This window comes from Desmodus rotundus, chromosome 3, assembly GCF_022682495.2.
Source record: "Desmodus rotundus isolate HL8 chromosome 3, HLdesRot8A.1, whole genome shotgun sequence".
Lineage (NCBI taxonomy): Eukaryota > Metazoa > Chordata > Mammalia > Chiroptera > Phyllostomidae > Desmodus > Desmodus rotundus.
In genome coordinates, this window is record NC_071389.1 from 176,852,934 (window position 1) to 176,957,600 (window position 104,667).

Genomic DNA, 104,667 nt, shown 5'->3' on the forward strand with positions numbered 1-104,667 from the left:
TTTACAGACTGAAGTTATAAAATAAGCTCCCAGATGTTAAGATGCCTTGTAAAAGGAATGAACTCAAAAACAGAACTAATACATAAACACATACAAAAATAAAGTCCCGTTCTGTTACCACCTGTTATGGAGGCGTGCCGTGACCATGTGGACCAGAGGACCCTCTACCCACTTCGTTCTCCTCTGGTCACACAGCCTCCATCGGGACTCAGACAAGGGGAGTGGTTGCCCGAGCTATTCTACCTAAGGCACTTGACTAAGATGGAAGGCCCAGGAACTGACCAACCGCTTATTCAGCCTCGTGCATTTAGTGTTCCCTTACTTTAACCCTTTTTTTAAAAAACATTTTTTAAATTGTTGTTCAAGTACAGTTTCTGCCTTTTCCCCCGTCCCTCCCCACCACCCCAGTCCTTCCCACCTCCTTCCCCTGTTTACAGTTCCCTCCTTGTTATTGTCCATGTTTCCTTTATAATTGTTCCTGCAAACCCTTCACCCTTTTCTCCCATCATCCCCTCCCATCTCCCCTCTGGTCACTGTCAGCCTGTTCTCAATTTCAGTGTCTCTGGTTATATTTTGCTTGCTTGTTCACTTTGTTGATTAGGTTCCAGTTAAAGGTGAGATCATATGGTATTTGTCCCTCACCACCTGGCTTATTTCACTTAGCATAATGCTCTCCAGTTCCACCCATGCTGTCACTAGGAGTTCCTTCTTTCTCTCTGCTGCATAGAATTCCATTGTGTAAATATACCTAGTTTTTTGATCCATTCATTTACTGATGGGCACTTAGGTTGCTTCCAGCACTTGGCTATTGTAAATTGTGCTGCTATGAACATTGGGGTGCATAGGTTCTTTTGGATTGGTGTTTCAGGGTTCTTAGGATATAATCCTAGCAGTGGAATTTCTGGGTGAAAAGGCAGTTCCATTTTTAGTTTTCTGAGGAAATTCCATACTGTTTTTCATAGTGGTTGCACCAGTTTGCAATCCCACCAACAGTGAACTAGGGTTCCCTTTTCTCCATAACCTCTCCCTTTTTAAATTAACTATTTAGTTTCCATGGCTAGATTTGCCTTGAGACAAGGGAGTCATCAGGATAAACAATGTGAAATATACACACACACATAGTAGTCTCCCCTTATCCATGGGGAATACATTCCAAGACCCCCAATGGGTGCTGGAAACCTTGGATAGTACAGTGTTTTTCCTATGCATACATAACTTTTCACTCAAAGGAAGCACTTTATGGCTTCCCTTTGGCACATCTGAACAGCCAGCACCACTGATCTTGCCCGTTGTGGCCGTTAGGAAGTAAAATAAGGGTTACTTGAACACAAGCACTGTGATATCTAGACAGTCAATCTGATGACAGAGATGGTTGCTACGAGACTAAGAGGGATGGGGTGCATAGCAGATACACTGCACAGAGGGATGAAGCACCCAGGGCGGACAAAGAGGAAACGCACCGGTTTTCATCATGTCACTCAAAGCGATGTACAAATTAAGACTGATGAATTGTTGATTTCCAGAATTTTCCATTTAATATTTTCAGACTGCTATTAACTACAGTGAATTGAAACCGCAGAAACAGACCCGATGAATGAGAAGAACTACTTCACCCCTATATTCACACTGTAATTTCAAACAACAGATGTCTGGCTTAGCCATCTGGTTCATTTATTCGTGTATTCAGTCAACATTTATCACCCTACCTGGTACCAGGCTCTAGAGTTAAGGATGTAGGTAAAGTAGGTCCTCTCCTTAAGGCCCTCACCACTTAATAGGAGAAACAGACAGATAAGCACATAATTATAATATAGTAAGTTAAGTGCAGAGAAGTAAATAAATGAAATTTAAAAGAAAGAGGACAAGTTCTCCTGGAGAGAGAAAAAAAGCAGGAAAGATTTCACAGTAGGAGTGACTGATAAACTGAAAATAAGTTTAGACCAGACATAACAAAGAAGACACTTAGGGTGGCACTCTCGCTCTCTCTCTCTCTCTGTGTCTCCCTCTCCCTCTCTCTCTAGCACATCCCAGCCTTTCCCCCTCTTCTCCCCACCAGGCATGTACATCCTTGCTTGCTTTCTCCCAAGTTCTAAGGGCCCTTCTTTTACCTCCGTAACTTGTTTCCTGAGTCCACGCAGCCCAGCTGGCCCAGTTCTTCCACAGCTCACTCCTATCTCTGACTTTCTAAATAAACTTATGCTTACATTTTGGGGGAAAAAAGACACTTAATGTATGCTGTCCTCTAGAGGGTTGCCTTTCATTCCTGAACATATTTACTCAACAAACACTAACCCAACACGTACGAGTGCTAAGCACTAACTTCACAGTCTTCAACTCTGTGATGGCAACAATGCATAGTCAAAACATCTAGGGGTGTGCCCCTCTCTCCTGAGTGAGAAAGATCACTTGTATGGCAAACACCCCGGCTCCGGGCAGGGCACTTTATGAGCAGGGCACTTCCCGAGCTCAGGCATGTTATAAAACAAGTTAAAGTCTATTCCCATCTCTGAACAGTGAAAGGTAACTTTTGACATGAGCTATGTCAGGAAGGTCCATGTAACCCCCAAATCTCCTGTCATCCACCTGAGGGTGGCCCATTACATTATTAAGCATCTTAGTCTGAAATGCTAATACGCCATGGAATGCTAGTATTTTAATCTGGTTATTGGGGTACTGTGATCCATATCTTCTGTATACATTACAATCCAGTTCTCATCTCCTAATAGTTGCTAAATCGCTTCCCCCTGGGAGCCCACCTTGTCTGCACCTGGGAAGAGCCAGCACTACCTGGGCACAGATGCATCCTTGTTCCCTGACTACTGAGTGGCTGACCACCGGAAGGCAGGAAGATGAAAGCTCCAACTTCCTTGTCTTGGGTAGTAGGTCAGGTCTCCTTATTCCCACGCCCCACCTCCAGGCAGACCCCACAGACGTGGCCCTCTGCGGAACTTCACCTGAGATCCCACCTTACCTGGCTATTTCCTTTGCCCTCTCCGGCCAATCTACTCCTAGGAGCCTGACCCACAGGTAGGAACAGAGGAGATGCTGCAGTAGGAAGCCAGAGAGGGAAAATGGAGAGACCTGGAAACTACATTCCCACTGTTTGACAGCGTTGCCCTGGGAAGGCGCTTTGAGGAGGGACACAGAGGCCGGAGACACAGTATTTGGAGAGTGATGGGCAAAGTGCCCTGCAGGTCCCAGGTTGTTATTATTGCCACTCTTTCGTGTTTCTGTCTCCAGCCTTTTTTTAATATAAACAATTATTTATTCTCAGTGTCAAAAATTATGTATGATTTTTCAAAGTATACAGCTAGTATAAGTGCTTATTTATTTATTTTCCCCTACAATGCAAGCCTCATGAGAACTTATTCAAGGCATGGAAAGAGCCGGTGTGATTTTTATGTTCTAGTCACTCAGATGGCACTGTTTTGTAATGGAATTCGATTTCCAAGTTATCTGTCTGCAGCCTTTAAACAGCCAGTAACCACGGCCGCCATCCACTGCAGGCTGTGAGAAGGCCACCCACACGTTTTCTCAAGTGATCCTCGCAGCAACCCAATGAAGTGGGCATTGTTTGTATCCCCACTTTGCAGGGAGGAAACTGAGGCTTCATAAGGTTATGTAACTGCCTCAAGGCCACACACCTGGCCAGGGGGAGAGCCAACGCCAACCCCAATGCTCTGGCCAGAGACTGGGCTTTTCATCACCACCGTAGGTTGATTGGTGGTCACTCTCTCAACGGTTTCTGTGGATTGAAACTAAATCTCTATGCGCAGAGGAAAGACGGAAGGGAGGCCCAGCCCAGCAGGTCTGAAGGCTCCCTGCCCTGCCCAGTGGAGCAGATTGCTAACCTCAGCTCCAACCTCCTCCCAAGGGGCCTTCAAAGAAGCCCAGAAGTAAGATTTCTCTTCACACAAGGTGTCTAATGGTATCACGTTGAGGGGAGTAGGGCTCCTATGAGATTTCACTCGGAGATGGGTCAGACCAACCGAGGCTTGCAGGGAGGCAGTGCTGACCAGAACTAAAGTAAGCTTAATCGTTGGCTTTTTATTCATTGAACACTTAGTTAACAATCATTTATTGAACATCAACTACACATCAGGTTCTGTGCTAGTCCCGGGGGTGACCAAGATGAAAATAAAAACAAAAGCATGGACCCTGCCCTTCGGGAAGATAACAGTATAAGTAGAGGAGACAGGTGGGTAAACAGGTGCAACAATGTAGGAAGTGCTGAAAGCGAGAAGCAGTGATGAGTAAGACAGCCTGGGCTTCAGTTCTGGCTGGGTTTGGCACATAAGTGCTGTGCAGTTATTTAAAAGCTGTAACCTTCAGTTTGCTCAGCAGTAAAATATGGATAATAGGACCTACCTCTTAGGCTTGTGGGAAAGATTCAACCACAAATGTATGTGAAATGTTTAACCAGGGACCGTCCCCGGTTAGCTCCTGGATGAATGCCAACCTTCGCTACCTTGGGCGGGGGACTTAACCCTTTCCTCCTCAGCTTCCCAACCTGTACATTAGGGCTAATGCGTCGTCCACACTTCTGGATCTGGTAATCAACAGAGGTTGCCTGGAAACTCTGCCAAGTGTTACGGCGACAAAGGAGGACGCAGCACCCAGAAGACTTCCAGAATAGCTGGAAGACGCTAAGAGTATATCCAGTTGAGAGAACACTATATACCGCAGGCGAGTGTATAGTTACATGGTGCCTACTCTTCCTCTGTGGTTCTCTAGAGGTTGGGGGGTGAGAGTGGCGGCACCCACAGGGCTGGAATAATGAAGAATGGCTCCCACAAAGGTGGGGCCTGCGCTGTGCCTTGAAGGACACGTAGGACTCTATCGACATTGAACTCTACGATCCCATATGAAGTCAGGAACAAGCATGGGATGCTGGTGGACAAGAGAAGAGATTAGAGTGGATCCTGTCAGGGCTCACTTAGAATAATCTCAGACCTTCAGGGTCTCCTAATTCCGTGGACGAGAACACCGCCAGGTTCATTCTTTGCCCACAGTCCTAGCAGCAAACTTGTTGCCTCAAATGCCTCTTCAGCCTGGAGTCACCTGTTCCTAGCTATTCCCAGACCTTCTAAGAATTGTGGGCTCCACGACCAACCTGTGCCCACAGGGAATGTTTGAGAAACACAGCTTAAAAGGCAAAAGATGTTCCAACAGAGTAGCCAGTCAGATCGTGTGCATGTTTTAAATGCCAAAAAAACAGAAAAAGCAAATAAACACCCCCAGTGTGACCGAAGAAGAATAGATGAGGAGGTAGTTATGACAGATGGGGTGTGACCCTTCCACTAGAGCCGGGGGGTGGGGGGGTGGGGAGAAAGAAAACCTTGCCTTCAAAGAAAATCACTGACTGTGCTCAGCTTCCCTTGGGCGCAGTGATTTATGGGAGCATACCGGTTATTAGCAATTGAAAGCATAAGCAATGGAAAGGGAGACCGTACCTCCCAGCTGAACCATCTCTGCCCAGTTACTTAGAGCTACTTATCTTTCTCCGTCAAATAGCACATATTAAACTCGTGCCTAAATAAACAAGTAGAAAAGGTTAATTTCCTGGCAGGAAATTTCTGTGTAATTAGTCAACAGCTCCAGTCCCTGCTCTGTCACTAACCAGCACTGTGACCTTTGGCAGCTCCACCTCTCTCCATCCCCATAACCTTAGGCCAGGCCACTGCGTCCCTCTCCTAGACCACCACAGCTTCTAACTGATCTCTGTGTCTAGTTTTTCTCCTCCCCCAAGGTTTCCCACTCTGGAGAGCTTTAATACAGAAAGCCTCCTAAATCTGGTGAACTCTCTCCTCCTTAAAATCTACAACATCTCTTCTTTTACTCTAGGATCAAGTTCAAACACCTTTGTAAAACTTAAAAAGTCATGCCTTGGCCCCTGCTGACTGTTCCAGACTCACACCTCACCCTTCCCAGTCCAGGGTCCTATGTTCCAGCCACATTTCACGACCCGTATTTCCCTGTACGATACTAACAATAACCAACACATCGTTTTCTACACACCAGATACTGTTCTAAAGAACTCTTGATGCATTAACTAATTTAATTTTACAATGCTAGATAATAACTGATTATTTAGTAATCATTTCCTCTGTTTCACATGTGAGGAAACCAAGATGCAGAAAGGTTAAATACTTATCCAAAGTTATCTGGCAAGTAAATGTAGAACCTGAATACACTATGCTCATCACCCCCTCAACCCCTCTTCTTCTCTTTTTTTAATGCCCACCCGAGGATATGTTTATTGATTTTTAGAGTGAGAGGAAGGGAGAGACAGGGAGAGAAAGAGAAAAACATCAGTGTGAGAGAGAAACATTGATTGGTCACCTCCTGGATGCACCCTGACTGGGGATTGAACCCGCAACCTTTTGGTGTACAGGACAACACTTGAACAGACTGAGCAATCGGCCAAGCCCAACCCCTATTCTTCTTATCTCCCAGTCTTTGTATGGGGGGTTCCCTCTGCTTGAAAGACAATTTCCTCTCCCATCCTTTCTTTTCTGCACTCTTTCTTCACTTGGCTAACTCCTTCTCTTCCTCCGAGAGTCCCCATGTATACAGTGCCTCCTTCTGAGCTTTCCTCTCCAGACGGCCCTCTCCCCTCAATGTCAGTTAGTCTCCAAAGATGGCACCCAATGAATGGTGCCTCCCGCCACTCCTGCCCTGACGCAGTTCCCTTACCTACTGAATCTCCGCCGGCCTGTGACTCACAACAGACGAGGGTAGATGTAATACTGAGTAACTCCCACGCCTAGCTCATAAAAGCCTGGCAGCTTCCACCCAAATCTCTTGGAATGCTCACTCTGGGGCAATGCAGACACTATGTAAGAAGTACCTCATACTCTGAAGAAGCCAAAGCAGCCACATGGAAACCCCCATGGAGATAGAGAGATGCCGGGTCAGGCCTCAGCAGTTCCAGCCGCCAAGCCTGTGCACCAGCTCTGTGAGAAAGAAACCTTCTTGGATGTTCAGTAACAGCAGCCTCAGCCACCACCTGCCTGCAGCTGTGGGAGAGACCCCAAGAGGGGAACCGTATAGCTAAGTCCAGTCACTTGATTTTTCAGTGACTTAAGGAAAATTTCTCAAACACTGTGAGCATCATCTTCATTCATCTATAAACTAGGGGTAACAGTGCTTAATTTAGAAGATAGTTGTAAGGATTAAATTAACTACTATTTGTAACATTTATCACGTAGCCTACTGTATGGTAACATTTTATATATAACATATATATCACATGTGGCTAAATATATTTATAGTTAACGACAGAAAAGGAATATGGCCCAACAATTACTCAGGGCTGTCAAAGCTCATATCAAATGAACGCAGCAGAAAATTGTTGTAGACGTATGAATTATCTCCATGCTGCACTAAATTATTGACTAAGTTTTATGACTAAATTATTAATTACATTTCACTTACTTGAAAGCCCCTGGCTTTAGGAGAGAATGAAGAGGGAGATTATTCCTCATACTTAGGGATGCACTGAACAGGAGACTGGACTGGCCACTCTCTGAGGGCAGGAAATGAGCCTTGTTCGTCCTCCTGTTCCCATGCTGATAATGCACTGGGGCTGGGCAGCTGCTTACTAAGAATGAGCTGAGTGAATGAGTGAATGAATGAATGAAAAGGAGGACTCAAAATAAATGAGCACATTCAAAGTGCTAGAACTAGGTTGAGCATTTTACCTAGACCATCTCATTTCTTCCCATACTCACCTACGATACAGGTGATACGATTACTTCTGGTTGAAACCACTCCTTAGCATTCAACACCTTGTTTAGTATTTATTACTTATACCATGAATTTGGAGCTGATCTTTTTCAGAAAGAAAAAGCGTGGCTTGACTTAACTGGCTAGAGGGAAGACTCTCACTCCACTCGTTGTTTTCCAATCATCATGTAAATATGTGAATAGCCTCCGAAAGGGAAGACAAGCCTGTGAAGGCAATATGGCTGAGATAACTGTCCAGTAGCTGGAGTGGAATGAGGGCCAGGCACGTAGATGCCTTCAAGATCATAACTGCATATTTTCAATTCGTGGATGACAGGAATTCCAATCCAGAGATCAAACGATGTCTGGAGCCAAAGAACCTCTCTAGTAAAAAAGAAGGCTCTGTATTTTCGCTTCCTGTCAAAGAAGGAATGTACCTATATCAGAGTGGTTCCAATCAGAAGGTCCACACAGGCTCTGGCCGGGTAGCTCAGTTGGTTAGAGAATCATCCCAATGTGCCAAGGCTGTCAGTTCGATCTCTGGTCAGGGCACATACAAGAATCAACCAATGAATGCATAAATCAATGTTTCTCTCTCTCAAAAAAAATCAATCAATAATTTTTTTTAAAAGAGAAGGTCCACACAGTAATTTAAACAGGGGAGGTTTCATGTAAAGAATTGCAAAGCTATGATAGAGCATAAATATAAGATGCAAAGAGAACTCGATACTCTCCAGCTGCGGGAGAACACCCAAGGAAAGACAAACTTGGAGGGAAGCCCCCACCCCCAAGAGGTTGCAACCTACTGGATGGCGGAGAAGCTGACTGGGTTGCCGAGGCCAGAGGTGTTCACAAGCGCTAGGCAAGCAGGGAACAGCTCTTCAGAGTCCAGGCGAGCTAAGGCTGGTGCACCGGTGTGCACACAAGTGCAGGCTGCAGAAGCCACTGGAGGCATGGAGCATGCAGAGCCATGCAGGGAGGGCCATAGGAAGTGGTCACCGGGTCTTGGGTCTCCAAGAGTGCATTCTGGGCCCACAGCTGGGGCAGAGCGCCACTGTGCTCACAGAACTACACCACTGACCATCAGTGCAGCAAGAGCAAGAAAGAAAATCACAGTGCACCAGAACTAGGAAGAGAAGCTATTGGGGAAGGTCAACAAGAAGATGTGATGGCCAGTTTGACCCACAAGCTGAACCTGGGCAATTGGAGGCACCCCATCCCCTCCCCTGTGCTTGGAATGTGCATTCCGCTTGCCTTGCCTGCTCCCAGAAGCTGCCCCAAGAATACATCATTGAGATAGAAATAGGGTGTCAAGACCATCTGCACTGTGTAGTTTCTGACCCCAGTAATGCCCCCTGCGTCCATGACTGAACCCAGTTAGGGCCTCCATATAAACTGAGGATTTGGCAGGCAGGCGGGGGAAACTACATCCTGCTCCAGCCCAAGACTGGTGGAAACTCAGTTCCCTTGCTTATCAAACCTGCCACCCACCAATCTATAGTGGTCCGCCTCTTTCTTCTGTCTCTTCCTGCCCTCCACGAATAGGGGCCAGTTTCAGATTACACTTGCGAAGCTCTCAAGAAGGTTGTGACGTAACAGTTGACAAGTCAGCCAGGAGACAGAAGAAATGGGTCTGGGGAAAGAGGCACACCCGGGGGAAATCCCGAGGTGGCCACTGTGTCTGTGTGGGGAGAGGTGGCCAGCGTGTTAGACGTGCATGGACTGTTGCCTGAGTATGGGGGCTCCCTGATGACGCCAGCGGATTCAACGTGCCAGTCTGAGGGACTGCACATAACACACTGCGGCAAAGAGGGGAAGTGAATGGCTGCGCAGTGGGCCGGCCTCTGCTGTGGACAGATCAGCAGGTCACAAAGGCCCAGCTAGAGGCTAAAACTCGAGTTAGAGGGTTGGAAGAAAAGCTGAGGGTAGAGAAGGGTGTGCGGGGCTGGCAGACGAGGGGGAAGACAGGATAATAAAGCTGAGTCCACACAAACTGCCCTGGACTGAGGTATACGGCCTGTGACAGCGCCCGTTGGGATGCCTGTTGTGGAATCCATGGGAAAGTAGGAGAGTGAAGGGGAGGGTGTTGTGGTGATTGACAGTGAAACAGACTCAGTGCCCCAGGCAGTCAGATCCCAAAACAAAGGAAAATTGTAAACAGCAATTACGCCAAAACCCAGAGGAATGAATTCTTTCTCCCTTCTCTTAAAGTTTGAAATCTTATCATCTTTGAAATGTAAACACCCAGGAGCTAATCAAAACATTGGCCACAGAGACTAAAGGAAAAAAAGGGAGGGAGAGAGAGAGACCTTTTAAATATGCACAATGCTGTAGACTGTTCACTTGCCAAACTTGATTTGGGAAAGAGCTAAGGTTTTTTACAAAACTACTAGAAAATAATAAGGATACAAATAAAAATAAAAAGGAGTATAAGCTTGGGGCAAAAGGAAATTTACAGTTTGAGTATGAAAAACACAGTTTATTCTTGTATTATTTATTAGTTACTGTATTGTTTTCCATACCAACAACAGTAAGCCTACTTTTGCCCCCCTCTGTGCATGGAAAGTAGGATGTGTTTTCAGTAAAAGTACATATGACAAAAAAAAAAAAAAACCCAGTTGCAATGTTTTTGTAAAACATTTTGTCCTAAAGTAATACTATCATTTCAAAATAGGAAAGGAAAAGATAGCAAAAAAGCTGAAACATATATGAAAGTTGTAGAAGGTTGGAGAAAGTTGCAGAAGTTTCATGAAAAAGGGAACTTGAATAAAGAATTTTGTGTGGTCAAGCTGCCTAAGATTGGAACGGACAACTAAGTCAAGTGCTACAGTTTTGTGTGTGTACGGGAACTCTTTCTCACCAGATCTTTAACTATGACCATTCTTAAACCTGCTAGCATTTACAGATACTTATTGTTTTACTCTGGTTTTTGTTTGTTTGTTTGTATGTTTTTTGCAGAAGGGTTCCTACCACAGTGCTGCACCTCCCAGGAGACTCACAGAAAGACTGACCAGTACAGATTTCTAATAAGATCCTTTTGCCTTCATGTGGGAAGCGCAGTCACAAACCTTTCGGGGGGCTTCTCACAGGCAGCCCCACAGCACATGACGGGATGGTGCTCCGCCCCCACATCACTGAAACAGGCCATGGACCTGACAGCACCATAGTGCACGTGAAGACTCGCCTCTGCAGCAGGACACTCTGCAGGCCTTGCCGGGACATCTGTGCGGGAGAAAATGGAAAATGAACCCACAGAAAGTTCCGGGCCCAGGCACGGCAGTAAAGGTTTTGGGAGTCATCTGGTCAGATAAGACACATGTTGTCCCAGAAGCTGTGACTGGTAAGATGCAAGCCTATCCAACCCTTAAGAATGTAAAGGGAGTGCAAGTGCTTGTAGGGATTTGCGGGGTTTGGAGGATTTTCATTCCCCACATGGTGCAGTGGCTCTGTCCTTCCTGCCTCCTGGTAAAGAAAGGCACAGTGGGACTGGGGAGCAGAGCGGCAAGCTGCCTCTGAGAAGACGCAAGTACCGGTGGAGCAGATTAAAGCTCTGGGCATCTCCTAAGCAGGGCTGCCATTTGAGTTAGCTGCGTCTGTGATGCCGGAAGGTATGGGTCAGGCACTGTGGCAGAGACAATGGACGGAGACAGTGCTCCTAGGATTTTGGTCCCAGCTCTGGAAGGGGACAGAAACTCCAATATACCCGCACAGAGCAACAGCTCCTAGAAGCGTACACAGGACACTCCAGGCAAAGCATCACACAAATAAATGAACCGCAGTAGCCAGTAGGTGGAATGAAGTCAGAGCTTGGCTGGTGATCACTCATGAGCCCTGGCTGTGACCCTTTGCACTAACAGTTGGGCTGTTCTGAAGGGATGAACCCCATGGCTTGCACGATGGGAAGGTGAGGGGTGGCTGATCATGAGTAGGCCCTTTGGGGGCCAGGATGTGTGGAAAGACATTTGAGTTCACCTGCAAGAGCCTAAGGCAGTCCTCAACCATCTTCCATGTCCTGACTCAAAATGCACTGACAGCCCCCCTCCATCAGGAAGCTTATGCCCTACCAACAGACCCTTTGGTACATACAGCAGACTGAGTGCATAGAAAGAGCGGCCACCGCAGTACCAGGGTGGGATGCATGTTAGCAAAGGCTAAGAGAACAGAAGAGGAGAGCAGGTAGAGAAAACAGTATGTACAAAGGCTCTGTGACAGGCAGGAGCTCCAGACTGAAAAAAGGCCAGCAAGGGAGGGGGGACAAGCGGCAGAGCTGCTGGCGAGGCTAACAGGGCCACGCAGAGGCTTATAGGCCATGCTGTGTGACCTTTCTTTCCTGTCTCCTAAAAGCGGTAGGAAGACACTGAAGGGTGGGTAGTGAGTGGGTTGGTTGTTCGTTTGTCTTTTTTGAGAGTTGACAAGGGTTACTTCACCTAATGGGGAACTCTGGAAAAAGACCAGAATTAGTGACAGACATCGACTTGAACTGACATTGTCTGTCCCCTCTGACAATAAGGAAAGGGAAAAGAGCAGGGAGCTTGAACACTCAGTGTGACTTACCCACACACAGCAGTCATGTCATTGAAGTCATATAGAAAACCTGTGGCTTCTACCACTACCCTTGGGACATCCCTTGGCCTTCCCCGCTCCATTCCTCCGTTCCTTTATTAGTCTCTCCTGCGTGGGGCCTCAGCACAGGGAGCAGTGCGCTGCCCAGGTCAAGCACGGCTGTGTTCTGGCCCACCAGCAGAGGTTTGAGGCAAACCACCTGACTGCTCCACTTGCTGTTTCCTAATTTGAAAAGCAAGAGGTGAAAAGAAGGGACTCTCATCAGAAGCCTACACTTTCCACATTTCCATGGTGTAAAACCCAGGCCTCTCCTGGGTTTTCTTGGCCTCCGTACTCCCGCTGCACCCCTCCCTGCAGCTAGTGACTCGGTTTAAGGTTGTGCTTTTGTACAGTCTGTGTGCATTTTGGCATCTGATAAAATTTACATTAGAAAACCTCAGTGTGGCATTACTGCATTTATTTTGGCTTCTAACTTGCAAAAGAGATCTCATTTTATGTCTTACTATTTTTTCCCAAATCAGAGGATAAAAAGGAAAGCAAGCCAAACCACTCCAAGTGACAGAGAGATGGAAGAGGGATAAATGAGGATTGTTAGCATCGGCTTAGAAAACCCTTCCAAAGGAAAGTGGGAAGGTCACCATGCACCATTAAACACTAAACATGGTGGTAATCCCGGGTTCAGGTTCGACACCAACCAAACCTGTCTGATGTACAAGGTGTGGCAAAAGAAGATGCTGCCAACAGGATGACCAGAATTGAAAATAACAGTATGAATTCATCATTTTTTTCTTTTAAAAAATATAAGAAAGGGCAAAATAATAGGGATAGAAAGCAAATAGGCATAAGGAAACTTCTTGGAGAGACGGAAGAGTTGTAAAACTGGATTATGGTGACGGTTGCATAAATCTGTTAACACTCATCAAACTCTACTTTTAGGGTGAATTTTTTTTTTTTGCTACATAAATGATACCTTAATAAGCTGTTAAATACTTTTTTTAATTTAAAAAAATCTGAATTATTCCCAGACCAGAGGGGTAAAGGTGAAGTAGGATGGGAGGTAGAGAAAAGGAGGGGGGTGGAACAGTGCCAAACTCAGCCTAGAACCCTGAATCTGTTAATTAACAAAAATTAAATGTCCCAAACCAGTAGGAAATGGGTCATATAAACAAACAATAAACCATTTTGGAGACACTGACATCTATAGCTTTTCATCTCTCTTTGACATAGCATTTATCACTGCATCAGTCACACAGAATATTTATCAATATTCAAAGAGTAAATTGAATATTTATCTTTCATTCCCTCTCCATTGTGATCCCCCTAAGAGCACATACTGTGATTAATCATGTGTTTACTTACATACTCCACAGTGCCTAGCTAACTAAGGACAGTCATTCAATAGTTATATTTTTATTTGGTTTTTGATTGGATTTATTAGGGTAACATTGGCTAATAAAATTATACAGCTGTCAGGGGTACAATTCTCTAACGCATATCTGTATACTGCATTGTGTGTTCACCACCCCAAGTCAAGTCTCCTTCCATCACCATACTTTTATTTGTTTTTGATAGGTAAATGTACTCACATTGTTCAAAGTCAAAGTTACTGAAGGGTACACATAAAAAGAATTTCCCTTCCTCAACACCCCCCAAATCATTGTTTTCCCTCCCTGGAGGTCCCAGTGTTACCTCTTACCTATTTCCTGTGTATTCATTGAGATACATTTGTTAAAAATATGTACTAATACACATATTATATAATTAGAATACATATATTTTATATATATTAAAACAATGATACATACCATACTCTGTTCCATACCTTGCTTAGACTTCAGGGAGTGACTCAAGTAAACAAGGCAATGAGGAGTGATGGGATTAATCCTGTGGTCTCTCAGGAGAAATTGTTAATTAGTTCTGATTCAGTCTCTTTGCCAGGATAGGTCTCTGGGAGGTTCAAGAAGGTGAGGCAGACAGAACTGTGGCCTGGGTTGGCAGTGATAATCTCACCGAAAGTGTGAGACCGTGTGACTTCCCCTAAATCTTGGTGTTACGGCTCGAGGAAAGGTAGCACAGAGAAGGCGAAGCCTGCTTTGCAACAAACCCAACATAGTGGGCGCTCTGAATTAATTAATTAATTATTGCACAAATAACTGTTCTCGATCCATCTCAATGGGAGCTCACCTAATGATATAATTTTTCCCTTTTATAAGATATGTGTATATACATATATATATATGTGTGTGTGTATATATATATGTATATATATTTAGTCAAAAGTGTGTAACCCAAATCTAATCATGAGAACACATCAGAATTTAACTGAGGAATATTCTACAAAATATTGGCCTTTGGTTTTGAATGGGGCCTGAGGGTTAGACTGTAGTGCCCTGTTCGTGTTAATTTCCTGATTTTGATGGCTGCATTTAGGTTAGGTAGGAAAATGTACTTGTTTTTAAAAATACATAAATGAAAATTTTAAGGGAGGATGAAGCATTGTATTGACTACTTTCTCTCAAGTCTTTTAAAAGAAAAAAATTCCTCGCTATACTTGCCATTTTCCATGAGTTTGAAATTATTTCAAAATAAAAATTATTTTTAAAAATATGAATTGGGCATAGGGTGGCTCCGTTGGTTGAGCATCATCCTACAAAGCGAAAGGTCGCCGGTTCAATTCCTGGTCAGGGCACATGCCTGTGATGCTTCTCTTTCACATCAGTGTTTCTCACCTTCTCTGTCTCCCTTCCTTCCCCTTTCTCTAAAAATAAATAAAATCTTTTTTAGAAAAGAGACTGTCAGAATGGACAAAAACCCAAAACTTTACAACTTCAGTAAGGACCTAGCAAAAGCACAACCAAAGCAAGTCTACAATGAGTTTCCACCTTAAACCCAAGACAGCTACTATTAAAAAATATTTTTTTTAATTAAAAAAAAAACAGGTCCTGACCAGTGTGGCTCTGCTGGTGAGCGCTGTCCCACTAGTCAAAAGGTCACTAGTTTGATTCCCAGTCAGAGCACGTGCCTAGGCTGCGGGTTTGGTCCCGCAGGTTGGGAAGTGTATGAGAGGCAGCTGATGGATGTTTCTCTCTCACATGTTCTCCTTCTCTCTTTCCCCCTCCCTTCCCCTCTCTCTAAAAATAAATAAATAAAATCTTTTCAAAACCCCCAGAAAACAGGGTTGGAAAGGATGTAGAGTAATCGGAACCCTTGTACACTGTTATTTGATCACTAAGGTCCTCTCAAGCCGTAAAATCCTGATTTTGTGCGAGGTGTCACATGAATATTATGGCAGAGTCCAAATGTCAAACTTACGCATTTTCCAGAGATTGGTGAAAATGTGAAACTATGGTAAAGAAGTCTTTCCTATTTCCCCTCACCCCACTCCTTTGAATTCCACCAAAATCAATGAAATGAAAACAGAAGCCATAGATTAACTATGATGTGACCAAATCTCTACTTCGTTTGGTTGGCAGGAATTCACCCTGAAGAGTTCCTGAATGCCCTTGGATGAATTTAGGAAATCATAGAAGATGCACAAGGAAGGAATGATGAGGTTGGGGTTTTAAAATATCACAAACAAGCTTTTCAATGTTCCCTCAAGAAATGACTCATTACCTCCAGGAAAAAAAGTGCTATATAACAAGTACTTGGCAAATGCCTACCACACAGCAAGCTCTGCACAGCCTTATTGTAAAGAATCACAAACAAACCATCACACATGTACAAAGAGAAATGTACAACACAAGGAACCGTCTCACGGTCCCTACTCTCTTGACCCACCCAGAAACACAACAAGGATGTTGGTTGGAAGTTGGCACTGGATTTAATAGCTTGGGTTAGAGAGTTTCCAAGAGGTCAGGAATTGAGCAGGAGTAGACTCCTCTTCTGTGAGTAATGTTGGGAGAAAAGGGCCAGCGCAGAAGTCGGAGTGGAGTTAGCCTGGCACTCCTGACCAACACGAGTGACTGCTGCAGCTACTCTTTGGGAACCGGAAGGACAATTCCCCAGCACGTGGAGCTGGAAGACGTTTGTGTGTCTAGGATGGAGTGACCAAACCCATGGCCTGCCAGCTGCCCACCACCAAGCTTATTTGATGGAGGGCTGTGGACAAAGCTTACTCGACAACGAAAGGGAATAGACAGCTCAGAGAATTTACATTCATAAACACAGACAACATGTGCTGTGGGTAGGTGGGGTGCGGGGACCAACAGTGCTCCCAGTTACAGACTGCAGTGGGGGCAGGGGAAGGGCATAAACAGAGGGCAGCGACTTAATCAAAATCCCAGCAGACAAGGGCAGACTTTGAGAAGAACGAGGCTGCTGTGAGCAGGAAGGGAGGAAACTGCAGGCTGGGGCTGTAAGGAAGGGATGATAGCGGAATGCATCTTGCTCTTCTGACCAAACCTGAGCCTCAGTTTACTTCGGTTTCCCAGTCCCCTTTTCTGGGTCAATCTAGCAGATCTTGAAGGCTGACACCCTTCAAATACCTCTAGGTAGTTCTCAGACCCACCCTGACTCCCACCCCTTCGTCACTGTGGAGCAAATATCACAGAGAGTCCTTTAATGAGTCAGTGTTGCAGTCACTTCTCACTGTTAATCACTCTGCTTGGAATGAAAAGTCCTTCCCGTTCCAGAGTATCTTTTCTTCCTTCTGCCATCTACTGGTGGAAGTGGAAATACAGTCTCTCACCTGGCTATTCCCGATTTGCAAACAGGCTGGAGTCTGAAAGCACATTTGTGCACTACTTACTTATCAGGTGGAAGACATTTTTCGAAAGGAAAAAATACATATATCATAAGGGACAGTTCAGTCGCTCACTCAGCAGGTATTTATGGAATGGATAACATTACATGAGATTACGTGTGCCTAAACACAGCGATATGCAGGGTAGAGGCTTCATATTCGTCCTTATCCCCTATCACCTGTACAGCCTGGGCAAGCTACCTTAGCCGCTCTTCCTCTGTGATCCTCGTAACAACAGTGACAACGATGATGGCCAACACGCATCAGTCATGATGACGAGCCACAGTAACCCGCACAACCCTGTGAGGCAGGCATGTTCGATCTGTGGCTCTTTGAGTACGGAGCCTGAGGCATGAAAAGGTTGCATGACTGGCCCCAGGTCTCCCTGCCAGTAAGGAGCAGATCTGACAGTCTGGCTCCATAGTTCCCTAAAGGGAATGATGATACCCACCTTCTAGCATCGTTCAAGGAATGAGACACAACACAGGTAAAGCCGCTGACACAGTATGTTTTAAAAATGACAGACACTGAACACTCACTGTGTGCTGGGCCTGCAAGACCACAACGGCACATCCATGAATGCGCCGTGGTCCCTGCCTGCTAGGGTGCTAATCGCAATCACAACGCAGCACGGAGACTGAGTTCCGCTAAGACAGTTCTGCAAAGGCAGCAGCATCTGACTTTCTCCTGGATGGTCTTCCTACTGCTGGCACCGTGGCTAGGACATAGCACACACTGGAAGGGAGGGAAAGAACAGGATTTAACAACAAAATAAAACTAGGTTCAAGATGCTAAATCAGACAGGATACATGCTCTCAATTTCTGTATTAGCAAATGAGAAAAATTGAGGTTCAGCAACTCACAAGATTACATAGCAAGCGTGGACAGGTCTCGACTAACACTTGCCCCATACTTCGTGGCATTCCCCCATCCCTCTGGTTTCCTCCAGCCCCTAGATGGCATCCGGAGGTTAATGAAGGGCAGTACGTTTCTGACGGGATCAGGTGGATGGATGGCTATCAGCAGAAACACACTTCACTCTGAGCAGACATCGGGGCCCACATCATAGAGATTACATGGTCTCTAATGAGCCCACTTTCTTCTGTCTCTCTTCCACTTGGCACCAATCAGCTCTCTAGGTGAGATAGTTCAATGCTATTTCCCAGAATTCAAGTTTCTGCTTATTTTTAGCTGGAGTTTTACTGCATACCTGGGACAGGTGAGGCATGAAAAGGAATGTGGGTGTGGGTAACCCTTGAATCTCCAGTGCCAGGGTCTGAGTCTCTTGTCGTTCCAGCCAAAGAGGGCTGACTCACACCCTGCCTATCTGCCCTAAGGCTCTAGCCTTCTTCACCTTAAGAACTATGTGGATTAAAACTTCTTATACATTCCATAACTCTGTATCCAAGCCTTTGGAACATACTTTCTTGATGTTATTTTGTTACCTGCTTTTACTTGGATGCCTTCATTTTCTGTAACCAATACCACATCCTGTGGTTCTTTCTAGTCCCATTTCCCAGGCCTTTGAGGGACCTGGGAAAGAGAGAGTATCTGGATTTAGATTATCTGATTTGGACTTTTTTTTTTTTTTTTAACACATATCTTCAGGTGAGAAGCTACCTGGAAAACACTCTGGCTGTAAGCTGGATGTGTAGAGAGTCCGCCAAGTTCTTAGACATCCCTTGCATTGTTTAGGGACTGAGACAGAATCATGATTTGATGAGATTAGGCCCTTAATGGAAACTACTAGAATCCCCTCCGAGTGCCCTTAAATTCCAGAGGGCTTGGCATTCGGGGCTGGCTGTAAACTTGGAACAGCCTGTCTAACCGAAACCCTACGGCTGGGACCCTAGCACCCCATCAGAAGGCTGAGGTGTTTTCCTCGTCTCACTTGAGCTCTGTACAGAAGAGGTACAACCAGGCCGCCCGGTATCACAGAGCCACGCCGCAATGACTACTACATAAAGTGGCTTTATGATTCAGAGGAGGAACGGATTCTCCTCGGGACCAGCGTTACGTGACTATTCAGATACACCCCTTATTAAGTCTTAAAGGTCAGGTGCTTTTCGTTTTTTGGTTTTTGCAGTTGGGAGAAGGGGAGAGGTCAGTTGTTTGAAGCTGTTTCTTAAGTCAGGAAAAGAGAACTAAGGAACTATACCAAGAAAGGAACAGAACAAAAGCCAGAGAACTTCTCCATTCCTAAACTAGAGCAATTGGTAGGGCCCTTGACTGCAAATACAATTTTCTTTTCATTTAAAACAAAGTCACTTTAGCCCTGGCTGGTGTGGTTCAGTGGCTGAGTACCAGCCTGCGAATCAAAGAGTTGCTCGTTCGATTCCCAGTCTAGGGAACATGCCTGGGTTGTGGGCCAGGTCCCCAGTAGGGGGCACGAAAGAAGCAACCACACATTGTTATTTCTCTCCCTCTCTCTCTCCCTCCCTTCCCTTCTAAAAATAAACAAACATAGAAAATAAATAAAACAAAGTCATTTTAAACTCCTATACTTCTACCCATCCCACCACTTCTGGAGACCTGTTTCCTGTCTCCATTCTCTTTCTAATCAACTCTACCACTTCTATACCACAATGCAACCTTAAACCCTAAAGAACATAGAAGTTCAGAAAGACAGTTTGTAATGGGTTGAATAGTGTACCCGCAAAATTCGTATTTACCCAGAACCCCAGACTCTGTGAGTTTATTTGGAAATAGGGCCTTTGCAAGATGTACAGTTGATCCTTCAACACAGAAGTTAGTGGTGCGACACCCCCTCCTTCACCCCATGCAGTTGAAAATCTGCCTATAACTTTTGACCTCCCCCAAAGTTAATGCAGTTGTCCCTCGGTATTTATGCAGGATTGATTCCAGAACCCACCAAGGCTACCAAAATCTACAGACATTCAAATCCCTTACAAAAAAATGGTGTAGAACAAGGCATATAGTTGGCCTTCCACACCAACAGATTCCCAACCATGAAATCCAGGGATACGATGGTCCAAATGTTAATTTATCAGAAAAAAATCTGAGTATAAGTGGACCCACGTAGTTCAAACCCATGCTGTCCAAGGGTCAACTGTCATTGGCTAAGATGTCATACTGGGTTAGTGTGTGCCCCGAACCAATGACTGGTCTCCTTACGAGGCCAGATGCACACACACACACACACAGAGGGTCTGTGAAGATGGAGGAAGGGACTGGCCTTGTGTTGCCACAAGCCAGGGACCACCAACCAGTACCAGCAACCACCAGAAGTAGGAAGAGGAAAGGATTCTTCTCTTGAGGTTTCGGAAGCATGGCCCTGCCATACCTTCATCTCAGATGTTTAGCCTCCGTAACGGTGAGACAATATATTTTTGCTGTTTTAAGGTGTCCAGTTTGTGGTGCTTTGTTACAGCAGCCCCAGGAAACTAATACACACCTCAGTAAGGGTTTCAGCAGCAAGACTTAGCAACCTGCTTACAAGAGACCATAGCCCTGAACAATGGCACAAACCCACAGCCATGTCCTTGTTTACTAACGCATCACACTTATTCGTGACTCCTGCTCTTCACAACATTTTTACTTGTTCTGTTTGGGACTCTAACTTATGGTCTGGACCACCAGTATGCCTGAAGGCGCACCATCCACACTTCTTCCCTTAGTGTCCCATCTTCCCATCCTAGCAAAGCACAATTAAGTATATATTGGGTTGGCCAAAAAGTCGGTATGGTTTTTTCTGTAAAACAAAAGACACATGATTCATTTTCACTAACAACTTTATTGATTTGGATATTTTATGTCAGTTGACTCCCATGTGGTATAACATTGATTGTTCTTAATTAATGTCTCGATTTGACTGCCATCAACTTCAACAGGTGCACCCAACCGTAAAGAATTGTCCAGCAAGAAATCTCCAGCATGAAACTTCCCAAACCTCTTTTGACACAATCAGTCACAGCACAACTCTTTCTCCATTCACTGCACAACTCTTTTCTGCATTTCAGTTGCATCTTTACCTTTCTTGAAATAATAAAGCATAACGTGCCAAAAACGTTGCATACTTTCTTCCATCTTCAATATTGAAATGGCTGCTCAAAAATTCACCAACTTTGATAAGTTTTATTTATCTATTAATTTTTGGCCAAGAGAAAAAGTTTAATGCATAAAAAGCAAAAAAAGAAAAAAAGAAAACTAGTGGAAAGAATAGCATGTAACTACCACTGAGTCTCTACATAATCTGGCCCAGTGTCAAAACTGGACGAAAAATATTTATATTATTTAAACCTCTGTATTACTTTAATCAAGAAAAGAGAAAAAGAAAGATGAAAAAGTGTGAAAGGAAGTTGAAGGAAGGAAACTGATAAGGTGTTTTTTCAAATGCACAAGGATATGAGAGCTGTCACAAAGCAATCTACAAAATTGTTTCAAATGAAGTTAAAGACAGCTAAGTGCTACTAGAGCCATCTCTTGGAAAAAAACAAAAAAACTTTTTGGCCAACCCAATACTTTAGAAACAACAGCTAAGCTTTAGCGGTAGTTTTTAACCTTCTCAGTATGCCCAGAAATACGCATATACCTCAGTGGTCCACAGACCCTAGGTTGAAACCCCTGCCTGTTGAGAAAGTTCAGACTCCTTCAGAATCCCAATCTCTCCTCCTTAGCCACCACCCATACCCCGATTCAATTTCGGCTTGCTTCTGCAGTCACCCACTGAGCTGAACAGCAACCATCGATTTGCCTTTATCCACTGGCTGAGAGAGAGAGAGAGAGAGTCACCATTATCCTAAGACATCCTGGAGATTCCCAACAGGAAAATACATTTAACAGAGAATTAGCCTCCAGTGGTAGACACAACTCATAACACATAGTCACAAATACAGTCCCACTCACCTGTTTGCCTCTTCCTTTCCTTCTACCCTTTTTCTCTTTTCCTTTTTCACTGCCTCCTGACTCCTCTAACTTAGCCTTCACATAAACGCACCACGAACAGCAATGAAATTTGAGGCAAACTTAACAAAATAAGCCGTGAATCAGATTCCAATTAACTCTACATGTTTTATCCACAGGCACCCATCTTAGGACATATTTGTGGTAGAAAGCACCCTACCACCTGTATTTACAAAAGACCTTCCTGTAATCAACAGTTCACACCTGACTACCATAGAGAATTTTACTGACATCTACTTCTCACTTCTCACCAGACACTTTGACTCTAAGAAACACAATTTTGATACATTCACTTTCATTTAGATGAATATGGAAAGTTTCTCTTCTGCCAAAAATCATTCTTGATCTGAAGCTAAGGGAATCACTTCATCCTGGTTCTGCCACTCAATACTCTCTTCTAATAAAATTGCCACATTCAGCAAAACTGATTAGACAGACACCTGTGTGAAAGCCCTCAGAGCACATGACAGTTCACGGCTCGAAGCTCAAAGTCATTTCTGATTTCCATCGCCTCTCCCCTGCCCCACTCACACCCTACAGTGCCAATGTCTAGTTCATCCCCAGCAGCTGATGCCCCAGCTGTACATGTCCTGAATTAAACTAACCAACAGATGAGGCCAAAACAAAGGAAATCGTGTCCAATGGCCACCAATAACAAGTGGATGAAATTGGGTCTTGGAATTCCCTGAATATTCATCATGCTTCCTGATTTTAATTGAGTCATCTGGGGATAAGACTCTATATAAGAAACCAGTCTTCCCAACCACCTGCTTAATCCAAGAGGCCAAGGAAGTGAATCTATTTAGGGATCTAAGGAATGCTAGAGTCTTACTTATGGATTTTGCTCCACCCCCAAGAAAAACATAACTAACCTCCTTTTAAGTGGAACTTCTTTCAAAGCTATCCATCATCTCGTTCCTTTGTTGATTAACTTTTGAAGTCATAATGTTTAACTTAAATTAAGGACAACCAATGAATTTGGCATATAACTGCCACCGTTAGTTTCTTACCTATGAGCAAGATCTTACTTAAATACAGAAAGTCCTTTAACCTATAAAGGTCTCCAATAAGTTTGAATATTTTAAAAATAATATTTAAATTTATTACTTCACATTAGGTCTAACAAAGCACAAGCTGAAATTGCTTAAGTATCACCATTTTATAAACGTAGGAGCTTCTTTACAATTACAGGCCCAGTGCTTCATCGCCCTGGTCCTTGACTTGAAGCTGGAAAAAGCAAAAGGTCTGTGTGAAGTGACAGAACAACGTGTCCTCCTCACGTCACGAGCAAGAACCAAAGCTGAAACACAGTAACACCCGCCACCAGCACTGTGAACGATGTTCTGCGGTACTGGCACTCCAACACGTGGAAAGGGGAGTAACTGCTGACTTAGCTGAGCAGAGTCCGGCCATAATTCTGACAGATTCCAGTCTGAGGACTATGTTGGAGGCTTCTTTCTTTTCTTCAATCCCCTTTTTACAAAACAGAGCAGAAATCAAGTCTTTATGAAAGAGATTAACGGCCTTTCCGTTTCTTCATTTTCCCTCCAGCCACCTTGTTCCTGACACCAATAGCACCCTCCGTGTCATCGTTGTCCCCAGCATCCTCCCGTGTACGTTTCTTCTTCTCTCCATGCTCCCTTAGCTCCTGCAAGAGAGCAGAAGGATAGGACTGAAAATGAACTACTCTCACTGATGGTTAACACTTCCTGGTCTCCCTTCCTTAAAATCAAACACTGAGTAACTTCCTAAAACCTCCTCCCATTAGCACGGGGATAAGACCAAAATCCCAATACAAAAATTGTTAACCTTATTAGTATCGAATACAAAAAAGTTAAAACAGTAAGCTATTATTTTCACATGGCAGACTAGCAGAGATTTAAGAGAATGGTAATACCTAGTATTGGTCAAAATGTGAGGACATTCACATATACTTTCGCTGGTAAACTACTATAGCTTTTCTACAGGGCGACGCGGCTTCCCAGGTCAACTCAAACATTAATTGTGTATTCTCCTTAGCCCAACAGTTCTAAGAATTATTCGAAGGAAACAAGACAAGTGTGCAAAGCTGTACATGCTATGATGTTCAACCCAGGGCTAGTTAAAATACAAAAAAAAAAAAGAGAGAAAGTACGAATACACATCAAAGTAAATCATGTTACATATTAGTAACAGAATTCCTCCTTGTAGCCATGAAGAAATGATCGCATGGATCTATATCATCTGTTGAAATCGAAAAATGTTAATCATATGTGATTAGATAAAGTCTACTTATGGCTAAAGAAAGAAAAACAGCCAAAGGTTACCAATGGTTCTCTGCAGGGGGTAGTTTATGTTTCATTTACTACCTGAATCCTTTCTCGATTTTCTGAATGTCCCCCTCAATGCATATGTAAACAAAAATAGCAAACAAAAATTCCATGCTGGAAGAAAAAAAAAGACAAGTCCACACCGAAGCTACTCAGAAGGCACCCCATGGCTGAGGTTTCTCTAGCCCTCAGACAGAACTCCCAGGAGCAGGTAACAGCAGCAAGCCTTCTCTAGAATCTTCACAACTCCAGTACTACTGCTATTGTTAGTAACTGTGCAGTTTACATTAGCTTATCTCGTATTCATAAAACCATGTAAGATATTCAATGTAAGTAGTATGCCCTAAATTGGGATAGGAACTGCTTGGTGAGGTATGCTTCTGAGAAATCAGATACATTGTCCAAGCTCACATCTGGGCCTTCCGATCCCAAGTCCGAAGGTTTTTCTGCCACACACGAAACATGAACAGTGGCTGAGAACGTGGTCACTGTGGTCAGCTCAGACTGACTCTAAACCCTGACTCAACCACTTACGTGTGTGGTCTAATGATGGACCAACTAGCGCTAAGCTTTACCGGGCTCACCTTAAATTTGGAATAAAGTATTAGCCAGCTCCTGCAGTTTCTTATGAGGACTAATACAATACAGTGTCGAGCACACAGTAATATCAGTTGCAAAGAAGTTGGTAAAAGTTGCATACCATTCGGGCAAATCTTTGGGCTTCAGTCACACGTTCTGTCAGCATCATAACCTCGTCGTCCTGCGTTGGAAAGACAGGCAGTTTCTTCCCAATTAGGTGTTCTATGCGCTGGAAGAGCTCCACATCATATCTGAGGAAGGGAAACTGGCTTACTTTGGGGGACTGACGATGCAAATGTCGGCCCATTCCAAAACCGTACGATACATGATATGATGCAACAGTGTTAAAACAATACTGAATCTCCTGGTCCTTTTTGGAATACTGACTAAATGCATCTTCTATGCACAGCACACGGAAAACCACCCAACAGTCTTTACTCCCAGAAAAGCACTGGGTACGTAAAATTTGTTCCCCTAAAAACAGCATCAGAAATAGTTATTCTAATTCTTTGAACTGAGGGAAAGGTTACTGCTCTTTGGCTCTAGCAGTTAAATAAATAAAAGGGCTTTGTTTTTTTCCTTCTACATGTCAAACACTATACTAGACCTTGTACATCTACATCTCCAATCTTCACTAACATTTGCGGCAGTGAATTCTTCACTGCGGGGCTGTCCTTTGTACTGTCGGGTGCTTAGCAGCATTCCTGGCCTCCAACCACAGGGGACATTGTGACAAATAGTTATGTTTTCAGACTTTTCCAAAGGTAGGTATTATTATTTCCATTTTACACATGAAGAAAATAGGATTAAGGGAGGTTAAGTAACTATTACAATAACTGGTGGAGTGCGGTTCCCAGTCAGTCCGCTCCAAAGTTCTGCTCTTTGCTCTACACCGCTCTGCCCCTAAAGTCCATTCACTTACTGGGTGACAAAGGTAATAGCCTTTCCAGAGCGCCCAGCTCGAGCTGTTCGACCTACTCGATGGATGTAATCCTGAAACAAAAAGGGTAAATTTGAGTTACATAAACTATAAGTAATACCAATCAGTCACCCCCATAACCTTTCAGTGTACAGGACGACGCTCCAACAAACCGAGCCACACCGGCCAGGGCTTTTCCTTTCTTTGATAGAATGCTAAATCCACAAAGCGCATCTACATGGTCACAAGCGTATTAACATGGCATAGAGAAAAACTGCATTAGATCTAGAGGAAGACCTAGGTCACTTGCTCTGGTTTTACCACCTACCAGCTATACAACTATCTGCAAGTCATGTAATCTCTCTGAACCTAGGTTTCTTATCTATAGAACAGGTCTAGAAAGACGTGCCCAAATTCACAGCTATTGTGAAAACTGAATGTGGCAGACAGCACCTTGTGCTGTACACCAACCAGCACCTTGTATACAGCAGTTATACAGCCAAGAGACACCAGCTGTTCTCAGCCAGGGGCGACTGTGTCCTCCCCAGGAGACATTTGGAAAAGTCTGAAAACGTATCTCTTTGCCACAATGTCACCTGGGGTTGGAAGCCAGGAATGCTGCTAAGCACCCTACAATACAAAGGACAGCCCCCACAACGAAGAACTCACTAGCTCCAAATGTGAATACTGCCAAGGCGGAGAAGCCTAAGAAACACTGAGAACCACAAGCTGTCATTTCTAAAGAAGTGAGACTGACGAAGATCAGCATACGTTGCATCTGTGCTCTGACTGTGAGCATCTAACACCTCTCTTCAGCTACCTTCATTCACATTTACTAATATTCTATCTGCAGGCATGTGCAAATGATAAGTGAATAAATCAGGAGCTTTCCCAGTTATTGATACTTAACTAATCATGGGCAAAAAAAAAAAAAAAAAAGAATTAAATCATGTTATTAGTGATAACATGAATGGATCCTGAGGGCATTATGCTAAGTGCAATAAGTCAGAGAAAAACAAATACCATATGACCCTAACCTACCTGCCAAATCTAAAACAGAAACAAAAAACTGAGCTCAGGCTGCTTGAGGTCGGGGTGGGGGGTAGGGCAGTGAGATGGGTGAAGGCGGTATAAAAGGTACAAATTTCCAGTTATAAAATAAAAAAGTTATCAGAATATAACATACAGCATGGTGACTATCGTTATTAATACTGCACTGCGTATTTGAAAGTTGCTGAGAGAGTAGATCTTAAAAGTTCTTATCACACACCCAAAAAATATGTGGAGTGACAGATGTTAACTTGACTTATTGTAGTGATCATTTTGCAATACATACAAATATCAAATCTTTATGTTACATAGCTGAACTAATATAATGTTCTATGTGAATTATGCCTCAATTAAAAAAGATGATACACTCTGGGACTAGAAAGCCAGATCAGCAGCAGGCCGCACCTTGGAATGGGTAGGAATGTCAAAGTTGACCACCACATCCACATGAGGTATGTCCAAACCTCGGCTGGCAACATCAGTGGCCAGGAGAATGGAACGAGCCTTTGCCTTAAACTTATTGAGGGATCCGAGACGCTTGCTCTAAAAGAAAAAAGAAAAGAAAATAATTTAAGGACTCTTGGAATCTAAGTCATACCAACTAGACATGCTAATACAAGAGACAGAAATTTTTTAAACTCTATTTCCCTTTAAGTCCAGATTAGATTCACAAGTCAAAAGGAAACAGAAGCAACAAAAAAATATTTAAGACTAAAGCTAGAAAATACTAATATGCAATAAGAATGTTTAACATGATAGGTAATTGGGAAATAATTTATTAAAAATCCTCAGAGAGCCAGAGAATCACTATTGCAATAAAACAACTCAACAGCTTCCATTCCAGATGACTACCTAGGAATACGCTAATCTGAGCTTCTCACTATCCTGAAGGGAGGAAGTAAACACCCAGAGCAATGCTTCAAAGCCCATGAAATCAAACAGTTATGGGAAAATGCACTAATGCCACATGTTGTTATTGTACAAATCTATCACTAATGGTTTATCTTTCTTATGCCACCAGTTCACTGATGACACCAAGGAATCTTTACCTGATTCATCTGTCCGTGGAGGGGGATGGCAGTAAATCCAAGATTTCTGAGTAGCAAGGCTGTTCTCTGAGTATTGTTACAGGTGCTGCAGAATATCATAAAGGAGTTTCCAGCCAATTCATTGAGAATATAAACCAGGTAGGTATCCTAAGTTACAAACCCAAAACAATATATATGTAATTGAACCTGGAAGAAAAAGTTGGGAGTCCTGGGCATACATTAAGGTAAATTACATAAAAGACTAAGTTTATGGCTACTTCTCAATTGTACAGACTCCTGGCTGCCAGCTTTGCACTCCTTAACCAGCATTATCATCTCTGTGAGCCATGCACCTCACATACAGCCTGAAGCCAAGCCCAAAGAGACCTGTTCTCAGCAACCAGGAAGTACTCACACCAAGGCCCAGCACAAGGGTCCCTTGAGTACAAAAAAGCCACATAATAAGCACATAAACCAAAAACTACCTCAAGGATGGGGCTAGGAAGGAATTATATCGTGATTTCATTACTGTGGTTTATTCAGTATGTTGTGAATTCCTGGAATGTGTGACTCTAGCAGAGATAAACGTAATCACAGCATACTCTCTAAAACAAACAGAAAGAACTCCAATCTGCAGCATGGCTCTTAGCCAATCAAGAGTTGACACATTTTCAGATGCTTTAGTGAGGAAAGAGAGGGAGAGGCAGAAATGACCAAAGTAAACACTTTACCTTGAATTTAGAGGGAATAAAAATATAATATTGCTGTAATTTCTCAACTGTCTGGTATTTAGAGGAAACAGCACATTTCACAGGATTCTTCAGTGCTGCTCGCTGAAGTTTTTGCACCTAAAGAAAAAAAAACCCTGGAATAGTACAGATTCCCACAGGCTCGCTCTATTTTTACTATTGTTATTATTGTTTTCATTTATCAATTCTTCAAGAAAGAGGTAAGAAGTCCTAGAAAATTTCACCTTCTTGGTCATGGTAGCAGAGAAGAGGAACGTTTTCCGATCTCGGGGAATCACTTTGAGAATCTTGTCGACCTAAAGCACAGAGGAAAGGATATCAATGTGACATTTCGAGTGGACACCTGCAATTATTCCTTGTGAGGGAGACAGAGAGTAGAACAACAAACTAAATATAGCACTGTGGAGGCTGGGGACTCAAAAATTCAATTCAGTCCAGCGACAATTCATGAAATATTTACTATTTGATACCATGCCAGAAGCTATCAAAAATTGTGATTCAGAGAAAATGAACAATTTAAATTAGTAGGTTAGAACTAATCTAAGAGAAAAGTCAAGAATAGGTATTAATCAACTAAATAAACTATGATCAGATCATCAAAAGACAAAAACAAAAACAGATATTTCGAGGTACATGGAAGAGGTCTAAATCCAATGAAATGGAGAATAAAATCTGGTTTTGATATGTTCCTCATCTCTGAAATCAGAGTCGCACTACATTCTACAGAAGAGGCTGAGACGCTGACGATGGGGAGAACACCAAGAATGAAAAAGGCAGCAGAGATGTTTAAATTAGCTGACAGTGATGCGGCACTCTACATAAAGCTGTGTGAAATGAACCGAGTTTTGAAACAGGGAACTTGAAATGCTCTAAGAGGAAACAAACTGAGAGCTCACCTCCGTCTCAAAATCCATATTCAATATTCTGTCTGCTTCATCCATGACCAAGTACTTGAGAGCTCTTAAGTTGAAACCTTTTGTATTTTCCAAGTGGTCAATCAGTCGACCAGGAGTTGCTGCCAAGAAAGGTTGAGGAGAAAGAGCAATGTTCAAGAACAAGGACAAAAAGACAGGAAGACAGTTACCAAGCCCCTTCTCCCCCCCCCCCCCCAATTTCAGAAATTAAAAAGCTAAAGAGGGTTACAAAATCTGTTCTTCAGCCCTAACCGGTGTGGCTCGGTGGGCTGCGCGTCATCCTGCAAAGCAAAAGGTCACCAGCTCGGTTCATGGTCAGGGCACGTGCCCAGGTCAGGGGTTCAGTCCCCAGTTGGAGCATGTGCAAAAGGTAACCGATGGATGTTTTTCTTCCTTTCTTTCTCCCTCCCTTCCCCTCTCTCTAAAAATAAATAAATACAATCTTTTTTAAAATCTGTTCTTCAAAGACTTTCTGATGGAGTAGGCAGTTGGGCAGGAAGAGAGCAGCAATGTACAGAATGTCACCAGGGGAGATAGTCCCGGGTACCTAGCGAGGGGCAAAACTAGAGACACAACTATTACAGGCCAGCACCTTGCCCCCCAGGGTGACCTTTCCTCCCCTAGCATGCCATCGGTCATGCAGTTTAGACCCCTAGAGGAGGAACAAGGGGCCAGAGAATAGCCTCACATGCCTCCCGTACAAAGACAGGCAACAACAACCAGACAGGCCCCAATAGGTCAGCTTACAGAAAGACGTGGTTAGCCCCTCCTGGTTGAAAGGAGCCCTTTCCAACAGCCTGGGACAGCTTGATTCTTCCTTTCGAGTGTCCTTCTGCTCGACTTGCTAAATAAACTTATCCTGTGCTAGAATTCTTGGCTCTGAATTCTTTCTTAGCCAAACTCAAGAACCCAGGTCCACATTCGCCACTAACATTTCCACACAAATAAGTTACACCCAACATTGGTAGATTTTCTCTAATTCATCATTGCCAGTGTCTTTTACCTTTGGCAGTTACTCACCTATTACTATATGTGGTTTTTTTGCCAGGGCCAGAGATTGGGACATTGAATCAATTCCACCTACAATCACAGCTACAGAAGAGAAAAAAAAAACATAGAAAAGAGATCCTTCATTTTTTTCCATAGTTCACTGATCATCTATCTCTTAAAGCCAATGCTACATTTCAACTTAAATTTGTTCTTCCCTTAAATTTACAACTTTCCCCAAAGCTAAAATACCAAATCAGCTTTTTGATTAATAAACTTATGTTAAGTATACGTCCTTCCATTCTCCTTTTACACTCACTCTCAACTAGTGAAGAAACCCTAAGACTCCTTTCCTCTTAGACACTTACCACTCTGCACTCCAATAGAAGACCCCAGGGCTTCAAACTGCTCAGAAATCTGAAAGGCCAGCTCTCGTGTGGGAGTGAGAACCAAAGCAAATAAACGCTGAGGCGTCTCCAGCAACGCATTTAGAATGGGCAAAGCAAAGGCCCCCGTTTTTCCAGAGCCAGTTTCTGCCAGCCCAATGATATCACGGCCTAGGAAAGAAAAAAAGAAAGTATCTAACAGCAAAGAAATCGACTGCATTTTTCCACATTTTATGCAATGACACAATGCTGAGCACAAAGCAGATGCTGAATAAGTATTTGAGGAACTGGGGTCAGAGGAAGGCTGAACAGTCAGAAAACGTGGTCTCTTCCAGATAAGCTCAAAATCCAGGGATGAGACACACAAGTACATAATAACGTGATGAGGGCTTTAACACAAGCCCCTGCAAAACACAGTGAGAACACTACAGAAGGCATAACTTATTGACCCAAGGATTCGGGAAAGGCTGAAAGAGCTGATGGATAAATTAAATCTGGATGTAATCACGGAAGGAAAGGAAGGACATTCCCGCATGATGTATGACAAGAGGATGAAAGCTTTAGAACAGCAGTCCCCAACCATTTTGGCATGAGGGACTGGCTTCACAGAAGACAATTTTTCCCCCAAACAGGGCAGGGGGTGGAGGGGAAGAGACAAGAGGCAAAGCTCAGGTGGTGAGCAAAGCTTCACTGGCTCACCTGCTGCTCACCTCCTGCTGTGTGGCCCTGCTCCTAACAGGCCACAGGCCAGTACCAGTCCTCAGCCTGGGGGTTGGGGACCCGCACTTTTTAAGACATAGTACACATAGGGAGAGTGAAATGTGCAGTGTGGCTGGAACACAGAAGTCTTAGGGGAAAGAGCAGAAGAATGAGGCTAGAAAGGAAACCCATAAGCCACGCTAAAGAGTTTTGATGTCTTCCTGTAAGTAAGAAGACCTGAAGGATTCCAAGCACGGAATCACGACCAATGTTATTCGTTAGGAAGATCAAGTAGGCCTGCTGGCACAGAGAGGCATCAAGGAGCCTAACAGTCCAGGTCCCCTCTCCTGAGGGAAACATGCCGTAAGCAATTCCATACGATGGGGACCTCCCGTCATCTCTAAATGTCTAAATCCTATTCAGTCTTTGAGGTTCGACTCAAATGTCTTTCTAAACTCCCCAGCCAAAAAAATTAAACAAATGTTCTCTAATCCATTTCAATTACAAGTACTCTGTTTTCCTCAGTGCACTTTGAAATAACTTTCTTATGTCCCTGTTCACCTTGTAGTAAATGTGTAAGCGTCTCCTGAAGAAGGCAGAATCTTAACTCCTGGTGCTTTATATTTGCATCACATACTTAGTAACTAGTTATGGAATGAGCAAATGGAATTTCACAGAATAAGTCTAATTCTTTTTCTACACAACAGCTCTTCAAAGAATTAAAGCCAATTATCATATCCCACCCCCTAAGTTTAGTCTCCTCCAGACCACATGCATCAGGTCCTTTAACTACTTGTGGCTATGCTTGATACTGCACCACGTTCATCGCCACCCAGCTGGTCCCTGAACACTGATCCCCAGAACTGAGCACAGCACTCTAGGTGTGTTCTGAATAGCACAAAGCACTCTGCTCTCTCTAGAGCTAGTTCAGTTCTTAACCTGGGACTTGTGAGAGAGGAATTCAGGACAATGTGTAACTTTTATGTGTAGATGTATCCATTTTTTCTGGGGACAAACTCTTTAATTTTTATTTGATTCTTAAAGGGATAAGAAACCCCCCAAATGTCACCCTTCTCTTATGGCAATGCACCTAAGGTTACATTCACCTTCTCTGAGGCTCTCAATGAATTTAAGCTAACACTTCCTGGTCTCTTTTACCACCCACCCTAATCCTGTCAAGTTCAGCTTTGGGAATCTAAGGATTTCCCCTCTACTCCTATGGAAGTTCATTCTGTTGGTTTCAGTCATCAGCCACTCTCCTGAAAATCTGATAAGCATGTTTAATAGCAGGAGCTCTCAACACCTCTCTATATTACACAGATTCCTGGCACCCTTACATACATCTGCCCTTATTTTTCATAATTCTAACAAGTTTCTTGTTAATACATTTAAATCCAGTGCTTCCTTAAAGTCAGCATCTGCTGCAAACAATAAACCCCCTTACAGAAAGTAAGCTTGGTGAAACCGGAGAACTTTTTGAAAAGCCAATAAGCCAACTTTTATCTTTAGTGATCATATTTTTATTTCCCTTGAAGTACGCAAGCAATAGTTCTCAAAAGTGGTAAATATTTGAGGAGAACTTCATACTAAATCTGTTCCAGGCCATATGTTTAATTTCAACCTACCTTGTAAGGCCAAAGGAATAGCTTCAATCTGGATCTTGGTGGGCTTCGTCCATCCCAACTGGTCACAAGCTTCACACAACACATCTGTCACACCCTTTGAATTCAGAAGAACACACTTTAGCAAAGCACACAGCCGCCCTCCTCCTAATTAAATGACTGTCAGCGCCACCCTGCTGGCGACACGTGCAAGCATCCCCTACACTTTGACTCAAAAGGTACCTACTGTCCGCCCGCTCAGCCGGCATCTTCATGAGTGCTAGGACACAGCAGCTCAATACTTAACACTTTCTATTCACGAGGGACAAAGCCAAGTTCCTTACACGTATTTCATTTAATCCTCATAATTCTGCGAGGTATTTCCCCAATTCACAGATGTGCAAAGTGAGGTGCAGAGAGGTGACAACTTGCCTCTAGTGAGAGACTGGGTTAGAATTCAAACCTAGTTCATCCTATCCCAAAGCCCAAGATATTAAGGAATGAGTAAATAGAATAAGCCGATTCGCCGCGTGTACAACCTCACAGTCTGATACAAACGTTGCCACACTAACATGGAGAGCCAGGCCCCAGATCTCATACCACGAGCAGAGACCTAAGGTCTCTGCCCGCGCCTGGCGCCAGGAGTAGAAAAGAAAGCAGTGTCATCCACCCTCACCAGGTCTTTAAATGTTTTAGCTTCTTCCTCCTCCAACGCCGGCTGGGGCGCTTCGGTTGCGGAACCTGGCTCCTCGGGCGCCGCCATGTTGCCCTGCGGTTCCGGAAGTGGGTGGGCGGTGCGCAGGCCGCCGTTCGATGTAGTTGTAGTTCTCCGTAGACAGCGTGTTCTGGGCGCCCCCCTGCGGGCTTGCCGGGCTTTGCAACAGCCGACCAGGAGGTGGGGCTTTGCGGAAACAGCGAAAAAGTTAGGGATGGATGTAAGCGTGTGGGCTTGTGGAATTGAGCCGAGGGCAGGAGGAGCTGATGACCAGAGCCTCCAGTGTGCCCTTCGGGTCCCTTTTAAAAAGCTTTCTCCGTCCATTATGTTCCTCACTTTTTTAACCACAGAGTTTTAAACAGGTTGATATCACAGAACTATTTATTATCATTTCATTCCTTTATTCAAATATTCGTTGAGTGCCTACCATATGCTGGAGCTATGTTATAGGCTTAGTGACAAGGACAGCGTCCCCTACTCTCGTGAGAAGACAGTAAGTAAATAAGTGATCGTGGATCCTTTCAAATTATGAAGAGTACTATGATTTAACAAATGGAAATAAAAATGATACAGTAACCTAGGGAAGGTGGTTTGGGGGCATTACTGCAAGATTGGGGAAGGCCTCTCTGAGATTTGAGCTTAGATCTCACTGATCAGCAGAAGGAAGTCCCTTCAAGAGCCCAGGGGGCCATTATTTCAGACTGAAGGAACAGTAAATACGAAGACTCTAAGGGAGTGTAGCTGGTGAGGCTGTTCTGGAATCTACCACCACTGAGGCAAATTAAGTATATTGCATGCTCTGTGCCCAGCATGCGGGTTCTCACACTGTGCCAGGGTATTCACTGCAGCGGTGTTCTGGAGGTGGGCAGTGGGAGCAATCTGGTGTCCGTCACTGGGAGAGCGGATAGCTAAAATGCGTACATGGTGTGAACAAACATGCCCATAACAATATGGCTGTATCTCAAAAACCTAATGTTGAGTGAGAAGAATATAAAATACATTATGTACATTTAAAATACATGTTCACCAAAAAAGAAAAATACATGCTCACAAGATACCACCTTCTTCTGGAACACATACAAATAGAAAAATACACTTCAGACATTCTAGAATGATTGCCTGTGGAGGGAGAGGAATTGGGATGAAACTGGGAACTGGGGATAAAGGACACTACATACACAAAGCAAGAGAGGGGACTCGTGATGATAACGATAATGTGCTTTGACCCAAGAACCGTCCACTCAACCGGACCCAACTCAGTGTGCCTGAGGACCTTCCCATCACCAGAGCGAAAAAAGCCTCTGATTTAGGAATCAAGTGGTGACTACAACAACAAGGCCAGGTAGGGTGAGGTCAGAGAGGCGGGCTCAGGTCAGACCCTGCGGTTTTCCCTCGCACAGTCACACTCAGAATTCCTCTGCGTGTGTGTGAAAACAGAAAAGCAGCTGAAGTATTTATTTTGCTTCCCTGAGACTCACTCTCTGATTTCATCCAGGAGAGAAGAATGGGAAATGAAAGTGCTGAGAGAAGGTGAAAGACGTACCGGGGAGTGAGGGAAGCGGAGCTAAGAGGCCGGAGAAGGGGACCCAGGTGGAGTCAACTGGGAGGGCTATAAAATTGTATGGAATATAAGGTCTAAAGTTACCTGCGTTTTGTTAAAATGTGCTACAGGAAAGAAAGAAAAAAAAAAACCACATGTAAGATTTCTGCAAATCTGGTGCTGCTCCAAAAGGACACTGATTTAAATCACCCAACTGCTATCACACTATAAAACTCTGTCCGTGTTAGCCAAGCAGAAATCTTTTCTGCTTGTTCTTGGATAGTTCAGCTACCGGCTATCTTTAGCACTTCCTCTGGTGCTAGTGTCCCTGCTATGACGAAGGCAGAGGCGTCACTCTATTCCTTGGTCCAGGGCACCGGCCAGGGTTGGGCCTCAACCAACAACAGGCACATGGGTGACAGGGTGCACGTCAGACAACAGGGTGACTGCAGGTGGGTTCCAAGGAGGAAAGCCTGCATCAGCCGAGAGGAGGGTCTGCCTGACTACTCCTACCAGGTTTGGAGTAATTTGCACATTTACATTCCGGTCCTAAAAATAATAGAGGTTCCATTCTAGTAAGGGAGACGTGTCATATCCTGTGCTTCCAGAACAATGAGGAAGGTTAAACAGGAAATCCTAATGAACCTCAAAATGATGGTGGGGATGGGGTGGGAAGCCTGAAACAACGTGCAGGCTTCAGTGTGAAAGGTTAAAGTGACCGACCCCACCAAACTGTGAAAGTGTTCCTGCTTTCACGGGCCCCTTCCAAAACACACACACACACACACACACACACAAATTACACTTTATGGCTGTATTAGTATAAAGACAAATGTGTTAATATTATAAATTAGCTCTGGCTGGTGTGCCTCAGTGGATTGGGCACCAGCCTGAGAACCGAAAGGTTGCTGGTTCAATTCCAGGTCAGGGCACATGCCTGGGTTGCAGGACAGGTCCCCAGGTGGGGGTATGTGATAGGCAACTGATTCATGTTTCTCTAACACATCAATGTTTCTTTACCTCCCTTTCTCAGCCCTTTCTCTTTCTCCCTCCCTTTCCCTCTCTCTAAAAATAAATAAATATAATCTTTTATATATATATTAATATTATAAATTAAATACTTTTTGACTTAAAAGTTTATTTTTTCTATTGGTTTTAAAAGAAATTAAAACCGCTTTGGTGGGCCTGTAAAAGTATGGTGGGCGCTAAACACTGTCACTGCCGCGCCTGGTTGGATTAGGGAAGAGCGTGAGGACCGTGGTGAAGCCTCCCACAGGCCAGCAACACTGGGCTCTGTGGGATGCGAGCATCTTAGGGTAGCGGTGGCTCCTGGACCAAAACTCGGGGACAAGAGTGCTGTGGAGAGGTCAAACAAAAATCAGTTATGAATCAGCTTCTGCTCAAAATCCTCCTAGAAATTGAATACCCTCTAGTCTGTTTGGGAGAAAGTTCACTTATAACAAAATGCTGTATATTCATCAAGAAGGAACCAGTGCAAATTTTATCACTTAGAAAATTATCTTCAACCGTAATTTATCGTTAGCTATGAATTGTAATGTGTTTTGAATATGTATGTTCTAGTGAAGAAAAGACATTTAAGAGCCTGTGGAGGTGAGAGGTCAGGTTCAATGTAGATCGACCTTTCCTCTCTGCTTCAGTTTCTCCCCAGTAAAGGTCCCACGAAGAGTTTGCTTTCGTGGCGTGGTGTACAGTGGTCTGATTTTTCCCTCCGGGTCACTCAGAACCACTAGGCCTGCAATTTCACGGGGGACACCCACCTGGTGGGGGCCTGATCGTGCCTTTTCCAGCTGCTCTCCCTCTGCTTTGCACCTTCCTCCCCCTACCTCCACCCTTGGTCCTTTTCTTCCTGACTCTGCTTTTTTTGTGTGTAAAGTCCCTAAACTCCATCATTGTTGTTGTTTTTTTCATTAAAACTACAGAAGTTCATCTTCACTCCTTCAGTGAGCCCTTCACGTCCATCCCTAGGCTTTCACCAGACCTGGGCTGGAGGTTGGTATGGATGAAATCAGTGCTGAAAGGATTCTCTTAGGTAAATTCGGATTTGTTGGGTATTAGATGAGATGAAAACAAAGGTGAAGGTCATTGACTGAGTAGAGGTTGCAGGGAACAAGTACAAAGAGGAAAGTCCTAGCTGTGTCCCTCCTACCCCGTTCCCCTTGTAGGAGTGCTCCACTTTGATTACGGCCGGATGTAGGCCTGCTCTCATCTGGCTGTCTAACAGAAATCTGCTGGAGTCTCCTATACAAACTTACCACCCGGTGCCTTTTATTACAGGTGTCTGTGCCTCCCCCAGGGCTCTTAAGGACGGAGACAATATCTCAGTTGTCATTAAGCCTCCCCACGGTGTCTCTCCAGCTTCTGCCGCAGGACACACTCTATAAGCATTGACTGAATGAACAAATGAACAAGCACGTTTTATTCTCGTGGGTGTACTGGCATTGCTTCCCAGCACAACTGAAGCTAAGCTGTACGCACCTCCTCGTCTGTAAAACTGGCCCAGTTTCACATCTCCTGAAATCTCATTGTCATCCCAAGTCATTCCCTTCCTTACCGCTCGGACAGAGCTTTGCCAAGGCTTATCCTTCCCGTTGAATGTCTCTCCCAAGTACTTTGATCCACTCCACCGCTGCCACAACCCTGTAGGCTTTTGTTCCCTAACATCTGCAACAACCGTCAAGCTGGTTTTCCTGACTCCAGGTTCTTGCTGCTCAAAGTCATGCTATACTCCAACCCTTGATTCATTTACACAAACACGGATCTTCTCCTATTCCAATCACAGGGAATGTAACCTCACCTAAAACTGGACTCTGAATTTGAGTACACACCCAGAAGGGGGCTGAGTTCCTATGGTGTTGGTGGTATTTTAACAGTGGATTGTGATGGGTGACATTACGAAGGGCTAAGATGAACTAAGATGAACTTCTGTGGTTTTAATGAAAAAAACAACAATGATGGAGTTCAGGGACTTTACAAAAAAAAAGCAGAGTCAGGAAGAAAAGGACCAAGGGTGGAGGTAGGGGGAGGAAGGTGCAAAGCAGAGGGAGAACAGCTGGAAAAGGCACGATCAGGCCCCCACCAGGTGGGTGTCCTCCGTGAAATTGCAGGCCTAGTGGTTCTGAGTGACCCGGAGGGAAAAATCAGACCACTGCACACCACGCCACGAAAGCAAACTCTTCGTGGGACCTTTACTGGGGAGAAACTGAAGCAGAGAGGAAAGGTCGATCTACACTGAACCTGACCTGGGTCCCCTTCTCGGGCCCCTCCTCCCTAATTCCATCTACACAAAAAACTTCTCCCGGTTACAACTATTCGGGTAAGTTTGGCAACTGTATCCACACAAATGCTGGAACGAGCCTTGCTATGACTTCTCCTGTGTGTTTGGGAGGCAGAGGCCTTGGCTGTGACTCCTTGTTCAAGTTCTGGGCAAATCAGTTGGCAGGCCTGCCTGCACTCCCACCCCTGGGGTTACACTGGAAATATAAGATGGGATTAAACACCATTTTCTGCAGATGTGGCTTCCTGTAGACAAGCTTTACCTGTCCTTTCAAGACCACATCGGAGGGTCCCTGAAGTTCCTTCCAGGTCCCTAGAGGGGTCTTGCTTCATCAGCACGATTTCCCCTCCCGTAACAACTCTAAGGTTGCTAAGGGGTTATTTCCAGATCTTATCTTTGTTTTATTCCAGACCACAGCAGGATTTACCAGCGTTTGCCAGGAGCAAAAAGTTAACATCCACACCTCCTGTCAATTCAACAAGGAGAGATTTATTGCAATTAACTAAAAGGGCACTTGTTATGACAGGAATGCGTATGCCACAGCAAAAACAGGATTCCCGCTTGTGGCTGGCCTTTGCAAACAGTCAGGGTCTTGCCAACACAGCTTTTTTTTTTTTTTTTTTTTTTTTTTGGTTGCACACTCACTAACAGTGCAACACCAGGCCCAGGGATATGTCCAAGGTGGGGAGACTCAGAGGCTGCCACTCTGGGAGATCACCTCCAGGGCAGTAGCTCTTGACTGACCGTAGCAACCTCTACAGGCTCTTTGTTTGGATCACTGGAGCCCCTACCCTGCGTCTACCTTCCTTTTCCTCCTTACAAACAGACTTCCAGGTATATTGGGATCAGCCAATTCTCAGTTAAAAATTACTGTATTTCCCAGCCTATCTCACACAGTCACGATCAGTGACTTACTTACAAGGTGACGTTCCCTGGGGATTTGTGGGATAATTTTGCTTCCTAATATAGATGCTGCCCCTTGCCCTCCCTTTCTGCCTCTCTCCAGGTTTTGCGAAGACTAATTTAGCTAATTCTGAATTCCCTTTTGATTACTTCCCAGGTGGTAATTACATTAAACAATTTTGAAACTGCTGGAAATCTGATTTCTAGATAATAAGAGTATTCCCGTATATGAGTTGGTTGCTTTTAAAAAATTAAACTTACAGTTTGATACTGAATATTCTAAGTGAATTAATAAATACCTGCTCTTTTCCAACATTATCAATTTATACACAGGCAAACTTGAGATTAGGTGATTAATTACAGAGATCAAAAAGTTTGCCCTGACCCCTGTGGCTCAGTTGGCTGGGTGTTGTCCCACAAAGCCAAAGGTCGTCAGGGCACATGCCTGAGTTGTGGGTTTGGGCCCTGGTCAGGGCGTGCAAGAGAGGCAACCGGTAGATGTTTCTCACATTGATGCTTCTCTCCCTCTCTCTCTCTCTCTCTCTCTCTTCCCCTCTCTCTAAAAATGGATAAATAAAATCTTTTACTAAAATGTTTGAGGCATAGGCAATTCATTTTAATAAAGAGAAAACTAATTTTGCTGCAGTGAAAAAAACCCATGCAATTCAAAGATTGCTGCATTTAACTGTATCCCTATTTGTCTCTGCATAGTGTCTTAATCTCAATTTCTCAACTCCCTCTTTCTTCTCACACCAAGGTACTGAATGAGAACTATATCAAGTTGACTGTTTGACATATCTGGTTGAGAGTGGCTTCTACACCACGGTTCTCTTTTTTCTCCCAGTACACACTTGTGATTTTGACATTTACCATATTGGAAACGACAGGTGCCTGAGAGTAAATGCATCCAAGCAGTTAGAATCAGAATGTTTGCTAAGGATTTTTTTTACTAGAGCAGGATGTATTTTTATTGAATCTCCTTTATTGTGAAAGAAAATTATTGTAAAACCTAAAAACTACCAGAAGCACTTAAACCTTTAGTATAAACAAATTTATTTTTCAAAATTGGGACCGTTTTCAGAAGTACACTTGTGACCTAAGTACCCCTCTCCATTCTTCCCTTTACAACATACCATTTCAATCTGTTTGTTTATAGAACGTAGGCCTTAAGGAAAAGCCTTATTCACATTTCCACAAAAGAAATAAATAAATATTTGTCTCTAGGATTCATTGAACTGAACTTGACTATATCCTGATAGGAGCTCCAATCCTTATAACACACGTGTAGAGAATGGGTGGTCTTTCATTATCAACAAGTTTCTGGTAACACAGCTAAGCAGTTTATTAGATTATTCAAATGCATTTATTGAGCTCCTATTACGTGCACACTGTTGTTCCAAAGCAGACACTCTTCCTTAGACGTAAAGTGGGCAACTGAAAACTTCAGGAGGGTTAGGACTTTGACAGATTCACAATAGCCTAATGACAGGAAGTGTTCCCTGCTGTTGCAGGAAGTGCCCAGTTTATTTCAAGGGAACAGCTCAGGCATTGGAAGAAGATAATTCAAACTTAAGCATTAATAGAAGATGGAGTTAGGGAGTGGTTGTACCTTTGAGACAGAACACAAATGACAATGTGAAGTACATTCTGGTGAACTAAAATGCAAGCAAGTCTAGGAGATGACACATGTTTAAAAAGAAACCAGGACCAACCTGAAAATAAACCTGGATACAGATCGATTGAAATTTATAGGAAAAATTAAAATATAGAATCACTAACCACCTCCCCCCCGGCACTGAAATTATACTTCCTCAGACATACTGCCATCATTGGGAAGCATGGGAGAAAACGGAATAAATTAAAAGCATATTAAATAATTAAAAATACGGCTAAGTATTGTGTGTGGGGGCCCAAAGACTTTTCAACATGGTTTTCAACATTAAAGGGGTAGAACTGGAAATTAAAGAAGGCATATTGTCTTAGAAGGAGCTCACAGATTCTCACGGCTCCCTACATGTAAATGTGACACATCACCACCACAGCGCAGTCTACTTTGTCTGTCACCCGTAAGACACAACTTTGCAGGACATCAGGCTTCCCAGGTCTAAGTGCTCCCTTCACTTGGTGTTTTTCCCTGAAAAATAGTTCAGAACCCTGAGCTCAGAAGGTTCTGCTTTCAGGTCAAGTGTTATCTGCTGGCAAAGTACCTTCAGGTTAAATATGCCCGCATCACTTCCATATCCTGCAAGTCAAGCCTCCATTCCTAAGCTTAAACTCAGCTCCCATCTCTCTATTCACACCTTCTCACATTTCCCTCATGTGGGAAGGAGGGAGACTTATTCACGGAGAGCCCATGGCCAGCCTCAGAAAGTCAAACTCAACCTCTTCTCCTGAAAGGAGCCTCAGTAGTCTCCCATTCAGACACTTGCTATTCCTATTATTTTCTAAATGTGATGATTAAATAAAATTAGAAGCAAATAATAAACAGTAATTAAATAAAAAATTAAAATAAATTAAAAATACATGGTCTAGCAGTTTTCAGAGAAGTCAATAAAGGTCAATTTCCAATAAATTCACATTCTTTTCTGTACCAGTTTCTACAACAAGTGGACAACACTGCCCTCTAAAGGGCTTGTGTTGCATCTCTTAGTTAACATGGTGGGAAGCTGCACCGCCCCCCTGTGCCTTGGCCAGTGCCCACACATTCTTTTATTTCTGAGACACAGTCCATCCTTGACCTTCAGTCAATGACTCTGAAGACCATAGAGCCCCTAGAGAGGCCATAAGACTTTGTGAAAGCTCATTGAGGGGATCAGAAATGAATTATCTGTAGCAGTGGTTTTCTTTCGAATCTTAGTAGGCATCAGCATCCCCCTGCCGGCCTGTTTAAATACAGGTTGCTGGGCCCCACCTCCAGAGTTTCTGATTCTGTAAGCCAGGGGTTGGGTCCAAGAATTTGCCTTTCTAACCAGTTCCCCAGGGCTGCTGATGCTGCCAGTCCAAGGGCCGCTCTTTGTGAGCCAGACATTGTGCCAGGCACCAGGTACTTTATCTCACCTAAGACTCAAAACAGAGTAAGGTTTTAGCATCTCTCTTTTACCCACCAGGAAGCCAAGAGTAAGAGAGACTAAGTGGCCAAGACCACACAGTAGTGACAGAGTCTGTAATAAACCCAGGACTGTCTAACTCTCCAAGCCACTGCTTTCATTCCTACACTATGATGTCATTAAATGAAGCTGTAGTCACTTCATCTTCCTTGGCCTCGGCTTCTTCCTGCAAGAAGCACCACTTAGATGAATGGTTGGTTTCCCTTCTCAGAGCCTGGATATGAAGCCACCCAGGAAGGTCCACTCCATCCCCAGGCTGGGTCGGGGAGTGGGGGCGACGGCATGTCAGAGGGAGGGGCCTCTCTTGGGCCCTGAACCCTCCTACACTGTTCAGAGAGGGTCACTTTGCTCTGGATTCTGGAGGTCTTTGTTCTCAGAAACTCGGGAAAACAGGTTTTAAAGCTTCTGTCTCCTCCCACAGGCTTTCTGGGGAACCTCCAAACCCAGTAAGGCCTGGAGAGGACCCAGAGGGTGGCTAAGTCTGCACCCCCTCCAGCCTCAGCTCAAACCTCCAGGGCAGGGGCAGGGTCCACCCAACAACTGAAACAGGAGTGCCCAGTGACGGGAAGACTGAACGGTTTTGGTAAGGAAAAATGGTTTTCAGGTCCCATATTCTACTAGGATCACGCAAGTAAACAGTTCCCAGCACTCAGCCTCAGCAGGATGCCACAGTGACGGGAAAAGAAGAGCTGTGAGAACCCTCCACTTCAAGAACAGTTTTTCTCATGCTTTGCACTCAGCTCCTAACACGCTTGGTGTTTTCCTGAGGGAGCTACACATCTGGAGCATCCCACAGGAAGGGTTTCTGGCCTCGGTCATTAGGAAAAAGGATGTTCTCAGAAAAACAGCGCTGAGGGCTGGTCAGCAGAGATCTTGAGGTCGTGGCCACGTCTGGACTTCGTGCAGAGCTGGACTCTGGACTCCAGCTGCTCGCCGAGTTCGTCCAGAGCCCCCATGCAGGACTCCAGGCTCTCGGCCAGTTTCTGAATCTTGGCCTTCAGCACGGCCTGGCTGACCTTGGTGGCCCCCTCGGCCCGCCTGGGGATGAGGAAGCCACGCGAGCCGAAGAAAACGATGAAGTAGACGGAGTTGTACAGGGCCAGGGACGCGTTCCTCCCGCTCTGCAGCAGCTGGCGGTCGCCGCGGCCCTGCCAGCGGCAGAAGAACTCGAGGCAGCTCAGGATCTCGCGCACCTGGTCCTGGCAGGCGGCCGCGATCTCCTGCACCCTCCGCACCTCCCGGGAGTTGCAGAAGATCAGGGAGAGGTCAGACGCGATGGTGACGGCCCCGCCGGCGGTGGCCACCCCCAGCCCCACGGCCGACGCCACGAGCGAGACCCCCAGGGTGACGGGACTGAGCGAGAGCCCCACGATGGCGGCCACGGCGCCCGCGGCGCTCAGCGAGCAGCCCGCCACGTTGGCCGCGAGGGCGCGTCTGCGGAGGCGCTCGAGGCGCCGGGCCGCCTCGCGCAGGCGCAGCAGCTGGCCGTGCAGGCGGCCGCGGCGGTCCAGCAGCAGCCCCTGGAAACGCCGCAGCGCGGCGGCGCCCTGCGGGTCCCAGGGCGCCGGCCCCTCCATGTCCTGCGGGCACAGAGACACGCGGTTATTCCGGAGTGTCCGTGACTAACAGCGGCTCCCAGTCGCGGTTCCCACAGGCAAAGGGCAGTCGGCAAAAGTTAAACAGAGCAGCTACCGCCTCGCCAAGGGCAGCGGGTCACTTTCCAATGAGTCATGTGTCAAGTTCTCAAAGATCAGTTCTGTGCTCGGGGACAGGACCCACGAATTCTCAGAACCTTGAACCCGCATATGCTTTCTCTCCCAGGGAGCGCTAAGGAGGGACTTTATTAACTATTTGTTATATAAGATGTAAACTCAGCGAGGACGGAAGGGGGCTTCTAACACCTGCAACACTCAGGTCTCTGCTCTGTTTGGAAGATAATACTTTATAAGCGGGAGGCTGTACCTGTGTACAAAGTCCCTTTGTTACAGGAAGACTTGGATTCTAGGAGTTTGGTAATACAGTCCCCACCCCCCTCTCTGATGAGTGAAAAAAGCAAGTCACCAAAAACTAAAAAATGATTGTCTATCCAATGCAAGAAACGAATCTTTCTAAGTTAGATGCTTGCCTCCAGCAGCTCTTCTGCTTGTTACTCTTCCAGGCTCTTATCTTAGAGCGAAAACCATATCTTGTCTGAGAATGAAGCCTAACATACGGTTTTCGCTGTTTATTCTAACTAGAGGCCATCAGGTCTCCCTCTTTGATGGATGCTTAATTAAAACTAAATTAAATTAACACCACTATATCTTTTTTATTATTAAAGCTTCCTTTTCAAAATGAATAACGGTTGAATTATAATAAAGTCACCCCAATTTTCTGTTTAAAAACTCACTGAGGGCAAACCTTGTACCAAGTTGCACGTGACTAACAAAGAGACAGAACTGTACACCCCGGGGGTGAAAGCACATCCTTCCCAGCTGCCAGAAATGCCCACCTTCATATCCACTGCGCTCACCATTATTAGGAACTCCTTAAAAGTGGCAAATAAGCCATAGAAATAGAGCATTTCGATCCTGTGATATATCAGGGCAGAAATCATTATTCTCATCTGAACGATGAGGAAATTGACAGACGGGCTTTAGATGCAGCCAGTTCTTCACAGAGCCAAGTCTAGAATCTTGGTCTCCCGACTCCTCCTAAGTCTCAATTTTGCTTGCATGCCTCCATACTTCCACCCACCAGTGCTAAGTTTCCAAGTAAAGACGTCTCTTAGCAAAATGAGGAAAAGTCACTCAAAAAATATAATGGACCAGGGATATAACTCCAGTATTACAAGTCCAACGGCAAGTTTTCAGACTGCATCCCTCTAGGCTCCCCACTTACCATTCACCTCTGGCTACCTCCAGGAAAGAAAAATCTGAGGCTGTTTCTGGATGAGCATGCTTTATAGTTCCAGGCAACCAATGACTGTCCTGGGAAAGCTTTGTCTCATTCTGAGAATTTGCCCTTTCCTGTCCTGGCCCCTGCTGCCTTCATCCAGAAGGATGTGACATGGTGGAAAATGACCTTCCAGGCGCACAGCACATCCCGTATTTAGGAAATGAACATTGTGTGTTCGCTCTCACCCAAGTGCAGGAAAAGAACAGCAGGCTGTTCCCCCAACTTGAAACAAGTGTTGTCATTCTCCCAGGAGGGTATAACCTGCCTTTCCTTTCCTGAGAATAGCCAATGACGTTATCTAGGAAGACATCAAACACATCCCAGGCCGACCAATTATAGTGTTTCTTGTGAGGCCACAATTATGAAATCATTTTTTAAAAAGAAAAGGGGAGGGGGGAACTCATGTTTGATATAGCCACTTATAGCTCACGCTTGCATTTGAAAAAGCATTGTGAATCTGTGAGTGGTTGAAACACATGATCCAATTAGCATGAAGCCTTAAAAAATAAAGCTGTAAGGCCACACCCACAGGAAGTGCTGCGTGCAGTTTGGGGCATCTCCAGCTGCGGAGAAGATACTGGAGGTCTCAGGAAGGGCACATCGCAGGCCAAATGCGTCAGAAAAATCTGTGGGGTCAGGCTGCACAAGGAGCTAATTATATACTCTCAGCAGCAGGGATTCCGCTTCCCAGGTTTTCATTTGAAGTAGCAATTGTAGTTCATGCAATAAATGAATGGATTCTATCCCCAGGTGAGTGAAGCACGGCTCGAAGGGCAGTTATGTGAGTAACTCAGGAGGGCAAAAGCAAGTATAGTATCTGTGGGTGCTTTCAGCCCCGACCGCAGGGCCCCCAAAGCATCATCTTTCTCCTAACCCTCACCTTGAAATAACGAAGGCCAAATTTGCTTCTCCCTTAAATTATTATCGTCTCAACTCTCTGATTCATCTGGAATGCCTTAACAGCCATATCTTTCTGGAACAAAATTAAATTTTCCACCTTTACAACTATAGTTTGTATTTATCAACACAACACCATTTGCTACTACTCACCACCACAAATCTTTTGAACTCGATTTTCTAAATCTGATCCATCTCCAAGTATTCCGGAGATCCTCAAAGGATAAATATAACTTCATCAAGATGCCTTTCAGTACACACCTGCGCCACTGAGAAAAGAGGTGGGGAAATATGTCCCCATAGACATTAATACTCTAAATGGAATGTAAGCCAGGGTGAACTGAGGGTGGGGATGCAGTGGGCAAAAAGGGGCAGTACTCGGATTCTTCAGTTCCCAAATGCTCCTCCAGCTTCCCTGGGCACTCGTGTGTGTGTGTGTGTGTGTGTGTGTGTGTGTGTGTGTGTGTGTGCGCGCGCTGGGTTTAGATGAACACAATTCAATCTTTACTTCGTGGATGAGGAATTACGATGGGACCCAGACAGAGTCATCGTCTTCAGAGCATCGGTAATCGTAGTACGGAACTAGTATAGGGGGACTTCAGCCCATATACGGAGGAATTTGTTTTTCTCTGTGTTGTAAACCCATTGTTCCATATCTGTGTCTCTATGGAGGCAAAACAATCCAGTCATTTGACAGTGTGAGCTAGCTGAAGTTTTACCGCCTGCAAAAATCTGGTACTTGCTATTTTTTACAAGAACAGACACTTGAATGTAACACTTTTGATTCAGCACTTATTTACTTTCAGACATTTAAGCACTATAAGAAATTTAAGGAATAATGATCATTTAATCAACAGTTTTATGTGGGCAGTCACCCTGCCCCCCCCCAAAAAAAATCTGTGGACTGCATCCTCAAATTTCTTTTTTTTTAAAGTTGAATTTATTAGGTGACATGTTAATAAAATTATATAGGTCTCAAGTATACAAGTCTACAATGCATCGTCTGTATATTGTATTGTGTGTTTACCACCCGATCAAACTTCTTTTTAAATTGTTTTTGGGTACTTAATAAGACATCACCCCAGAGTCTGCATTGAAAAACATGTTGACCCTCAGATTAACCTTCAAATCTATGAAATCCATGACATACCGAATCCATACCAATCACAGTACTAGCTGGAATTCTGAATCCTGGATCCACAGGAAATACAGTGCAAGAAAGAAGAGAGGAAGAGGGCTTTTTAAGCACAGAGATCTCTAAACTCCAGCCCTGGGGAGTCTGAATCAGGAGGCCCAGAGTGGTACCTGGGCAAGTGTGGATGACTCTGACCTGCAGACAGGGCTGTGATGTGAAACTCTGCTCCAGAAGCTGTGGACCTTCCGACCACTGGGTACATGGCAGCAAAAACGGTAGCGCTAAGAGCGAGCAGGTTATTACTTAGGTGTTTATTAACAACCCATTCGTTTTGGGCCCCTAGTTAAAACTATCACATCTTAAAGATAAAGCGATAATTGTAATCACGGCCTCCCAGAGATCTAGAGAAGACCGGGCATGTCTATTTGTTGAGGCTGTGCGTATATTATAAAAAATAATAAAGAAATTATGAAATGAGATAAAAATTGTGGTTCATTTTTTAATTACAATGTAATATATCTTGCAATGTCAATATTTTGCTATTCACAAGATGATCACAGGATTATGAAACAGTAATCCCAATGTACCACAGTGCTAATGGGACACAGCTTTAGGGTTATATGATGATGATGGCCTTTTTATTTTAATTTTTATCAGCATAGCTCAGTGACTACACATAAGACCCCTGTTGGAGACAACATCAAAAGTACAAAATCAAGACAACTTGTCCATGTGAGGTTTAGGCTAAAGGTCCTTCAGACTTACTTTTGTAATAGGTCCTAATATGTACAGTCAACTCAAATAAAAGTGAGTTAAAATAACACACGTCCACCTGAGGATTCTGCCCACAGTTTTTGTCAGTTTCATGAGATTGTAAATGCTCTTGCACATTGTTAAGCTCTCAAAGTTCTCATCGAATAAAACTAAAGAAAGGTATTTTGTTCTCTTAAAGAAGTGTCATTATTTTTGCAATAATTTAATGAGAATTTAGCATGAAATTATCTCTTGGCATATACAACCAAGTAGGGAAGTGAGAGCCCTTAATCTGCGGAGGACCTCCAGGGTGCCTACGTGGCATGACGTCTCAGCTGGGATTGTCACGAGCTCATGGACTATGCAGGAAAAAAAGGCCCAGTGAACGCTGAACTCCAGCTGTTTTCTTCTCTTCGAATCAGCCTATGACCTTTGTTAGTGCACACACATATCCTTAACCACCAGTGTTTAAACACTGCTCTGTGTTCTTTTTCCTGCTTAACGTTCCTGCAGATACACACTTCTCTATGTTGACAGTCCTCACCTCTTGTCATTGTGAATAGCTATGTAATAATCCCATTGTTTGTTTAGTCACTTCCCTATTAGACACTTGGATTTCTTCCAGTTTTTTATAGGAACTATTATAACTACAGTTGCCATGGGAACATCTATGGGAACTTCTCCCCTTTGGGTTATTTCTTTAGGGAATACAAACAGGAAAAATACCAGGTGAAGGAGAATGAATGTTTTCACGGTTTTTGTTCCATGTTGCTATATTGCTTTCCAGAAGAACCAATTTGTAATGCCATTAGCTTTGTAAGAATCCCAAGCTGCAGGCTATGGGACTACTCACAGTATCCCTGTCCTCCAGGTGATGCCAATGCATTGGAGAGACAGATACCGAACAAATCATTCCAGCTGAATGTGGAAAGTGCCAGAGGTGTGTGCACCAAAGCAGCTCAGGGCGAGTGCATGCCAGTGAAGGACTAGGGAGGAAGACTTTCTGAAAGCACTGATATTGAACTGAACCTTGAGAACCAAACAGAAATTATTTGGACAAAAATTAGAAGAGAGGGAAAGACACGCTAAGGGTACAGAGTGAAAAATCATGGTGAAGTGATCAGGATGCATCGGTACTTTAGAGTTGCTGGCCATAAAGTGGGGAGCTGGGAGTGGCCAGGGATGAGGCTGGAGGAATATGGAGGAGGCAGGTCATCGTGGCTCTCAAATGCCATGTAGGGACAAGAGAGCCATCTGTGGCCTTGCACGGGTAGGTTTGACATCACTGACAGTTGTGTAGAAGGATGGATTTCAAGAATGCACAGCTCAAAGCCAGAGAAGTTAGTAGGCTGAAGAAGCAAATGAACTTATCATAGATTTGAACAGTGTTGGTGGAAGAATGCAGTGGATAAAGTAAAATATATATATATATATTGGCAGCAAAATTGGCAAATCCTACTTAAAGCTTCTGTTCAGACATGGTACTCATCAATTCCACTTACATTCTATTGGCCAATCAAGCCACATGGCCAAGCCAGCATCAGTGGGATAAAGAAGTATACACCTTCCATAGTGAAAGGCAAGGAGTAGAAATGCAAACTGTCAGACCATCTGCCAGTGCTTTCTTGTAAAGGACATATTACAAGATTAACTGTGACTCTACCAACTACCTCATGTACTCTCTTTCCCCACAGTTATTTCTTTGGAACTGCAATCTCCATAGAGAAATAGCAAGACTCTCACTCTGGCTACTATAAGCAAACTACTGCTATGAGTCTGGGGAAACATGTTTGATAATGGGAAGGGAGCAAGGAGCTCTGGAGAATGGAAGCTAGAAGGATAGCATCTGTTTTGTGGTTGGAAGAGCTGGTTTGGATGGCACTGACCAGCCACTGTTCTTTCGTGTCCTTGCAAGAGCTTAAGAATCAAAGTTCTAAGAGTAACCAGTGGGTTGGCTGAGTTTAGGCCAAGTACGCATCTCCTGGCTGTACTGGGTAACAAGAGGAAGGGTGAATAACTTTCAGCTTCCAAATGAAAGATGGAAACAGAACTTAACCCTCCCATCAACACTACATACAGTCAGGGAGAAGAAATTTCACACTAGGAAATTATGGTGGGAATAGTATATTAGGGAGAGGAAAACTGATGCTTAGGGGAGAAAAAGAAAAAGAAACTATCCCCAATAAACTTTAAAATCTAATTTGATCCACCTGGAGTTTAGTACGGTGCATGGTGGGAGTTAAGCTAATTCTTCTTTAGATCAATCACTTTCATAAAATATGCTTTTTTTAGATGTGTTATTGCTGCCTTTGTCATATTGATTTATTATTATCATTTACATCTACTTCTAGAAGCTCTATTCTATTTCACTGATTGATTTATCTGTTTTTTATTCAGTATAATATAATTTTGAAAATCATTGCTTCATTATAGGATTTTTATTTTCAAAGGGTGAATCTATCATCATTGCCCTTTCCTGGGAAAAAAAAGTATAATCTTATTTGCTTATTCTGTTGGACCAAGATGATGCTGGGAACTCCTCAATTACCCCAGTCTTTTTAATGTGATGAACAGAAGCCAATTTAAGTTTGTTTCACTTCCTCCTCCACAGGTGTGCACACCTGCACAGAACACCTGGCATCATGTGGGTGAAACACATCATTATCATTAATATAGAAATGTTGCCCCATGGGCCCTGTTACAATACATCTTCTTTACCACGTGCCTCTTCCTCTGGTGCCAAGAAGACTGCAGCTAGGTCCACACCCCTCCAGTAGCCATAAGGATTCTTTAATCTACCAGGACACCAGGAAACTATTACCTTTGTCTCTCCCTTTCCCAGGCTTAGTCATTCTCTCTCAAGTTCTCAGACACACACAACACTCACGGCAACCTGGATTATAACATCTGCTTGTTTTGTGCATACGGAGCCATAATAAATCTTAAGCTCTCCCTCACCTTTTACACAACTTGAATGGTTTCATTTTTAGTGTGTCTCTTATAGGCAAGAGAAAGTTGAATATTGGCTCTTTGTTTTTTAACTTTGCTTAAAGTCTATGTTTTAATAGAAGAATTCAGTCATTTCACATTAAACATTATAGTGAAGCAAGAATGTATCTTTCAATGCCCTGAAAGGTGATTGTTATTGTCCTAGTTATTTGCTTTAAAAAAAAAAAAAGTTTCTTCAGCGGCTTTTCAACTCAAGCTGCTTTTGAATTAGGGGAGAAAATAACTCTTGTAATCCACGTTTCCCCTTAAAAATTTAGCAGCTTAAAATATTTATGCCTTTACTTTTTATGTTAAAAAAGCTTAAATGTTTGTCGTTTAAAAGTTAAAAAGTTTGAAAAAGTGGGAAAGCAGAGTCTATGTGGTAGACCTCTGTGCACAGTGTGAGAATATGGGGCTGAGTCCTGATTCTGTGGCTCCCGTGTGACTTTGAGTAAATCACTTAACCTCCCTGAGCCTAAGTTGCCCGTACAGGGTTTTCTTGATTAAAGTACTAAACAAACGTGCAATCCTTTTGAAACCTATAAAATGTGATACAAATATAACTTATTAGGACCTTTTTACAAGCCAGCGACTATTTGTGATTTCTGATTATCTGCAGCCTTTTTCAATAGTTTAACATTGCCCTGGATGGTGCGGCTCAGTGGATTGAGTGCCAGCCTGCTAACCCAAAGGTCTCCAGTTCAATTCCCAGTTAGGGTATGTGCCTGGGCTGCAGGCCAGGTCCCCAACTGGGGGCCTGCGAGAGGCATCTCTCCACGTCGATGTATCTCTTCTCTTTCTCCCACCCTTCCCCTTGCTCTAAAAATAAATAAATAATATCTTAAAAAACAAAAAAAAGTTAACATTTGTATTTTATTATTCTGATAGTTATTATTTGATTTACTAGCTGATTTTATTTTATATCAGTGTGTACCATTGCCTTTCTGTGGCTCCCTCAGAAATACTTTTTACTTTCAACTTGGAGCAATTCAAAAGTTATTTTTAGTTTATCAATTTATAATGTTCTCTGCCCTTTATCCTTTTATTTTTATTTTTTATTGTTAACATTATTACAGATGTCCCCCATTTCCCGCCCCCCAGCTGCCTCTTTTTAGCTGTAGAAGGTAACTTGGAGGCATACACCCTGCCCTGGATCTAACAATACCTCTTTATCTCCAACCCGAGGATTCCAGGGTCTGTGTCGGTACCACACTGCATGATCCTGCTCCACTGACCACAGCCAGCTGGACCAGAGGTAGACATCTGAACCAAACTTGGCCAATCAGATTCTTCCTTCTGAGATTTTTTTAAAAGGTATTTATTTATGTATTTATGTATGTGTGTATGTACTTTTAGAGAGAGGCGAAGGGAGGGAGAAAGAGAAGGAAACATCATTGTGTTATTGCCACTCATACGCCCCCTACTGGGGACCTGACCCACAACCCAGGCATATGCCCTGACTGGGAATCAAACCTGCGACCCTTTGGTTTGCAGGCCACATTCAATCCACTGAGCCACACCAGCCAGGGCAGATTCTTCCTTCTAAGATTTTGAAATTTGGACCCGGGGAGAGCTGAGTTAGTCTTAGTGGCTGAAACCTAAATATGGAACTAAAAATCTCTGGGTTTATAGGTTACTATAATACTGAAGTTTATAGTTAGCTATATATTCTTACATAATGTTTATGATTATACATTTTGCCCATTATGTGCCCCAAAGAGCAGAGAAAATTTGTTTGTTGAGAAAAATAAAGAGAAAAGAACCTGAGAAGCAAAAAGAGTCTTAATTGTTATATCTTGCCATCCTTCTGTTCTAAAAAATTCTTGATTTTTTTAACTCCCTTTTTATTCCTTGAGTGATCTTGATTTGACTTCTTATCTTTGCAACAAAGAAACCTAACCAACACTGTAGTGTATCAGATTTACTCTTTGCCTCTAATGTTAAAAGAATTAACACAGATATTTGGAGGTGTTTATCCAGTGCCCTTAAGTGAATCAACTGTTTAATAACCATTTACGGGTTCCTCCTACCTTTGTCTTCACCTTGGGTGTAACAATGCTTTCTTTCATGACAAATATAGTTTATCTTTATTTTTCTAACACCAAAAGAGATAATCCTTGTATAAAACAAATTTATATAATATAAAAATGTAGAGAGTTAAAAATGAAAGTTTTCTCTCTGTTTTCACCCTCTAGAAGTAATACTCAGGTTTACACTATAGTTTGCTATATGTTCTTACATAATCTTCATGATTATACAAATATGTGATTGTGATTTTGTTTTACAAAAATAGCATACTGTTGCATATACAGGGTCCAGCAGAAGTAACACCTACTTGAGTGTGCTTGGTAGGGTAACAACATGGGTGTAATAATTGACAGTTTTAATTTGAACACTTCACCTAAAATGTCATATGGTGTGCTTGAGTGTGATATTGTTATGTTACAGAATTACATGCTTATGATTTTGTAATAAAAGATTTTGTAATAAAAAGGGGGCATTATTTGTGCCAGACCCTGTATTGCTATGCAACTTTTCTTGTCCACTTAAAAACATAACATAAACACTGTCATTCCCTATCCCCACAGATCATTTTTGCCCTTTCTCTCTGGCCTGCTCTGTGCCCCAGCAGGCTGCTTCGGATGGAGTTCAGCCATTGGGAGGAGATCAGAGCAGAAGAGGAAAGAAGTCAGAGTATTCCTTCCCTGCTTTCCCACGTTTCAGCTCTGTCTTTTGCAATATCTCTATCCCTCTTTGGCTATTGGTCTACTGAGTGGCCCTGCCTCTATGGTTCTGAACTTCACTGGGCTCCTATTTTATATGTCCTCTCCCTCATACCCTAAGCTCTAGGAGTGCTAATAATTTTCCTCTGTTGCTGACCTGTAGGTACCTCCCCATCTCCTCTTTGTTGACTTAACACTGATCAACCTCTTGTAAGTAAACTTTTCCTTAAAATCTCTTCACTTGAAACATCTGGAATGAGTGCTTTTTCATGCCAGGACCCTCTCTTATGCAGACTTTGTTCCAAGGTGATACTTGTAGCTGTCACTCAAGGTATTAACAGGTCACAATACATTTATCCATTCTTTCATTGATGGGCATTTATCGTATTTTCTACTGAAGTGTGTGTTACAACAATGGTGTAGTGAATGTCCTTTTTTATGGCTATGTGTATGTGTGTGTACACTTTCGGTGAGTTTTTTCATAGAATAGGGTCTTAAAATTGGAATTGGTGGAACAAAAGGCATATATATTTTGAATTTGATTAATATTTTTTCTCCCTCCTGGGCAGAGTCAACAATTTCCTTTCCCTGGAATATACTTATATCTAAGGAGCAACAAACAAGCCATAGCTATGATAAATAAGAAAGACTCTAGTAAAACATTCATGTTAGACCATTAATTCAACAGAAATCATGAAGTTTTTTAACCTAAAAATAAAGTCTTTACAAAGGAGCTTCTGAATCCTGCAGCTATGAAGACAATGTAATCCTTCAATCAGCCTTATTTCAAGGAAAGAGAACAATTTCTGACTGTTTGAACTAATCCGACCAGGAAAAGTTCCAATAGTCTGTAAGTGTATTAGATTAAGCACATGATTCAGAATAAAACCCAAAGAACATTCTGATGGTACGTTTCAGAGCACATTCACATAATACACAACTTCTTTTTGGGGTCCAGATACCAAGGTGTCTGCTATCACATTCTAGGTTTAAGTTTATAAGGTTTAAAAAACAAAAACAAACTAAGCCAACAACTAGAACAGGAACAGATCACAGAAATGACGATCACATGGAGGGTTATCAGCAGGGAGGGGGAGGGGGGAAATAAGGGAAAAGGTACAGGGAATAAGAAGCATAAATGGTAGGTACAAAATAGACATGGGAAGATTAAGAACAGTATAGGAAATGGAGAAGCCAAAGAACTTATATGTACGACCCATGGACATGAACTAAGGTGGGGAAATACTGGTGGGAGGGGGGTGCAGGGGGGAGGGGAATAAAGAGGAGAAAAAATGGGACAACTGTAACAGCATAATCAATAAAATATATTTTTAAAAGTTTATGAGGTTTAATATCTCAAAAGCAGGGAAAGGTTCAAGGAGGAAAGAGAGAGATGTTCATTGAGCACTGAATGCAATAAATTAATAACCTAAATTTCCATCAGTAGGTAAATTGTTAGTTAAAGTTTAGTATATCCATTCTATAGAATACTATAGTGTAGTCTTAAAATGAACTTCTTTGATTATGAGTGAAGTCGAGCACTTTTCATATGTTTACGATAGGGTTTTTTTTTGGGGGGGGGACTTCTTTTCTGCCCATATCCTCCTATGTAGATTACCTGCTTATACCTTTTGCCCATATTTCTATTGCATTACCTTTTTTCTTATCCACATATAGAAGGTTTGCTATGATATGGATACTAATTCTTATTATATATGTAGCATATTTCCTTCCATTCAGTTTGCTTTAATTTTACTCATGCTGTTTTGTAGTCCTAACATCATGTAGCTAAATTAGCAATACGGCTTTTTGCCTTTGTGTCTAATAATAATAATAATAATAGACTCTTCTAGGTTCTCAATACCACTTCAATTAATATTGATGAATGGTAAGAAGTAGACATTTAATATCTTCTTCCAAATGGAAGGCCACCAATCCCAACATCTTTCCCAGAAGCCAAACCTTCTTGGCTTTCGTTGACTGTGGTCACTCCCATCTCGAAACTAGTCACTGTGGACAGGGTGCGTGGATGTGCTGATTGGCTCAAGGCAATCAAGGCAGCAACTGGAGCTGAAGATGGAGTTAGCCCCTCTCAACACATTTTAATAACTCTGAATGAATCAGGAGTGACAGACAACCAAAATAAATTGAAACTATTCCTAGAAGAAAGTACAACTTATTCTGGCTCCTTGCATTTACCATTTCGAGAAGCTCTACCTCCGGGTACTATCTCCTCTCTCAGACAAAGCATTTGAGGGAGGTGACGCCTTCTTGCGAAGTTTAGAAATGTGCAGTGGAAACATCCTTGGTCATTAGACCTTACTTGAGGGGCTGTTCTTTCCCCACCAGATACCCAAGGCCGTTTAATTCCCACGTCCCCTTTGCACTTTTGGTGCCTGCACTGCAGTGCTGCAGTGAAGGTGAGCCCGGGCTAGTAACAGAGCTCCCACAATCACTGGAGCGCATTTTTTCTCCTGTGCTGCAATAAATTTTTCACTGCCTCTTCCTTAGGCCAAAGAAAACCATCACCTGGGGAAGATTTCTCCACCATACTTAAATAACAAATTTCTAGCAGCCTTAAGGACAAGCAGAGGGAATGATTCTTGAGCCATATGAATGCAAACTTGGTCCATCCACCCTGCCTTCTTTTGCCCTTGAAGATAGTTCAAAATAACACAAAAGAGGAATTAAAATTCAGGTTGTCTGCTTGCATTGCCACCCAGACCTAGCACTACTACATTGAAAACTAATCCCTCACTAATGCTCTGTGGTCCAGAGAGAACTGAGCTGCCCCGCAATTTAAAAGCAGCAAATATTTTTGCACTCCTTTAATACCTAAAAGGACAGCATATGAAAAGACTGTTTCTTTCTCCCTGTAATAGAATCCTTGCCTCAGCTCTAACTGCTTATTAAGTCCTCTTCAGCCTGCTGGCCCCTGCTAAGGACCTCTGATGGCCCCTGTGCCCATGCCAAGCCCCTCTTACAGCCTCCAAGTGGCTTTTCCAAGGACTTTTCCCCCAGGCCATAGCTTTAAGAGCCAAGTGTGCCACCATAAAAACCTACCTGGCCCAATATAAGCCTTTAGAAAGTGCCAAGATCAAAATGTCCTGCACACAGAACAAGACCCGAGGGCCAAGGCCAGTCCCTTGCCACTCCAGAAGCCTCAATCACTCCATGTGTATTCATTGCTTCTCCCTAGTTGTGCTCCTTATTTCTTACATATCAATTTCCTGGCAAATGCATGAAATGTTTGAACATCAAAGGGGCACCCAATAAATAGCACTCTTTCTCCTTTTCCATATCCAAAACAAATTAAGAAATAAGCTAAAGGAATGGAAGAAGAAGGCCAAATTATGAATTAATTCCTGATAAACTTGGGTTGCAGGATGCAGCTTAGTAAGAGAGTCAGAAGAGTTTCCCAACACTAAGCTGCAGAATAAGATGCCACCCTCCTGGGCCAAAGTCAACTGGCCTCGCCGCGGGTGAGAGAGTCAGCCTGCCCACAGAGCAGACCTCGTGCCGGCTGGATTCCAAAGAGGAAAGGGAACGGGAATGAGCTGAGCATGCCCACATTATTTTCCAAAAATTTGCCAATTGAACCATGCCCTCCTCAGTTCAGAGTTAAGAAAGGGCAGAGGAAAAGCCGGGTGTGACACTGATGCAATTCCCTTCACCTGAAGGTCAGCATTTGTTCACATTTTTACTAGTAAAATATACGCATTACTTGGGCAATTAAATAACTTGGGTTTTGTAAAACTAAGATGGTAGAAGCAGCTGCTGGGTGGGGCTGGGGTGCTTGTTCATCATTTGGAAGTCTAAAGATAATACTTCTCAAGTATTATCAATTAGCATTAGTGAATGATGTCCCACTCTTTTAAATAGTTTTCCATATGTCTTTATGAGTACACTGAAGTTCATACTTTTATTAGCCATGCATTTAAAAACACGATTCGCAATGTGGAGCAAGGTTTAAATAAAAGTGTTTCTCAATCACAGAGACAAACATTTACAGACTTCCCAGATTCCTTCCATTGTTCTGTCCGCTCTTTCTTTTTGTCAGTGCCTCACCCATGACTTGAATGAAAGGGCCACACCACAAGGTGTGAAAGTAATTTCCTGAGTGGTCACTAAGCAGCCAGATGACACTCCCTGGGAGTTCAGGGGATTTAGCTCTGTGTAGGATAAACCTTGGCCAATGGAAAGGAGACGGGAGGGAATCAGGTAGATAAAAGCCCTCTTCTTTCTTTCTTGAACTATTCTGAGGTGTAGCTTCTTCCTGCAACATTTCTGAAGAATTTTTCTGAGTACTGAGCAAACATGCCTGCTGAAAGACCTGCTATAGAGGAGACCACTTTGGATCCTTCCTTCCCTTTTTCCTCATTATCGCCACAGGGAAACTATCTGGGCTGGGGCCCTCTTACTCTCACCTTAAGATGCCAACCTCAGCAATTAACGCATCCAATCTCCCACAAATCTGACACTTACTGAGTGTTTCTTTAGGAAGGCAAAGAGAGAATTACATTACACATTCTATAGGAAACCTTCTTTTTAAATATTCTTTGAGTTTCTTCCTCTTTCCTCAAAGGTTCTGCAGCTTAGAGCTCACCCATCTTCACTTCCTCTTTTCTTCAATCTTCTTATAAAATTTCCTTGCAAGTATCGCCCTCATTCTGTGGTGGGCAGAGCAATTTGGTCTCCTCTCGGCATTTTAATTCTCCACACTGCCAATACCCTGCTTAATTCAACAAAGGCCCTCTGGTGAGCTGAGTACACAAAGCATTCATTCTTCGTTGTGGGCAAGAAGGGAGGCATTGCCAGTATAGCATTTTAATACATTTTCCCTATGTCACACAGACATAAAACAAAATCTCAAGGAGGCAAGAAGTGGAGGGAAGAAGAGCTATGTCAGGGTGAAGCAAGTATGGGATCTAGAAAGGCACCGTTTGCGGTGATATTTGGTGAAGGGAGAGCAGATCAGGAATGTGGATCTCCAGGGAGGGGCAGACACAACCTAAAACTGGGTTCAAACGAGGCCAAATCCCTGTGCAAGAGGAGACCAGGAGCTGGGAAGGGTTTTCAGGAACACTGGGCACGGGCAACAGGAATGCAGTTTAATACTCGGTAAATATTACACTCAATAAACACCCCTGCAAGTTTACTGCCAGAATCAGAACTGATCCCCCTGGCAATGACACTGATTTTGAAAGTGGACAAATAGACCGCCTGCCTACAGTCCAGGGTTGAGGACCCAGGAAACCAAGAAGTTCCCTATTCCTAGTACCATATTTTCCCCTCATGCTTAAGAATAATACATTCAACTGATGTATTAGTTTTGTATTGCTGCTGTAACAAATTACCGTAAACTTAGTGGCTTGACACAATAAACTTAATATCCTGTAGTAATGTGGGCTAGAAGTCCAGCATGGGTCTGGCTGGACTGACATCGGGGTGTTGGCAGGGCTGCTTCCTTTCTGGAGGCTCTAGGGGAGAATCCCCTTCCTGGCCTTTTCCAGCTCCCAGAGGCCCTCTTCATTCCTCGGCTCGTGGCCCCTTCCTCTATCTTCACAGCCAGCAGGTTGAGTCCTCTCATCACTTCGTTCGGCCTCTTCTGCTTTCCTCTTCCACTGTTTAGGACCATTCTGATTGCCTTGAATCCACTGGGATAATCCAAAAATAATCTCCCCATTTGAAGGTCAGCACATTAGCAAATTTAAATTCCATCTGCAACCTGAACTCCTTATTGCCATGTAACATAACATAGTCACAGACTCAGGGGATTAGGCAGTGTGTATCTTTGAGGAGCCCGTATTCTGCCTGCCACATGGTGATGTAAGTACTATGGAGGAGAAACAAAGTAGGGACTGGGAGAGGGAGTGACCATTCTTCCATTGGCATGTCTCCCTCTGACCACAGTTGGAAAGGTTCTCTCTTTTTGCTTTTAAGGATTCATTTCATTCATTCAAATCAAAATATTCTCTCCACCTCAAGGTTCAATAATCACACATGTAAAGTCTCTTTTGCCATGTAAAGTAACAAATTAATACTTGCGGGTACCAGTAGAATGTAGTTAGGATGTGGGCATCTATGAGGAGCCATTATTCTGCATGCCACCTTTTACCTGTGGTGGAATTTTCTAGACATCTAAGCTTGTCAGTGACTGAAATCTCCAGCTGGTGCTCTGGCAAAAGCCCTTACAGAGAATTCCACTTGTAGATATCATTATTTCAATTCAGCCAGAAAGCACAAGTTGAGATTTTTCACTTTTAGCTCCCTAGACTGGAATAACGTGTGCATCTTTTTTTCTCTTCTCTTGACTGGGAAGTGAGGCAGCAGTACGGTGCCGCCAGGACCATCAAGATACGAAGGAGTTACATCAGCCCAGATAATGCCCCGGTGTTCCCTTCGTGAAATCAACATCTCTCCCCCAATCCCTGGCAACCACTGATCTGCTCTCCATCCCTTTACTTTTGCCTTTCTGAGAATGCCATAAGGTTTGTAGTCTTTTGGGCTTCTTTGACCAAAATGCACTTGAGATTCACTCAAATGTTGAGTATATCAATAGTTTTTCCCTTTAAAGTTTTGAGTAATATTTCATCATATGGATATACTCCAGTTTATCATTCACGTGCTGATGGACATTTGGATTTCCAGTATTTGGGGATTATGAATAACGCTGCAATAAACATTCATGTACAGTTTTTTTGTGTGAATTTAATTTTCGTTTATCTTGGGTAACATTTAGGATTACTAGGTCACATGATAAGGGAATGTTTATCTTTATAAGAAACTGCCAAATCCTTTTTCAAAGTGGTGGTACCATTTTGCATTCCTACCGTCAATGTATGAGAGGTTCCCGTTGTTCTTAATCTTTATCAATAGCATTTAATATTGTCAGTTTTATGTTTTGTTTTAGTTTGTTTTGATTTGGGTTGGGTTTTTAGCCATTCTAATAGTCATGTGGCCTGGCTGGTGGGGCTCAATGGATTGAGCACCAGCCTGGGAACCAAAGGATCACCGATTCAATTCCCAGTCTGGGCACATGCCTGGGTTGTGGGCCAAGTCCCCAAAGTGGGGCACGTGAGAGGCAACCACATATTGATGTTTCTCTCCCTCTCTTTGTCCCTCCCTTCCTCTCTGTCTAAAAATAAATAAATATAATCTTTTAAAAAAATAATAGGCATGTGGTATTATCTCACTGTGGTTTGAATTTGCAATTCCCTAATTATTAATGATGTTAAACATATATTTTTTTGCTTATGTGCCACACATACAAGGTCTTTCCAGAAAAGGTCCAACCATTGTTAATATGAGAACAGTTTGCACGATATCAATGTAACTTGGCAGTCAAGGAGAGTGGACTGGAATACGCATGTGTGAGTGAGCATGTGTACTGTGTGGCCGTTGCATTCCAAATGGCTGAGTAGGTAAAGCAACGAATCTCATCAATATTTGCATGAAGCTTGAACATTCCTCCATGGAAACTATTCGAATGATTCAGAAGGCTGCAGCTATGGGCAACTGGTGATGGGCAGCTTCATCACGACAATGTGCCTGCTCATGCATCACAGGGTCACAATCACTCTGGTGACTCAGCCCCCTTAGGTCAAGTGACAAACCCAGGAACCAAGCATAACTAATTAGACTTTCTCCCTTGGGTCCTATGGAAGATTGAATTACTGGCCCAGATTTTTGCTCCTCCCTCTATGCAAGCCCTTTACCATGTACCTTTGCAAATTTTCTCACTCAAGAATAACTATATTTCCCTGAATTTTCACTTCTGAGTTGGCCATGTGACTTGCTTTGACAAGCAGAATAAAGCAAAAGTGACAGAGCACTTGTTCTGTCGAGAACTTCAGAGGCCGTAGGACAGCTCTTGCCCCTGCTGGTAGGCAAGGAGAAGTTCTTCCCTTGAATGTAGATGGAGTTTGGGGTAACCATCCCACTGGCTAGCTGGAATTACTGAATTGACACTGTGAAAGAGGATTTGTGTCATGTAAGAGTAAGTTAGAAAGCAAAAGGGGTAGCCCGGACTGAGACTCGATCAAAGACAAGTGAGGCCACTCCCACTGAATAGACCTTAGGGAGCGATGTGACACCACGTACAACTCATTTTTATTATTCCACAGCCCCTATGTCTCCAAATATGCATGTTAAAGTTGTTATATCTTCATTCTCTTTTGTCCCTATTTTATCTAACTTTAATATTGTTCAATGGCTTTCTCTTGATGTATTTGCTTGGTACATTTTTTGCTCCCTTTCTCTTCTTTTTTAAATTGTTCTTTTGACCCAGGTAATATATTTTCTTACTTTTGAATCTCAGTATTAAAATGCTGAGAACAAAACCAACATTCCTTTGCCCTTTTCATCCAATTTTTTTACTGAATGTAGTGAGGTGACATTGGCTTCAGGTGGACAATTCTATGACACATCATCTGTATATTGTATTGTGTGTTCACCACCCCAAGTCAAGTCCCCTTCCATCACCATTTACCACTTCCCCCACCACACTTTCCCTCTGGTAATCACCATGCTGTTGTCTGTGTCGATGAGGTTTTGGGGTTCTTTTCCTTAATCCCTTCACCTTTTTTATGCAGCCCCACAACCCACCTCCCCTCTGACAACTGTCAGTCTATTCTCTGTCAATGAGTAGGTTTCTACTTTGTTCATTAGTTTATTTTGTTCATTAGATTCCACGTATGAGTGAAATCATATGGTATCCATCCAATATTATTCAGAGTCTTCCAAGAAACATCCACCATGATGGAATTAGACATATAAGAAATTTATTAGGGAAAATGACTGTAGAGAAAATGAGGAGAGGTTGAGAAAACTGTCAGACCACAATGCAGGTGTGTCTCTGCGTGAAAGAAAGAAGGAATGAAGGAAGACAGAGGAAAAGTGTCTTAGACTGCAATGCAGTTCTAAAGAAAGTTTGGCAAGGTCACTTGGGAGTCCTCAAGTCAAAGTCACCTGCAATCCATCACCAAGTTTGGGTTGGGTTTTGGGTTAAGGCCATGTTTCCCACGGCTGCTCCTAGCCAATGACTGAGTGTGGTGGTGACACTAAGGTAAGACAACACCCGGGAGCTATGAGGTTCCTCTGGCTGCTCTTTCCACATGACTCACTCCACCTCGGCTTTTCCTAACTTAGACCTCTTATTTCTTGCATTTTCCTTCTGTGCATCCTTTCAAACCCATAGCAAAATGGTCCAGGGACTGCTTTCATTTATGGGGAGGGATTGCATTTATGTTCTAGGCAGTCAATAGGAAATAGCCTAAAGTACAGGAGAAAAGCGAGTGAGGGGATACTTAGGCTTTTTTGCCTAGAGCCTAGTCTAGGAATTGGTGTGACTCTTAAAATTCAGCATTATTTACCAGAACAGAAAATTCAAATGATATACACGGTCTGTCTAGAAAGTATCCAGCCATGTACTATGAAAAATAGAGACATTTACTGAAAAAGATACATGATACAAGAAACATGGTACATAGGACAATGACACCTCTGTCCCCATCAACATAGGCACCTTGGGACCTCTCACAGTTCTCCCAATCGCCACCATGCCCTGTTGTATTTTCCTGAATCTCATCGATGATGAAATCTTTTCCCTTTCAAAGTTGATTTTAGTTTTGGGAAAAGCCAGAAGTCACAGGGCACCAAATCTAGGCTGTAGGAGGTTTATTCACCTGGGTGATTTGATGTTTCACCAAAAAGCTCTGCACCAGGTGTGATGCATGAGCAGAGACATTGTTGTGATGAAGCTGCCAATCACCAGTTGCCCATAGCTTTGGTCTTCTGAATCATCCGAATAGTTTCCATGGAGGAATGTTCAAGCTTCACACAAAACTGGATGCAGATTCATTGCTCTACTCTCTCAGTCATTTTGAATGTGACAACCACACAGTACACATGCTCACTCAATGGCATCTACCACCCCCACTGACTATTACAGTGAGGTCATCATTGTTCACGCATGTGCATTCCAGTCCACTCTCTTCTTGGCTGCCAGGTTGCATCAATGTCTTGTAAACCATTCTTGTTATATTAACAGTGGCTGGACTTCTTCCGGACAGACCGCATATACGATGTATAGTCTTTGCATACTTACCATTTAAGTGGCAGTAGGCAACTGGTAGGGGATTCAAGGCTTCAGAGTTTCACTCATGTCTGTCTCCAGGCAGAGAGTTGACTCACAAGAACTCTACTGATCCTCCCAAATTCCGCACTGTAAAGTGGAGGAAAAATAATTTTGGCCCTCAAAAAGCAGATTTCAGCAGATGGTTACCATAGCCATAGAGAAAACTCAGGAGTACATCTGTAAAATGTCTAATTCTGTGAAACATGCCTCCAGGCACTAGTAACACCAAACTCTACCCCGTATTTCCCAATCACATGCCTTCACGCCTCAACCCAGTGCATTCCCAGATTCTGTTCAGCTGCATGGGCAGCCCACCTTCAACTTGTTGTTTGTTGGTTTGGGGCTGGGCAAATTCCCGTTTATCCTTCAATACTTAAAATCACATCTCCCCAGCAAAGCCTTCCCAGAATAGTCCTTTCCCATGTATACTCTCACAGAAGGTTGTTCAAACTTATTTCATTGCCCTGTGACCTCTCTCTTTTTCTCTCGAACACACACACACACACATATACCCCTGTGCTTCCTGAGGGCAGGAAAAATGCTTTTGACACCTGAAACTTAGCGTACAGTAGGTGCTTGATATGCTTTTATTGGAAGGAAGGAAAAAAGAAAAATGACTAATGCAGAACTCCTTTCCAGATAGAAATTTGCCTGAACTGTATGCAAATGTGCATCCTCCAAACTACATTAGATAATTCTCCCTCACACCGTGTACGAGAGTCATTGTTCACAGTTACTTCAGCTATTTTAATGACTCGGCCAGAGGCCACAGAATTATGCCACAGATTGTGCCAAGCACTAATGCAGTTATGCCATATGCACATGGCCTAGTTCTCACTTGATTAATTAAGATACACTGTGCTCAGGAAGGAGGCACTGGCCCTAGGAAGAAGGTCTAACACCCCAGCCCTGAAGAAAACATACCTATTATTCCCAGCATGCACCACGTTACATCACATTATTAAGTAGTGTTACAACACGCCCTTGGCTTTGAATCATTCTCAGTGTTCCCGAAGTGAAGACTAATACATAGTCAGTGCTCACTTCCTACAGAACTACCAAGGAAAACAAGATACGATGCTCCTGTGGCTGAAACGGAATGGCAGAATGTGTTTATACGAATATCCTATGCAAATTGAGGGAGAGCAGGGAGTGATGGGAATGGATGCTGAGAAAAATCAGTGAACAGGTAGGGAAAGGAAAGATTTTGAAAAGTTTCCATGCATGTATGAATCAACATCTTCCAATTAGGCATAATATTGACTTGCACTCCTATTAATCATAGCAAACATTTCACAGCACTTCCATTAGCCACCATTTTCACATATTACAATAATAGATTTGTAAAGCACTTTCAGATGCATTATTTCAGTTGCTCATGACAACAACCTGAAGGAGGTTATTAATTTTCTTCATAAACTTAGAGAGGTTAGGCCAAGCATCCTACACAAAAAATAATGACCCAGCCTACAAGTTTGTTCTAGCCCAGCTGACGGAGACACTGGCTATGTCCCATTAAGGAAGATGGCCTTCAGTTTCAGCGAGTCAGATCCGCCTTCGTCCCACCCACCCCCACTCCCACTCACGACCCCAGCTGTGGTTGTATTCCCACCCAAAAAGCAACTGGCCTTTCCAGGGCCTAAATGATGGTTGAAAAGGAGACCTAGGGCTCAACTGTTCTTTACAGAATTATCTCCAAAACAGCAAAACAGATCAGTAAGAACACTCCCCTGGGAGCTCTTTACCTACACAAAAGAGAAGATCTTTTTAATGAGACTGCTCACTAAATAAACAAATTAGCAAACATCACTTGGCTCTTCTCTACTTACAACCTTCCCCAAAGTAAACTAGGTCCACCCTCCCAGGCAAATAACATAGGAGGTAGGAAACCAACACAAATTTAGCAACTATGAAGCTTTTCAGCAGGCCTTCTCACCTAACTTCCTTGCAAGAAGGTGGCCTTTGAAAAACACCTTAATTTATATGGAGCTAAAACCAAAAGGAGATCCAGAGGCAAGTTCATATATTTTAAGAATTCCTTCCTTGGGCCTTCCAAGCTTCTTTTACCATAAAATGGCTTTCATCCCTTACAAAGGTGTTCCCTAACCTTAAAATGTTATTTGTAGTCTGCCACAAAAAATGTCTGCAAATTATAACTAAGTAGCACCCACTGTTTGTCTTCTTCCCAAAGCAACTTCGAAAGTGATACTATTTTTTTGCATCCTTCCTAAGGAGAGATTGAGGTGCAGAGAAGTAAAGAGACTTTCCTGCACTCATTCCAAAATTAGCAGGGGCTTTGTTTTTGTTCTTGATGAAACAATTATTAAAGATTTGGGGATATCACTTTTCCATAAATGGCAAGATATTGCTGGCCAGAAATATTTAATCACCATACCGTCTTCCAATCTGGCAGAAGGTGAAAGAGAACGATTTTGGATCAAGTGTCAAAATGAGCCAGTTGGCCTTGTTCTCACTGAGATTATTTACAAGAATAACAGGACAGCTTCTAAGCCAGGCTGAGAGTCAGCAGGACCTGAATTTGAGCCCTGGTTCAGCTGCTTAATGTGACCTTGAAAAATGGTTCTGAGACTCAGTTTCCTCATCGATGCAGCAGCTTCTCAGAGTTTTCATCAGGATTAAAAGAAATTAACAAAGATAAGTGGCTTAGTACACACAGTGCTCCATAAACATTGGCCATTGTTATTATGTATTTAACTGTAGAGAGAACATCTGCTTATCAGACTAGTGGGGGGTTTTTTGTTTGTTTTTTCCTGTGTACAACAGGCACTTCTGGAAGATATAAATCAAAACCCTAATATTTTGAATCATCTTTTTATATTTCTTCCCATTATAAACAAGGGACAATGAGTTATATGTGACTATTAAAATGGAGTTGTTAGAAAAAGTATGGAAGTTTGCAACAGGCAGTCCAGATTACAACCTAATATTCAGTCATTTGCCTCCTTGTGTATTTTTTCCAAATGAGGGGAAGTGGGAGAGACAATTCATGAGCGAGAATTTTCAGGTGACACTGCGCACAGCTGTCCTTGCCTGTGCAGGGGGAGAGAGACTGAAGGCCACTGCCTTAAGAGACCCTGAACTTTGTAGTTGTGTTAAGTTTTCTAATTACCTGTTTGAGCCAAATTTGGAAGGAACTTTGAAACTGCCAACCCATTTTTTTAGGAAACAGAGTGGGATATGGAGTTAGCACATCTAGTTCACAGGAAAGCTATGTTATACTATCATATTTTTATAATCCATGTAAACAATAATTAAATGTCTTATAATCTAAAAGGTGTGAAATTACTCGCCCAACATCAAGAAGAAAAAGTCACTATGAAGAGACAGCTAATACTCAATGTGATCACATGAATTTTAGTGTAAACTAATAAAATAGCTCCCCTTTAGAAATTTTTAGCATATGAAATTATTTTTGCCCTGCAAGTTACTCCAAAGTACATTTTAAAAATATTATTTACAGTTGCTATCCAGTAAAGGTTACATTTCAAATGTATCTTGATTAGACAATCACATGTAACAGAAGTTCCTTTCCTTGAAAATGCCTGCAGGAGTTCACAACACATAACTTTGTTTTACTGTAACACCGATACTCTTTTCCTATTCCAGCTTTTGCCTGCTTCTTTTTAAGACACAAAAAGTATCCATCTTCTCAATCTCCCTAGCTTTCAGGCCACTTGACAATAGCAGAATGCAAATTGCTCACTAACTACATATTTAAATAACCACTGTATAATAGAAGCTTAGCAGAGGTGTCCTGGGAAAAAAACCCAAATCAATGACCCTGTATAAGATGTGTATTCTCCTCATTGAAAGTCTCCCAGCACTATCTGTCCCCACCTGCCAAGCCAACTTTATCTCTTTGTATGTCCGGAACACCCCTCCACCCCCTTCAAATTTGTTTCTTGCTGACCTACCAATCAGAATCAGTGCCTTGCTCAAAAATCCTCAAGGACTTCCATATCAGTTAAGATTTGCATTTGGCAGCTAGTAACAGAGCCCAGAAATAATAGTGGCTTGAACAAGATAAACGTTTATTTTTCTTTTCTGTAAAAGAATTCTGCTGATAAGCAATGCAGAGCTGGTGTGGCATCCCCTATAGTTCCCCTATCGTTCTGCTCCACAATGCACCTTCTATTCTCAGGAACAAAGGATGCCTCCTCAAGTTGCATCCATCTTATCCACCTTCTAGACAGCCAGAAGCGGACAGACAGGCAGATGTCAAACTTCTTTGCAAATGCCTCCAGGGCCGAACACCATCCAGCATACTTCCAGAGCACCCCTTAAAAAACTGCCAGATCCATGAAGGAATTAATTTTGAAGTAGGGAGATTTATCACTTACCAAACTATACTAAATTTTAACAGGATGCCCAGGGTCTCATGAGAAATTAGGGTATAATATGAAACTCTTAAAAGGACGACCTGTTTTAGAATATCTATAGAACTGGCTTGCCACAGTGCCTAAAATCCCCAGAGTTAGAGATTTATTCTTTTGGGTTAAGAAACTACTATATTTCCAGTAAAAGGCACTATATTATGCTGAGGGACCAGGGAGAGTTCAATACATATAAGGCAACTTCTAACGTATACAAATGTAAGGCTTACACAAAAAAATAACACTATCGACAGCATAGAAATGTCAAGATTAATAGGCATTTCAGAGGATAGAAGTCTCTGAACATCTTTTGGTAAATTTGTGAGTCAAGAGACTTTTCAGCACCCTAACAAGGCCCAAACAGAACAAGTAAGTTTAGGAGAGGAAGGAGAAGCCACCTAGACTGGCAAGCGAAGCTGCGTGGCAGCTGTGCTGATGGGCCCGGGGTTGCCTGTGTGCAGCAGGTTGGTGCGGAGGGCTTAGAAATGGAGTGACAGGCAACCTGGGAAGAGGAGCAGAAAGTATAAGTAAAACCACGTGTTGCACAATGCAGGCCAAGGACCATGTGAGTGTCATACAGGAAGTGCTACCTCAAGAATCCAGGAACTCTGAGTTCCAGTCCTGCCTCTGCTGCCCTCTAGGCGGGTAACCTTGGGCAGGGACAATGACTCTGGGCCTCCGCTTTCTTAAAGGAGAGGTTGGTGATGTAAGGGCCCTATACAGCATTAAAATGATCACCACTTGAAACTAATAGCTCATGCTCTAGCCAATCCGGAAGAGGTTGTTGGAAGGAGGAGAATGAGTATTTAAGGTGTAAAGTCGTTAGACATGGGAAGACAGGATGTGGGAGCCATTGGTGGAAACAACCTGCCAAATGAAAGAGCAAACATACACATAACTATGGTTTTTATGCAGGCTTTGTTCTAAGTTCTTCACATATATTAAATATTTTCCAAAGAAAGATGTTCTTAAGATTATGAATTGGAAAGCAAAGCAGGAAACAGAATGAAGGTACATGAAGTACTTGGCCTAGGCCTGCACGTAGTAGGCACTCATCATCATCCTTGGCAAACAAAGGATCTCCAGGAAACCTCCCCTTTCTCCTACTACATAGCCACCCTCGACATTCTCAAGTGTAGGCTCTCCCACTCACCCAATCTCCTTCATTTTGTGCACCCACCTTCCCACAGCTGAACAAAACCATCAGAAGGTATGAATGGGGTTCACGGCTCTTCTCAGGGAGCCCCAACCTCGAGTCCCAAGCCTGCATATTCAGTTGAGGATAAGCTAAAGATAAGGGGGTAAGTTTCCTCCTTCTCACTTTCCATCAGCAGAACTCTTTTTGAATGAAGATTTGTTTTATTTGGTTTTACTGGTGGAGGGCAGGAGGGGAGGTAAAGGGCAGAAGTAAGAAAGGAAGCAAAGAAGATAAAATTCAGGAGTTATTTCAGGTCTGGGTTTTGGCACAGGCCGACAGTTTAAGCTGTAACTGTTAAGAAATATAAAAGGCTAAGACTTTTCCTAAAGGCAGAAACAACTGTGACTGGGGCTTGGAATTACAGGTCTCTTAAATTAGCTCCAAAGAACCTGAGCTGATAGCGGAGGAAATGAGCAACGAGTGAGCTGTCATCAGTGTGCTAACATCTACCTGTCAAAACTTTAAGGACAGCTTCTCGTGGGGTGACAACGGACTCTAGGTCTTATACCATTTAGCCAGCAGAGGTCTCTCTTTTACTAATCAATTAAAAAAAAAAAAAAAGTCCCTGTGGGTTGTTCATTTTTATTATCCCTCTTTTCAAGTCTCTTTCAAAAATCAAGTAAATAGTTAATCTTTTGAGTTGCTCAGTAAAAAATGAAGACAAAAATGCTGAACTATTTGAAGAAAATGATGCAGTTTTCACCCCTAAGTTGTACACTTGCTAAGAAGATTCATACCAGTTGTACTGGCAAAGGGCAAAACATGGGCTGGCTCCTAAAACGACAAACAAGAGATTGCCCGCTAAATGAGTGGCGGGGTGGAGCAGAAGTGGCGAGACCGGCTTGTTCAGCCGCCAGTTCAGCAGACAGGCACCCAGCTACGGGGCTTGCATGGGTTCTTCCTTCAAAACCTGAAATTTATCAGTTGTGACTAGTATCTGTTCTGATGGTCCAAGAACGTCATGTCCCCTTCACTTACTGAAAAGCCACATACCCACCAGACCTCTAAAACATTTTTTATATTGTGTGTGTTCGTGAAGAAATATAAAGGTGCAAGCCTAAACTTTCTTTCCCACACCCTATGGGAATGATCCCAATACAAAACTAAGGGTGTTGACTAGAATAAGATAAAAGAAGGTAATAAGCAAGTTTAATTAAAGCTGCTCAAGTCACTCTCTTCAATTACCCAATGGCTTCCCATTGCTCTTGAAGTTAAGTTCAAAATTCCTAATGTGGCTTGAAAGGCCCATTACCATCTGGACCTTACCAACCAACTCACACCACTCGTTCCTGCTGCCCTGGTTCACACCATCCCAGTCATATGCACCTTCTTTTACTTCCTCAAAGTCCTTCCTGATTTGGGGCCTTGGACGTGCTCTGCCTGGATCACCCTTATTCCCCTCCTGTCTTCCACTGGTAATCCCTGCTCAGCCTCCATGTCTCCATTGGAGGGTCATTTCCTTAGGAGTGACTTGCTAGCTTCCATCTCTAGATAAGGCCCCCTATTTCAAACTCTTACAACATGCTGCAGGGCAACCACTACAACACAGGAGACTTTCAGAAAACTGCAGACGGCACTGCATGGGGGATGGATTTTCAAAGGCTCATTTCTTTTGGGTAAACATGGGCTGGCCTGGGGAAAGAGTTTTGATTCCAGACCATGCTGACTCCCTCGGCTGGGCACCTTTGTAGGAACATAAGGCGGAAAACCTGAGCTTCCTTTACAGCACATACGAGGTCTGTCCAGAATGTGTCCAGCCATGTGCTATGAAAAATTGAGACATTTAATGAAGATACTAGAAACATTGTACATAGGACGCCTCAGTCCCCTTCAAAGTAGGCACCTTAGGACCTCACACAGTTCTCCTAATCTCCATCAGCTGTCCCATCATATTTTCATGAATCTCATCGATGGTCTGAAATCCCTTCCCTTTCAAAGGTGATTTTAGTTTTGGGAAAAGCCAGAAGTCACAGGGTGCCAAATCTGGGCTGAGCTACCTGGGTGATTTGATGTTTCACCAAAAAGCTCTGAATCAGATGTGATGCGGGAGCAGGTGCATCGTCGTGATGAAGCTGCCAATCACCAGTTGCACATAGCTGCAGCCTTCTGAATCATCCGAATTGTTTCCACAGAGGAATGTTTAAGCTTAATGCAAAATTTGATGCAGATTCATTGCTCTACTGGCTCAGTCATTTTTAATGCAACAGCCACACAGTACACATGCTCACTTGACAGTGTCTACCGCCTCCACTGACTAGTACAGTGACATTCTCATTGTTCACACATGTGCATTCCAGCCCACTTTCCTTGGCTGCCAGGTTACATTGATGTTGCACAAATCGTTCTCATTATATTAACAATGGCTGGACTTTTTCCGGACAGACCTACCTCATATCCTTCAGAACACAATTATTAAATTCCATTAAATAATTATAGCTGTGATTTTTCTGTCCATCTCCTCAAACTGCCTGTAGCTCCAAGAGGGCAGGGCTCTTGTCAGTCACGTTGAAGAAACAGAGCCTGGCCCTTAGGAGGGTCTCCATGAGTATGCATGCAACAATGAAGCAGAGATTGTTACCACTAAGCAACCACTAAGGCATACTTTCCCATGCTTTTTTTTCTAGGAAGACAATAAAAGTTCACTCTTCAGTCTACACTACTATACTATCTATAATCTTTCTTTGACTCTTGTGAATATGTAGTTTGCAGCCAAAAATCAGTAATCTAGCTCCCCTGGAAAGAAACCTGATCCACAGGGATGGGCTGCGTGAGCCTGACTAGGAAACGAATTACAGAATTGTAAGCCAAAAGGGACCTATAAATCATCTTGTTTAACGTCCCCACTTCACAGGAAATCAAGGATTAGAATTTCCTCATTTGTAAATTGAAGACTGGATGCAATGCTCTCCCATTCTCGGTATTCTGAGATTCTACGATCTGCCCCAGGTCCGTCCCACGGCGAGTGACAGCTCAAGTCTGGTCTGCTATCTTGAAATTTAAAACGCTCTCCCCAGCACTATGTCCTAAGTAACTAAACTACAGGCAGAGAGCTGAGCTGTTGAATTCCAAGCAGAATCCTGGTGTGCCAAATGCCAAAGATCAAGGAATGTGAGGTTTGGGATAATGTTACCACCAGGATCCCATGTGGCAAAAAGATGGAATAGGCTCAATTCTCCATGGTTTGTTAAGATAGCCCTGAGTTAATGGGGTGATATTTATACCTTACTTATGTTCTCTGGAAGCAAGATCATATACCCAAACACACATACTCCTCATAATTCATATAGGGATTTAACAATATTTGGAACGAAATACAGAAAAATGGGAGGAAAATGAATTAGGGAAATGCCTAGTTCTGTTTTAACATCTGAGAAGAGAGACTATGTGAGACACAAAGAGAAACTTATTCTCCATTCAAGAATTTCAAGGATAATTATTTTTTAAACTTGAAATATCTTTATGGGGTTTTTTCATGTTGAAATCCATCATTAAAATATACAACCAATACTTAAATGAAATGAAAGTCTCTTCATAATTCTACTCTCAGGAACTGAAACCAGGTAACCTTCCAGGCTGGTTCTATGCATACACATGGGAATTGTCTTTAATTTTTAAAAAATGCTTTTTTACAAAAACAGAGTCATACTATAAATATTGCTCTGTGCCTGGTTTAATATTATGGACAACTTTTTATATTAATACATATAAAGCTACCTGGGTGTTCTAATAGTTGCAATCTGTGTCATTCTTGGATATACTATAGTTGCTTCAATCAAATAATCAATCCTTTAATCTTGCATCTAAGGGGATGTTGCTGGGTTTACTTTTTTTGCTTCTTTTTTTTTTAATCCTCACCCAAGGATATATTTATTGACTTTTTAATTTTTTTTAGAGAGAGAGAAAGGAAGTGGGGGAGAGAGAGAAAGAGAGAGAAACATCTATGTGAGGGAAACATCAATTGGTTGCCTCTCATCTCCCATATGTGCCCCACCTGGGGATCAAACTCGCAGCCTAGGTGTGTTCCCTGACCTGGAATTGAATCTTCAATCTTTTGGTGCATGGGGCGACACTTCAATCAACTGAACCATCCCACCAGGGCTTTTTTGTTTCTTTTTAAAGTCTAATATGTAACTTCACAATTATCATGCTGGTATATGTATCTTTAGTCTCATGTCTGACCATTTCCCAAAAGTGCATTTGTAGAAAAGGGACTACTGAATCAAAGACTAAACCCACAGTATACAATGTACAATGTACCCAATGTACATTGTATCATCTATGTGTAGTTCTAACCTAACACCATTTATTCCATCATGTACTCTCCCTCTACTGATTTGACATTTCATAATAATCATAGAATAAATTCTATTTGAAGCTTTTAAGAGAATAGAGAACTTGAAGGAAAAGCCAGAATAAGGTCATGATTTTGGAGAATCAGATTATCGGCCAATATTTAGGCATTTAAAAACAGGAATGGATGAGATGTGTGGAAAAAGGTCATTGCTTGCTTTAAGAGGCTGTGCAGGACATTTCTAAGAGCAAAGTAAGGTGATGCTAGTAAGACAAAGATTAAACGGTTTGGATAAGAGAGCTTTGACCCTGAACTTGAAAGGTGGTCATGGCTTCCACACATGCAAACTCCTTGCTTCTCTGGTCACCAGTGAAGCTGGGGAGAAAATCACTCAGCCTTGGATAGAAGGGAGGGAAGCAAAGGTTAAACTATCAGGAAAGGATAATGATCACCTTTGCATGAGTGGCGCTGACTGTAACTCTATTTCCTTAAATTTATGTATATTCTGTGTATAATTTATATCCCAGCAGTCTCAAACTACAACTGAACATAGTTTCACATTTGAGAAGCCTTTTGTATTTCCTTTTCTGAAAATTGTGTTCATAGCCCTTATTTTTTTATTGATTTGTTTGCTTTTGCTCTTTAATTTGTAGACACTCTATTTATTAGGGAAATTAGCCTTTTAATAAATGGGTTGCAAACATTTTCTCCAATTTTCCATTGTGTGTATGGGTGTGAGCATTACTGATTTAGTACCACAAACAAATGTATACCAGGTCCTTTCTGAGATAATTAGAGATGAGCCTTAACTCAACCAAATGCCTTATTTTTTAAAGCGTTTTTTAAAATTGTGGTGAAATGTCATAAACTTTACCATTCTGACCATTTTTTGCAATACATTAACTCTGTTCATTAAATGCCCAATAAAAAACATTTGTTCTCCTTAAGGATAATTAAAAGCAGCATTTAAAAATAAGGAAACTGTTGTGGCCAGGTGGTTCAGTTGGTTAAAGTATTGTCCCAATATGCCAAGGTTGCCAGTTCAATCTCTGGCCAGGGAGCAAGAATCAACTAATGAAAGCATAAATAAGTGGAACAACAAATTAATGTTTTTCTTTCTCTCTCTCAAGTCAATAAATTAAAAAAATTTTCAAAAATGAGAAAACATATTTACAAGGTTAATATTGTGTTGGTTGTGGTTACTTGAGAATCCGAAATACAAACTGGATGTCTCTGTTAATTATATTGTTTGTGAATTATAATGGTTACTCATTATACAGGGGTGGACAAAAACAGATTTACAGTTGTAATACAATCATCAATAAATAATAAAAGGAAAAAAACCTGTTTCGTGTACTCACACCCGTTAGCCTGCTTTTGCCCACCCCGTACACCAGGCCCTGTGCTAAGTCCTGCACATACATCATCTCGCCGAATAGTTTTAATAACCCTAGGAGAGAACTGTAAACACCCTCATCACATAGCCGAAGAAACAGAAGCTTTACCAGGTGAAGTACCTTGCAGTGCAGCAAGTCCCACAAGCACTAAGTTAGGTGACCGCGCCTCAAACCCAAGCAGTCTGATTCCAGAGCCTGAAGTCAAACCACTGGCCCGGTGTCCATCTCCAAGAGGACGGGACCCAGAATCCCGTGTGAGATTGTTCCAGCTAGAATGTGGATGAACTCTAAGTTTTCCAGTGGTTATGTATCTATTTATTTACTATTGTAGTTACACATAATGTAAAATTTACCATTTTACCCATTTTAACTAGAGAGCCCATTGGCACTAAGTGGGCTCACATCACCCCCACGTCACTGGCTGTTCACTCTGCTATGGCAGATTTGGAGTGCAACACGTTTTTATTTTTATGTCATTGAATTTATCAATATTATATTTTATGGATTCTATATTTTGTGTCATACTTAGAAAGATAATTATACTTTTTTAAATCCTCTGAGGTTTCTTCTGCCATGTCTACGGCTCCTTTTTTTTTTTTTTTTTACAGTTCACTCTTAAATCCTTCAGGAATTTATCCTGGTGTAAATGTGAGATAGAAACTTAGATCTGGACATCAAAGGAGAGATCACAGTTAACAGGTTTAGATTTAGAGTCATTCAACTTTTGGTGACAGCTGAAACCAAAGAGAACGTAAGATGGCATTCAACAAAGAGTTTGGACCTTGGGGGATTTGCTTGAACCAAGAGGAAGGTTGCAAGATAAAGAACCTGCGAATCTAGAAAAGGCATTAGTGTGGCAGGAGGAAAACCAAGATGGAGCAATGTCTTGGAAACCCAGGAAATAAGGTAAGCATTGTTCTGGAGGAAAGGGTCAGAGGAGCCCTGCACCCAAAGTCATAGCTTAGTAACCATTCGCATTTTTCACTAAGAATCAGGTTAAAACCAGCAGTTTCTGCTTCACCTTGTTGGGGGGTTTTCCCCTTTTTTCTGTGTTATTACTACAATAGGAACCAGAGAACATAAACTTTGAGAGTTCATGTCACTTTGAGAAAAGTAGTTTGGTCAAGTACAATAGTGGATGAGCATCTTGTGTTGTAATCCTAAAACATTTCAATCCCAGTAGGCAACTCAGAAATGGGAAGCATTTTAGAGCCCCAAATGGACTGAGGGGCTGGATTTTCAAAAGGCTGGCTTTATTCACTCTGTATTCTCACTTGTCCTGGCTTCTAGTAGCTTTCTGTTGCCAGGGCCTGCAGATGAGAACTAGCAGGAGAGCACATGTTTGCCTAAGGCCCAAGTTTTTGAAACTATCTTAATTCTTACACAATCCCGCTAGAGACAAAACCTCCCTGAACAAAAAACTGCTGTTTTCATCCACATTCCCCCAGAAGACCCCAATCCTAGAATTCTACAATAAATAAACATTTATCAAGAACATGCAAAAAAAGATTCAAGATAAAAGTTTCACTTTATTTTTTTTAATGCCAATAGGAATTATATTTGCATCTAGACAAATTCATTTTAAATTCCTATGGGGAAGAAAGGCAAGCAAAAGAAGCCAGAAAAATTCTGAAAAAGGGACCAGTCGGGGTGTGCAGGGTTAGTGTTACCAGCAATTAAAAAATATTCTAAATTTACAGGAATTAAAATAATTTGGTCCTGAGTGCTGAAACTGATAGGACAATGGAATAAAATAGGACAATTAGAACTTACCCGAATTTAGTGTAAAGTTATAAATTTAATATGAAAGGTATAGATTTACTTGCCATCTTTATCATGTTGAGCATTCCCATCCAAGAATATGACACACCTTTTGATCTGCTCATGTCTTCTGTTAGAGATACAATCTCGGAATGAGTACACTGTTCCATCTCTCCACCACCTTCCTGTCTGCTGAAGAGTGGTAGTGAAAGTTTCCTGTGGAAGTTTTGCTTGGGGTCTAAATTTTTTCCCAGAGTCATTCCTAACATACTGGACTTCTAGTCTCTCTGTTTACAAAATCTGGAAAGTGGTGAAGAAGCCTAACTTAATCAGACAGGTATTAGGTGTTGGCAGAATTATTTTTAAAGGTTCTAGTGGCTAAGTTATGGCCTTGATTTAACTTAGGAAGTTCAGATGGCAGCTGGAAGTTACCACCTACTCAGTATTATTAGCCACCAATCTCAAAGATGGAGCTTCAAGTCACCATGGGTGTCGGTCTTGAATAACAAGGTCCAACAGAAATATAATGCAAGTCACATCTGTAAATTACTAGGTTCTAGTAACCACTCTAAAAAAAGTAAAAAGAAACAGATGGAATTAAATTTAATATTTTAAACTAACATTTCAAAAGTATGATCATTTCAACATCCAATCAATACAAAAGTTATTAATGAAGTTATTTAACATAGTTTTACACGAATTCTTGGAAACCTGGTGTAAATTCCACCCAGCACATCTCAGTTGGGACTGGCCACATCTGAGTGCTCGACAGCCACAGACAGTTTCGGCTGCTACATTGGACAGTGCAACTCTGGAAGAGGGTCATGAGCAAGGAAAACTGCTTCATTTAGTAGACATCCAGAAACTCCCAGGTTGGAAAGACAGTATCTCAAGGGTCTGGAACAGACTTTAAAAATCACGAGTCCTGACACCCATCTGACTGACTGTTCAGTCTTTTCTACAACGTCCTTATCAAGGGATCGCCCAGACGAGTGCTGGGCTCGCACTTGCAGGCACGATGAGCTCACTGTTTCCTGAAGCTAGCCAGTCTATTTGGGGACAATCTTAACTCAAAAAATTCCTTACTAAGGGCACAAGCAGGTCGGCTCGTGGCGGTCTGAGAAGCTCAGTTGGGTTGTGCTAGCCTTAAGGAGTGAGTTGGTTGGGCTAGGAAGCATTGGGGGGATTAAGAACTAAAAAGTGGGTGGGGGCAGTTTGATAGGAACTGTTAGACGGAAGGCTGAGGCTGGACATCTGGTTCAAACCCTCGGCTACACCGCAACAACAGACACAGACCCCCCCCCCCACACACACACAAACTATGTAGATAGGCCAACTTCGCCAATCTGGAGAGAAATGGATTTGGAACATAATTTAAAACATGATAAACTTTTTAAAAATTCACCGTAAAGTAAAACCTAATTGGTTTATAATTAATGAAGGATATCATATGTATTAGGCCTGTATTATAAATAACATTATCCTAAATCTTAAAGTACTTTATCAAAGGAATTAATTTTCAGACCCAGGAGTCAAAGACACTTTCAAAGTCATTCCCTCTCTCGATTTTGTTTTAACCTTTTCTTCACACAAAAGCACTCTCGAAAGCAGAGACAGAAAACTTGTTTCAAAAAATTCAGTAAAAATGACACCGACTGCCTGAGTTATGATGAATTCTGACTGGGTGGCTTCTGAAATAACACTCCCCCTCCCCCGTATTTGCATTTCTTGTTTCTTTTTTTTTCTTTTTTTTTTCTTGGTAGCGAGGTGTTCTTTTCCGGGCCACCTTCACCCTCCCGCCTTCCCCAGCTCTACCTTTCCAAGGCAGGGGAAGGTGCATCCTCGCCAGAGCTCCTGCCGGCGCCTCCCCAGTACCTCTGCCCAGCGGCCGGCGAAACGGCGCAGCCTAGACACCCATTAACGTTTCTACTACATCTCTGGCTCCGCCAGAGCGTCCCCCGGCTGCTGACCGTGGCCCCACACTCCCCACCCGCCCGTACACTGAGAAACGCACTTGGGGGTAACATTTTGGAACAGAAGCTCCGCCCACCCGCTTCCCTCCCGCCTCCACAAAACCACTAAACACCCCACTTTGGTCCGCCGAAGCGGGTCTTGTCACACGATCTGGGGTACCGTACTTTTTTGAAGAAAACAAGCATCCAAAAAAAAAAAATTCAAACTACACTCCCCGGCCAATGGGGGAGAAGCGGGCGGTGGGCGGAGGAAGCGCGCGGCGGGCGGGGCGCGCGGGGGCTGTTACCGCCGGGGGCTTGTAAAAAACGCGGCGGGCGCCGGGTTTGGGGCTTTTTTTCCTCCGAAACCAGTTCGAGCGCGAGACTCCGCCTGTAGCTGCAGCCTCGCGGATCCACCTTAAATCTTCAGTGGACTCAGCGCAGGGGTCAGTGGGCGCAGCCAATGCCAATCAAGTTTACAACCACCAGCACGGGAGGGAAAAAAACGAGAGGAAAAAAACAATCTTCAAGTTCTCCCGTCCGCACACACGCACGGTCACACGGACGCACGCACACACTTACACAAGCACACAAAAGGAAGGAGGGGGTGGGGGGCAGGCGGGCGCGCGCGCGCGAGGGAGAGGAAATGTTTGCAAAATGCTGGCTGGAGGCTTGGTGCCCGTGGCTTGAGCGCTCGGGGAAAGCGCGCGGGAAGCGCGGCCCGGCCCGAACGCCATGATGGTGGCCGCGGTTTGGAGCCCATTTTCTGGCGGGGGAGCTGCAGTGATGCAATCCCCCGGCCCCGGGCCTGGCTGCGTGCCTCCTCCCTGCTTTTTCTTCACCTTCCTTTCGAGGCGCCTCGACGTTTCGCGCCCAACACGCAGAGATTTCTTTTACTTTCCGATTCTTGCCTACTCTGTCCCCACGCGAAACTGGCCTGGTACGCGGGTGTGGGAGACACAGAGAGAGACGAATTTACGTGGAAACACTACACTTTCGGTTCTGCGGGATCTGAGGCTCACCCCACCCCCACGCGAGCCCAGATCCCCGAGGTTCTTCCCCCCAGGGTGGTTCTAGCACAACCGTGGTTCTTCCCCCTACCCCCACCTCCCCTTCGCTTCCAGGATTTTCACCTTCAATTTGCTCGGGAGGGAGGGGAGCGGGATTAGGGTGTGGCTCAGGTGAAAGAAATGATAACTCTTTTTTAAAAATTAGTACTCTGGGAAACAGATCGGGAGAGCCTAGATGAACTTTTAAATCACTTTTCAACATAAAAAAAAAGCTTATGAAGAACAAGTGTCGACGCTAAGAATGAAGATGAGATGGCGAAGCAGCATTCCACGGCTGCCGGGAAAGGTCGCTCCGCGCGGCCGGGCGGTGGACGCACAGTGGCCACAAAGGCCGCCCTTGCTCCGCTCCCTTTCTGTTGATTTCCAGGGTCCCCTCCGTCCCCCAACCGTAACCCCTGCACCCACATTTTCCTAGTGCCTCCCTGGCTCACCCCCGCGCTGAGCAGCTGGGGATGCGACTGGGGGGACTTCGCAGAGAGGGTAGAGGGGGGAGGTCACCCCCGCGAGCGAGCGGCAGTGGCGCTCGGCCCTCCTGCGCACCGCCGAGGCCCTCCGCGCCGCCGGCGAGCCGGGAAGCCTTTCGAAATGCGCGGGGCTGCGGGTCATTGGAGCCCGGGTGGGGGTGGGAGCGGGCTGCTGTTCTGGAGGATCGACGGATTCTGAAAGGTTCTCCCTTTCGCTCAAGTCCCCCCACCGTTCTGGAGTTGGCAGAGCACTGATGGGGAGCGTCTATTTGTGGAGAGGGATGCGGGACTTTCGCTTCCTTCTCAGCCCGGAGGAGAGATGATGAGGGAGGCAAGTTTCTGAGAAACCGCCCAGCTCCGTTGCGCTCGCGGAGGCGCAGCCGACCTCTGCGGCCTGCGGGCGCCCCGGGCGCGGGTACTGCGCACAGCCTCCCGCGCGGTGCGCGACCTCGGGAGCTGCACGTTTCAAACCTGGGGCCAGACCTGGTCTTTCCGTCCCCGAGCGCCCGCCTGCCCGACTCCGCCACTGCCGCGGCGGGCGAACGCGGGGCTGAAGTGTAGTTTAGAGAGACGACGGCGCAGTGGCCAGGGGAGCAGGGCAGGGCGTGGCTGTCGCCAGTGGCCGGGTCCCCTTAGAGGGACGCTCGCAGCCGGCGACGGAGTCCTGGACCCCGGAGAGGACGCTCCGAATCGCGGGGACGAATTTGGAGACTTGACACAGAAGTGTAATGGATCCACTCGGCAACTTGGGGACTGCGTTCCTGTGAACGTGCCTAGCGCGGCGAGCATCCACTGCTTCCTGGCCCAGCACTCCTAAAACGCAATCTCTAAAAATTCACATTAAAGATGCCTATGTAGGAAAGAAAAAATGGGGTACATGCAACAATTAAGGGGATTTTTTCCTGTTAGAGACACTTTAAAGTACCCTTTTTGCCCAGAGAATCTTTATTTCATTATTTCCTGACTCTCCCTCCACTCCTTCTTCCCCGTTTTGAATTGTTTTTCTTGCTTTCTCAGTGTCTTCCTGAAAAACGCTCTGTTTGCGTCTTTTGAACAAAATCACAAAAACACCTTTCAGTCTTTAATTAAAATAATACCTACTTGGAAAAGGCAGGCTAGCTAGCAAAGGACCTACTTTTCACCTCTCCCTTCCCGGCAGTTGGTACAGAGTCAACCTTACTTTAAAAAAGAAAAAAAACTGCAACTTCGGGTCTAAATTAGCTGAAAATACCTTGTTTAGAGCTCCTTTGGGGTGCAACAATTTGAGGAAAACAGTTTAACTCAAATTCAGATTTTTGCGATTTAACCATTTCCAGTTTCCTAGAAAAAATAATTTACTTTTACATATTAACCACATTTTTAAGGGAATGTAGAATTACATGATTTTAGTAAATCTGACTTTCAAATATCTTATTTTCCCCCTTATTTAACTAAAAATAATCTCTCTCTGCTATGTGAATATGGGGGACCCAAAGCCCTTAGATTTTGTGTTTAGATTAACCAGTTTTGGGTTGTGTAAATTATTATTACCAGGAAATTCAGAAATTTAGGAATTTCTGTATGACGACCAGTTTAATTTGAATACCTGTTTTATCTAAATTAGTGTGGAATGCACATCAATTTCTTAAAAACCTATATATCTGAATATTTTGCACAAGAGGTGTAGATTAGATGGTCTGAGCAATTGCTCTAATTCCTCACACTTGGCATGTGTAAATAGAAAATTTAGAAAGTCACCAATGTTACTTTCATTTTCAATCCTGCAAATGTGTGATCAGTGTACACTTATGTAAGAATTTTCGGTTCTGACACATTCATATCCTAGAAGACATAAATATTTAACTAATGGAGATCTGACAATATTTATACGAAAATGTGGCTTTTCCACTTCATACTTCTACAGTTTTATCCACCCACACAGAACTAAGTGGAAAATAGTGACTACTACATTCAGACCCACAGAAACATCTGAGCTGTGGGCCTGAATCACCTAGATTACTTACCACTTCACACTATGTTTGTGGAAATATGACTAAAATGCCAGGTTGAATACCTCCAGCTTAGTAAAAGCACATTACATACACTTCAATTCAATGAATAGCTATGGAAGTTTTCTTTATTGATTGTTTGATATGTAACAATAATTGGCATCTTTTTCACACATTACAAAAAATTATACTTGGCTCAGTATGCAACCTTTTAAGCACAGCCATATTATTTAAAGAAGGGGGAAAATCTATTCTACCCAATACAGCATTTACAAATGCACAAAACATGCCACTTTGGCTTGTATATTGTCTAGATTAAAAAAAAATCTTTTTAACATAAATAAGTTAGTATAATTTTCAGTGTCTTTACAGAGTTATGTACACAGGTACACTTCAAAGGGTTTTGTTTAATACACAGGCAATGTAAAAATACTGTTTAAAGATGTAGTATCCATTTCACTTATACCATATTGTCTTTTTTCTATACACATTTTCCTCTTAAAACACCACTTTCCTTTGGGCAAATTAACAAATAGAGAATCTTTAAATTTAAAATTATTTCATTATTTGTTATGTGTAGTTGCATACAGATCTTTATTTTGACTGTGTCTATACAGCCCAAAGCAAAAAGAAAATCGGAAGTTTTCTCAATAAATCTAATAAAAATTAGATGGTCAATTTGAGCATTCAGAACTCCCCCCATTTTTTTTGCCCAGAATTATCTGGAGTGATTACCTAACTGCTGAATAATGAACTGGTAAATTCCAAATTTAAGGGGGCCTGGAGGGGGGCACTGAGGACAGTTTGTTGTTGTTGTTAAAAAAAAAAGAGCTATTTGCTGCTACATAATGGAATTAGCAGAGCTCCCAAATGAGAAATAGCCTCCTGTAAAAATATAGGGATTATTTGTAGTCAGTGTTAAAATTTGAATGATTTTTAAAATAAAGTATCAGTTTTCACTGAAAGGGACATTACATCTTTAAAGAAAATTCAAACCCTTTCCCTAAACTGCTTCTCTTTATGCAAGTCAAATATTTTTCTCCTTGCTCTAAATGGAGGCAAGCTCTTCACATCCCCACGCCAATTCCTTAGCCCCACCCTCCCTTCCCGTCCCGTCCCCAAAGTTTATGTGCTACATAAAAGGTAAAAACTATATACACAGGTAGTACAATGAAGCAAATAAGGAAAAACCTAATTGCACAATGCTACATCCAATGCTTTAGAGGCAGATCATTTAAGAACGCCTAAAATTTTAGTGTTATTGTGTTGTTCCTTTTCAGTGCTTATACAAGACGTCCAGCGATATGGAGTCAGCGATATGTATTTAAAATTTTCAATTCATATTTTCCTTGCTTCATCAAGCTGTGGGGTATCTGATACACAAGGAAACATACTCTCAATTCTGCAAGAGAAACAGAGGAAAGAATTAGGAGAAATGCCCTAGAATAACATTACCAATACAATAATTATTTTGTCACTTAGTTGGGAAATACCTGAGTGATGGAAAACAGGTACTAAACATTATGACAACAGTCATTTCTACCCAATGTTCCCCTCACTGGATTTTTACTCTTCTCTCTGTGTAGATACTTTTATCTACAGCACTGGTTCTCAACAGTGGGCAACTTTGTACCCCAGGGGATATTTGGCAATATTTAGACATTTTTGGTTGGCATACTAGGGGAAGGGGGGGCTGCTGGTATCTAGTGGGAGAGGCCAAGGATGCTGCCAAACACTACAATGCACAGGACAACCTCCCACAACAAAGAATTATTTGCCTCAAAATGTCAGTAGTGTAGAGGTCGAGAAATCCTGGTCTTGCGAATCAGGGTCAAAGATGGTGAGAAAGAAGAGACAGGAAAATTAAGAAACTGTATCACTTAAAGAGTAGCAAAATTTTCTAAATTTGCAAAACAATGTAAAACATAGTTCTCCAAAAAATTTGTTAACATTTTTTTTTCAAAATATTCTAGTTTCTTAGTCATATGCAGAAAATACACATGAATGCTTCTGCACAGGGCTTTACTGCTATTTCTAGTATTCGCTGAACTGGCACATTTACTAACAAATGCCTCTCTATGTCAGGATAAGACGGAGTCATCTGATGAGTTAGGCCACAAGGCACAAACCAACAACAGCTGCAGGTGGTAAGGTTGTATCAGAACAATTTTTCACCCAATTTCCCCACTTCATATACAGCTGTAATACAGAGGTGCTATAGTGCTATTTTGTACAAGGTCTGAAGAATATCAGATGTACGTGAAGAATTTGTCATAAGTCATAGATATGACATTATGATTTAAAAATACACCACACTTGAATGCCACCTTAATCCTTGTGTTCCTTATTTTTAATTTTTATAAACAAGGGATTTTAAAAGTTAGTAGCACCGTCTATTAAGATTTCTTTATATTGTAGGCGATTAGCCTATATAGAGGGGCCAGGGGAGAGAAGTCACAGCCTGTTCAGGGTAGACGTACCCTGGCCAGCCCTGATGTCTGCTACCCATTTCCCCTACAAATAACCCAATGGTCCTGTTGTGGCATGATTAGCATACACACGCTGACCTGTTTCTGGATTGCTGACTCTGGCAGAATTAATTTAACTTCTGCTTTGCAATTGCAGTGTTATCAGAACTTCTGAGGAACCTTAGGGTTTTGTTTGTTTGCTTGTGTTTTTGAGCTTTCTATTTTGTTTTGTTTTTTAATATGCAGCTTCCTTCTGTCCCCCAAACTTACCAGAAAACAAGGAAAATGACAGTTTATGAAAATGATAAAGATAAAAGAACACAACATACCTCTTTTTGCATTTTTAACCATTTGATTAACAAAATATGAGCCAACTGCACCCAGTTTCCCACAAAATTTAAATGTAATCGTTTATTTGCCATTTTTCCATGTATGGCCCAGAATATGCTGACTCAACTTGAACCCTCTGGGAAACAAATTCTCATGAAGTGGGTCTGAGAGGCATACCCCGCGGTGGTGTTCAGATGAGGAAAGAACCTATTGTTCCCAACATGTTTTGGTGGGACTCACAAGAAACTGACCTACCTCCCCACAGGGCCCTGGTTACAAGTACTTGCCTGGGACACTTGCTCTAGTCATTTCGTGTTTCAAGGGAAAATGACCTCAGGATATGGAAACTGAAGAAATACAGTATCCCCAGCCTCCCAGCCTCCCCCCATTCCTTTTTTTTTTTTTTTTTGACTTCACAAAATATAAACAAAAACCCACAAGCTCTACTCTGCCAGCAACCACTAACATCGGGTGTCCGGGGTCTGAAAGCTCCCGAGTTCCTGCAGCCCAATTTGGGTGCCAGTTACTTGGTCCTGGTCATCAACCCACCGAGCAGTTTACGTTTGACGTCTTCTGAGGCCCGGTTTCTTGGGCGTCTGCTCCACTGAACCCGCGTTCGGGGAATTATCTGAAACATTTTCTTCTGTTCTGTTGGCTCTTTTGTTTTGAGAAGAGGCATCTAAGGACAAGAGGGAATTTTTAAAAAGAACACACACAAACAATCTTTATTAGAAAAAACAATAGCTGGCAGAGGTTGGCTCAACAGTCAGGGGATGAAAAACCCACCACATCCACCCACATTGGACCCGTCATTCCGAGTGGCCTTTAAGGTCACAAAATGAGGTTGTTTTCACATAACAGACACTGTTTGCTACGCCCCAAAGCGCTCTCTCCAAAGCGTTGAGGGAGGCCACTGATAAACATCCCAACGTTGTCACATACCTACCGCCGGCTAGACAGAAGGATCTGCGATGTTTTCGGTTAGTAAAATTATCAGATAAAACAATCTCAGGCTTCTGACTTACAAATCACACACAGACAAGCAGTCAGGTAGCACTCACAACCTAGATTACGAAAGTTCGCTCCCAAGAAGCTGCATCAGGATACGCTGAAAAGAAAGCTGATGAGTTAAGCCCTGCAAGCAGGCAAGGCGGTGCCCCAGACAAACAGACATTTTATGGTTTTGAGAGGGTCATTACCGTCTGTTGCAGGTCGCTTCCGTATCCCAGTGCACGGCTCCGCTAAGCCCGTCTGGCTGTTGGATGCATCAGTTTTTTGGTCTACCAAGTGTGTATCCTCTGAGTTGGCCTGAGACCCAATTAGTGGCCCCGACTGGCGGTTCCCGCGGACATCCTGGCTCTCCTGCGCGGGCACCTTGCAGGCGCCTTTGGGTGGCCGCGGGGGTCTGTAGTAGAATTCGGGCAAGCTGCCCTTTTCCACCTCCTGCCATTCGTATTTGCCCTCTAGGGGCCTGTGATTCTGAAAATCAAAATTCCACTTGCGCTGGCTTGCCTCTTCCATGTCTCGGCAGTGCTTCTCCAAGTCCCGGGTTAACTCTTCGTGATTCACGGGGCCGAAAAGGTTTCTACAGGCGGAGGGCTTAGGGTACTCCGCCTGCCTGGCGTCCATCCGCTCCAAGCTCGGGCTCCCGTTAGACACTCGTACGTTTGACATCTTCCTCCCAGGTCTTTACGACCGCCTCTCGCGCGCTCTCGGAAAACAAAACCGAACAAAACAAAACGCCCCGACCCAGCCCGAACTCCACTTATAAAGCCTGCGACTGCCCTGGGAGCCAAGAGAAACAAACCCCAACAAGTAACTGGCGCGTCAGGAGCGCGCTAGGTCTGGGGAGGGGGTGAGGGCCAAGCAGCCCAATGTCTCCGCGGATCAAGTGTACCAGGAGCGGGAGGGCGGGGAGGGGAGGGGAGCGGCAAGAGGCGGGGGTGGCAAAGGCAGTCCAAGTCCAGGCTGGTGCAAGCCCGCGCGTCCCGCGAACCGAGCGGCTCTCCAAACCTTTCCGGCGTCAGAGTCGCGGAGGGGCGAAAAAGTGGGGAGAGGGGAAGAGAAGAATAACACCCCGAAAAGACGAGCCCCCTTTTCTTAGTTGCCCAATATGGCGGTGGAAGGGAGGCTGACGAAGAAGAAAATGATTGACACTGCAAGTCTATTTAAACAGAGGTGGAGATCCATTGGTCGTGGCGCCGGGAGCCGCCCCGCCGAGGCTGGCGAGCGCGGCCTTAAGGTGGCCCCGGCGCGATCCCGCCGTCTCCCCGCCTCCGCGAGCGCGCCGACTACGTGAGCGCCGCCGGGAGATTGGCTGGTCGCGTGATTGCTGTAGGTGCACCGCTGCCAACAAACCTGCTCCGGCTGGCCTCGGAGAAATTAAAAATAAGACAAACAAACTAGCCAAACGGCTGGAAAGGTGGGGAGGGGCCTGGCCAGCGGGGCCTTGGGTTCTGCTCCCGGTGCGGCGCTGATGGGCGCATGGCCGTTCCGAAGCCCCGGTCTCCCGCTCCTCCCGGGAAAACGGAGGGCTGGACCAGAGGATCTCGAAGGTTGCAGGCAGCTCGTTGCGCGCCGCGGTGGCGATCTTGATTTCCCCGCACTGCGGTCAGCTGGTGGGCGGAGGCAGACGTTGGGGGCCCTGCCCGCAGCTGGGCTCTCACCCCCTAACCCAGTTTACAGCACTGCGGGGGAGACGGGGAAATACAAGCTTGTGCGCCTGGGAGCCCCCCTGCCTGAGTTCCTTAGCTGGGGTGTGCAGTGGTTAGATCACCCTTAACCTGCTAGTCTGTTATTCGAGGGGAGACGGTGGGTTTAGGGAAGAAGCCAAGGCGAACGTCTTTCTACAAATTAGCCTGGAGTAGGGGCAGCATTTATAATAATCTGAACCCTAGCTCTCCCTCAACAAAAATAAGATTTCAGGGTGAAAAACTCGACTGGTCTCCCAAGTCCCTAATAAACTTTGTAGCTGTCTCAGACACACTTAGTTTTCAAAGGCGAGGTTACAGCCCTGGCCCAGGTTCTTGCTGCCCGAGCACGGTTAAGGCAATTGACAGGAGCTGCCTGTGGGAACTCGTCTCTTCTTTGTATTTTTCAGTTCTTTCCCGGCTTGTAGCAGTTTCCTCTACGGAGTCCCGCTGCTAACTACGACAGCTCCTTCCTTCCTCCACCTTTCTCTCCAGATTCACCTCTCCCAACCACAACATTCAGGTGCGAGTGAAGGCTTTTAGAGGGCAGTGGTTGACGGGTGAAAATAATCTCAAAGTCCAGATTATGAAGTGATTTATAAAACCACCACAACCATGTCTTCATGACTGATTATTCAGGCATTTCTCTGCTCTCCTTGGCAACCTGAAATTTACCTATGAATATCGTCTTGAGCACAGTGGTAGGAGTTAAAACAGTTTGGGCAAGGCTGTTACATTTCAGGTCTCAGTGGGTCTTCAACTGCCACACCCCACCCCACCCCACCCCCCAGTACATATAATCTTGGTCTGCGCCAAGTTATTACATTTTCCTGGAAACGAATCTCCTTCAATTCAATAGTCCATAGCAGCAATGCATCTTGCTAAAGTTTGATTTTTAACTTTTCTTTACCACATATTGTTTGTCGACTCTGTGTGCCTGATTCACCTCATACACACCGCAATGTTAGAGTTAGGAGAGACCTTCGGAACCCTGTGATTCACCTTTTTCTTTTTACCACTGAGGAAATTGAGACTCAGGATTCCTGTCCAGGGACACAGATCCAGTGTGTGGCAGAGCCAAGATTAGGCACAGGTCTCCTCTTTCAGGCTGGTTCATGTTGTTTTTTCCCAACCTAATGGTCCCAACTGCTTCAGGTTTTGGTCAGGATTCACCTGTGCTGTAATCTGCAGGTCCTTCTCTCTTACGAGTGATTCAAAATGGCTCCTTCTCATGTCCTGGGCTGCCTGCAGATATTTCTTGACGTGGCCTGTGTTCACTGATATTTAAATGCAACTATCACTGGTCTTTGGGATCACTACCCACTAGTTCAACTAAAATGCAGGTTCCAAAAGGACAGGGGTGATAGCCAGGGAGCAGTGAGGGAGGCAGTGCCCAATCCTTGTTGCAAAGTCAGGACTTCCTGCCTGATGGAAAATAGTTCACCTGGGATCAAAGTAGGTGGTCTCATCTTTATTTTTCTACGTTTAATGCCTCCCCTTAATTTATTAGATTGGAGAAGAGGGGAGAGGGACAGGACAGTTGGGGTAGGCCTACGTACCATAATTTATACCTCATACCTGAAATTAGATCATTGTGTCAAAATTTTAAAATAATTGCTAGACTACACAGGAATCCTATACATAAGCATATATTCACATGCATTAATACACACACTACCAAATATATGGAAATGGAATACTCTAGAGCATTACACCTTGCCACAGTTTCATTTTATTTGTGGACTCGGTATACTACCTAAAAATAGAAAAGTAATACTTCCATCCCCTTTACACCCTGAATCTTTCTTCAGTTAATACGTAGGAGCACCATTTTGTTGCTTGGTTAATCTTGAAAAGTAAACGAGTCCCAGTCACGCCACCTTAAGGCGTCTGGCTGCCAGCAGAAAAGCTGTGTGTGCTTACGTCGACCTTGCTATGATCGAAAGTGTTTTATTTACAGTCAAGGCACCGGAGAGCTCTACGGCAAATAAAGAGAAGGCAGACGTCTGCTGTCGTAGCGTCGAAACGTGAAAAAAAAAACAAAAACAAAACTATGGGAGCGAAGAAGGAAGGAAGGTGGAGATCAGAGCGCCATCCTCCTGTGGAGAGTAGGCAACTGCAAGAGAGTAAGATGGGGAGAAACATTTCAGATAAACAGTGTGAAGGCGGATCCTGCGTAGAAGACAGAAAGTTCCCCTCTGCACCATTCTACAATGGGTTCTGCTTCGCCCAGACCCAAAATCTAGTAGTGGGTGATGTTTTTGTCATTTTTACTCCTGGAAGGTCCCTAGTAAGAGCTGAAACGTCTTACAAAAGCCACCCAAAATCTATGTCCTTCACAAGCGGAGGAGAGAGGCAAAGACCAAAATAACTTAAAACACCTGTGTGGTAGACCGTGTCCAAAAGTGGTAGGGCCCGCGGTCTCCCAGCTGCAGTCCTAGGGAGCAGCGGGAGGCTGTGGCAGTCCTGACGCCTTGCTCAGTTGCCCCTCCCACCACAGGTACACAACTTTAATCCTTTCTCAAGGATGCTTATAATGAGGGAGCTTTCATTCAATTTCACTATTCTAGGCCGACATATTTTTAGAATTTGGAAATTTCAGGCATCTGTTGCTGACACTTTTCATGCAATTTAACAAATATTTAGCACCTCTATTTAATTATTCTTACTCTCTTTCAATAAATATTTATTGGTTGTCTTCGATATGGCAGGCATTATCCTAGGCTCTGGGGATACAGAAGTAAACAAACATTTAAACTAGGATGAAGCTTACATTCTAGTAGGGGAGACAGAAACACCATAAATGAGGAAAGTACATATTATGTAAGGTGATGTGTGCTATGGAGAAACAATAAGCAGGGGAGAGGGAAAGAAAATGTTGCAAGGGTCCCAATGTGTATAAAGTGATTGGGGAAGGCCTCATTGAGAAAGTGGCTTTGGAGAGAAGCCCTGAGAAATTGAGAAAGCAAGCAATGCAGATATCTGGGGAAAGAGTGCCCCAATAAAGCGAAAGGCAGATGCAAAAGCTTCGAGGTGGGATCTTGTCTGTGTTTGAGGAATAGCAAGGAGCAACGGGAGAGTGGTAACAGGAACGTTTGATCATATAAGACCATGTAGGCCTGTGTTGGGTTTCTGTCTTCGTCTGAGTGATATGGGAAGCCATGGAGCGTTAGGAGATCTTAAGCAGTGGAATAAAATGATCTCACCAAGTGTAAAGTATTCCCCAAGGCTTTATTCTCAGCAGCTTGAGAGAAAGGATGACTAGGTCATAATCCCTGTCTTTCGAGTGTATGCAGTCTAGATGGGGAGATCATTATGCACACAAAAACTACAGAGGTAGAATGCAATTCATGGAACACAGTACAAAGATGGAGTACAAAGGAGGGGGAAAGAGGAAGACTTCATGAAGGAGGTCAGGTTTTTGAAGTCAGGTTTTGAAGAATGATAAAAATGTCAAAAAGATTGTAAGGATGTTTTGGATAGGGGTGGCCATTGTAGGATGGGCTCAGACAGAGGTAGGCCAAGGCTGGCATGCTCAAAAAAATTCTGTTTTATTCATAAGCAATGGGAACTCATGTTGCTTTTGGTGGCGAGAATAACATGATCACTGTCCAAATTTGTCTTCTGAACAAAGAGCAAGCTTGGGCCCTGAGGGACAGTCTCTTGGGACATAACTAAATGAAAAACTGGTAGACAGCCCCATTATGGTGTTAATCCAAAGGGAGCTGAAAGTTGGGCAGAGTACTAGTGTGAGGCAAGAAGGTAGAAGCACTGGCCAAGAGACCATGAGATGGTTTGGAACAAAGAGTGGGAAGCAGTCTGGAGTGATCCCCTGAGCTACAAAGACATAGCTGCAGATACTTTATATGTGGTGCTTGCAGTCTTGACGGTGAGTGGAGAGATAACTGTCAAGGTGCTCAAGCAGCCTTAGACAGCTCTTTTTGTTCAGAAGTGGCACCTGACACCAAATTTGATCCCCATAGGACCACAGTTGTGAGACAAATGCTATTATCCTCTCTGGCATAGGAAGCCCTGGGAGAGAGAAGGCTGAGTGTTCTAAAGCCACAAAAGAGGGTAGAAATGGCACTAGGATGAGCATGCCTGCTCCTCTGAAGCTGAGTCCACAGTGGTGATCCTTGTAGAAGATGCAATGACTTGGTGGGTTTGCAAATGATGTGGAGGCTTCACTGGCAAAGTTCACCTACTGTTCATAAAGGGAATGTCGGGGGGGGGGGGGTGAGATTCAAATTCCTGAAAAGAAAAATATCATCTTTGAAAGAAACTGGATTCAAGAACGGTTTAAAATGGATCTATCTACTGGAGTCAGACCTTAAAGAAAAAGAATGCATTCAGCATTTTCACTTGGAGAGAAGTCTTCATTTTCTAGTAAAATGTAGTAAACAAATGCAGGTTTACCAGTATTGCTGGTTTCATAGGATGTACACAATAGGAAGTAAATAGCAAAACCTGAATTCACGACCATACACATGATTTAATTTCCACAATTAAAACATAAATGGACAGCTCCTGTGACTAGAATTTAGAATTTGGAACAATAAATATATTTACCACCAAATTCACCATTTTTGACTACATTCTATTCTTTACATTGAAAAAACATGAAGGAGAAAAACTCCTTTGGTTCTGATCTCAGTCTTCAGTTTACACAAACTTACCCCTAAAAAAAAATACTGGAAACTGCCCATTTTCTGCTTCTGACTACTCTCTGAATAACAGTTCACATGAATATTTGTTAATTCTTTCATTCATGACATTTTTAATGAGCCCTTACCAGATGCCAAACTCTCTGGAGACACAGCAGAAAACAAAGATAGCCAAAGTCCCTGCTTTCACGGAATAGAGCTTACATTCAAGTGTGGAAAGCATACAATACACAAGTAAATAAGCATAGTATGTTGTGTTGTTATAAGTGCCAAAAAGAAAAACTAGCTGAGTGTACAGAGTAATGAAGACAGATGCTATATGAACAGAAAAGGACTCTCTGATAAAGGACATTTGAGTAGAGACCTGAATGAAACGAGGGCATGTAATTTTCTGTGTTCCAGAAATAGAATAAGTAGGGATGGAGAGGCAGGAGATGAAATCAGAGAAGCAAGGGCCCCAATCATGTGCATATTATAAGCCATGGTGAAGACTTTGAATTTTATTCTGATCAAGGTAAGCCATCTTTGAGCAGGGTTTTTATCTGACTTTTCCTAACTTTGATCACTTTGACTGCTGAATGGAAAGTATTTCAAAGAGGCAAGAAAGCAGTAGGGAGACCAATTAGTAGACCATGGAAGTAATCCCAAAAGAGGTCCCGCTGGCTCAAACCAGGGTGGTAGCAGTTTAGGTAGAAAGAAGGGTAGCACTGATAGATGAGTGTTTAAGGATACAGCCAACAGGGTTGACAGAAGGATTGGAAATGGAGTGTGTGTATGAGAGAGAGGAGTCTATAATGACTCCAAGGCTAGTTGGCCTAAGCAACTGAACAAAGGGATGGCTATTAAAGTATGATTGACAGAGGGATGAACAAATTTTGCTTTGAATGTGTTAAGTTTGAGATATCCATGGACATCTAGAGGGAGATGTTGAGGGAACAGTTGTACATATGAGTCTGGAATTCGGGGGAGAGAAGTTTTTGTTGGAGATACAAATTTGGAAATTTTCAGCATTTAGAGGATACTAAAGCCATGGGACTGGGTAAGATCACTCAGGGAGTGAGGCAGAGAAGTGAAGAGGCCTGAGCAGTAAGCCTTAGGGCACTACCACTTGTAGAAATAAAGAAGGTGGGAAGTACCTCGGCTAAGGAGACTGGAAAGGAGCCATGAATGGAGTGGAGGAGAGCCAAGAGAGAGGTGACTCAGAAACCAAGTAAAATAAAAGTGTTTCAGGGAGGAGAGAGAAGGAAGGTTCAAATGTTCAAATCAGATGGTTCAAATATTGCTGATAGGGTTAAGTAAGATGAAGAATGAGAAGTAATCATTGGATTTGCCCATGGAGCTCATTGGTGATCTTGATAAGAGTAGTTTTGGGAGAGTGGAGGATATGAAAGCCTCACTGGAATGGACTAAAAAGGAGAGTCATGTACATGCATACTGTGTACCCACATGAATAAAATGTGCACACATAACTACTACTCTAAACAGAGAGTGTCTAGGTTCTAATATCAGGAAACCAGTCTGGAAGCAGGCTAGGGGTGAGGTCTGGGCATTAGCTTGCTGATGGGGGAGTGAGCACATTGAAAAGGTAACTATCTTCTCTACTTGTTTTATTGTGTGTTTTCATAGTGCTTCCTTAAGTATCTTTTTTTAACATTGTATTATATTTCATTCCTAATTAAACATAAATGTATACAATTTAATAATTGCATAGTACATAATAAATTTAAACTATTTATTAAATTTATTTTTAAAATAAATCTCTAAAAATTGTCATGTTAAGAAATTACCTCAAATCTCTTTGAAAGGAATCACTTGGAAAATGCGCTGAGAATTAGCACAGAATTAGCTTTGCTTGTGAATCTCAAGTTTCAACTGGCTCATGTTCTGCTTTGAAAAATCACTGTAGAACAGCACCTCTGTTCCCACCCTAATAGACTGTGTAAACCTTTATTATAAATCCTTGCATATTAAGAGGACAATAAGTTACATTTCCATTTATTTTTGACAGAAAGCCTTTCCTGATGCTGTCATAAAGGTATTCTTCTCCAAACCTCAGTAATCTGCTTAGGGTCTTTGGGTCTTCCAGTATCAGCGGGCAAATTATATCTCCAGTGTCAACTGCAATTTACAATTTTTTCCTTTTTCCTTAATTTGGGATTATAATTCTGATCTAGAATGTGCCAGAATAGTTTTCCTCCTCTTCCTTTACTAAAGAAACAGAGACATCCAGAATATGTAGGCCCTCTGCGGCCACATGAGGACAGAAGATGGAATTCCCCGCAAAGAGCATTCGTGAAGCAGGAACCTAATTGTCCTGCTGCGCTGTTTAAATAGCACAGGAGGGCAGCACAAGGCCAGAACTGTCAGCCCTAATCCTGCAATATTTCAAACTGCAGCATATTTATAATCTACTTTTCTAAATGCATACACAGTTTTAATCCCCACCAAATTTAATTGAAGTCCAAATTTGCACAGCTTCCACCTATTAACATTTCAGATCATTTTCATACATCACTCATAATAATCTGAATCTAACATTTATTATATCATAACAGAGTGGTTTTTTAAAAATATCTTATTTATTTTTAGAGAGAGGGACAGTAAGGGAGAAAGAGAAACATCAATGTATGATGGTCTCTCACATGACCCCAATGGGGACCTGGCCCGAAACCCAGGCATGTGCCCTGACTGGGAATCAAACCGGCAACACTTTAGCTTGCAGGCCAGCACTCAATCCACTGAGCCATACCAGCCAGGGCCATAACAGAGTGTTTTAAAAACTGTCTGTACAGTCAAGGAAAGTGAGGAAGTATAAACAGATAAAAGTTGACTTGCCTATGATCACTCACAGATCGATGCAAATTCAAGATAACAACCTAAATCTGATCATTTTCTATTAAACCTAGCTCTTTCAGAAAAATACCCTCCCACAAACGCATACACTGCCTCTATGACATATTTGCCTTGACTTCAGATATAAATCTACAGTCTTTTAACACTTTTTGTATTTTCCAATGAGGCTGATTTTAATCCGCTAAACAAAACTAATGCAAAATAGGTAGTGACCAATAGATATTGGCAAATACATACATTCCAGTGAAGATCAAAGAGATAGCCGCTACTGCATTCTATTGGCATGGCCATAAAATTCATTTGGTTTTTCTGTAAGAGGGCTCTCCTAGTGCTTAGTTGTCTTTAACTTCATTTGAAACAATTTTGTTAGATTGTATTGTGACAGCTGTCATCATCATTTTAAAAAAACATCAAAATTAGTGAATTTTTGTATAGCCATTTTGGTATTGAAGATGGAAGAAAATATGCAACATTTCTGGCATATTAGGCTTTATTATTTGAAGAAAGGTAAAAACACAACTGAAGCACACACAAAAAGATTTATGCAATGTATAGAGAAGGTGCTGTGACTGATCAAATGTGTCAAAAGTGGTTTGCGAAGTTTCATGGTGGAGATTTCTCACTGGATGATGCTCCATGGTCAGGTAGACCAGTTGAAGTTGAGAGTGATCAAATCAAGACATTAACTGAGAACAATGAACATTATACCACATGGGAGATAGCTGACATACTAAAAATATCCAATTCAATGAAGTTATCGGTGAAATGGAAAACGTGTCTTTTATTCTTATGGGAAAAAACCCAAATGGACTTACTGGCCAACCCAATATTAGGCGTCCTAGATATGACAGTCATGGAACCCATTAAGTCTACAGCCCCTTTCAAGAGAAAGTGCCCCACCCCCTTACCACACCACATGGCATAAGCTCTTGACCAAGAGCTGTGATTTCTGAGGGGCCCGGTACAGAAAGCTCTGCCCAAAAGAAAGAAGATGATTATTAGCCAATCCAATCTTACATTCTCAAGAATTAGAACTGGGAAGTACGGTAAAAACCAGATGGTCATAGTAAAAGAGAATAGACAGTGCAGAGAAAAGACACACAGGGACCAGCAGAGTCACTGTGTGCTGGAATCATAGGCAATGGACTGCCAGGCAAAGGTGTCTAGAACTTCCAACAAGCCAAATGAACTTTTGATTCCCATTTACATGTGACCCTTTCAAGGCCCCATAGTTTGGCTTTCCATGGTCTAAGGACTTGGCAGTATGACTAAGATTCCTGTCACACATGTGAACACACACATACACACATTTCACACCTTACTAAATCTTACTATCATATTGATCATAATAAAAAAATCCAGAGACTGGTTTGTTTGTTGGGGGTTTTTTTTAGATGTAGGCTCTCGGTGATTGATTCTGCAAGCATCCAGGGCCTTCAAAATCTGGCCCTAACTCACACATCTATACATTTTCTCTACTTAATGTTATGCTCCCTATGCTCCCTAAACATCTCACCTTCTATTACAAATTAAAGTCTTCACATTCATCATTTAAAACTGACAAATAGAATCCAATAAAATTGCCAACTTGTTAACATCTATGTTTTTATCTAACCCTAAGGCAGGGGTGTCAAACTCCTTTTCACAGGGGGCCACATCAGCCTTGTGGTTGCCTTCAAAGGGCCGGAATAATTTTAGGACTGTATAAATGTAACTACTCCTTAACAGTTAAGGAGTTGAAATTACATCGGCCCTTTGAAGGAAACCACAAGGCTGATGGGGCCCCTGGTGAAAAGGAGTTTGACACCCCTGCTCTAAGGTAAAGATCTAGGTTTAGCCTAATCTACCCGTTTTTTAAGGTTCTTTTTTGAGCACATTTAAATGTATCATTAGAAAATTTTCCATAAAGATATTTTAAAAATCAGCTTGTCTGCCTTGTTTTCAAATGCATCCAGTCATACCTATAACAAAGTTTCAACCTATCTTCTCATCTGAAACTGTCTTTGAAGGGAACTTAAAACCATTTTTTAAAATTTGTTTGTTGGTTTGGGCTTTTTCTGGCTATTGCTTCTAGAGTCATCTCTCATTTTAGTTTCAAAATTTGCATGGTTGCCTTTTTTTAACCTGGCTCCAAGAACCGGTCATAATCAGGCAGGTATTGCTCGAGGTTGGCTTCAGGTTTAGGCTTATTTGCATCTACCATAAGATTCTGTATTTTACCTAAGACCCCAAATACTGCCTCCGCTTTTGGATTTACTGCTGCTGCTTATACTCCTTCGTCCTGGTTACAGTGGTACCATCCACTTGGTCAAGTTCGTTAGATCCTGAAGGGCAGGTCTGACACAACAACAATTACTGCGTGTTCAGAGTTTTCACAACCTTTCCTATTTTCACTGGCTTCAGACTTACACGGAAACTGTCCTGTTCTTAACCTCCCATCGGGGTCCTGGATGAAAACACGATTTTCAGTATGAGTTACACGTCAAGACCGCAAACGCCGGGGCTCTGGGAGCCGGAGCCGTCTCCCGAGTTCGTAAACAAACTCCTGCGCAGGCGCACGGGCAGCCCGAGGTTAAACGACTTGGCTGGTAGCCAACTGGATTTTTAGTAGTGAAAAGTGCAAAAACCAAACTTTGTGTGCTAAGGTGATAACCTGTTTGGCTGTTTCTTTCTTTCTTTCTTAACATATCTCTGGATTTTGTCTCCGGAGAACATATGCGGCCCCAGGGGGACTCGCAGAGAAGCCCTTCGAAGAATTCCTCCGCCCCAAGAACCGCCGCCAGCGGGTCGGCTAGTTAGTTATACTGGCCTCATTTGTTCTCGCTGCCGACTCCAGATCTTTATTTTATTTGACTGCAACACTAATTCACCCGGGCTCTATTTAAAAACAAAACAAAACTAACAAACAAAACAAGCCTCACAGAAAGAGCTCTACTCTCCGAGTTCCCCAAACATCGCGATATCTGCCTGCGCGGAAAGCGGCCGTTTACGCCCCTGCACCGCCCCACCCCCCAACTCCGGGCCTGAATACGTTCGCGCCTGCGCTGGACTAATCGTTTTAGCGCGAAAAATTTCAAAAGTTTATGCTTGGTTATAGCCAACCAAATTTGGCCCTGGAAGAAGGTCGGTCACGTTGGTCCGATGGATGCAAGTGCACAACACTACATTCTCCGAGATTTTGCAGTCACAAATCCACATGTCTGTACGGTCGTCCCCTTCCCGTTTGTATGTAGTTGTCTGTGAACTCTGTGAGCAGGCAGTTACAGCCAATCAAGCAGTGAAGGAGTGGGCATGGCAGAGCTGACCAAAGTTTTAAAATAGGGGTAATGAGTTCTATGAGTGGACGATAACTGGAAGCGACAAAGGAATAAATGTGAAGGGTCAAGATTTTTTTTATTTTTTTATTTGATACTATTTTACTGGAGGCAAGAGAAGATGTGAGTGTGAGCTAAGGTAATACGGTGGGAAGGAGATGGGAAATTTTGAGAGGTAAATTAAGGCTGTAACTATGAAGCACAACCATGAAGTGATACTAAGAAGATAAAACTGTTGGCCATGGAGGAAGTTTCCTTAATACAGAAAGGCAGAAGTGCCAGATGTTTAGTCTATGATGTGTAAGGTGAAAACTGGGAAATCCATAAGTGTGGAACAAAGCAGGATTCTAGAAGCCATAGTCCTGGGCAAACTGCAGTTGGGATTAGAAAGAACAGGTACGCCCTGGCTGGTGTAGCTCAGTGGATTGAGCGCGGGCTGTGAACCAAAGGATCACTGGTTCGATTCCCAGTCAGGGCACATGCCTGGGTTGCAGGCCAGGTCCCCAGTGAGGGCCGCAAGAGAGGCAACCACACATTGATCTTTCCTTCCTTCTTTCCCCCTCCCTTCCCCTCTCTTTAAAAAAAAAAAGAAAGAAAGAACAGTTACAGTAACTAGACTCAGAAATTTGGGAACTGTTTTGAGAGAACTGACTAATCTGACCTCTTTCTCTCTCAGGATACATGGGACACCTGCACAAGCATTGGGTTTTGTCCTGCAACACCCAACACCTGAAGTGTTCCCTCCCAATGAGGCCCTTGGTCCCTACCACCTTCCACAAATCCCATACCTCAGCCAGAATGAAATGTGGATTTTATGGAATGACGTGGTTGAAATTTAGCTACCAAGTTACTTAGATGTACCACTGGCACATTACAAAAGTGTACATACTTCTAGCCTCTAGCCTCCCAGGTCACTAGCTAGAAGAATCCATTTTGATATTGGCAACAGTCTTAGGCAGCTTAGCCAGTATATTTTGATCCTTCATGCACTGTCTGGAGTGCAAGGCCGAGGATGCTGATGGAGTACATAATTTTGCTAGACCAGCAAAAGAATGTCTTTTAAGTAAGCAATACAACCACAGGGGTTAAGCTTGCAGATTCAGAATGGAAGTATTATACTTCGATAAAGACCCAGACATGATAGTCCCCTATCAAGAAGTTCTCCATGGAGCACTTCACTTCATTTTGACAGCCTAAAGTATAGCCTAACATCTGGGCTATATGTGTGGAGTTCATGAGAAAATGTTGCAGGAAAAATCCACGGATACAATAGGATAGGATTTCAGGGGTGAAGCCTGGGTTTCTTGTTTTAGGGAGTGGGATCATCCAGCTGTAAGAGGCATGACACATCAGTATGGTGTCACAGAAAGTGTGTGGAGTTGGAAATTAGACCTGGGGTTTGACTCTTGGATCTGCCAATCACTCTGTGTGACCTCTATGAAGTCTTAGTTTCCGTCCTTGTATAATAAGGATAACAGTGCCTACTTCACAGGATAAAATGAGGTACTACTGAAAAGGCAACATGAGTTAGTAGCTTAGAGCTTGGTATGTGGTATGTGATCCACAAATGAGATGGCATTTATGCATGCCATCTACCCATCAAATTGGATGCTCTATGTAGCATAGGTCCATCTCTGTTTAGAGAGGCTTAAGACAGGTTCTCTACCTTGCCTGCATCACCTGGAGAACTTTTAAAAAGTCTAATGCTCAGGCTTTGTCCTAGACCAATTAAAAAATAATTTGTGGGAGTGGAGCCCAGAGATCAGTATTTTTTAAAGCTCTTCATTTTGCTACTAAGGTTGAGAACCACTGCTTTAAGAGTTTCCTTTAAGAAGAAGGAGGAAAGAATTAGACCTGTGGTCTGAGACCACCTGATCTGGATAGCTGTATATTTGAAAAATTTCTGAAGGAACAAAGGCTAGGGCTTGAGATAAGCAGATAAGTGGCACATAGTGAGCTATGTTCAGAAGAGAGACCTCTATAGGAGGACTTCCGGTCAAGATGGTGGTATAGGCAGACATGGCTCGCCTCTTCGCACAACCACATCAAAATTGCAACTAAAATATAGAACAACCGTCAATCAGAACCATCAGAAATTGAGTTGAATGGAAGTCTGACAACTATGAAATTAAAGAAACCACATCCATCCAGACTGGTATGAGGGACACAGGCTGGAACAGGCTGGTTCCACACCCACTGTGTGTTGGATAAAAATCCAGGGAGATATCTCAGGAGTAAGGAGTCCCAGTCCCACAGCAGAATCCCCAGCCCAGAATTCTAGTGCTGGGAAGATAAGTTTCTATAACTTCTGTCTGCAAAACCAAGCGGGGATTGAGTTGGTAGAAGAAACTTCTGGAGCCCCAAGCATTTCCTCTTAAAGAACCTACACATGGACTCACCTATTCAGACTCACACTCTCTGAGCTCTGGCACTGGGGTAGCAGCCTGAAAGGTACCAGTGGCATACAGGGAGAAACTAAAGTGTCTGGCATCAAGGTGAAAAGGTCATTGTCCCTTTTCTGAGCCCTCCCCACACAGAGCCACTGAGCCGGCAAGCTGGTGCCATATTTGAGACTCCATCAACCTGGCTAACACTATTTGACCCATCTTGGAGATACCCAGAGACTCTGTCCCACCCAACTTATGGGCCCACCCAAACTGCTTTTCCATATGAATGGCTGGTCTTGGCTCATGCTATACAACTCCCTAAATCCTCTCAAATAAGCAACAGGTGGCCTAAATGAGCCCCAGGCCCAGCACTATCAGCAGCCAGCCTAGATTCACAGCTTGGCTTTACCTGGGAGTCTAACCAAGCCCAGTACAAGTAGCAGATATCTCAGATTGCTTTACAGCTCAGGCAGGGTGGCCCTGGGCAGGGCACAGGTTGGAGCTGACCTTGGTCTGCACCACCCAGGAAACCCATGGGCAAGTGTACCCAGTGGACAGCTACCGACCATGTCAGAGCACCACCACCCTGCTCCTGCACATCTGACCCTCCATGGATGGTGGAGGTTGGTGGTAAGTAATCACAGCCAATTCTTCCAGCTAACTGGCCTGAGTAAATCCCTCCCATTGATCTGCCAACAGCAACCAAAGCCAACTACAAGAGGAAGGTGTACTCAACCCACACAGAGGGCACACCTCAAGTACCCAGCTTGGGTGATAGGGAAGGCTGTGCCACTAGACCCAACAGGACTCCTATTACATTAGGCCACTCTATGAATACGTGGAGTCAAAGCAGCTCTATTTAATACATAGATACAAACAGAGGGAGGCTGCCAAAATGAGGACACCAAGAAACATGGCCCAAAATGAAAGAACAGATCAAAACTCCAGAAAAAGAGGTAAACAAAATGGAAATAAGCAATCTATCAGATACAGAGTTCAAAACATTCATTATAAAGATGCTCAAGGAACTTAGTGAGGACTTCAACAGAATAAAAGAGATCCAGTCAGAAATGAAGGATACACTAATTGAAATAAAGAACAATTTACAGGGAAACAGCAGTAGAATGGATAAAACTGAGAATCAAATCAATGATTCGGGACATAAGAAAGCAAAAAATAACCAACCAGAACAACAAGAAGAAAAATGATTCCAAAAAAAATAAGGATAGTATAAGCAGCCTCTGGGACAACTTCCAGAGGTCAAACATTTGTATCATAGGGGTACCAGAAGAAGAGAAAGCAAGATATTGGAAGTCTAGTTGAAAAAATAATGAAAGAAAACTTCCCTAATTTGGTGAAGGAAATAGACATGCAAGTCCAGGAAGCACAGAGAATCCCCAACAAGATGGATGCAAAGAGGCCCACTCCAAGAAACATCTTAATTAAAATGCTAAAGGTTAAAGATAAAGAGAGAATCTTAAAAGCATCAAGGGAAAAGAAGTTAGTTACCTACAGGGGAGTTCCCCTAAGACTGTCAGTTGATTTCTCAAAAGAAACTTTGCAGGCCAGAAGGGATTGGCAGGAAATATTCAAAGTCATGAAAACAGGGACCCACAGACAAGATTGCTTTACCCAGCAAAGCTATCATTTAGAATCGAAGGGCAGATAAAGAGCTTCCCAGATAAGAAAATAACAAAGGGAATTCATCATCACCAAACCATTATTATATAAAATGTTAAAGGGACTTATTTAAGTAAAGAAGAAGATGAAAACTATGAACAATAATATGGTGAAGAATACAAACCTATCAACAATTGAATCTAAGAAACAGACTAAGCAAACAAGAAAAACAGAGAAAGAATCATGGATACGGAGAGCCTCGTGATGGTTGCCAAATAGGAGGGGGTCATGCGGGTATGGGTGAGGAAGTGAGGGGATCAAGAAGTACCAATAGGTAGTTACAGAATAGTCATGGGGATATAAAGTACAGTACAGGAAATGGAATAGCCAAAGAACTTATATGCATGACCCATGGACATGCACAATGGTGGGGGGGGGGTAGTGCCTGAGGGAGTGGGAAGTGCTGGGTGAAGGGGGGCAAAAGGGGAAGATTGGGATGACTGTAAAAGCATAGTCAATAAAATGTAAGTTAAAAAAAAAAAAAGAAGATAGACCAATACAATACATGTTAGGTATCCAGATTTAGGAAAGGTCAGTGACAAAGTCATTAACATAGGTTCCGGGAATATATAGGATGTTCTGTAGAAATGAGGAATTTGAACCTCTCAAGCTGATGCTTTGATCTAGCACAGGCAACGTTGATGATGATGTTTTTATTGCTTTACCACGTGGTGAATCTTGAGCTCTCAGCAGGCCTAAAGGCAGTAGAGGGGTGAGATGAACTTTTATAACCTGCTCTGCTCCATTAGTTGGGGAGAAGTATCAAGGCATTTTTGAAGTGTATGCATGTGGATGTTCTTCTCCAGTGGGATGGTGCACATGGGAAAGCATGTACAGGAGGCCATTGATGATGAAGCCTCTTCTCAACCAATCAGGGTTGAGGTAGGGGCTCTAACTACCCAAGTCGTGTTTTGGTACTAGCAGATGAGAAAGGTGAGGTTCAAGTCTGTTTTTGTGGACTTTTAGTGAAAAACCCTTTGGAATAGGAGGGATGTTATAGAATTTGAGCTTCTAAGGACAAGGTTCTTTCTCATAGGTCAACTCTTGTGTCCAGGAATATAAGTAATTCAAAAGTTGAAACCACATCAGTTATTGGATGTCAAGACCCAAATGAGTTAGCAATAGCCAGGAAACCTGCCACATAGGGTAACCTGTCTCTAACTGGGTTCCTTTTCTTGAGAAGCACATTAGTTTTTTAGCAAGTGAATTGGCGAAATGGCTAAACATTGTCTCCTGGGTGAGGAGACAAGGGATTTAGAGACTATGCAGAAGTCAATAATTAGAAGTTATGAAATGGGTGAATAGCAGATTATCCAGAAATGTGGAGTGGAGTAGGGTAGAAGGATAGGAGACTCTGGGTGAGGAGGGGAAATTTTGAGAGTTAGAAACAGAAAAATCCCAAGTGGTGACACTTTAGTTAAGCTGTTATAAAAGCATGTTAAAATGGGAGTGCTCT

General features: G+C 43.3%; 3 protein-coding genes across 3 annotated transcripts; all 3 read right to left on the minus strand.

The window, feature by feature from the left end:
* Positions 1 to 23,037: 23,037 nt before the first annotated feature.
* Positions 23,038 to 64,399, minus strand: DDX47 (DEAD-box helicase 47). Its single transcript, XM_024575727.3, has 13 exons — positions 64,281 to 64,399; positions 33,856 to 34,080; positions 33,204 to 33,297; positions 30,862 to 31,050; positions 30,527 to 30,598; positions 29,489 to 29,607; positions 28,817 to 28,888; positions 28,575 to 28,691; positions 27,865 to 28,011; positions 27,221 to 27,358; positions 25,769 to 25,839; positions 24,968 to 25,097; positions 23,038 to 23,606 (listed from the first exon to the last, which is right to left on the minus strand). The coding sequence occupies exons 1-13, from the start codon at positions 64,281 to 64,283 to the stop codon at positions 23,475 to 23,477; spliced, it is 1,509 nt and encodes a 502-aa protein (XP_024431495.3). The 5' UTR covers positions 64,284 to 64,399; the 3' UTR covers positions 23,038 to 23,474.
* APOLD1 (apolipoprotein L domain containing 1) lies at positions 40,611 to 45,830 on the minus strand. Its single transcript, XM_024575785.4, has 2 exons — positions 45,620 to 45,830; positions 40,611 to 44,319 (listed from the first exon to the last, which is right to left on the minus strand). The coding sequence occupies exons 1-2, from the start codon at positions 45,620 to 45,622 to the stop codon at positions 43,576 to 43,578; spliced, it is 747 nt and encodes a 248-aa protein (XP_024431553.3). The 5' UTR covers positions 45,623 to 45,830; the 3' UTR covers positions 40,611 to 43,575.
* Positions 64,400 to 82,935: 18,536 nt separating the features above from the next.
* On the minus strand, positions 82,936 to 87,840 carry CDKN1B (cyclin dependent kinase inhibitor 1B). The gene is made up of 3 exons (XM_024575751.4): positions 86,823 to 87,840; positions 86,173 to 86,302; positions 82,936 to 84,227 (listed from the first exon to the last, which is right to left on the minus strand). The coding sequence occupies exons 1-2, from the start codon at positions 87,295 to 87,297 to the stop codon at positions 86,181 to 86,183; spliced, it is 597 nt and encodes a 198-aa protein (XP_024431519.1). The 5' UTR covers positions 87,298 to 87,840; the 3' UTR covers positions 82,936 to 84,227; positions 86,173 to 86,180.
* Positions 87,841 to 104,667: the final 16,827 nt, after the last annotated feature.

Coding starts and splice junctions, on each gene's coding strand:
- DDX47 (XM_024575727.3), bottom strand. Junction 31,051..33,203: donor TATTCCTTTGGCCTTACAAG/GTAGGTTGAAAT, acceptor TTTCTTTCCTAG/GCCGTGATATCATTGGGCTG. Junction 30,599..30,861: donor TTCTATTGGAGTGCAGAGTG/GTAAGTGTCTAA, acceptor TCTCTTCTGTAG/CTGTGATTGTAGGTGGAATT.
- CDKN1B (XM_024575751.4), bottom strand. CDS start 87,297: ATGTCAAACGTACGAGTGTCTAACGGGAGCCCGAGCTTGGAGCGGATG. Junction 86,303..86,822: donor GAAGCGACCTGCAACAGACG/GTAATGACCCTC, acceptor TCTTGTCCTTAG/ATGCCTCTTCTCAAAACAAA.